Here is a 125,793-nt window from a genome sequence, read left to right as displayed (position 1 = left end):
TTATATAAAACACGTAGGCTACTTTGTATGATTTGTTTAAGTTATTATGATTTGTTAAAATCAAATTAATAAATGACATGTTCTGTAATAATTTTACATTTAAAACAAAATATCAAACATTAGGTTACAAACACGCATATTCAGAGCACATGATCTTCTGCAACGCCAAAACGCATGAAACAGACACTCCTATCTCAGGAATAGCATGAGAATTTTAATCCAGTCCGAATCGGCCAAAATCACAGACGTCTTTTTTGCGGTCCAAGTTGCAGGAAGGTAGTTGAAAACGCTTCACTGGTACGCAGGCCGCGTCTCACTCAGATCCTCAAGAATGCGCATTTGCACAGGATCATGACATTAGACATTGTAGAGATGAGAGATAGAGATGTAAGAATGGTGCACACGTCGAGAAAACTTAATAGAAATCTAGAAACAAATTATTAAAGTATATAGCCATGTCACTCATCTCATTACAATAGCCTATATGTTAAATAGATAACACTGAACTTGTATAGTTTAATAAAATAATGTATTTTGATTATACAAATCAATTACAACCTAACTATATAGTGATTGTTTTACTAACTGCTGACCAGTTTAGGGAATCTCTATATGGCTATTGGTAATTAATAAGACATATTGATGCTGATTCAGTATGTCGTTTTTCTTGTTAATTGAATCTTTTGGGGTATCTTATGCTTAGATTTAGTAAAGGAGGTTGAGTCTTATAACTTCCTTCAAAGTTTGATCAATTGTGCATAATGACATGTGCAACAAATGCATGCCTATAGGGTGTCAGACTCATAGATTTGCATAATTTGGCGGCGGTTTCCCGGACAGGGATTAGACTAGTCCTAGACTAAAATAAATGTAAGAGCTGTCCAAACTCAAAACAACTTATCTGACATATCTTACAATACATCAGCGTGCCTAAAGATGCACCCAAGTAATGTTTTTAGTAAGGCATGTTTGTTAAAACTAGTTTTATTTCCTAATTACATTAAGCCCAACCACCCCTTAAAAGTTCAGGTTTTAAAGTTTGGGTCAACCTCTGGCACAGCTTTAAAGCAAACTTGTAAGTGAATTGTAAAGTATTTATCTTTGTTTGAATAACTACTCAACCTTACCTTACACATTAATGTATTTTACACCAAAGGGGCTCTTTTTCCAGTATTACGTAATTTTACGGCACGATTTTGAATGATGACCATTTACGGTAAATAAGGGCTCCCCCTCCCTACAAAAGCCAATTTAACCACTGAATAAGAGCTGTTTTCTTGTACACAATTAAATATTTTAAGTTAAATGTACAGTGTTAAAACATGTAATAAAAGACAAGATTTTAACAATGTCAAGATCAAATGCCTGAGTAACAGGGTATTGTGTGTATGTGTTCGTGTGCGTTTTCCAAAATATTTTCAAAATAAAGAAAACAAGACCAAGCTGTGCAGTTTGTTTCTGTGTAAGTTTATGAACAAAATGATTGGAACACAATTGTGATTCTGTGATTCTAGAGGGCACCAGGTGAAATCTTGCCTAGGGCAGCAAATTGGCCAGGGCCGGCCCTGTATAAAGACCTTTCATAATGACCAGTTATGTTTTATTACCTTAGAATGAGACGTTTTTATCTACATACATGAGGGTCCCCTTCAGGGCCGCCTTAACCTAATGTGAGGCCCTGGGGCTGAGAGGTTTTGTAGGCCCCCCATACCCTCGATTTATAGGCTCTTTTTTAAAGGTGCAGTGTGTAAATTTTAGTGCCATCTAGTGGTGAGGTTGCAAATTACAACCAACGGCTCAGTCCACTGCTCACCTCTCGTTTTTGAAACATATAGAGAAGCTACGGTAGCCGCCACCGGACAACCATGTGTCATCATCGGAGACAACTTAGTAAAAAAGTTTGGGCTTCTGTAGAAAAATGGCGGCACAAAATGGTGACTTCCATGTAAGGGGACCCTCATGTATGTATTAGTGATGGGTCGTTCGCGAACGTTGGCTCTCAGAGCTGATTCTTTGTAGCGAACGAGCAGAGCCGAATCTTCAGACGCAGGCAGGGGAGCCGGCTCTTCTAAGGGAGCCGAGCCAGAAGAGCCGAATCTATTAAAAGAGCCGGACTGCCATCACTAAAATGTAGAGCCGGAACTTGAGCCGAAAGAACCGAATCAATGGAAAGAGCCGGACTGCCCATCACTACTTAATAACATATTTATTTAAATAACTAACTGTTTGGTACGGTTTAATCAGCTCGTCTGTTTCTCCGCCTCAAGTCAGCATACGTTTTTCTAGGCTCGCGTGCACGGGCGCGCTCAAGATAATGTGCACGTGTTGAATTAGCCGACATGTTTGACTATACGCTGTTTGCGTACCGAACTCGCCTGTGTGGGCGGGTTTAAACTGCACGGCGACAACAGCGCCTCCTAGGGTCACAGAATACGATGGTCACAGTTTTTGGTGTAATCGCCCTAGACCGGTCATCATCCAGTTCGCGCTCCGGACCTACAGAGAGAAAGTCTGGAAAGCTGCGCGGGATCATCATGCACTTAAGGAAAGAGGTATTCGCCTGGCAGAGGACCTGACATTTGCAGAAAGACAACAGAGGAAGTTGCTATGGCCAAAGGTAAAGGCGGCGAGAGAAGAGGGGAAGAGAGCTTACTTTCGTGGAGCAGATGCTTTTATTGACGGTGAAAAACTGTCTGTTGACGAATATCAAGATGAATATTGACTGTAGTTATTAATGGCTGGGCTGGCAGTCGAATTTGAAATATTGTGCTCAGTCTTTGAGTCACAAACGTTCGTCCAGGTGATGTCACTCTTCGAAGTTTGGAGTGGATCACTACCGACTGGTTGTTATTTCATTGTTTCAGGGTTCTTATATATCATTGTTCTGACATCTGTGGGATTTTAATGTCATATGTTTTATTAATATTGTATTTAGAAGTGTTTTCAATAATCATTATAGTATGCTGAAGTAAAAGATTGTTTGTGTTTGTCTGAGAGAGTGGAAAGTTACTGAGAGGAAGCAGCCTCTGTGTTTGCAAAAGTTACAAGGTCGTGGTTGGATTAGTGAGGAATTTGCAGGTGGCAACGGTTGAGATAAAGAGAGAGGCTTAAAAAGGAAAAGCAAACAGATAACTATGTATTAACTAATGCTTTAATATTCACAGGATAAAATATGCAATATATTTCCTACTTAATCAGTATTAATCATTGAATAATTGATGTAATAAAGATATGATGTTGTCTTTGATAAATGTGTATTAACCAATGAAATGAAGGTTGCATACAGAATAATCTAATGGGGGGATGGCAGCTCAACCTTGAAGAACAGAATCTCCTGCGCTTGTTCTTTGTGTGTGTGTGTGTGTTTTCTTCCCTGACAGATGTTTTTTAATAATGATTAAAGTGTTTTGCTTAGAAGTAGTATTGCAGTAAAAGATGTAATATGTGTTTATCTATCTAAAGAAGTTAATGTGTGCCTTATTCATATAACCAATTTTACGAATAATGAAATGATGTCATGATATTGAAATGTGTTTTACATAATAATCACTTTCATCTTACAGCTTTTGTTTTCTGATGAATAAATGAATGTTTTATTAATGATTTGTTTTTAAGAAAGCATTATTATATTCTATGTGAAGTCAATCATATGTGAAGTGGAGGAGTACTGGGGAGAAGGTGACGGGCTGCATGGCTCTCAGGGATGAGCTGAGAACAGACTTTGTTTTTTCTTTGTATGTGTGTGTCTATGTGTGTGGTGATGGAGTCAGATGTACGAGGGGAACGGCCTTTGTGGGTCGAGATTCTAAGAAGAAGATCGACGTCACATATTTTATAAATATGCATGTTACTTTTTGAGCTGGTCGTCGTTCATTGATTGAGATGACCCAGCGCTGTAAAACTTTTTCATATCTGATCAATAAATAACTTAATTTTAATACCGTGTCTTTCCTCTAATTATGAACATGCAATGGACCCTTAAAGTCCAACACATCCAATTAAGATTTTTTATGTCTGATTTTGTTTTTAGTTGTTTTAAGATTATTTCTATTAATGTTAGGGGTTTACGAGACAGCACTAAAAGGAAGTCCATGTTTATTTTTGTTAGGCGTACAAATGCAAATATAATTTTTCTTCAAGAGACTCATTCATGTGAAACTGATGTTAAATGGTGGCATTCCCAGTGGGGAGACAAACTCTTCTGTTGTCATGCTTCTCATCATTCAGCAGGTGTCGCTATTCTTCTGAATAAGTTCAAAGGTGACGTATTGGAATCTGTTACCTCCAAAGAAGGTAGATGGTTACTTTTGGTTGTTAAACTGGATAACTCTGTATTCGTTTTGGGTAATGTTTATGGTCATAATTCTTCAGGTCAAGCTAAAATTATGTCTAAAGAGATCACACAATCTTTATCAGTATTAATGGGGAAATATCAAAATGCTTTTTTGATAATGGGCGGTGATTTTAATGATGCCCCTGATGATTTCTTAGATCGTTTCCCTCCACATACGACACCTTCTTCAAAGTTTAAATTTACTACCTTTCTATGTACCCATTTTTCTATAGTGGATATTTGGAGATTCTTGAACTTTAACGAAAGGGATTACTCATGGAGTAACTCCTCTAGGTCCTTACAGTCAAGGATTGATTTATGGTTAATTGACCCAGGATGTGTATGTTGCTGAGGTTACTTATTCTCATGCACCTCTTTCGGATCATAAAATGATTATTTTGGTACTCTCTGGTTGTGATATTAAAAATAATAGTATGCGAGGCTACTGGAAATTAAATAACAAATTGCTTAATAATGAGGGCTTTATTACACAAGTTCGAGAAGACGCTCAACAGATTTTTGGGAGTAAGCAAATGTCACATGTGAAGAAATGGGAGTTATTTAAATTTAAAGTTAGGCAGTCTGCCGTAAAATTTAGTAAATTAGTTAAAAATGATCAACTAAGTAAGGAAAAGGCACTTATGATAGAATTAAACTTACTTTTGAAAAAAGATAACCTTACAGAAGATGAAAAAGTAAGATTGGAGACATTAAAAACTCAAATTGATCAGATTTATATCAATACAGCAAAAGGAGCATTTATTCGTTCCAGAGCAAAGTGGTTAGAAAAGGGGGAAAAGAACACAAGCTACTTTTTTTCATTAGAAAAACGAAATTATAAAAGACAAATGATTTCCTCTCTTAAAATTGATGATGTACCCACTTCAAATCCAAAATTGATTGCAAATTATGTTGAATCCTTTTACTCCCATTTATATGAATCTGAATTTGATAAATGTTCTGGCTTCTTTGAATCAGTTAAGCAATCGGTCCCATCTATTTCTACTCAATTTCGAGACCTTTGTGATGAAAAACTAGGGAAGCAAGAGTTGGTTACAGCTATTCGTTCAATGAAAAAAAATAAATCGCCAGGCACAGATGGTCTCTCGGTTGAATTTTATCTCTGTTTTTGGGATATTATTGAAAATCCATTATTTGAAATGTATAAGGAATGTATTGAATCAAATGAATTATCAACTACTATGAAACAGGGACTAATAACCTTACTCCCAAAACCAGATAAAGATCATTTGATTTTGGATAGCTGGCGACCTATAACTTTATTAAATGTAGATTATAAATTGTTATCTCGTGTTTATGCGGTTAGTTTAAAAAAAGGTCTAAACGTAATTATAAATGAGTGTCAAACCGGGTTTATGGCTGGTCGGCATATAAGCTGGAACATTAGACTGATTTTGGATTTATTAGACTATTCAAATTTGGTGGAATCAGAGGCTTTAATTGTTTTTCTTGATTTCCATAAAGCTTTTGACACTATTGAGCATCAATTTATGTATAGGGCACTTAAATTGTTTGGTTTTGGGGAAAGATTTGTTTCTATAATTGAAATGTTTCACAGAGGTATTAATAGTTCTATTAATTTATATCCAAACACTTCTAAAAGATTTCCCATTTGTAGAGGTGTGCGTCAAGGATGTCCTATATCCCCCTTTTTATTTCTTATTGTAGTAGAGTTTCTGTCCATTAAAGTTTTGAATTCTCCAATTGTTCAAGGAATTACCATCTTCAACAAACAGATTAGATTGACTCAGCTGGCAGATGATACTGTTCTTTTCTTGAAAGATAAAGAACAGTTGCCTGCAGCTTTACAGTTAGTAAACACCTTTTCTGTTGCTTCTGGTTTAAGGTTAAATGTAACAAAAAGTGAAACAATGTGCCTTTATGAATCAAATGAAATAATGATATGTAACATCCCAGTAAAAAATAAGATTAAGTATTTAGGAATAAATGTTACAAAAGATAAAGTGGAGAGACAAGAACTAAATTTTTCACCTAAACTTGCAAAAGCCCAAAAAATATTTAATAACTGGCTTCAAAGAGACTTGACTATTATAGACCCCTTCACCGTTCACGACACAGGCGGTTCCCACTGCGCATGTCAGGGTCAGAAAAGTCATTACAGCAGATTGAGTTGCGTGTTATTCGGTATCGTAAAAAATGCCTACTTACGTCGTGGGCTCTGAAAATCGCACCAGGTCTGCCGTTAAGTTTTCGCGATTCATGCAGAATCTCAAAAACAAAAAAAATACAACATCTGCAGCTGCAAGCAATTAGCGTGTAGACTGGAACAATACAAATATCAAAGAGGCTTGTGTTTGTAGTGCTCACTTCATTTGAGGTAAGTCATCATTTTTCAGCCCTGTTAGATTAAATTTTAAAGCCTCGATTGTATGAACAGTTTGACCCCATGCTGCGCGCGCACCTGATAGTCATTCAATGTTTACAAACCTTGAAGGGGTCTATAGGTAGAGTCCTTCTAACCAAGGTAGAAGGGGTATCTAGGTTTGTTTATCTGGCATTATCCCTCTTTGTTCAAGATTCAATTTGTAAGAAAATTAATGATTTATTTACTAAATTTGTTTGGAGAAATAGACATCATCATTTAAGAAAGGAAGTTCTTCAGGCTCCAAGGAATGAAGGGGGTTTCGAGCTTTTGGATTTTTTTGATTTAAACTATACTTTTAAAGTCAAATGGCTCAGAAACTGTCTCCTTAAATCAGACTCAATATGGTTTTTTATACCATACACTAGCTGCGTTTACATGGACATTTGTAATCCGTTTAAATGATCAATCTGAATAAAAATGCTCCATGTAAACACCTCAATCGGACTAAAAAGTGCCAATCTGATTAAAAATCTAATCCGCTTGTTAGGGGTGGTTTATACCTTTTGTAATCCGCTCAAAAAAACATGTATACACTTGATCGGATGGATAACTGAAACTGGGACGCTCTGCGCATGTGCCATCTTCTTTTCTTTTAATGGCGGTTGGTAAACCCACTGAAAGGCGCATTTTCCGCCACCTGCAGGACGGGAGTGTTGAGCATATTCACACGTGCAATGACGTAGATTGCCGTAATGACATGTGACGCAAATATTTGAGTTTGTTTTGTTGAAGGAAATCACAAGAAGTGATTGTCTTGTTAATCTTGTTCCTATTATCCTTCCAATTCCCCATAAAGTGATACAAGACAGCGTTGTCCGGTCAGTACATGATTTATACTCTGATCCACAAACGCGTGTGTTTGGACTCGCTCTCGCGAACGGTCTGCGTGAAGTAAAATACGCTTTTTGGGCACACGTGAATAGGTGTTTTTGCTGCTGCTTTATAATCAGCTGAGGCACAACGCAAATCTTGAAACAGCGTGAAACTATATTTGTGCAATATGCGCATGTCAAATGATCAAATCTGATGTAAATCTTGTGTCATATAAACACGCACATCAATCCGATCACATTATTAAGTGTTCATGTAAACGCTATGATAGGATTTATTAATCGGAAGGATTTTAATCCGATGGAGGTAAAATGTGTCCATGTAAACGTAGCTAATGTTTTCAAGAAGGTTGGAGGTTTACGTTTTTTGTTAATGTGTGATTATTCTACTAACAAATTGCCTGTGGCGTTATCCAATTTCTATCAACAAGCTCTCAAGGCCTGGAAGTTATGTTACGTACATAACTTCTCTCCACATAAAGCAATCTTGTGGAATAATGCCTATATTACTGTTAACCGGAAATCTATTTATTTACAGAGTTGGATGGATAAAGGAATTTATTTTGTGTCTGACCTTTTTGATCAGTCAGTTCAATTACTTTCTTATGAAAATTTTATGACTAAATGGGCATTTCCTATTAAATACAGAGAACATTATTTTGTAATTAAAGCCATTCCCACAGGATTATTGATGTTAATGAGAAGCCATATGTCATCCCTTAACATTTGTAGAATAGATCCTGTTCTTTATTTAAATGGGGTGGATATTAATAGTAAAAAATGCACAATAAGTTTATTAGAAATCTATTTTATGAAAAGAGATGTATTAAGCCTAGAGGGAAATTTTTTTGGGACAGTTGTTTTCCAGAGACTATTTGGAAAAAAGCTTGGTTACTTCCCTTTCGGTTTTGCATATCTAACAAACTTCGAGAAGTGCATCTGAAAATACTTCATAATATCTATGTTAGTAATTATACTTTATCAAAATTTATGGATATTGATGAAAAATGTTCATTTTGTTCAGATGAGCCAGAAAGAACTTTACATCTTTTTTTTGAATGTTGTCACTCCAAAAAATTCTGGGAAGATTTATCTATACACTTTCAAAAGAAGTCTGGTTATAATTGTGAATTAACATCCAAAGATGTTATCTTGTATTTTGAATCAAATAATCCATCTGTTAAATTTATGATGAATATTATGATTTTATTTGGAAAATGTCATATTCACAAAAGTAAAAGAAATAATTTAAAACCTTGTTTGAAAGTTTTCATGATTGACTTTGATGTATATATTGAGTCTATCCAATGTATTGATAACAAAAAATGTAGAGATACATTGTTATACGCCAAAGAATTGAAGTTAATTGAAAATTGAATTATGCTGTCTCATTTTTACTTTTGTAATATTATTATTTACTTATTTTTATTTATTTATTTTTATTTTTTCTTTGTGTATTGTAAACCCAAATTCCATAACATTTTATCTCTTTGGATGTCTTGTCATGTTGTATGTTTGTTCAATATATAATAAAAAAAAAATATATAAAAAAATATATATAAAAAAAAAGTTATTGGGAAATAAGCCCCGACAGTGTGATCAGCACCCCACGCGAAGCGGAGGGTCTTGTATCACACTGAAGGGGCTTATTTCCCAATAACTACCGTCTGCCTCTACATTATCCCGCGTATTACACAGCTACTTGCCACATAAGAAAAAAACTGGACATGAATATGAATTTTAAACATTTTATTGGCATATTTGTTTTAAATTAAAAATTTTATCCTTCCGCGAAACTTTGCACAGATGCATAAAATGATCGTAATACCTTATTAAGATCCGCTGCTTCATACTTGTCTGTCTCCATTTTTTCTCTTTTAGCCAGTCTTTGAGAAGTTTTAATCCCCATTCTGTATTTTTGTGTGTGTTGGCTTCGTAGCTGTCATGCTCTATTTTGTCAAGTTCAGTCTCAGTAAGCTGCCTGTCTCTTGTGGTGGTTGTCCAGTGTTTGTCACAAGATGGCGCCAAACAGACAGTAATCTTTATTGATCTTTATTGGCACGGAGCGATTTTACTCGTGCAAGTAGTCCGGCTATGCGTTATTAATTTGGAGCGGTTATTATTTGAAAAGAACGAACCTGCAAATGTCTCAACTGACCAATCAGAATCAAGCATTCCAGAGAGCCGTGTAATAAAGAAAAATAATCAAGACCTGTGGAACATTTCTCAACCAATCACAATAAAGCATTTAACAGCATTTAAAGTGGGTTATGTTGAAACCTCAGAAATAGTTCAGTCAACAGAACCCGATCTAATTTACCATGGTTATTATTAGTAGCCTACAATAACTATCTGACTTAGTATTAGACATTACCATTATCTAAAATATATGCATAAATTAATATTCTGATTAAGTAATTTCTATAAAATATATAGAGTTATGTTAGGTCATCTCTGTTTTCCTTGATATTTTTAAACTTCTTGAAAAAATATATTCTTAAAAAACATGTTTCTGAAAAAAATTTAAGTAATATTTTATACTCCGTGATTAAAAAAATGTTGCCGCTAACTTAAACAACTGCTTAAGTCGCCTTTTTCATAACATTTGCTATGATGAAAAACATTTTAAGTCATGAAGAGACATCATTTGTATGCATCTTTATTAAGTCTTTTCATCTTACGCACTTTTCATTTACTTGCTACCGTCTGATAATTCACAGTTAAAGCAAAAAAGCAAAAGAGAAACAGTTGATCAAGCTGTCTTATCTGCTTTGTGGTTTGCCTGTTTAGTTTCAATAACAACTACATCCAGGAAGTCACTGCATGCTATCATTTAAAAAGCATTTTAGTCATCTGAGCTCCTTCCACAGCAAACTGTCCGTATGCTGTCAAAAACAGCCATGTACAAATATGCACATGTTTAAGGTGGTCAACACTTTTGACACTTGATATGAATTATGCACCTGACAGTTTTGAATGCCCTTCGTTCTTAAGTACACTTGATACGTCTGCAAAACATGATGCATTATGCATGGCCTAATTATCCTTAGGAAAATAGTATTTTGGGACAAAATATTACTACAAAAGTACGATAAGACTACTGTAGAAATACTATAGCGGCTCTGGGATATTATGGAGGTATTACGGAGCATAACATACTTCTGTGATGTTCTGATACCTCTATATTTTGGAGCTGCTGTGGTATTTCTATAGTACACTCTAAAGAGACAAGCGGTGCTATATAGAACCGGGACTGTTGCTTTGGATCGTGGTCGTGGAGGAGCCGTTTTTGGTGCCATAGCACCGGTGAAGCACCAGTGAAGCACCCGTGCAGAACCACACAGGGGCCATACAGAACCACTATAGCACCAAATATGGTTCTACATAGCACCATATGGTTCCACACAGGTGCCTCACCGGTGCTATATGGCACTAAAAACGGTTCTTCTATGATTACGAGCAAAGAACCACTTTTGGTGCTATATAGCACCGTTTGTTTTTAGAGTGTAGTCTTATCGTACTTCTATAGTATGTCCCAAATTACTATAGTATTCCTTTAAGATTACTATACTATTTTGTCCAAAAATACTATAAGATTCTTTTTCATAAGGGTATGTCCCCCACCGAATCGGCTTCATTAGCTTAATTTGGCTTAAATCTTTTACGGTTTGCAAAGATACAATTATAAAATTACTGCAAACCTTTAATCTATCAATATTTATGTTATATTATGCATTTTCCTTGTTATATGAATAACAGAAATTCATGAAATAATATATAGACAGACACACAGTAATAAGATATTTATTCAAATGTTGATTTTGAAATGAGTGAACATCACCATATATATGATTTGGAAAAATAAATAAATAAAATTATAAATGAACATTTCTTAAGAGTTAATCTTTTACATAGAATATCATAGAATATCACAAAAAGTTTCTGGTGGACTGATCATTTTTGCAATTTATTGCAGAAAACTGCTTGCGTTTTAGCCACTTGCTCATCTTCACAGTTGTGAGGCGCGCTAACGATTTCAGCAGCTTACAGTCCATAATGGCGGCCGTGGCTCCGCAGCGCCATCTACAGACTGTTACCCATAACACAACAGAGTTCTGCCTCTTCGGCTTCTATACGTAAGCAATAAGGTACGAGAGGCTGTGCTGTATCGTGAATAAGTAACGGCTGAAGGGCGTTGTTAGGCAAGACGCAAAGCGGAGTGCCTGCAACCCCTTCAGCCATTACTTATTCATGATACAGCACTTGCCTCGAGTACCTTATTGCTTTTATAAAACGGTTACCACACAATATTAAAGTAAAAAAAATATTAGTGCAACTTTCATGAAGTTAAATTAATAAAAGCATTCCTTCCGCTAGAAAAAATAGTCCCTGACTGCGAAAAACAACATGAAAGTTCAAATAAAAACAACAAACTGTTCTCAGACTTTGTCTCATTATATGTTTATGTGTTGCTAAGGGTGTTGCTAAGGGCGCAGTGATATTAAATAGAACCGTTGGGTGAAGCGGTCATAGCAGTGTTTTATTGCGAATAAAGCACACCTATTGACCAATCAGAATCAAGGAAACTAACCGTTTTATAATCTTTGATAGGGATGAGGAGCATTTTTGATACATGTAATTCAAATGCGTATTTCAAATACAAAATAGTATTTTGTAATATTTATTTGATAGGGATGATTAAAATGCCTTACTATTTGCATCAAAATACTTTAGTGTTTCTTTATTTTAAAACTTTGTAAGAGAAGTCTACATGATGACATCATAGAAATGCGGCCTCTGATTGGTGCCTGCTGAGAAGTTTGCCCAGACCAAATAATTGAAAGGTGGTGGTCAAGGTAAGAAACGCATTCATCATTTTTTTTTTTTTTTTTTGCATAATTTGCTATAATTTTAAACAGTTCATGTTAAGTTTTGGTTTTTATGAAAACAATCAAATGATTAATTAGTTACAAACTAGCTGCTACGAATACAGGTGCCATTGGTTGTCTTCTTATGAATTGTTTGTCAGTTTTGCTAATGCAAAGTATGCCCTTTATTACCGGTTGCATATGTCAGAGTTTTGCATGACTCAATCAGAGTCAATGTAATTGTGAAGCAATTGATCAAATAGCCAACTGATGAAAAGTTTGTGAAGAAATTTTCATGCTCCCTTGTACAAGTACTTTTTAGTATTTTCAAAATACATTCGTTTATTTTGATACATGTTGTGGCAGCTGTATTTTGTAGTTTAATTTTGATACACTTAAAACTAAGGTATTTGGTATTTTAATTTAAAATACATTTTGATGTATCTTTGCCCAACCCTGGCCGCATGAAGTTAAGAGCAAGAGGGGCCCCATAGCAGTTCGGGGCCCTACGTAGCTTGCATACTTTGCGTATATGGAGGATCGGCTCTGAGAACATGCTAATTCTCTGCAGTATATAAATATGGATGCTTTGTACAGTATGCATACAATGCCTGTATTGACTATTACAGTTGGGAAATCCAACAGTACCATATTCAAAACATCTGATATTAGCATGCATTTTATTGTCTTTCACTTGAATCTTGTTTAAAATAAAAAGCAAAGTAATTTATCAGTTATAAAGTTATAAATCAAAGTAAAAATATATACAGCTCTTACAACATGGACCGTCCATATAGATGACAGTCTATATGACCTCAAATGTTTATGGACTTGGCATATAACTGGCTAAATAACCACAATTTACCTCATTAGCAAGGTAAGGAAGAGTGAATGTTGATTTAAAATATTTTATTAGCTCATATCTTGCACAAGGAAAACCCATTTACTTTAGGTTTTAGGCTAAGAAGTCACAAACACATTTGGTTTAATCATTTGTAAATATAATGTAATTTATTAAAAGATATAATTTTTGTGTAATATTAAACAATAGCGTCAAATTGATTTGCAGCATCCAGGTTACCGTGTGTTATTCATTTTTAGAGCAACTGATATCTAGTATTATTACACGGCGCTCTGGAATGCTTGATTCTGATTGGTCAGTTGAGACATTTGCAGGTTCGTTCTTTTCAAATAATAACCGCTCCAAAATAATAACGCATAGCCGGTACTACTTGCACAAGTAAAATCGCTCCGCGCCAATAAAGATCAATAAAGATTACTGTCTGTTTGGCGCCATCTTGTGACAAACACTCGACAACCACGACAAGACACAGACAGCTTACTGAGACTGAACTTGACAAAATAGAGCATGACAGCTACGAAGCCAACACACAAAAAAATACAGAATGGGGATTAAAACTTCTCAAAGACTGGCTAAAAGAGAAAAAATGGAGACAGACAAGTATGAAGCAGCGGATCTTAATAAGGTATTACGATCATTTTATGCATCTGTGCAAAGTTTCGCGGAAGGATAAAAATGTTAATTTAAAACAAATATGCCAATAAAACGTTTCAAATTCATATTCATGTCCAGTTTTTTTTCTTATGTGGCAAGTAGCCGTGTAATAAGCGGGATAATGTAGAGGCAGCCGGTAGTTATTGGGAAATAAGCCCCTTCAGTGTGATACAAGACCCTCCGCTTCGCGTCGGGTCCTGATCACACTGTCGGGGCTTATTTCCCAATAACTACCGGCTGCCTCTACATTATCCCTTACATAACATACCTGCAAATGTTATGACTGTCCAATCAGAAACAAGCAATCCAACGAGCCGTGTAATAAATCTAAATATTACAAAATGTGCATGCATGACATCTTTATTACAATATAATTTGGTGAATATGACGTAATTGCACTGTACCACTTATCGGAGCTTTCAGCAAAATCATACTATTAAAGGCAAAAAATGCCCCAAAAATAACTTTGTCATAAGGGCATTTAAATTTTCAGATTTCATAAAAGATGATTATTAGTTCCCCGTTATTTGCAATTGCAACATTATGTTTATTAGTTCTTAAGACAGCTTGAGTACAAGTAGAGAAAATAAACTAAATATAGACCCAGTGTAAATATTAAGATGAGGCAAATACATTTTTTATAATTTGCATTTATTTGCATCACTTTCTTATACAATTAGGAGAACACTTGAAGACCTCCTGGAATATTTATTGAACTCTTCAGTTGTTGGAGGGTCTAAAAAAAGAAGAGAAAAACGTGATTAGATCAAAGAAAATAACCACATTTATACATCATTTACACTTTCCAGAAGACTCACTTGGCCCATTCAACGTTGAGAATAAGATGATCGTATCCGAAGCCGGACACACCGGCGATGGCTCTTGCAGCGTCCTCACGTCGGTGGAAGCTGATGAAAGCAAAGCCCTGAAGTGGGGAACAAAAAACTTAGATATGAAAGATCCACATTCATACCCAGAGTAACATACATAACTTCAGGTAAGATACGCTTCCTTTTCCATTCTCAAATTGACTGTTTAAGGGTCAACATGCATCCTTCACTTCTCCATGTATCATGTGCTCACAAAACCCTAAAGGTCACATTTGATCTCTCACCTTAGACTGGCCTGTGTTCTTATCCTTAGCCAGATAGATCCTAGAGATGGAACCAAAAGGCCTGAAAAGCTCCTGCAGATCTGTTTCCCTGGTGTCCTCGGACAGGTTGGTCACACGGATTGTAGCATTATCATCAGCTGCAAAGAAATCATTAACACGTATTACCATCTGTTCAGAACCAAGAACAGCATAGTTTGCCATCTTCATGCATCTGCCCAAATCCAAATCACAAACCTCTGCGGTTAGGTTGCATGGACTCTCCTCTCCGCGTGCCTCCGTCCCGCAGGCTGGGGGGAACGTACTTCCCGGTCTTGCTCTGGACGGGCTGAGCGGGCTCAGGCTCTGGATGATTAAAGATGATTACTCTCACATTACTGCTGGATTAAATGTGAATAATACACCTGTCGGTTGTAGGTCTCCGTCATCATACCTGCTGTTTTGTCTTTCTCTCCTGTGGACAAGCCCAACTGCTCTGCCAGTTCCTTCTGCATAGGACCAAGCGTGTCCTTGTACGGACAGCGGGTGGTCCAGTGATCCCCTTTACAGATACGACAGGACACGATCTTCTGTCCTTTCAGCTTGTTCATGGGATCCTCATCCTGGTCTTGAGCATTCAAGTCCTGTAAAATAGTCGGATGGGTCACTTTTTGCTTTTGGTACAACAGGGAAGTGAAACACTTGAAATATCTTTTAACCAGACAGAACTAAACAGTTGAAGGCAAACTTGTGCCTACATAATCATGAACAACTGCAGGACAGATGCATGTATCGGCAATGCAAATTTAATTGTTAATATAAGAAAGGATTCTAATGTATTTTATTCTGTGGTCCCGTCTGTAAAGAAATCACATTTTTCCAATCTATTTATTTTGTAATGTACTTAAAAAAAAAATCTTACATTTTATAATTACACTTCTAGTGAAATGCTCTTCACATCATCATACCTCTTTGTTAGAGATGAAGGTCATGAAGACATCATCACTCACTGTAGTCGTGGCAACATTAGGACCTGGTTGGTCTAATTCGGAGTTGCCAAATTTTTTCCAGTTCTTTGGGGAAATTACACAACATGTTTACCGCCGAAAGAAAATAGAAAAAGGATATTAAGAGATTTTATCAAAGCCATACCTTTCTCCTGGCAACAGCTTTGGAGGCCTTGCGTGTCTCAATCTTGAAAGTTCTGATAATCTGATCATACAAGGATAAATGGTTAATAAACACATTCTCCCAAAACAATTTCACAAAAGAAACCCATACGACAAAAAATATATTTTAAAAAATGGCCAAAAAATATATGTACTGAAATATATTTTAAAACATGTTTACAAAAATCTATTTTTTCACCAATATGTTTTTTTTTTATATTTTATAATATATTTTTAAAATACATATTTTAAAGCATTTATACTCATTGCACATTGGAAGAAAAAAATTATATGTTACAAATCTGTAAACATAATAAAGATTAAAATTAAATATATTTTTAAAAGCAAAAATAATCTTATAATATAATAATAAAATATAATAAGAATAATAATAGTAATATAATTTTATCTTTTATATATATACTAATATTATACTTTATACATTTTATACAAATATTTTGGCCAGGAAAATTCTACAAAATGTACTTATATATATATATATATATATATATATATATATATATATATATATATTTTTTTTTTTTTTGATTTGGCCAATAAAAAAAATAAATTTTTTGCCGTATGGGAATAGAAAACACTGCTCACTTTGTACTTCTTGCCATCTTCATCAATCTTGTATTCAGTGACGGTCTTAATGTTGCCTTTGACAGTCTCTTTAGGTGAAGGGAGTGATCCTATAGACAAAAAAAGACAGAGATACTGTAGTTTACATTGGCATTTACTATAGTAAACTGTAGTTCTCCTGTGTTAGCAGCCCAAAAAGTCAAGGGCTCAAACACAGGGAACTGGATCCCTTGCAAGTCACTTTGGATAAAAGTGTCTGCCAAATGCATAAATGTAAAGTTTCTGAAAACTATAGTGTTTCTGAACTTTACCATAGTAACGTTACATTGTATTTATTGCAGTCTTTCAAATCACGTTAGAAAACACTACAGTATACATTAACAAAATGTACTATAGTAAGTTACACTATAGTTTACTACTGTAGATAATAAAGAATACTACAGTATGTTTTATGTGGTATGCTAATAAAAATATGAAAACGTGCCCAATCGCGGAATGTACAGTTACACACTTATAGTATAGTATAGTGTCAACACGACGCAAAAACTGTATTTTAAGTCAAATATTATACAAACTATCCGCACTTTATATTTAGTGTAAATGAGACAGGGGTGCAAACTCATCAGGGGTGAAAAAGGTGACGAAGACACAAGCGTTCATATATATATATATCTATATATATCTATATATATCTATATCTATATCTATATCTATATCTATATCTATATCTATATCTATATCTATATATATATATATATATATATATATATATATATATGAAGAGTTTGGTTCCAAAACGCAATAAACGCCATTTTTGAAAAAAATGAGTTACTGCCAAAATCAGTATTATATCAGGTCAGTAGTTAAAAGTAAATTCTTAATTTTACGCAAAATCCAATATCCGCTGTGTTATTCTGTCATCTTTTCTCCCTTTTTTCCCAAAATGCGACAAACGCCACTCCCACTTTTTTACAGAACGCAATAGACAAGTTTTTGAGCCGTTTCCGCTCTACGTCTTAAACTCCTCCCATCGATGCAACCCACTTCCGTTCTGGCGGGCTGGGTTTGTTTTGCTAGCTAGCTGTGTTGTGTTGTGCTGACAAAGCTCTGATATAACAAGAATATAACAACATTGCAACATGAACAAAAGTGGGTCGGGAACGACGTGTGCGGTAGTTGGTTGCAAACATTCGAGAAAGCACCTGAACGAGTGGTTAGATAGAGAGTGCTACGACCACAAACCAGCTAAGAAGAGGCAATGTCCATGCGCTCCATTGTTTTCATTTTTTCGCAAGCCTGATACCGACTCGGAATCAAGGGCCTGGCTGAAGGCATTGAATCTAAAGAAACCACCTCGCAACGTTTTTGTTTGTTCGTATCACTTTGTTGACCGAAAACCTACCAAGGAAAATCCTTTCCCTGAGTTGTGGTTGGGATACAATCGCCCTCCCCAGCCAAAGAGGCGTCAACTCACCCAGCGGACCACTGCCTCCCCCCAGATAAAGAAATGCAGACTTGAATCTGAGGGTAAGTTTAGCAACTTTAGCTATGAAGCGGACAATACAGTTAATTATGCTTGTTGTCATATGCTAATTGTGCTACCGGTATTTTGCTAAGGCAAGAATTGATTTCTTTTTGAGATGGGACAAACAATGCCCACGATAGCTACATCATTAATAGGCTTTATGCCCAGCTGCACTACTTCCTGAACTTCAGCCAGGTCTTTGTTTCCTGTCTGCCATTATTGGACAAACTGATAAATCCAGGTGTGTCTGATTTCTGATATTACAGCCCACCGTTCACGCAATGTAAACAAACAATGGCGGACGCGCGTAGTACACGGAGTCCTGGTTTTCCTCATCTACTTTGTACTACGTGATCAACAAACAAAACAAAATAATACTTTAATTGCATTGCTAAACCTGTGATGGTTTTCTGTTATGGGAAAGAAACGTAAGCCATCAACATCTAACAATTTCCCTGAGAGGCACTCGGGAGACGGGTGCTTGTTCTCACGACAGCATCAAGCTTCTCATGCTAACACATTGACCCCAGAGGATCTTATGAAAAACTTTCCATAATTTTACTCAAAGTCAACGAAAATCGAGCAGGACCAAAAACATTTTACAGTCGATCGCTGTGAAAGACGTTAAGCGAAGACGTCAAGTAACCGCAATGACAGTGTTCTTAATATGACAAAGTAAGTGTTTTGATTAATAACATTAATGTTTATATTTTTAATTAGTGTGTACAACTAGTCAACTAAATGAATATAACATGGCAAAGATGCACATTTATATAGGCTATTGATTCAATAGATTTATAGCATTTTGAATAAAAACTTGTCATGGATTTATTGCATTTTGTGTAAAAAATAATCCGTTTTTATAATAAATCTTTGAAAATCAACTTATGGATTTGAATTTTTTATGTTTTTATAACCTAAAGATGCTGTGTGAAAGTTTGTAACAGAAAATAGTTGTTTTCATCTTGTCACTTTCTTGGTATAGAAAACACGTTTTTACCAAAATTTGTCAAAATGGATTTATTGCGTTTTGGAACCAAACTCTTCATATATATATATATATATATGAACATACATGTATGTATGACATACATACATACATATTATAATTTGTAATTTATTTATTGTAAATATTTTTCATTTTAGCATTTTAATTTGATTTTAGCATTTTAATTTAAATCAAATTTGAAACATTAGTTAATGCAACATCAATTACTAACACCAACTACTGTAATGACATAAACAAGAATTAATAAATGCTTATATTCAAAATGATGTTCATTCTTCGTTCATAATGCATTTACTAATGTGAACAAATACAACCTTTTTGTAAAGTGTTATAGAAATTTGTATTTTTATTATTATTTAGTAGTACATAAACAAATAATTTAGTTTTTTTTCTGTTTCACAGTCATAGATCTAATAGAATATGAACCCTGAACGAGCAACTCGAATCAAACTCGTGTAAAATTCGACGTACAAATGTTATTAAAGGTAGAAAAGTGATTTAGTTAAGAGCAGTTAGAGATTTTCTCTCAATACTGTTTGATTAACACGAGTGACAGACAGGAGCAAAATTAGGTAACTTCCCCTTTAAGACCGAAGTCCGAGATCTAATATACTGTTTCAGATGTGTTTTCTCTTTTAGTTTTTTACTTTCTCTTAAGCCCTGAATTGTCGTGTTTATGAGGACACTTGCAAAAACCGGGAATTTTGACGCATGTGTGTATTAGGTTAATAAAGCGGCAAAAATACTCACAAGCTTAATGAAAAGCGGATACGCGGCTTCAACGCTCCTCTCAAACAGAAACAGGTATATAGCGCATATAGCACTGTTGTTTGTGTTTCAACGGCTTAAAATCACTTAATTTTAAACTGCGGTGTACAAATGTTAAGCTTTTATGACCACGCGCACAGCAACGTGACGTGGGCGCGTAACCTTGAATGAGAAAATACTACGAGTTAAGTTTGTGCGCTCAATCTGCAGACTGCTTAAACTTCGGCAGCAAATGAGATGACTATAAATTGTAAAACATAAACCCCCAAACTGACATCATTACCACAATAGCTGGACATTATTTTCATAATTTCATTTACTGCTACACTGTCGCAGACCCCCCTCACCCCTCATTTTCAAAAACTCATCGGATCTAGACGAATCACAAGAATGACCTATTTTGGATCAAAAACGGCGAATTTCGCCGAAAGGTGACAAGTTTGCACCCCTGTGAGATAGCGCAACTGAGAGATATTGAGTGTAACGTTAAGCCCAGCACAAAGCCAGCTGTCTGCAAACAACTGAGGCCCTGTCACTGACTGTTATCATTACCAGCAACAGTTTTTTTATACTCGATATAAATAAATAAATAGATTGACATATATCGCTTTCTGTAATCTGTGGACATTATTAAATGTTGTAAACACGTGGATGTGATATAACAGGCCTCGTACCTTCATCTCCTTCCTCCTCCACCTGATCGGCCCAGCTGGGCTTTGAGCTGTAAAATACACACGATTAACATAACCGCTAATATTAAATATACGACAAAAGAAAAACTAAGAAATAAAAAAAACTTACTCGTCGTATTCGATGGATGGCATTTTTACCGGTTATGGCGCCTCGTGAATAATCGTTTCCCGGACTAGAGTGAGAGCTCCAGCAGCCGCGTTACAGCGCCACCTGTGCGTCCGGCGGACTAAAGACAACTAATGTCGCTTTAAAGTCCTCATGAAATTGAAGTTTTTTGCTTTTAGTATAAATATATTAGCTTCAAATCTATATAACTATTGCTCCAAAACATTCTTCTTTCTTAAATTCTTATTAAGAAGTTATAAGCATTCAAAACGGACAGTCTCTCTGTCCCAGTAGGCTTTATGTCCAGCTGCACTACTTCCTGAACTTCAGCCAGCTCCTTGTTTCCTGACAAACTGATTAATCCAGGTGTGCCTGATTATTGTTGTTGTTGTGACTACTGAGGTCAGGCACATCTGGATTAATCAGTTTGTCCAATAATGGAAGACAGGAAACAAGGAGCTGGCTGAAGTTCAGGAAGTAGTGCAGCTGGGCATAAAGCCTGTTGTGGCTTGAAGCTACACTGTAAAAAATGTGCAGCATTTTGGTAAAATCAACATATATTTTTATTTTACTTTAACTTAAAAAATTAAGTTAAACTATTTCAACATAAATTTATAAGTTATGTCAACATTTTTAAGCCAAAAAATAGGCTAGTAGGTTGAATTGACTTCATGCTGCATTTTTTTTACAGTGATACGGCCAAAATCTTGTGAAATTTCGTTGCAGGATGAGCATTGTTTTCAGTAGCACCCCACCTCACTGCAGAGCATGACATCCAATGGGGCGGGGCTGGGTCGAGATGCAGGGGTAGAGCTGGATCTCTTACCACTGCATTTTAATTAGTCGGCAGACTCTGAGGTTTTACCGTGTTGTTGTGTTGCCATTTCCACATTGAGTCATAACTAAATTTGGTTTTCTTTTGACTGAAAAACAAAGTTAACTTCAATATGACTTTAATAAAAGTAGTGCCTTCAAGGTGAAATGTAAGCTTTTTTTTATAATGTTTTGGAGTGAAAACAAAAAATAGCACTCATCCAGGTACTAGTCATCTTACCTGGCATAGTTTAATACCTGAATGTTTCTGAAAAAATTGTAAGTAATATTTTATACCCCGCGATTAAAAAAATGTTGCCGCTAACTTAAACAACTGCTTAAGTCGCCTTTTTCATAACATTTGCTATGATGAAAAACATATTAAGTCATGAAGAGACTGAGACCATCATTTGTATGCATCTTTATTAAGTCTTTTCATATTTAGCACTTTACATTTACTTGCTACTATCTGATAATTCACAGTTAAAGCAAAAAAGCAAAAGAGAAACAGTTGATCTAGCTGTCTTATCTGCTTTGTGGTTTGCCTGTTTAGTTTCAATAACAACTACATCCAGGAAGTCACTGCATGCTATCATTTAAAAAGCATTTTAGTCATCTGAGCTCCTTCCACAGCAAACTGTCCGTATGCTGTCAAAAACAGCCATGTACAAAAGCGGATGTATGCACATGTTTAAGGTGGCCAACACTTTTGACACTTGATATGAATTATGCACCCAACATTCTTGAATGCCCATCGTTCTTAAGTACACTTGCTTTGTCTGCAAAACATGATAAGGCACGAATGATATGGCGTATAGGACACAGACTAAACCTACCAGTAGAGCCACTTTCCTTTTCTCCAACGTGTTGATATTTTTATTTTGGAGAACAGTCCAAATCACACCTAGATAAGATGCAAAGGTAACTACAAAAGGAATCATGCACCCCACAACCATGAGAAATACTATGTAGTGGAAATGGGAGGTTTTCATACTTTTGTCATGACATGACACACAAAATGTTTTATTTATATTATTGTCGTTTTCTGACTCTGTTCCAGCATATTTGAGGACTGGTGACACAATTATTATCACTATGAGCCATGTCAGCACACTTGTGATCTTTGCATGTTTAGGCCGAACGTAGCTGCGGGTAAAAAATGGGTAGACGATTGCCAGATATCTGTTGACGCTGATGCACATGATAAAGAAAATGCTGACGTAGAGGTTGCAGTTGAAGAGGAAGCGTTCGATTTTGCAAATAGCGACTCCAAATATCCACTCCTTCTTTTTGGCATAGTAAATGATGAGCAAAGGCAAGGTCAGGACATAAAGCACATCACTGATGACCAGGTTACAGGAGAACACAACTCCAGGGTGCCAGTTTTTTCTCTCTTTCATAATCAGGAGCCACAAGGCAAATAAATTCCCTGCTAAAGCCACACACATTTCAATGCCGTACAAGGGTGGTAGGAAATTGATTTGAAATGCATATTTGCTGCATGAATCGTTGCTCATTTTCACTCTTCTCTGTTCCCTACAAAAAAAAAGTTTTTGCAATGTTACAACCATAAATTTGATTTACTCATCCAGTTAATATTCCAATTTCAAACAATGCTGGTCAAAGGCTTGACTTTTACATTTTAATTCTTATTTAAATTAGTAAATTGTCTACAATTTTGAACAGCTGGTTTTGTTGTCAGGAGTTTCATGAAAATAAATGATGCAATTTGTGGTAATCAGGACCGGGCAAAGATACATCAAATGTATTTTAAAATAAAATACCAAAAACTTTGAATTTACAAAAAAAATACAAAATACTACGGAGCCCCTAAGGGGACATGCACTGTAAAAAATTACAAATGTTATTGCAGCTGGCTTGCCGGTAATTTACCGTAGATTTAAATTTATGTTATTTACTGGCAAGAGTTTGTTCAAAGTTAAATACATTTTAAATATTAACAAGTGTTTATCTTTACAGAATAAAACTATACAATAACAGCCTCATGCAAAGCATTCTGGGAACCAGAAATCATCATCAACCTTTTTCTGCTTCAGATATTGTTTCCCAGAATGTTTTGCTTGATGCTGTTTTTTAGTTTTTTCTCTGTAAAGACAAAGACCTGCAAATGTTTAATGTTCATTTAACTTTGAACAAAATGTCGCCAGCAAATAACATACATCCAAATCTACGGCAACCCGGCTGCAATAACACTGTAATTTCAACGGATTTTTTTTACAGTGTGGAGAAAATATTAAATAAACTTAACTAAACTTAAAAAAAATTCTGCACATGAAAGTTTCGCGTGAGCACATGAAACTAAACTAGATTTTTTTACTCCAATATCACCTTAGGGGCTCAGTAATATACAGCAGCAACAAAATTTGTAAAAAAATTGTATTTTAAAAATACTTTTACAAGGAAGCATGAAATTAATTTGCCTATTTGATCTACCCCTTTACCATTACACTTACTCAGTTTATTAACTAAACAATGTTTGATAGCAACAGCTTTTCTCTACCCAAGTCACGCATTAAATGGGACATATGCAAACAGATAACAGATCAAATATTCACACGTCCCTGTGGTTTACCAGATGAAGGTTAGTTTTTATGTCAGGTGTTGCACAGGCAGAGGCAGACACTACTTAAATATTTTTACTTAAAAGTAAATTTTATCCCAAGACAAACACTCATGCACAGATGCTTGGAAAATGTACTTAAAATACTTAAGTAGCATCTGGCTCTGTGCATAGGTATGAGCGTGCATTCAGTGTTCTCATGCCCGGATCACACTGCAAGCTGCAAAGGAGCAGAGCAGAAAGCAATCTTTATATGAAAATAAGGCGTGTGACTTCACAATACCAGTGTTCACATGCAGAAAATGCAGCGCCATTTACAGAAAGGTTTTTGTGTCCACCAGGGCCGTAACCACAATAGTCTATGAGTGGGGCATGCCCCCCCCAATATTCAGAAACAGCCAAATTGTCACTTCTAACATTTAATATTTTTAAAATATATATTATATATATATATATATATATAAAATCCTGAATGTTTGCCCCCCAGTGTTCAAGCTGTGGTTACAGGTTCCATACCTTAAAAAAAAAAAACCAAAATACTTATACACAATTGTAAACGAAGTGAGCTGTTAAGGAGTTTTGCTTTCTGATGTTGTTCATTGTGTTGATTTTTCAAATCCGACAAATCGCCTCTTACAGACCTAGGTTAGGTTGTGACATGTTTCTGTTTTATCTCCGAAAACAGTTCTGACAGATGTACATTTCTGTTTTAGCAACTTTATGAATTGTATTGCTGTACCTTCAAGCCAAAAATAAAGACAAAAGTAGACTTGTGCCAAAAGCAAACAACAAAACTTAACAAAATGTTAAAATGATGGCAATTTATGCAAAAAATTGCTAAAATTGATGGAAAGCTGGCAGCCTGCACGTTGCTTACCTTGATCACCTTCTTCCGTATATGATCAAATTTCTGTTCTCATCTCAACAAGTCTGGGCAAACTATAGCGTAGGCACCAATCAGAGGCCACATTTTTTTATGTCATAATTGATAGGGTGCGTCTGGAAACTAAGAAAATTAAGGCAGCTGACTTGTTTCCTTGCTGTCTCATGAGGCATTGACTTCAGCGGCATAAAGGCAGCTCTGTGAGACGCATTTGGACAGCCTTCGTAGGCAGGATAACGGAATTCTGTTTGAAATATAAACAGGGAGCGCCTGTGTGATAACTAATCTCATATTTATAAAACTAAAATACGAATTTCTCGCTAGAAATGCAATCAAAATGTGTAAAAAGTGAAAACATAACTATTTATAGTAAATTTGTGCTCTAGCTGCTTTCTTGGTCACCTTTTATTTTTTTCAAACTTTTTTTCGACCAATCACATTCCCCACACGCGCGCACACTCATAGAATTGAGGGACAAGACAATGAAGGTATCTCAGGAGTCAAGCAGTAAACCAAACATTGGATTCGGACGGGCCTTTATGCATCCGAAGGCAGCGTTTTAAAGATTTCGGACACAGCCAAAGTCTTTCAAAGTATTTTAAAACTACAATAAACTAAATTATTTTGATTCAAAACAAAGCAATTTTCATTAACCCTTTCAAATACAAATGAGAAAATACTATTTTATATTTTAAATCTGTGTTTACATGCCTATCAGTGGTAATCTGCCTTTTGTGCAATGATGAAATCTTGAAGGCATTGAGGTAAGCAATACTAGGGAAATTGTTTAGAAAAAAGCCCACGAAACCGCAAACTAACAAAGAAAGTTTTATAACTCCTACGACCCGAGCTTTGGTTTGTATTTTGGGTTAGGAAGAACCGATAAACATAACCAAATATTTTTCTTTGACCATGAAGCAGTGTAATTGTCCACGTTTGTGTACAACAGGTTCCATTTACACAGAATTAAGTATTATGGTGGAAACAACAAAAAAATGTGATGTCCACATAGGAGGTTAAATCATAAAATAATTTAACAAAAGTTATTTAATAGCGTAAAAAAGCTGATAGATGAAAGGTGTTAAATTGTACTATTTCTTCGTACAAACAGGTCACATGTACACCATGGTTTGACTAAAATGTATAAAGCTCAACTACAGTCCTATTAAAAATTTATTTAAATTTATTTGAATATTGGTAATTGTTAAAGTCCAATGCTTTGTCTGCAATTTTAGTATTAATAAAAATTAAAAGATTTTATACAATCAAAAAAACATTATAAAATGGGTGATCTATTGAAAGAAATAAACCTTAATAGTAGAAAGCACTAATTTGACATTTTTATTAATTCGATCAAGACACAAGATAACAAAAAGACTTTGGAAAAAAGCTATAATAAAAAGTTTGTTTTAATAAAAACATTTTTATGTTTTAACTTACCCTGAATACTTCTGCTTCACTTCATGCTCACACCCTTGAATCTGCAGAGCAACGTGTGAAATCACACAACTAAGCATGCGTGACACGTCATCTGACCTTTTGCAACAGTGAAAAGACGCTTCACTGACTGAAAAATATTTATTGGTGTTAACTATAAACATTTATACAGGGCACAAGTATGACATGAGGCAGTATTACTCATCTGATGTTTGCATGAAGATAATACATCAGTAATGTATCATAAATATAAATCAACAGTTTCACGTGGGTGTCAATCGTCATTTTCAGTTACTTCAGCTCTTTCCTTTCTTGTGTTTGAAGTCCTTTTTTCCTCCAGGGCCTTTCTGGCGTTTCACAACAGCACGTCCTTTAAACGTTTTCTGCGAACCGAATTTCTTGCCTCCTTCTCCTGATTTCCTCCCTGCAAACTTACTTCCCCTTTCTCCTTTTCTGCCAAACTTCTTACCGCCTTCGTCTTTTCTAAACTTGTTTTTTCCCTCTGGTGCTTTTTTAACCCCAAAACGTTTTCCTCCAGCGTTCGGACTTCTGCCAGAAGACTTAAAATTCGGTTTGTCTTGGGGAGGAGCCTTTCTTGGTGAAAGTTTCCTCTTTTTGAAAGGTGCGTGTGATGTGCCAGGGCCCCGTTTCCTCTTTGCAGCAGGAAACATGTCTAAAAATATGAAAAAAAATTCACGTTTCTGCAACACCTTGCAAACATTGAAATAACAACATTAAAAACAAACAATACCTTCATCTGGCTCCTCCCCAACAGCCTGTCTGTAATAATCTGCTTCATCCTCAGAGTCCTCGGCTGGCACGTGGTCCTCCTGTTTGCCAGGATCCTCAACTTCCTCGTCGTCTGACACATGCCCTTCCTGCTGGCGCTTTCTCTTGATGCCCTCCAAGCTCCTTTTCCTTAAGAAATTAAACATACAGGGATTGTCAGGCTGTCAGTGAGCAAGGAAGGTCTATTGGACAATTCGGATTTGTTTGCAATCACACTGAAGAGATCAACACTCTGTATGAAAGAAGTTTAAAAGATACATGGGGTCCAAAGTCTGTTTAAAATCTACGCAAGGTGGCATGCAGCTGGGTATATGCAGGAATCATCATGAATTTACTACTTAACAACCTTTTTTTATCACTGTTACACGTGCGTTTTCTCTTTTAGCTGTTTGAGAATGAGAAGTGATGCGCGGCTTGCACGCTCCTCTCAAACAGAAACAGCGAGCGCATATAGCACTGTTCTTTGTGTTTCAACGGCTTAAAATCACTTAATTTAAAACGGCGATGCTCAAATACGTGCACAAATGTTAAACTTTTGTGACCAGCAACGTGACTTGGGCGCATAACTTCCTCAAATGAGAGAATTTCACGAGTTAAAGCAACACTGAAGAGTTTTGCTCTTTGCTCCCCCTAAAGGTTAGAAGCTGAATTGTCCATTACCACTGTCATAAATAATTTAGCCTACTGCAGCAAAGCTGGCTCTGATTGGATTGTAGGTCTGCCGTAAAGCAAGTTTTTGTAGTTTTCACTCGAACTACAGAACCGCGACCCGACGGTTGGAAACTTCTTTAGTGCGGTTTTGGCCGATAGAGGGCTGCAAAGCGAATGTGAAATTGCCGTTCACCCTGTTTCGAGTGGATGAACGACTGAAACTTTTTGGGAAATGTTATTTTAAGGTAAAAAAGGTGTTGCTTTAAGTGTGTGTGTGCTCAATCTGCACAGACTAGGGATGCACCGAAATTTCGGTCGCCGAAAATTTCGGCCGAAAATGGCATTATCGGTTTCGGGCCGAAATAAAAAATCCAGCCGAAAATGTAAACCGAAAATGAATGTCAACCGCGCCCCTCTCATCTGTGAGCTAGCGCTTGGGTTTCACTCACGGTGATCAGTCGTCTCCCAGCCCTCCCCTTCGTGCTCAATAGTGCTGCAACGACGCGTCGACGTCATCGATTACGTCGACTACGCAATGCGTCACGCTGTTTACATTAATCTCGCGTAATGGCTGCTTCTGCTCCTGGCAGTGTTGTCCATACATTTATTTGTTTGTGTGCGCCACAAAATCAACAATGGTCGCAACATTTACATTTTTATTTTCATTTAAAACGGCTTCATTTATTGTTGTGAGCGCTCGTTGGTGCCTCTCTTGTGCACGCGCGTGCGTGAAGCCCCTAGACAGCGTCTCTCATACATGACACTGAGTGAAAGAATTAAAAGTTGGCTGTGTTTTCCATGCGGATTCCTCTGTGTACTTGCATTTTCACAAAAACGTCAGATGTTACTGGGAGAGAAGACGACTGATTCGAGTTTATCATGAAAGGTTAGCAGTGTTTTCCCACACACACTGCCTGGTTCTCTATGTGCTTGTGCGCGAGCTCTCTCTCTCCTATGCCCGCGCATGTCTTCTGTAGTAACTCTGTGTAATGGCAATTTTGTAATTTGCGCCGAATTGTCTGCGATATCTCGTTTATAAATCAAGATTTTAGTAACTTAGTAGTTAAAGTAACAGCTGGTTGGATTAAACACAAGGTTATTGGGTCATGTTTAGTCACTATTTTAATAGTATTTAGGGTGGTTTCCTGGACAGAGATTAGCTTAAGCCAGAACTAGACCTTAGTTTAATTAGGAAATATAATTAGTTTAAACAAACATGCCTTACTAAAAACATTACTTGTGTGCATTTTGAGGACAAACTAAAGGCACTGATGTATTTAAAGATATGTCAGTGCAAGATGTTTTCAGTTTGGACAGCTCTTATATTTATTTTAGTCTAGGACTAGTCTAATCCCTGTCTGGGAAAACGCCACTTATAAGTCTGACAAAAGAACAGATAATATGTGAAAATAGCATTCAGTTGTGTTAAAATGCTAATTTCAGACCTTATTAATGTACAACTTTGTTCTTTTTATAAATGTTTGCAATTTCTTTATTATTTATTAGATTTTTCCCACCTTTTTGCTGATCCGAAAAATAATCTGATCTGTGCCTCAAAAACTGTAATGTAATCCGAACTGTGAGTTTTTTTTATTCGTCACACACCCCTAGTAAAGTTAGTACACAGTGATAGCCATAAATGCAATTGTACTAATAACTGGCATAATAATTTATTTCGGTGTTTCGGTTTTTCGGCCTTGGTTTCCTTTTTTCGGTTTCGGCCAAGAATTTTTATTTCGGTGCATCCCTAGCACAGACTGTTTAAACTTCAACTCCACCTCACTCAGGTCCTGTTTATATTTTTAAACTATGCTAGATGAAGTGAAAACATGGAGACACAAATATTACGCAAAAAAATTTACTACCAAGTGAAATTGCGTTTGTTACCTTTTACTACCTTTTAATGGCCTTCAAGGTAGATTCTTTTTGCTACTGCACGGACACCCTGCATGCAATGTCTACAAAAGCAAGTAGTGCGTTGTGTTGAAAAGTAGCAACAAAATACACACATTAAAAAGCCGCTTCTCGTTGCTATGTGTGTACAAGTTCAAGTTTTCTAAACCTTCTCGTTGCTATACGTGTACAAGTTCAACTTTTTCTTCTCTTTTTTTCTATTTATGCCGTGTTAAGCAGAAGAAAAACTGTGACATTACATACGAGTCTAACACAGTCTCCAACCTATTTTGAGCAAGGTCTACCACATTAGATAAAACTATCTGGAGGGCTACTTTTTGATACATTATTCAAACTTGATTTTATCTTATTTTACGTGTTGATATGTCTTATCTTTGTTTTAAATGTTAACATGCATAAAAAGCCAAGCTAATATAAAATATGTAATAAATAAATAAATATTACAATTGAGACTATGCCTGTTAATACAACCCCAAAACAGAAAAAGTTGGGACACTGTAGTAATTGTGAGTAAAAAAAGTAATGGAATCATTTACAAATCTCATAAACTTATATTTTATTCACAGTAGAATACAGATAACATATCAAATGTTGAAAGTAAGATATTTTGAAATGTCATGCCAAATATTGGCTCATTTTGCATTTCATGAGAGCTACACATTCCAAAAAAAGTTGGGACAGGTAGCAATAAGATATTCTTTATCCTACTATGGAACTCAATGGGGCTTCTGATCGGTTTGGTTTCAAACATTTCTCAAAATATCTTTCTTTGGGATCACCAGCACAGTTGGTGCAGGGCTCAACAAAGGACTGCCCGGGTCAAGTGTGAGAGATGTTCGGCCAGTAAAAAGTAATGTCACTTGCCCGATCGACCCAGTGCTTCACCCTCAGTCACTAAAATATATTTTCATCAATCTATATTATTTAACATCTTGAAAACAGACATTTACTTGGGTAATACACGATGAATTAAACCATGCAATATTTTGCACAGTTTGCTGTCAGTTTACAGGTAAAGCAGAAAAGTTGGAAATTTTTTTCATTGGAACATGTCTGTTGTATATGCATACAATTATATTTGACTTTTGAATAATAATTTTGAAATATGTGACACTGACATTTTTATTGGGGCCAGTGAAAATAGTATAAAAAATTCTTTGCGTTGAGCCCTGTGGTGTGTCATTTATGGCGCTCTTCCGTTGCATAGTACCCTACAGTTTGGTTTGGGTCAGGTCGAGTCAGCTCACCTCACTTTGGCGTGGTTAGCTTCTCCATCGAGTTTATCACTTCGGAGTGGGAGGGATTATAGGCGTGTTGTAATATTTGCGCTGCCTACTGCTGTGACATCATACAAGTGAGAGCGTCGTTGTACATTCCCATTCATTTATTTATTTCTCAGTCAGCAACAAAATAAATATTGACCACCTATTTACTCGAGACAGCGCAAGCAGGAATAAAGATAAAGCTAATCTTTACATTATAGCGATGACGCTGCTAGTGACGATTCTGTCAGACCAATCAGTGATCTACAGTGTTTTTGCATCACGTTTTGGTATCAGCTCAGGACGCTTGGAACCCCGACCGAGGTGGTACTAAAAAAAAAGTAACGGGTACTACGTACTACATCCAGTGGAAAAGCTCCCAAAAGTTAGCTGACCCGACCCAAACCAAACCGTGGTGTACTATGCAATGGAAAAGCAGCATTAGTTTATATTCTGGCACCTAAATATAAAGTCTATAAGTTTCTGTTTTTGTAACTTAATTACCTAACGAAAACCCTTATAGCACACTTAAAAGTAAAAGTACATCTCTCCATAAGAACTGCATGAGGTATCATTAAAAAAATGAAATAAAACTACTTAAACAATACTAAACCTGTAAGCCTAGTCCCACCAGACCTTTCTGAGGTTTAGCACTGTAAAGTAGGAGAGATGCCGCACTATGCATAAATACTTTATTTGGTTTAGTGCTGTACCAAGGATGACAGCTCAAGATTAACCACAATATTCATGTATTACTGTTGATTTATCCTTTTGCATGGACCTACACTGAAGCCTCTATGCCATAAACCACGTGCCTGTTTTCATTTATACTTCTGCGCTGCTGTTTACATCAAGGTGTAATTACACATGTGGATCACTAGTAGGCACTGTAACAGTATCAAGGCGAAAGCTGACTTCCATAGTATTCTTTATCCTACTATGGAACTCAATGGGGCTTCTGATCGGTTTGGTTTCAAACATTTCTCAAAAGATCTTTCTTTGTGTTCACCAGAACAAAGATATTTAAAATGATAGTGAGAAAATGATGACAATTTTAAATTTTGCGTGAACTATTGCTTTAAGCCTTGTCCAGGAAACTGCCCCTTTGTAAAATACTTTTACTCTTTAGTTAAGACAGACACGGCCATTAGGTTTAGAAGTTTCTCCTAAATCAGCAAGATAGGAGCTACATAGCCACAGAAATGCCCTTCTACTCACTTGTTCTCATCCCATTTCTCTTTCTTTAGGGCGACGTTCTGTTCTTGTTTTCTCCTCCGCTCTGCCTTCTCTTTTAGACGCGCCTCCTTCCTCAACAGCATCTCCTGCAGATCTTCCTCTGTTTTTGTAACTGTGAAGATAACGTACAGTTAGCTTCAGACTCTGAAGTTACATCTAATACACATTGTGACCGATCAAACCAAGCCCTGAAAAGTGAAGCCAAAACGTATCGATCGACCCCCAGTGACTGGTCCTAGTATAGGTCATAAACCCCGCCTCCACCATGTTATTCAATGAGACTTGAGACCAACTACACAATTTAATTACACTTCAAATATCTTTTATCCAAAGCTGGTTCCGTCATTTACTGTAGTTTTTATCACGCTGATGTAAATTCAAGTGTTTGTTTTTAAAATAAGTTTGTTTTTAGTTAGTTATTTAATGCTAAAGAAACGATGGTGTCACATCATGATTGGGGCGGGGCCTTGATTTCGCTGCTTTATTTCCTGCTTACTACTGTGCAGGACTAGTTCCGAAATCGCTACTGCGCAGACTCAGTGTCATGTCTATGTCAGCGCCATATTGGGACACTGGTGGCTTCACTTTTCACCAATTGAAAAGAGCAAACGGGCGTCGTCCATCTTTTTTTACAGTCAATAGATCAAACTTACCGATGGAATGGTAAAGCACGTTCCCATCTCCCATGCCTTCTAAAATCTTGACCAGCTGCAGAGTCATCCTGGGGCCGATCTATGATGAAGCAAACATTTATCATTTTCTTTGGTTCCTTTAGTACCTACTTTTGTAGAAAAACCTCACGGTCTTCAGTGTTACGACGTTACCTCGGTTAGCCGAACGGCACTCTGCTGTGAGGCCATGTTTCCGCGACCGGAGTACACCTGAGGCAGCTCTGTGATATTGTGATCACCATCCTGCTCCGCCTCGCTTTCTGAAAGATTTGCCCCTCTGAAATAAAAACAAGCATGTTTTGTGAAAACACTAGCGATGCGTTACTATTTAAAAGCGACTAAAGCAGGTGCATCAGTGCGTTTACTTTGAAACATCACCGTTCAATCAATTTTAACACTTTTCATCATATGCACTGCACAATATTAACACACATCCATCTGATGGGACAACTAACTTCATAAGGAGCTCACTGATGTCCTCCAGCTTGCTCATGTTGGGAAACTTCTCCTGCATGAGCTTCTTCACCCCTCGACTCATGCCCACAGGCACCACCTTCAAACTACTGCATGAAGAAATCAAGCGTCAGTAGATGTTTAAAGTCAAATCTCATAAAAGCGCTCGTTTAGGGGGTGCATCAGTGCGTTTACTTTGAGAAACAATCACAGAACAGTCAAGTTCACGATTTTCATCACGTGCACTTTTTACAAAGCGGAAAAATAAGGGCTGGCACTTACTAATGACGAAACTCCACCTCCTGAGACACAGGGTCAAAATTTAACAGCACGCATCTCTTTATGCTGTTGAGCTGGATCTATAAGAGAGACAAGACTAGATTAGAAACTAAAACATCCAAGAATCTGAATATATGTCTGATATTCATTTAATATCAGCTTGTGTAACACATCATGGTGTATTTCTGAAGACTATACCATCATCATATGTAACATTTTATTTTAGTTGTGGTACTAAAATGATGCAGTTACCTGGTGTACATTGATCGAAGGGAACATGTTTTGGAACATAGTGGCCATTAGTTTGATATGCATGCCCTCTGTGCCAAAATTATTCAGCACGAGCAAAGGATGATTGGTAAACTGCTGTTCGTGCATTCTGTGCCTCTTTAAAGACGATACCACATCTTTGACAAGTGTGTACTGGAAAAAAGACACCACAGTTTAGACCAGATCAGACATTATTGCCTTGTACAGTCAGAAACCACACAAACACATCAGTGCGTTTACTTTGAAAAATCACTCAACAGTCAAAATACTAAAATCTCATCATTTGTGTCTGCATGGATTCCGATATATGAAATTCATAGACAAAAAATAATATAGTGATTACCTTAGCAACACGGAAGTACAGCGTCGGGCCTTTGGGAAGTCGTGCAAGCCTCTATGAAGAGAGTTATTTCAATAAATACAGTTCATGTGCTTGATCATTATTGTATTATGTACACAACTTCAAAAGTTTTATAGTGCTGCAGGGATGACGTATTTTTGAAGGCCAACCCTGAAGTTAGTGGGACGCTGGTTCCCTGGCATAAAAGCCCATTCATTTTTCCCATATACTTTTGGATTATTCTTTGTTCATCTTTGAAGACTAACTGGTTTCTGCAGGTTTCACCAAATCTAACTTAAGACTTTTAAAGACCATAATGAATAAAATTTAAGACCTATATCGCGACAATGAAGTCCAATTTTATAGTCCAGTGTGCATGCGTCCATGTGTTTTTTTTTTAGAACCTTTTATCTTTCATGACAAAAACAAGATGTATTTTCTAGGGGTGTGACAAGACACTTGTTATGCAAGATGAAACCAGATTGGGTTCACTAAAATAAGATCAGTGTAAAGATTTTTTGCACTTTGCTGATATTACAAGTTTTTCACCAACGTCATACGAAGTTTTAAGAAATCCCCAATGATAAAATTTATGAAAAAATATCACTTTAATTAACTAAAATCACATTATTTTAAAATGTTTTAACCAATTTAGGGGTTTCACTAAGAGCTATTTTGGTATATGATGATGATCAAGTTATCTGATTTTTTTGGTAATAAAAATAGAGCTAAATGGGCAAAAGCATTTACGATGATAATAATGAGACAATAATAACTGGTTCAAATAATAAATCAAAAATAAACATGGTTTAATGTAACAACAATGTTAAAATATGGTGTGGTTACCCCTGATTAATCCAGGACTAGGTCTTATTTATATTAGGACGTTTAAGGAGTTTTTTAAAAAATACATAACTTATGAAATACATTACTGGTGTGCATCTTGAGACAAAACAATGGCAGTGAAATATTTTATGGCAAAAATGGAAATAAATAAATTGATGAGACATTTGCGTGTCTAATGCACAGGATACGCGAGCAGTGGGCTTTCATGCATGACAGAGTGAGAGACCACACCATTAAATTTTTATATATCATATAATTAGGGCTGCAACTAACGATTATTTTAATAATCGATTAATCTGTCGATTATTTTTTCGATTAATCGATGAATCGGATAAAAAAACAAAAAACAAGAAAAGCATTCATTTCCAACCCCTTATTCAAAACAGAACAAAAATCTTTAGAAATTACACAAACATGTTGCTCCTTGAACATACCTGAGCTGTTACAATAATAATAAAATAAAATAAAAATGGACTAACACAAAAATACACATGTATGCTTTACATCTGCCAAATATATAGACTTTTTATGATGCATTTCCCATCAAGAAGCCTCTCTTGATGGGATCAAAAAGATAGTAAATGAGTACACTCTTAGAAATAAAGGTACAAAAGTTGTCACTGGACAGTACTCTTTCAAAAAGGTACACCTTTGTACCCAAAAAGTGCATATTAGTACTTCAAAAGTACATATTGGCAGTTCAAAGATACATATTTGTACCTAAATGGTACATATTAGGACTTTTTATAAAGGGTACTGCCCCAGTGACAGCTTTGTAGCTTTATATTTGACTTCATGTGTTTTCTCTGATCAGATAGCTAACTCATTTGTTAAAACTGTTCTATTTACATTTGGCCACATACATGCGTCTTGTCAAAACGGAAAATGCTTCTTCTACTCCCGCGCAAAATTCAAATACACCATTTATTACTTCGCTTTAAAAAATGTAAGACGATGTTTATGCAACAAAAGGCGGCACTTACTGAATGTTGGGCCGGGCACGCGCGTCTACTTGGCAGTCGGCATGAGCTGGAGCGCGCAGGAAAGAGCAGCAGGAGAGTGATGGCACGATGATTTTACGTACAGGTCCATGACGGGGAAAAGCGTTCATACAACTCCCTCTCAAAGTTTTATTTCATTGTTTAATATCAGTGGAGTTTGTCATTGGAGTTTTTTATTCGTTCTAGAAACTTTTTTACCCGCTGTCGTCGCTCCATAAAGCATAAGCGTGTCGTCTTTGTTTGTTTACCTCTTTGCCGGCTAACTTCCAGGTGACGCGCTTACGTTTGGGATGAGTAAAACACTGACATGTGGTTTTCCTCTACCTTTGCTGTTTTTTTTCCATCTTTTTCCCGCCGCCCTGTCTTTTCTCCGCCCTGTCTATGAGCCGCCGAACTCTGCAAGCAACAGTGCGCGAGAGAGACCGACGCTGCGTCCCAAACCGCATACCTCCATACTATATAGTAGGCGAAAAGCACCACTTCTCCTACTCTTTGCCTACTATACAGTATAGAAATAGGCTGTTTGGGACGCAGCACGAGTGTGTTCACTCTGCTCCGCGCTTAACTGAAGTGTTTTTTTTTCTTTTTTTAAATTAAACGTCTCTGCGTCACGCGACACGACGAATCGATAATGAAATTCGTTGCCAACACTTTTAGTAATCGATTTTTATCGATTTAATCGATTCGTTGTTGCAGCCCTACATATAATACTTAGATATTTACATAGACCGAGTAAACAACTTAAACAACTTGATTATTATGCCAGTTTGAGAGTATAGTCCCTAACCATATCTGCATATTAAATCGCAGCTTTTAATTTTCTGTCGGTCTTAGTACACGATGTAAATACAGAAGAGTCAAGTTTTAAATAGGAAAAATATCCAAAATCTTTGGTTATTTTTTAGCACGATGCTAATGGTCTAATCAGATTCAATGAATTATGCTAAGCTATGCCTAAAGTGCTAACACCAGACCTGGAGATCAGCTGAATGGATTTCAAAGCTTTAAAGGGCAAGTTCGGTATTCCACACCTAAAGCCCTGTTTTCAGATTGTTTATGATGAAATAGAACGGTTTTGACTGAAATTTGGACATATGATGCTGGCCGGAGAATTTTCGGGTGTTTCTTGTATCACCTCCCACCGCTACAATGGGTTTATAGGTGCACTAGAACAATCCTTCCTAAAATGCATAAAAATTTCGTTTACAAAGACGTGAAACTCACCGAGTGGTCAGGGGTGTTCACTGATATGTTCACACAAAAATCGCTCCAAAAGATGCTTTCCAACAGGTTTAATTGTAGTTTTTGCCAACTCCATTGACTTGTATTAGATGTGCTGTGAGGTACGGTATTACTCCGCGCCGGGAACCTTGTTTGTATTCTTGCAATTGGCAAAGGTGGATTATCGCCACCACCTGGGCTGGAGTGTTTATTATTGAAGCTCTCGGCGGAAGAATATACGGGTGTGAGGCATTTGGGAAAATAGTTCCACAAGTTCACAAAAAATGGTAAAACACCTGTTGGAAAGCATCCTTTGCAGCGACTTCTGTGCGAGCACACCAGTGAACACCCCCGACCACTCGGTGAGTTTCACATCTTTGTAAATGAAAGTTTAATGCATTTTAGGAAGGATTGTTCCAGTGCACCTATACAGCCATTATAGAGGTGGGAGGTGAAACAACAAACACCCCCAAATTCTCGGGCCAGCATCATATGTCCAAATTTCTGTCAAAACCGTTCTATTTCATCACAAACAAACTGAAAACAGGGCTCCAAGTGCAAACCACCGAACTTGTCCCTCAAGAATCAAATGTTCAACTCTAGGGGAGCTGGAAAATTAGCATATTATCAAAAAAAGTGGAATGTCCCTTTAAACACAGATCTTATTTTTTTTCGTTAATCCAAAAGTCTATTTGAAAAATAAATTGACTTTTTACAGAGGGAACCAATGTTCCACTAACTTCTGGGTTAGCCTACAAAAATACGTCACCCCTGCGACACTTCCTGTACTCACCATGTTTACAGAGTTTTCCGTCTTGGTGAATATTGAGAAGTGTGTGATTCCCAATGGTCCTGCAACCGTAACAAAATCTTTCAAGACGTTTTTCTTCCGCACCTAAAATAAACTGAGCGTTGTTAGATGATCAAATACATTAAAGCGATCAGCTGTGAGTTAAAGCAGTATATTTGAGTTATACCTTTAAAGATTTAGCTGTGAAAGGCTCCATGACTCTCCTCATGTCCATCACCAGCTGACCGACATTTTTCCCGATCTGTCCGCGGTGAAACACGAATGTGTGCGGCACACTGCCATACGTCTCCTCTGCCACATGAACGGCAGTTTCACGCGATTTCTTCTGGTTCTTGGTCTTAAAAACGTAAATAGAAAATCAATAAAAAATACATAGTAATGAAAAACTGAAAATATCCCTTTTGAATAACATTATTAATACCAATCATGTCCGTAAAGCAGAAATATTATTCTGAACATCTAATGTAAATGTCATCGCACATTTAACGACGTTTATAAAGTTAAATGCTTAAGATGGACGAACTATCTGTGCCTCGCGGTCTCAAAAGAAAAGTCTCAAAAACATACCTTTGACTTCCCCATTTTTTGAAGATCAACTCTTCACTCACAAATGACAAAGGGGTTTCTTTCAAACGATCGTGGTGATATTCAACTCGCCACGAGAAGTTTAGTTAACGTTACAGTAAAATATCTCACTCGTGCTGTTAACCAGCGTCCATCTTTCCTCACAACCATGTGGCGTGGTTGCGCATGCGCACGACTCACCCGGGCAGCCTGAGCCTACAGCACACTGCGTCCACTCGCGCCTCTTTGTGGATAGGATGTATTACTGCACTTAATGCTTTGTAACTATCCATGTCACTTTGTTTTGAATGCTACATTTGGCTTTACATCAACGGTTTTAGGTAAATATTTACTCCGTAGGAAAATTTAGTTTCATGCCAATATTAAATATTATTGATTTATTGCCACTTGTTATCAGTCAATTACAGTGGGTTTGCATTGAGTTCCCCTCTAATAGATTTTAAGCCACTCTATTATCTTCTGTGGAGTATGTGGCCACAGAGAACATAAAACAATGTCTTAAAATCAATAAAATATAAAACAGAAGGTTCACATTTAGGTTTGCAAAAGCGTAACAAATAAAAAACTACATTTTGACCGACACAGTATCTTGCAATCTCTGCACACTGCAAAAATTACTTTCTTTTTTACTATTTTTTGTCTTTTTTTCAGTAGAAAGATCTAAAATTCTTAAATAAAGATATATTTTCTTGGTGAGCAAATTACCTAAGAAAAAAAATCTGATTTTTAGACCAAATGGGGTGTGAGAAAAAAATCTTGTTTACTTAAATTTACTTTTATCTTAAATATTTTTCTCATTCCGTTGGCAGATCGTTTTGCTTGTTTTAAGCACAAATATACTTAAATTGTATATTTTTGCTCTAAAAAGTAAATTTTATTTCTTAGGTCATTTTGCTCATAAAGAAAATACATCTTGATCTAAGATTTTTTTTTCTACTGAAAACTAGACAAAAATACTAAGTAAAAAGTCAATTTTTGCAGTGCACAGGCTTTTAGTGAATCTGCACCCATGGATAGGAGTAAAGACAGAGCGTGATGGTGCGAGGGGTGTCAGATCAGTTCAGAGAGGAGGGGAGCTGCTCTCATTTATCTGCTTTGTAATTACACTCTTCTTTGTTTACAGATCCCCTGACAGGAGCTGATGTTCCTGCTTTAAAAGTTTACTGTCACGTCTGGGGGTCTCCCATTCCTTCACTGCTCGCTTCCTTTGAACATCTCAACTAAAAAAGATCCAGAGAACGGAGCAGACCTCTACTCCTAATGATGTCCTTTGGTTACTAACTACTCCTTTACTGATGGCAAAGGCCGTTTAAAAATATTTGATAATTTTTTTGTAAATAGTGTTGTGTAGATATTAAATCAGTTGGTTTTAAACTAGAAAAATAAGAAGCTCTGAGCTGAACATCTTTTGAGGACACCAAACATATTAAGGGAAGATCATCTGTTGATATTTCTTAAGGAGGTAAGAAACTTATTTGAAGATAATTTGATTTGTTCTCTCAGAGTCATGATTTAGGTTTTTTCCCCCTATTATGTTTAAAACAAAGTACTGATTGGAAAAACTAAACAAATGTTTGAACCATTGTCATATTTGATACTGCAAAATGTGCTTCTGTATAGCTCTGGTAGACCAGTGCAAGAGGTCATGGGTATGAACCCAAAGAGCACAAATTCTTATTTGAATAAAATGTGCATTGGATCACAGGATCATTGGATGGATTAATGCATTATGGCAAATGCATAAATATGAATGTCCAATATTTGGTGAGATCTCAAGATATTTAAGGAAGCTATAATGAATTACAGTTACAACAAACTACTATTTTTATGACTGAATATTTTCTTAAATTTAAAATTGTTTAGATATAGATATATGGACGTATAAGAGTTATTTGAATTATTTTATTTTAATAATTGTCCTTTAATTCCACAGATTTATTGCCATTGGTTAGGAGTTAGAATGCCGGTTGCTTACTAAGTTTATGATGTATACCAAAGATGTTGTTTTTCATCCATGTTGGCTTTTAGAATTGATTTTGACAATTGAACGAAACGTTGACGCTCTTTTGGTCATGTTGACATGCTAATTAGCCCAAGAAAAGACAAAACTGTGTTTTACCCTGCGGAGTTAACACTAACTTAACACTAACATCTGGCATACATCAAAAACTGCAGGCCTTTTAGTTTTTGGTGACTGTAGACCGAGTGTAAAAGTTGGGGGTGGCTGAGTTGAGAGTGTTAAGAAAATGTTAAGAAAGTTACATTATAACTCATTTGAAGATAAAGCAAGTAACACCCAATCTGTACACTAAAATCAAATTTACATTTACATTACATTTATACATTTAGTATACGCTTTTATTCAAAGTGCATTCAATCTGTACATTTGATCAATATATGTGTCCATGGGGATCAAACCTTGTAGTGCTTAATCAATGCTCTACTAACTGAGCCATACAGGATTACATTGTTATATCAAATATCTAATTTTGCTTTTGTTAAAGGTGCATATCTCTTCACAGAAATGCAATATAAATACATAACTATATTTTCAGTGGTGTATAAATAACTTACATAATGAACTGTGTTGTTTTATTACCTTAGAATGAGGCTTTTTTATCTATATACACTGCGGGTCCCCTTACATGGAAGTCGGTGTCATGTTTCTACAGTAGCCCTAAATGGATAAACTGCTCTACAGAGTGCGTTTTGTCACTATGCTGTCTCAGATGATGACATGTTTGTCCTGCGGTGGCTACTGTAGCTTCTCTATGCATTTTGAAAGGGAGGGGTGTGCTATGGGCTGCATCCGAAAACTCAAGGCGGTGACTCGTTGCCTCGCTGCCTCATGAGGAAATGACTTCGGAGGCATGAAGGCAGCTCAGAGACTGACTTTCGGACACACTTCAAAGGCAGCGTGTTTGAAATATAAACAGAGTGCGCCTTTGTGATAACTAATCACATATTTAAAAACTACAATACTAATTTATTGCTAGAAATGCAATTAAAAGGTGTAAAAAGTGAAAAAATTATTTATACTAAATTTGTGCTCCAGTCGCTTTCTTGGCTGGCATTTTATTTTTTCGAACTCGACCAGGCTCGACCAATCACATTCTTATTGTACGCCCACGCATAGGTATCTCAGGAGACAGGAAGTAAACCTTACACTGAATTCGGACATTCCTTGATGCCTTCCTGCCTTGGAAAGCTGCCTCAGAAGGCAGCAATTTAGAGTTTTCGGACGCAGCCATGGAGTGAGCCATTGGTTGCAATTTACAATCTCACCACTAGATGCTGCTTAAATCTACACATAGCAAAGATTATCAAAATGTTAAAGAGCACCTATTTCATTGCTAAAAAACAACGTTATTTTGTGTATTTGGTATAATACAATGTATTCACGTGGTTAAAAACACATTTTGTAGCTCCAGATTTCACTCTCTTCCTGAAACGCACGGATCTTAAAAGTGCTGTGTCCCTGATTGGCCAGCTAATCTGTACGTTGTGATTGGCCTGAATACCTCTGACGTCAGCAGGAAATGTGACGCTCCTTACCATGTTTAAAAGATTCGGTCACAATGCAATGCTTACAGGCTGTAAGTCGAAGTGGGAGGATCACCAATCCCAGGAAGTAAACTGTTGCCTACAATCCGTGTGTTTGTTGTAGTCCAAGAAAATAAATTTACATTGGAGACGTAAATCATTGTTTAAAAAGATCATCGTTTACTTTGGGGTTTGTACCTTTTGCATATCGTTAACATATACTAATACACACTTACACGCCAAAAGGAAATGTAAAAACGTGAATCGAACAATAGGTCCTCTTTAAATAAAAAGTTTAAATATAATTAACATGCAATGCAAAACCCTTTAAGTGCGTCTTACGTGTTTTCTTGTATGAGCGTTTTTATCAGACTCTTAATGGATTCTGCCAGCAAACTACTATGTCTGAAAGGCGTTAGGCCAGGATTAAGGGGCTTTGAAGCGAAAGTATTTAATGAATGTCCTGTATAATACAGCATGTTTATTATATTATCTCATGGTGCCGTTTGGAGCTCCTCAAATCTTCAAATGAAATGAAAACTATAGTGCATAGAGTCAGAGACCAGAGGCACACTTTCATAAGACTTTATCCCACATATGCAAAATAAGATTGTGTATAATTTTCTTTGTGTGTCTGTTGTGTTTGTGCTTGGTTAGACCGTTTATTGGACCATAAGAAACACTAATGAAGATTCCATGGCCTTGTTTCCTGGTTCTCCTGCTGTGTTTCGGGGGGATGCATGGCGCGGAGAGCCCCAAGCAGACTTTTAATGCAGACACCTCCAAGGGTGATGTCAGTCAGAAGAGACCATCTCGGGCATCAGAGCAAAAGCCAAACCGCTGTTCTTACACCTTCATCGTGCCCCAGCAGAAGCTGACAGGTGCGCTTTGCGTGAGCACAGAGTCTGCTCGGGGCAACCACTCGGAGACGGCGGCCCTGCGAGCGCAGCTGGACCGACAGCAAGAACAGCTGGACAGAATGCGTGGGGAACTGGAGCACGAAGGGACGCTGGCCAATGAGATGAGAGTTCTGCGCAGAGAAAGTGTCAACATGAACGCCCGCATCACCCAACTCTATGCCCAACTGCTGAATGAGATCATACAGAAAAAGGATCAGGGTTTGGAGCAAAGGCGACTCGAGGGTTTGGTGATAAATGCAACAACCCAGGTAGCTCAAAGCTTTATGTATAGATAAGAAATAGCGCAGTAATATCTCATCTATTTTAAAATGTGATCCAGTCTGTGAAATCCCATCCATTTTTTCTAATTCATAATCAACTTTCTGCATATCTGTGAAACTGCAAACCCCATCAGGTTCTGCAGTTGTCGAGCAGTTACAGAGACCTGGAGAAGAAATATGACATGATCACTTCACTCGTGAGCAACCAGAGCCAGATAATCACACAACTGGAGAAACAGTGCCAACTTAAAGACTCCACCAAAGCACATCAGGTATTAGCTTCACCCTCCTGACGTCCAACAGACCCACAGGGGAATTCCCTCAAACACTAACAGAAGTTTCTCGTGATCTTTACAGGAAGCTACACGACTTGCGGTTCAACAGTCAAGTAAACTGGTAAATGCAAACTCAGAGCCTACATACGTTGCCAGCAATGTCCAAAGAGACCAAAGTGACCCTTTGCACCACGAACACAGACAGCAGGAAGCGCAGGAGACCTTTGATGATTCTTCCACCCTCCCCACAGATGCACCTTTCATCAGTTACCCTGTCACAAAATCTCCAGGTAGAATATAAGTCTAAATAAAAATTGGCGTGAGGTTGCTAGGCTGTTCTGAAGGGTGTTTAGTATGTTGCAATACACAGTTAACTGGGTATTCAGGGTGGTTACCAAATTAAAAGAGTTGACCTCTAAGTATCTTTAATATAAGATTTTTTTGCCTGTTTTATCATTTTCTAGGTCTAGTCGCTACTCAATACACTATCAGAAATAAAGGTACATGAAGGTACAAAAGTTGCCATTGGGTTGTACATCGTAAGGGTTCATTATAGTTATGCATACGTCCTATGGCATAGCCTTGCCGATGACGAAGAAGCTGCTTGTTGTGTACGTTTTGACAAGACCAGCAGTCATGGAGGTAATAGCCAGCGACTTTTGTTGCAATTTCAGTTAAATCACTCCTCAACTTGGCCCATCTTTGTTCTCACCGTCACAAACAAGCAGTTTTTATACCTGATGGGAGGGGTTCTAGCGGACCAATAGAACGGACATACTGTTAAACATTTGGCGAGATGAGCTATGCACAGCCCACGGATAACCTATGGCGTAGACCTTACACACGGCTAAACCTTGCATATAACATGCTGGTACCTAAAAGGTACATATTGGCGCTTTTCCATTGCATAGTACCCCACAGTTTGGTATGGGTTAGGTCGGGTCAGCTCACCTCACTTGGCTTGGTTGGCTTTACCATCGAGTTTAGTAAAACGTCGGAGTGGGAGGGATTATAGGCGGTTCTATTTCATCATAAACAATCTGAAAACAGGGCTTTAAGTGTAAAATACCGAACTTGTCCTTTAAAGTTTCTCATTGATTTCATTCTTTGACATGATCTTAATAAGTTAATATTAAATATATCAAGGTTATATTTTCAAACAATGTTCTTTACATTACGTAGTATGTATTTTAGTAAACAATTCACACAAAAAATGACTTTAGCTGGTTTTCACGTATTATTCTTGTCTGTAGCACAAACAGTTTATTGCTTGAGTGGTTTAATAGAGAAACAAATCCTCAGTCCAATAGTAAATTAGCAAAAAACCCAGATATGGGTCATGTTTCATGTTGTTTCTCATGTGATATTTAGGAATTGAGAAGCCCCAAGTGTCAGTGACCCATAGTGAGGGAACTTTATCTAAAAAATTCCAAACAATGTCTTATCGGAAGATGGTGACCCCCATTACACTTCACAAAATGGAAAGACTCTGAGAGCTCACACAGTGTTCATCACACAGACCATTATAGAGCTCAAATTACAATGCAATGCTTTTTACCTCCTCAACTCAAGGGTGTGAGATTACAGGACACACGTTTGGCTCCATTCAACGATCCTGGCGGTCCCAAATTACAGGCACAAATTTTCACAGGAGATCATTGAGTGTTTACTGTGTCATAATCCAAGCAGGGATCTTTAACAGAGGAGGACACTGAGGAGGCTTGAAAATTCCTGCTTTGGGAAGTTAATATATCACCAGATGTTATCTAAATCAAACTATATATATACTCTTTAGGATGTCCTTAAAGGGACAGTTCAACCAAAAATTAAAAAATTCTGTCATTATTTGCTCACCCTCATGTTGTTCTTAACCTGTAGGAGTTTCTTTATTCTGATGAACACCAAAAGAAGATATTTTGATAAATGATGATAAGCACACAGCTGGTGGAAACCATTGACTTCATAGGAAAACAAATATCATGGAAGTGTTGTGATAAATAATGAAGGAGATATTTAAATAAATGGTGGTAAGCACACGGTTAATAGTACCAAATCATATTTGTTTTTCAACATATACGTTTTTTCAACATAAGGATGAGAAAATAATTTATTTTTGGGTGAACTATTCCTTTAAGACACAAAAAATGATTTAAACTTTCAGCTTTTTTGGAGGGTGTTTGAGATGTGCAGTAGGTGAAATTTTTTTTTTTTTGGTGGGAGTGAGAATTCCTGCATGGTGAGGTGATAAAGAGGCTGAGATATGAGTTGAATGTGTAAAGCTCATGACCTTGCGGTCCTCTGAACACACACAGCTGCAACTTCTTCTACAGACCCTTCACACTTCTGTTCATTATAGATATCTCACACCTCTCCCTTCAGCAGTAAGATACAGTGAGCCTGGTTTCTGTATTTACCAAGCCACACCTAAAATGTGGTACATGATGTAATATCATAAAGTGTGGGAATTATTTGAAGAGTTTCGTTGCAAAACGAGATAACCACCGTTTTTTTAATTGTTCAGAAATCTCGTTTTTTGGTTGTGCATTCCAATTAATTTCAATGCAACTGCAGTTGGTTTGTTTTGGTTTAAACCTTCATAACTTAAAACATAAAACAAAATAATAACATGATAACATATTAATAAACATGTTTTGTCAAAAATGTAAAAAAATGGATTTATCTCGTTTTGCAACGAAACTCTTCATTTAAGAAAAGCACATTTGTTTAAATTTTATAAAGGCAACAAATTTACATTTATTTGGCTGTGAAACCCAGCTGAAATATTTTCTGGTGAAATACATAAAATCATTCTACATAATGTAAAGAACATTCATTCTGTGAAAATATAATCTTGATATCTTTAATATTGACTGAGTAAGATCATGTCAAAGATTAATATCAGTGTGAAACAAATTAGAGAAGAGAAAGAGAGTTTAGCCTGGATTTCACAATCAGGTTCACAGATGCATTTTTTTTTACATTTTATGCATTTGTCAAATGCTATCCAACCAACTTAAGGTATAGATCAGTATGTGTGTTAACTGGGTTCAAGCCCTTTTGTGCTGCTAATGCAATGCATGAGCACAAATGCAAGATATATTTCAAAGAATTTAAGTTGGTTTTACGTTATAAAACTAGATCAAAAAGTCAAAATATATTCAGTCACATTAAGATACGCAAACACTATGCCCATGAATAGCCTACATGTGGTTATTCTTTCAGTACATCTGTGTGAACTTAAAGGGCACCAATTATGCAAAATCCACTTACAAGGTGTTTGGACATAAATGTGAGATGGCAGTGTGTGAACCCTACATTGAAAAAAATCCACCCGCTCCTCCTTTTTATTCCTCATTAAACCAACGCAGTCTCGTTAGACATGCCGTTTTGATTCTCTTGTTAATGTGAAGTCACACAAACAAGGCACCGCCTACAGCCACTGACTGACTGCTTAATTTTACCCAAAAGCTTTTCTAAATGTGTTTATTAGCACGTTGTAGCACTAATGCAGCTAAATATACTATTTGTATTCACAGAAATCAGATCTATTTTTAACTAAAGGCATTCGCTGTCTGTTGGTAAGCGAGTGAGGAGCAGCACTTTATTTCAGACAAGCTTTATCAAATAATCTGTGGGGTATTTTGAGCTAAAACTGAGACTTATATTACATCTTGTAAAAAATGACATAAAAGTTATCTCTAACAGGAACTGATTAATACATCCTGTGTAATCTTGCCGCAAGTTTAAGAAATAGTTAGATTAGAAGAGACGTCTAGTATAAATTATTTGCAATTTCCATTAGGTTTAATGCAATGACGTTCAATAAAGCGTGATTTAGGAGCCTCAAAGTGTCCAAATACTTTTCTGGGACCACTGAATTGTCAGAAAGAGTACTCTGTCTCCTGTTATAGGACCGTGGTGGGACTGTCAGCATGTTCTGGAGTCAGGAGAGAAGACCAGTGGCATCTACCTGTTGCGTCCACGCAACACCAACCACTTGTTGCAGGCCTGGTGCGACCACAGCAGAGCTGAGGGTGGCTGGACCGTTATCCAGAGGAGACAGGACGGCTCTGTCAACTTCTTCAGGGCTTGGGATCAATACAAGGTGCATGCAACAAAATCTTATTTGCATGGTAAAATATCACTTCCTGTGGATTTATGCAATAGTCTGTCCAGTCTTAGTCAATGCATGCATGCCGTGGTAAAGTAGACTGTTTTGATCTGGCTTGAAGTTTGCAAAAGGACACAAGCATCCTTTTAAATGATCGGTCCAGTTCCAAATAGCACACTAGTTGTGTACTCGCATTCTTATGGTCTTGGAAAGACCGGGTCCAGGAAGGTGCACATGAACACCCTTTGCAAAAGTGCTAAGGGCGGGGCGGCATTTGAAACAGGGTCATAAATCAGAAATGGGAAACTCAGTGGTCCTGTAGACTTTATAGACAGCTTCAGCAGTAACAACATAGACAGGTGGTTTTTGTGGAAATCACGTAACTTCCGGTAAACTCCGCTAAGGATAAATAACAACAAAGTATTTTAAACGTAGTTTATTTATATAACAAGCAAAATAAACAACACGTAGAATACCTAGGAAACCAAAACATGTTATTTTTGACGAGGTATTTGTTCAAGAGTTCAGTTTAGCAACTAGTCAAACCATTAAAAAAACTGAAACCAGAAGTAAAGTTCGGACCAGACGAACCGCACGCGTGTCTGATGAAACCATCTATGGCCCTGTCCCAAATTACATACTCCGGACTTGTGGTCCTCCTCATAGTCCACACTTTGATGACATCATGTAATGCAGACTTTAGAGACCCTTGATGCGAGTCCACATGGGTGCACCGGAGTCGTATCTTGGGACAGACTCGAGTGTCATGTCGGAAATAGGAAGAGAAGTGGAGTGTGAACTACTCCCATCCATCATCTGTTTGCTCTTTCGCAATGACTTCTGGGTTGGTAAAGTGCGCGAAGCCTGCTGCAGTGCGGGCTACGCCGAAGACCGCAGCAAGGGGGCAAAGGGGGCGCTGATGAGCACACTTCAAAGCGTAAAAATGAGAGCTGGGACACCCTACTGACTCGTAGACTAAGTGAGCACGCGCAATTTAAGGCCACAAGACCGAAAGTCCACATGAAGTGCACCATTTGGGACAGGGCCTATAGATGCCTGCTAGAACAACCTGATTTTACGTGGGATAGTCACAGAATTTTTTGCTAATTTTTCCGTGGCCCTACCACGGACTTTCTTTTCTGTGGAATTCTCATGGATTGGTTACTCAACTGTTTTGTCCTATTTTCTTACCATTGTCGCTTCGGTTTAGGGTTAGATTTACATAAAATGACATTCTTACCCAAACCCAACTCTAACCCCAAAGCCAGGCAACAATTGTTTAAAGTTTGGCAAATATAAAAGAATAAATCAGAAAGAATAGTATAAACCAATACTTAAAGTGACATACTAACGCAAACACCAAATCTAACCATAAACCGAAGTGACAATGGTTTGAAAATAGGAAAAAGCAGTTGAGTAACCAATCCGTGAGAATACCACAGAAAAGAAAGTATGTGTTAGGGCCACGGAAGAATGCAGAGATCTGTGAGAATGCCACGGAAAAATGAGCAAAAAATTCTGTGACTATCCAACGGAACTTTGTGAGATCATGTTGGCTAGAAAATGCAGCTAGACAGCAAATCCAAATAATTTGAGCCATGTCTTTGAAATGACTGCTCTTGACAATCTAAAGCTAATTTAGTTTCTCACAAGTTGTAATGACCATACAATATCTTGTAGATAAGTAGAAATATGTATATTATTTATTTTATAATATTTAAACAATTATTTTCCATCCACAGCAAGGCTTTGGCAATCTGGATGGAGAATACTGGCTGGGTTTGGAGCATCTGTACTGGCTCACCTCTCAGGTCACCTACAAGCTGCGAGTAATCATGGAGGACTGGCAGGGGCGACAGATGTACGCCGAATACGACAGTTTTCGAGTGGAACCTGAGAGCGACTGGTTTCGTCTACGGTTAGGCGGTTATCAAGGCAATGCAGGAGACTCTCTCTCGTGGCACAACAACAAAGCTTTCACAACTCTGGATCGCGATAAAGACGCATACTCAGGTAATTTATCCTTTATTTAAGTCTCTTTTGCACCTCTGTTTAAAATATCTCTCTATGAAAATTCTCTTTCATCCATAGGTAACTGTGCTCATTACCAAAAGGGAGGTTGGTGGTACCACATGTGCGCCCATTCTAACTTAAACGGGGTGTGGTATAGAGGCGGGCATTATAGAAGCCGATACCAGGATGGCATTTACTGGGCGGAGTTTCACGGAGGCTCGTACTCTCTGAAGAAAGCGGCCATGATGATTAAACCTGTATAAGATGGACAGAATTGAACAGATTGAACTGAACATCTGTGCTTAAATGTCTGCTATATTCAACTGAGGATTTTTCTATATAAAGATTGTATAAAGACTGGTATCTGAATACTTTAAATCAGATCTTGTATTTTGTATTTGCATTATTGTGCTTTATTTTTCACTGTCTGTATTTGTGTATTATTGCATTGCATTGTAAAATGAATACTTTTTTACTCTGAAGTATCTGTCATTCAGTATGTTGTATTACTCATGTAGAAATGTTTTTTTTTTTATTTTAAAACTTGTTGCGTCATAACTTTAGTGGTTTCCCTCTTGAAAGTGAGCAGGATATCCTGTTCATAGCATCTTAGGCATTTTACAGCACACGTTTTGAATAGGTACAAATAAATCCTGCTCACACTTAACTCTCGAACTTTAAAGGAGACGCTGCATCCATCTTCCAGTCATTCCTGGCATCATTTTTTATGGGTTTGGTGCCCATGATGCTTTTGTCTCAACAGTTGTTGGGTGTGTTGCTGATCACCCTTGCACATGGCGGTAAGTTCTCAGTATCTTTATTTGGCTTCTGTGTCATTTCAAAGCATCTTTCTGTGGAGCCGGTAATGTCTTACACTTTTGCATTTCTTTTGAAAATGTATAAGAATAAAGTATACTTGAATGTACTAAAATTATACTTAAATACCAGCAAGTACAATTGTAGTACATTTTTATTTAGCACAAAATTAACAGTGTAAATGTTTTACGCTACAAATATACTAATTAAAAGTATAGTTCTACTACTTACAGTAGTACTTCGAAAAAAGTATACCAGTAATACTTAAATTGATTTTACTTAATCAACTTAAATTGATTTTTTATCTTAAGAAGTACTAAAGACTAATCTTTAATGAAAATGGAAATTTATTAAATTTAAGTGTATTTTAGTGCTTATCACCTGGTGCTTTTTTGCTTTAGATGCTCAGCTCTTTGGGGATGTGGTCACACGTTCAAGCACATTTCCAATAAAAAAGCTTGTTTTGTAAGTTGCAAGGCTTTGTAGACACGTGACTCCGTTTAATTTAGCTTGTATATGTCATCTTTCACTTTCATTTATGTGATGCTGGAGACAAGAAACCTTACTGATAACACTCCCTGTTATAATCATGCTGTTCATGTTTCTAAATTCATACATTAACATACTAATGCATACTCGGTGTTCATTTCTCCAAAATGTGTCTTGTTCCACTTTTGGAAAGTGTTTAAGAGGGTGTGGCTGGTGCTAGTTTCCGAAATGAACGCTTTGTTTGTTAGGTCACCAAATAGATTTCACACCTCTACCACTCCAATTCACAGTTTTCAAAAACATACAAGCAGTCCCACGATAAATACAAGACCCACAATTCAAAGTATACAAAGAGTGTAGATAATGGACTGTATACTATAAATGTAAAATGGATAATCTTAAAAAAAGAGAAATTTCAGTTTACCTAATGCATGCTTTTTTTTCTGAATAAAAGACCTAATTTATTTACTTCATTTATTGATTTAATTTACATTTTAGCAGATGCTTTAATCTAAAATGACTAAAGATTAGGAAGAATAAAGCGATTTTTCATATGGAGGGAATAATACAGTTAAGTGCTTACCAATTCTGAAAGTTATATATAGGTACCCTTTTATAAAGGTATCACAAGGCGCCGTTCATTTGTTGAATGTAAGGATCTGGATGGGGTGTAGGAATGTAGGAAGGTGTGAAAGTATTCTTGTGCAGTGCCGGTAAAAGTTCAGTAGGTAAGCAGTGGTGACTAATACCTCATACGAGCATCAATCATGTTGTGTAGATGGAATAAAAGGAGAGGTCCAAGCACTGGTCCCTGAGGGACTCCAATCGGCATCCGGTCAGCTGAGAGGAGTACCTGTGATCCCTGTGTCAGTCAGTAGAGGAAAAAAAGGAGAAATGGATGACAGATGTGTGTTCTGAAGTTTGTGGTGCTGAAAATAGGTTGCTGCTGGATGATGTTTCATTAGTGTAAAAAGTTGTCAGCTGACATTTATTTTTCATTTGTTTTAAAAGTTTTTTCCAATAGTATTTTACATTGCTATTGTTATTATTACATGTTATTGGAGCTTCATCTGGTGATTTTCTTTTGTTGGTACATTAAACGTATCTATTCAATTCAATTTTCTTTATATAGCGCTTTTCACAATTGGAGGCAGCCGGTGGACGTTGGTCAGACTTCGGCTGGGCATCATATTGAAGGAAGGCCAGTAGATCAGTGGTGTGATGACCTTCACAGCAGCCGGAACTGGAACTGTTAGTCTCATTGTCCTCGGGATCGAGGAAAAGAACAAAATCTCTCATTAGCGTTCGCATTTAATGCAAGTAATATACAGTAGTAGTTTAATATTTTGGGTTAGAGTTAAATTGATCGACTGTGTCTGATTTTCGGACATCAGATGGTAAATCATTCCAGAGCTTAGGGGCTAAGTAGAAAAGGATCGACCACCTTTAGACACTTTTGATATTCTAGGGATAATTAAGGGACCTGAACTTTGCGACGGCAGTGTACGTGATGGATTGTAATTCTTTAAGATATGAGGGTGCCCGGCCATTTAAGGTTTTATAGGTGATTAGCAATATTTTAAAATGTATGTGATATTTAACTGGTAACCAGTGTAAAGATGACAAAATTGGGCTTATGTGGTCATACTTCTTAGATCGGGTAAGCACTCTAGCAGCGTCGTTTTGAACCAGCAGAAGCTTGTTTATCTGATTTGCGTGACATCCCAGAGTAACGAGTTACCATAGTCTACGCTTGAGGTCATAAAAGCATGGGTAAGCTTATCTGCATCTGATGTAGACAGCATATGGCGTATTTTTGAGATATTTCTAAGATGGAAGAATGCTGTGCGGCAGACGTTGGAGATATGACTATCGAAAGAGAGATTTCTGTCAAACATCACACTTAGGTTCTTGACTGTGGAAGATGGCACTACGGTGCAGCCATCTATGGGCAACTTGTAATCTGACATATTTAGTTTGGAGCGATTTGGTTCAACAATAAGTATCTTGAACCAAATTGGAGTTTAGCATAAGGAAGTTATTTGCCATTTTGCATGCACTGTAAACCCAAACAGTATAACTAACTTATAATGGAAAGTACCTGGTACTCAAAATGTGCCAAAAAGTTTACCTTACTATTATTTTTGACAGGGCCGGCCCTGGGCATAGGCGGAATAGGCAAATGTAGTTTTTACAACTACACTAAAGCTAAAGAGTTTAGGAAACTTGTAAAATAGATTCAACCATAATTAAATATTTTAATTTCAACGCCCTCTAGTGGCGGATTCTACAAAAAGTGACTTCATTGTTGAACGGGCACTCAGACGTGTTTCAAATGGATTAATTTGCTCTTGGATGCAAATAATTACAAACTTTTGGTGGTTGTGATGAGTTCGATTTTCCAGGTAAGCTAGGAAAGAGTCTGGCACTGCGAATTTACTTCAGTTTAAGGCTAAATTAAAGGCGGAGTCCACGATGTTTGAAAAACGCGTTGGAAAAGGAGACGGGCCGACTACCAAAACACCCTTATAGCCAATAAAATCAAATCAAATGCCGGTTTGCGTATGTGTGGGGCGGGTCTATCAACAGAAGGTCCAGATTCTATTGGGGTAGGGGCGTGTTTGTTTAGGTGATTTCAAATATCAACATTGGCTTTCAAACATCATGGACTCCGCCTTTAACACGATTGTTTGAGGAAGTTCCAGTTCCCAGCATGCTTTGCGTGAGCTCGCAATACGACAGCATTTTTTGAAATTACGCAATATTTTATGTGGTTTTTAGTAAAGAGAAAGACTCAGTAGTGTTAAACATTTATTTATGTTGGAGATTTAGAAGAGTTTGCTATTTTTTATTTTAGTGCTTACCATTGTTTAGAAGTGAAGTGCCTGTGCTTGGCTATAAGTCAATAATGTATTATTTTATCACATAAACATTAACTATGTGAAAGTCAGCACTGAGATCAGTCTCAACACACTTTCATTGGTATTACATTTTCATGAGTCACATGATTTGTTTCTGTGATTTGTGAACATAAATTAAATTGTAGGTGGTGTACTTAAATATTTTGAGTACTCTGAACTTATCGGGTTTTACAGTGCACTGTAAACCCGGATAAGTTCTACTAACTCAAAAAAATTGAGGCAACTGATTGCCGATATTTTCTTAAGTTTGCAAACTTAAAAGTTTTAAGTACAACTTCAATTAAAATCAAAAATTTTAATTTATCTAAACTTAGTTTAAGTCTGATATAAGTTAAATTATATACTTTATGTAACTTAAATTGTAGTAGTAATGTTACTTAAATATTTTGTGGCAACTGATTGCCTTGTTTTTCATAAGTTTCCCGTACTCAAATACTTACATTTTACAACTTAACGGTTGGCATTTTTCTATAGTTTAGTGTTGTGGAATGGTTACATCATTCAGATTAAACAAATAAAATATATATTTAAGTATTTAGATTAGTTTTTTGTAATTTTAACATTATTTATTTACATTTGATGATTTAATTGCAATTGATTGTTTTTCAACTCTGCAATTCCCTCGCAAACCACCAGGGGCCCACAAACCCTAGTTTGGGACACCCTGACATGATGTTTATTTTTTCAGCTACTAAAAACATTAGTAAACATACTAAAACATTTTCACATGGATTATTCACATAATTTCATCATAATTTCAGGGCTGGAAGTGGGAGCAGATGGATCTCACACTACTCCGGATGTGACATCAGAAACCCTCACTGTATTTAGTAAGTTTACGGATTGTCTCAGTAAGGTGCCTGAACCGAAGTGAACTTTCGGTCTGTACTTATTTATTGATCTGGCTAGTGACTAAACTGTTCTCTGAAACAAATACCTTGCCGAAAATAATTTTTTGGTTTGCTGAAGACGAAGAGAGATAACGAGCATGGATTACAACTGTGTGGAGAGCTTTGGCAGCCAGGCAAGAATTCAATGAACCAGAGCTAACATTGTATACATTCATTTTACCCAGTAACGTTAGCACAGTGAAATCGGAGCTGTGTTACAGGAGGTTTTTGGGCTCCTAAAAGATAAGCCGAGCTGCTGTGTTCTGAACCAATTGGAGTGGTTTGGGTGCCCCTGTAGGAAGACCAGCAAGGAGAGCATTTCAGTAGTCTAGCCTAGAGATTATAAGGGTCTAGATCAGCAGTTGTACATCATGTTCAGTAAGGTATGGCCGTATCATCATGATATAGTGCAAATCGTGATCAGTGAAGGACAGCTTGTCAACAAAGATTACGCAGAGGTTTCTGGTAGTTTTGGATGGTGTAATGGTTGTGTTGCCAAGTTGAATAGAGAGGTCGTGCTGTTTCTTGGGTTATGCCAGAAATACAAGCAGCTCTTTCTAAAGTAGGTTCAGCTGGAGGTGGTGTTTCTTCATCCAAACTGAGATGTCTTCTAAACAGGCTTTAATGCGTGCTGATGGTGGGATCATCTGGGTGAAATAAGAAGTAGATATGGGTGTCAACAGCATAACAGTGATAGGAATAGCCATAGATCCTAAAGATGTCGTGTAGATGAAGAAAAGGAGAGGTCCAAGCACTGGTCCTTGAGGGACCCCAGTGGGCTTCTGGTCAGCTGAGAGGAGTACCTGTGATCCCTAGTGATGATAGGGTGGCTATCTAAAGGTTGACTGTGTCAAAGGCTGCTGACAAGTCTAGCAGAATCAGGACAGAAAAGAAGTTTGTAACTTCAGTGTCAGTTAGTGGGTAAAAAAGAAGAAATAGATGACAGATGTGTGTTCTGAAGTTTGTGGTGCTGAGAATAGGTGGCTGCTGGATGATGTTTCATAAGTGAAAATGTTTGCAAAGTTGTCAGCTGATCATTTGAAAGTGGGTGGAGGGGGACAGAGGAGAGAGTTGAAAGTTTTGATCAGGGATATAAATAATTTAATAGTACATTAGCATGTTTAATTTTAAAAAACATTTATTTTTCATTTTTAAAAGTTTTCAGTAGTATTTTACATTGCTATAGTTAGTATTAGCTGCTATTGAAGCTTCATCTGGTGATTTTCTTTTGGTACATTAAATGTATCTGTCCATTTTGCATGAGATTGGATTCTGATGTAGTGTTGTCATTCAGATTAAACAAGTAAAATATTTATTTTGTTGTAGTATTTAGATGAGTTTTTTTAATAGATATTTATTGACCCTTTATGATTTAATTGCGATTAATTGTTTTAACTCTGAATTTCCCTATCAAACCACCTAGTTTGGTGTGTTCCATGAACCCTAGCTTGGGACATCCTGACATGATGTTTATCTTTTTTGCTACTACTTAAACATTTTTACATGGATTATTTACATAATTTCATCATAATTTCAGAGCTGGAAACAGATGGACCTACTCCTGAAGTAACATCAGAACCTGTCAACATCACTGTATCTAGTAAGTTTATGGATTGTTTACCAGATTACTACAATAATGCAATCATCACAGGTATTATTGATAATACTTTGTTCTGAACTCTGAAGCCTAAATATTAAACTTTGGTGTGCTGTACTGTAACTCATCCTGGACCATATTGTGATCATCAATGACTTTAAAATTGGTAGGAATACCCTGGCAATCACCGAGAACATTTTCAATGTGCAACCAAATTGCAATACCCTGGCAATCACCTAGAACATCCTTTTTCTAACATCAATCGAAAGGAGATCTTTAACCTTCAAAAAACGCTGATCATCAGCTTTAGCAGGTCAAACTAAATTTAATATGAACTGTTTTATTTATGTGATGCTTGCCATAGGAATGAACATTGTGTAAACATAAAAATAGACACATTTTTTGTTTAAAAAGATATCTACTATATGGTTTCATCGGACGCAATACTTCCAGTCTGTATTTATTTATTGGTCTGGCTAGTGGCTAAACTGATCTCTGAAACAAATACATTGCAGAAAATAAAATGTTTTGGTTTGATAAAGACGAGGGAAGATGATGATTAGTTTTTTGTAATTTTAAAATTATTTATTTACATTTGATGATTTAATTGCAATTGATTGTTTTTCAACTCTGCAATTCCCTCGCAAAATTCCCTCGTTTTGGAACATTCACATAATTTCATCATAATTTCAGAGCAGGAACTGGTAACAAATGGATCTCAACCTACTCCTGAAGTAACATCAGAACCTCTCAACATCACTGTATCTAGTAAGTTTATTGATTGTTTATCAGATTTATTACAATAATACAATCATCACAGTTATTATTGATAATACTTTGTTCTGAACTCTGAAGCCTAAATATTAAACTTTAGCATAATTTCATCATATTTATGTGATACTTGATAACGGAATGAACATTGTGTAAACATAAAAATGTTTTTAAAAAGAAAACGTTATCACAGTGTAATTGGTAGCCAGTGGAGAGTCCTAGTCCATGTAAGTCCTTATCGATCTGAAATCGCTGTTAGTTTGAATCGATTTTAACATGCATTTTAAAAAGCAACACTCGTCAAACATAATTATTATATATATTCTTTATTATCATGGAAATACCTAAAAAAGGTTTGAAGAACAGCAATATAAAAATATCTTTAAGCCATTTCCTGGAGCTGCGTGTCATTATAGCTGCGTGTGTATTGTTATTTGTCTACAGTGTATTTTGAGTTTCTGCACGAGAGCGCAGATGTAGCGGCATTTCACCGTAATTCATTGCGAAGCATAGCAAGCATTATCAGCCGATCGATTGGAGCATCCCTAACAAATTGTGATCAGTGAAGGACAGCTGGTCAACAAAGATTTCTCAGAGGTTTCTGGTTGTTTTGCATGGTGTAATGGTTGTGTTGCCAAGTTTAACAGAGAGGTCGTGCTGTTCCTTGGGTTATTCCAGAAATACAAGCAGCTCAGTCTAAGATAGGTTCAGCTGGAGGTGATGTTTCTTCATCCAAGCTGAGATGTCTTCTAAACAGGCTTTAATGCGTGCTGATGGATCATTTTGGTGAAATAAGAAGTAGATCTGGGTGTCATCCACACAACAGTGGTAGAAAAAGCCATACGCCTTTATGATAGATCTTAAAAATGTTGTGTAGATGCAGAAAAGAAAAGGTCCACGTACTGGTCCCTGAGGGACCCCAGTGGGCATCTAGTGAGCTGTGGACAATGCACCCCTCCATGACACCCTAAAGGATCTATCGGGGAGGATTTTAACCATAGGAGAGGAGTACCTGTGATCCCTAGCGATGATAGGGTGGCTATCGCATGGTTGACTGTGTCAAAGGGTGCGACAAGTCTAGCAGAATCAGGACAGAAGAGAAGTTGTAACATTGCTGATGGATGATGTTTTGTTAGTAAAAAAATTTGCAAAGTTGTCAGCTGACAAATTAGAAAGTGGGTGGCGGGGGAAAGCGGAGAGAGTTGAAAGTTTTGATCAGGGATTTCAATAATTTAATAGTACATTAGCATGTTTAACTTTAAAAACATTTAGTTTTCATTTGTTTAAAAAATAATTCAGTAGTATTTTACGTTGCTATTGTTATTATTACCTGTTATTGAAGCTATATCTATATATTCTTTTGTTGGTACATAAAACCTATCTGTCCATTTTGCATTAGTTCTCAGGATTCTGATATACTGTAGTGTTGTGTAATGGTCACATCATTCAGATTAAACAAATAAAATATATATTTTGTGTTTAAATTAGTTTACATTTAATTTTCATTTGATGATTTAATTGCAATTGATGGTTTTTAACTCTGTAATTCTATCGCAAACCACCAGGGGTCCACGGACCTTAGTTTGGGACACCCTGACATAATGTTTATGTTTTTATGCTACTGCTAAAACATTTTCACAAGAAATATTTACATAATTTCATCAGCATTCGTTCTCTTTGGCAGACTGCCCTATTTTCTTCAGCCCACCTGCGGTGGTGGTTGAATATGGAGAACCAGTCTCAGTGAACTGTCTCACCAACATCACACACGAGAGTTTAAGTTGGGAAAGGTTCGAAACAGAAGAGGAGACGACTGAGAACGGGTGGAGCTCCTTGACTCTAAATGAAACAGCAGACTGGTATACACAACCGTCTTGTGCCATCGTCTATGATGAAACACAATGTTCGAAGAATCTCTCACTTACTGTTTACAGTGAGTTTTCTTTGAAAGTCTCAAAATAATGCAGATGTTATTTATAGGAATGCAGCCATGACTGTAGATATCAAAATCTTTAAAATCTTCTTTCACAGAGACTCCAGACAGTGTGTCTATTAGTACAGTGGATAACAAAATCATAGAGGGCATCAAGTATGAGCTCCAGTGTGATATTGTGAATGTGGCTCCTGTTGAGAGTCTCATTGTGAAATGGTTTAAAGAAGAAACAGAGTTGCATAATGAGACCTTCACTGACACCATTAAGACTCCAGTGAATGTCACATCTAAACTTCAGATCACTGCAAACAGATCTGATGATGGAGCTCAGTACAGATGTGAAGCAGAGCTGGAACTGGGAGCAGATGGACCTCAACCTCCTCCTATTGTGACATCAGAACCTCTCAACATCCCCATATCTAGTAAGTTTATGAATTGTTTACCAGGTTTATTACAATCATTACAGTTAAACTTTGGCATGCTGTACTGTAACTCATCCTGCACCTTAAAGTGATCACAAATGACTTCAAAAATGCGCATTGAAAGTTATTCAGCTATTCTGCATCCTTTTCTATCATCATCTGAAGCAAGATCTTTAACCTTCAAAAACGCTGATTATTATTCCGGAGGTCAAACAGAATTTAATATGACCTTTTTTATTTCTGTGATACTGCCATAGGAATATACATTGTGTAAACATAAAAATGAAATAGACAGAAAATATGTTTTAAAAGAAAATATATCTACTATGGATGGTCTCAATTAGGTGTCTGAACTGAACTTCCGGTTTGTATTTATTTATCGGTCTGGGTTCTTGGTATCAAAAATAAACTACTGTAAAAAGACTCTTCTGCATTTATTCCAAAAATACTGGGTTACTTTATATTAAAATGTTTATGTTTGACCCAACATTGGATACAAACAACCCAGCACAGGTTAAATGAAATAACAACCCAGTGGGTTGAGTCTGTTCTTTTTTGACCCAATGCTAGGTTGAAAATAAGCCAGCATTTTTATGTATTTGATTGATTAAAGAATATTTTTGATGAATATGGTCTACAAGACTATTGACCCTTCGCTACACTCTTAGAACAAATATGTTAAAAACAACACATTAGTGTTGATTCTGGGACAACACGCTAAATGCGTTGTCCCAGAATCCACTGTGTTGTTATTGAAACAACACGTTTTGTGTTACTTTTAACACAACTTGTGTTATATATTAGCACAAAATCAACACAAAATGACACATAATCTGTTAAAATTACACATAATATGTTAAAAGCTTAACGCACAAAGATTTGTACTGTAGCTAGGCGCCGGAGGTCTGTCAAGCTTTCAAGCAAGGTATACATGCCGAAGCATGCGTATGTATTGTGTAAATCTGATACCCAGGTATCCTAAAAGTTTGGACCAAAACCTAAAACCCAAGGGGATCAAGCAATGTTGAAGGCCTCATTCAATGTAGACAGGATTAATGAATGCAAATATGTTTGCTCCAATGTAAGAGCATCCTAATGTTAACTAGCTAGCTAACTCAGCAAATCATTGCTTGGAAATAATGACGTTTTTTGTTCATAATGCATACATTTGAATGTAAAATAAGATAATTAAAGGCAAGACAGAGGGTGACTGACATATTTTCAAAAATATTTTAGCATTTTGTTAATAGACGGCCTACCCCTGAGTACCCCAATCTGATCGCGGCTCTACCGGGGTTAAGTTAGTTCTATAAGCGTGAGAATGTAATTATTGCGAAGTGGTCAGGCTAATGTCTTGTGAGTATTCCACTGTTTGATTTATAATCATTAGATTTTTTTTTTTTTACAAATTTCACTTACCCTGCTGTGCATGAACAAAGCTGTTCCTCAATTTGTGTGTTTTCCATTCGAATGGTCAGCATATGAGGCGGCTGCTGCTTGCGCTGCTTTAGTTTCAATTTTGATTAAATTATTTTCTAATCGGTTGCATTTTATGTTGTGGATATATCCCTTGAATGCTTTTGGTTATTTTTTAGTAATTTAATTAAACACAAAACAAATAATTAAAAAAAGAATACAAATTTTGATTAGACAAAATTATGATTTGCAACAATTTTTTATTGTTAAACATGCTGAAAAAGATTCAAAAACTTTCTATTTTTATGCTACATTTATTTTTTGTTAAAAGCATAAAATTTGGATTTTTCTAACATAATCGCTTATGCAAACATTATTGTAAGTTTGTAAATGTTATTTGAATTTTATGCTTTTATTCTTTGCTGTAAACTTACTGATTTAAATCACATCCTGCTCTTATACCTCAACAGGTTTATCCAGTTTGCTTCAGCTCATCCCACCGAGAGTTGTTGTGGAGTACAGCAGATCTGTTTCAGTGAATTGTAGCACTGATGTCACCCACGATGGGATTGGCTGGAATGCCAGTGATGGATCAGTACCTGAGACCAGAGACAAACTGATCACTTGGGAAGTGTCCAACCTGAGACGATGGGACATACGGCCAAAGTGCTATATAAACTATAAAACTAAAACACATGAAACTGAACTACCAGTCACGGTTTACAGTGAGTTTCCATGTTATTGGCATTAACTTTTGATTCTCTGAAATACAGAATATAATATCTACAGTACATTCATTGATGTAATATCATTTTTTTTATCTTCTTTCACAGAGACTCCAGATAGTGTGTCTATTAGTACAGTGGATAACAAAATGATAGAGGGCTTCCAGTATGAGCTCCAGTGTGACATTGTGAATGTGGCTCCTGTTAAGAGTCTCATTGTGAAATGGTTTAAAGAAGAGACAGAGTTGCATAATGAGACCTTCTATGACACCATCAAGACTCCAGTGAATAAAACATCTAAACTTCAGATCACTGCAAACAGATCTGATGATGGAGTTCAGTACAGATGTGAAGCAGAACTGGAACTTGGAGCAGATGGACCTCAACCTCCTCCTATTGTGACATCAGAACCTCTCAACATCACTGTATCTAGTAAGTTTATGAATTGTTTACTAGATTTATTACAATCCTTACGGTTAAACTTTGGCATGCTTTACAGTAACTCATCCGGCACCTTAAAGTGATCATGAATGACTTCAAAATTTGTAGGGGTGCTGTTGAGGAAAGGTTACTAGTGCCCTATAACAACAACACAGAATATATGTGCAGTACCCTGGCAATCCCCCAAAACATTTTCAATGCGCATTGAAAGTTATTCAGCTATTCTGCATCCTTTTCTAACATCAACTGAAGCAAGATCTTTAACCTTCAAAAACGCTGATTATTATTCCGGAGGTCAAACAGAATTTAATTTGACCTGTTTTATTTCTGTGATACTGCCAAAGAAATGAACACTGTTTAAACATAAAAATAAAATAGACAGAAAATATGTTTTAAAAAAAATATCTACTATAGATGTTATACTATAGATGATTTAATAAAAAATCTACTATAGATGGTTTCATTGTGTGTAGATGTAACATTCATTAAAGTCTACTGGAAGTTGCATTTAGCCCACAAGCCGTTTGTTTATGTTGTTGCTGTTGAAACCGTCTGTAGGTTTAAAAAATATGATCATTCTAAAAAATACTGGGTTATTTTCAATCCAGCGTTGGGTTAAATTAAAATGTTTATGTTTGACCCAACAATGAATTAAAACAACCCAGCACAGGTTAAATGAAATAACAACCCAGTCAGTGGGTTGAGTTTTTTTTTTTTTTGACCCAACGCTAGGTTGAAATAAGCCAGCATTTTTATGTATTTGATTGATTAAAGAATAGGTTTGATATGGTCTACAAGACTATTGATCCTTCGCTAAGCCACACCTGAAAACCGTCAAAGGTCAAGTGTGGTTTAGCGACCATAACTAGGCACGGGAGGTCTGTCAAGCTTTCGAGCAAGGGATACATGCCGAAGTGTGCGTATGTATTGTGTAAATCTGATACCTGGTATCCGAAAAGTTTGTACGGATGGTGGAATTTTCCCCTTCCCAACACCTAAAACTCAAACAATGTGAAAGGCCTCATTCACTACTAACTAAATGTCGACAGGATTAACAAAAACACATACGTTGGCTTCAATGTAAGAGCACCCTAATGTTAACTACGTAGCTAACGCAGCACATCATTGCTTGGAAATAAGGATGTTTTTTTGTTCGTAATGCCTACATTTGAACGTAAAATAAGATGATTAAAGACAAGATGGAGGCTTACTGACTTTCAAAAATGTTTTAGCATTTCGTTAAAGGAATAGTCTACTCATTTTCAATATTAAAATATGTTATTACCTTAACTAAGAATTGTTGATACATCCCTCTATCTTCTGTGTGCGTGCACGTAAGCGCTGGAGCGCGCTGCGACGCTTCGATAGCATTTAGCTTAGCCCCATTCATTCAATTGTACCATTTAGAGATAAAGTTAGAAGTGACCAATCACATCAACGTTTTTCCTATTTAAGACGAGTAGTTATACGAGCAAGTTTGGTGGTACAAAATAAAACGTAGCGCTTTTCTAAGCGGATTTAAAAGAGGAACTATATTTTATGGCGTAATAGCACTTTTGGGAGTACTTTGACTCGCCTGAAAAGTCCGCTCACCTTCTCCCTCTCATAATGGGAGAGGGAGGGTGTTACTGCGCCGAGTCGAAGTACTCCCAAAAGTGCTATTACGCCATAAAATATAGTTACTCTTTTAAATCCGTTTAGAAAAGTGCTTCGTTTTATTTTGTACCACCAAACTTGCTCGTATAACTACTCGTCTTAAATAGGAAAAACGTTGATGTGTTTTGTCACTTCTAACTTTATCTCTGATTGGTACCATTGAATGAATGGGGCTAAGCTAAATGCTATCGAAGCGTCACAGCGCGCTCCAGCGCTTACGTGCACGCACACAGATGATAGAGGGATGTATCAACAATTCTTAGTTAAGGTAATAACATATTTTAATATTGAAAATGAGTAGACTATTCCTGGGGCTTAGCAAAGAGTCAGTTGTCACAATTAAATAAACAAATATTTTGGTTATTTTTTAGTAATTTAATTAAGCACAATACAACTAATAAAAAAAAATACTCATTTTGATTTGACAAAATTATGATTTGCAAGAACTGAATTGTTAAACATGGCGAAAAAGGTTTAAAATCGTCCTACTTTTCATTCTAGATTTATTTTTTGTTAAAAGCGTAAAATTAGTATAATATTTTTCCTAACATAATCGCTACTGCAAACATTATTGTAAGTTTGAAAATGTTATTTGAATTTTATGCTTTTATTAGTTGCTGTAAACTTACTGATTTAAATCACATCCTGCTCTTATACGTCAACAGGTTTATCCAATTTGCTTCAGCTCATCCCACCGAGAGTTGTTGTGGAGTACGGCAGCTCTGTTTCAGTAAATTGTAGCACTGATGTCACCCATGATGGGATTGGCTGGAATGCCAGTGATGGATCAGTACCTGAGACCAGAGACAAACTGATCACTTGGAAAGTGTCCAACCTGAGACGATGGGACATACGGCCAAAGTGCTATATAAACTATAAAACTACAAAAAATGAAACTGAACTACCAGTCACGGTTTACAGTTAGTTTCCATGTTATTTGCATTAACTTTTGATTCTCTGAAATACAGAATATAATATCTACAGTACATTCATTGATGTAATATCAAATTTTTTAAATCTTCTTTCACAAGACTCCAGATAGTGTCTCCATCAACACAGTGAATCACAGAGGACCAATGATAGAGGGATCATGGTATGAGCTCCAGTGTGATATTGTGAATGTGGCTCCTGTTAAGAGTCTCATTGTGAAATGGTTTAAAAGAGAGACAAAGGTGAAAACTGAGACTTTCAATGACACCACCAAGACTCCAGTGAATGTAAGATCTACACTTCAGTTCACGTCTGACAAAGATAATGATGGAGCTCAGTACAGATGTGAAGCAGAGCTGAATCTGGGAATAGATGGACAACCTCCTCCTAATGTGACATCAGAACCTCTTAGCATCTCCGTATATAGTAAGTTAATGGTTTACATGCAATAGATGAACTACATTATTGTGAATAATTTATAGCAATGGCCATCAAAATTAAGATGCATTTTTTTAAAATATATTTACAATAATGTACCATATAAATGAGTTTGATAAATTATTTCTTATAAAACATTTGGTATTAGAGTAAAAGGGTGAGCTTGACAAATACAGTCACACTGGACTTGGGCGGTCCTTATGGTCTGATTCACAATTATACATTTCCTTTGGTGTGTAAGTGTGTATAAGTTATTGGCGAGTTATTGTCTCCAACGTAAATCTATTTTCTTGAATTACAAAATACACACGGAGTGTAGGCAAACAGTTTACTTCCTGGGCCTGTTGACGTGGACAAGACCGACATTATCATAATTCCTCCCACTTTTAAACCTGTAAGTTAACTCCTGTTAGCATTGCATTGTGAGCGAATCTTTCAAACATGGTAAGAAGCGTCACATTTCCAGCTGACGTCAGAGGTATTCAGGCCAATCACAACGTACAGATTAGCTGGCCAATCAGGGACACAGCACTTTTTAGATCGTTGAGTTTTGTACAAAATTCATGCGTTTCAGGAAGACAGGGTAATCTGGAGCTACAAAAATGTATGGTATATAGAAAATAATGTGTTTTTAACCATAAACCACACAAACAGATTCTATCATCCCAAATACACAAAATAACATTGTTTTTAGCAATGAAATAAAGATGCAATTTGTAGAACCCACTGCTAGAGGGCGCACAATCAAAACAATAACAATGACGTAGATTAATGATGCTCTGAAGCAGCGTGGAATGTTGGGATTTGTTGACTTTAACTTTTGAAATCATGTTAACAGACGAGGTAATCAAGTTTTATAAATGTTGTGTTTGTTGACATAGTTTAATTTAATTTATTTCATGTTTCATGTAATGTTAGTCATAGATGTTACAGTATCAGTCCAATACGATGGTGTGTTAACACAGCACAGAATTAAGTATTCAGATTAACAAATTTACCATAAACAAGCGACAGACTTTATTACTTCAGCATTTGTCCACGATTGTTGTCGTGTACACAGTTTCTACATCAGTAAAGGCGGTATCAAAGGGTCAGGTGGATATTAACATCATTGACAGGCGACTGCACTGCCCCATGTTACTGTTTAGGGCAGCAATTTTCTCATAATTTACAAGTAGTTGAAAACATTAGAGATATTGTTAGTAATCAGCTGGAAAAAATATATAACACAGGACTAGTGCTTTCTGGATATTTTACTGCAAATATCTTACAAATTGTCCCTTTAAGGTACAGATATGTAGCTTTGAGTTACTAATTTGCACGCTTTTGGTACAAATGTGTACTTTTTGAAATTGACAACTTTTGTACCTTGGGTTAGGGTTAGTTCTGAAAGTGCAGACCCCTGCAGCAAATCGAAAAATATAACATGCTTTAAAGTTTTTTATTCACACATCATGGATTCTGACATGCTGCTATCTTTTATTGTTATTGTACAAAATTGGATTGTGCAAAACTGTTTTCGTTTTTCATCCACCTAAGACACGGAGTTAAAGGTCCCGTTCTTTCTTTGTTTTTGAAGCTTTGATTGTGTTTACAGTGCGCAATATAACATGTGTTCAGGTTTCATGTGTAAAAAAAAGTGGTATTTTTGACACAATTTACTTATCTGTATAACGCTGCTTTCATTGTCCTAAAAACGGGCTGATGTCTTCCTTGTTCTATGAAGTCCATCTTTCAGAAATACTTAATGAGTTCTGATTGTGTAGTTTGTTTAGTGTGTTGTGATTCGATAAGCTTGCTGTTAGCTTCACTGGCAACTGACGTATTCCTGTGGGTGGAGTTTAGTCAAAAAACTGTTCTAGTGACATCATCAAAGCAGGAACTAAAGGGCTGTAGTCCAAACCGGCCGTTCGCTGTAGGCTTTGAAAGAGGAATTCTGTTAAAGAAAATATATTGCCTGGCAGTGAACTTTGATCTTTATCATTTTACAGCTATTATTTATGCTATTATAGCAACATTACACGATAATTAGGGTTTAAAAAATGGGATCACATTCAGGATGTGTTCATTTTAACTCATTGTTTTGTGTTAAACTATTTAACAAATTATATGTTGTTTTTAACACATTATGTGTCATTTGAGTTCATATAAATAAAAGGGACAACACAAAGTTGTTCAAAAAATAACACAGAGATGTGTTAAGTTAGGGACAACACACTAGATGTATTATTTAACACATTCGTTTTAAGAGTAAATGTGACAGAATGCACATTTGTTATTTCTTGTGGATGTCTTGCTTTTACTTTGTGCTATAACTTCATTGTAAATCACACTCTACTCTTCATTATATTAAACAGGTTTTTGCGATTTTCTTCAGTTCAGCCCACCGAGTGTTGTTGTGGAGTACGGCAGCTCTGTTTCAGTGAATTGTAGCACTGATGTCACCCATAATGGGATTGGCTGGAAAGCCCCTGAAGGATCAGTACCCATGACCACAGACAAACTGATCACCTGGAAAGTGTCTAACCTGAGACGATGGAACGTACAACCGATCTGCTATATAAGTACTAATTGGACCAAGTGTGTATCACTTCTTCCAGTGCTTATTTACAGTGAGTTTTCTTGCTAGTGATATTTTGCCATTCAATTTTATAAGGTATGTAATTGATCATCTCTCATCTCTGTAGCTACAGTATCAGACTCTTTAACTCTTCCCCTACAAGACTCCAGACAGTGTGTCTATAAATAAAGTGGATTACAAAATCATAGAGGGCTTACAGTATGAGCTCCAGTGTGATATTGTGAATGTGGCTCCTGTTAAGAATCTCATTGTGAAATGGTTTAAAGGAGAGATAGAGGTGAAAGTTGAGACATTCACTGACAACATCAAGACTCCAGTGAATAAAACATCTAAACTTCAGATCACTGCAAACAGATCTGATGATGGAGTTCAGTACAAATGTGAAGCAGAGCTGAAACTGGGAGAAGAGGGACCTCAACCTCCTCCTAAAGTGACATCAGAGCCTCTCAGGATCACGGTACATGGTAAGTTCATGTATTGTTACGTTTAAAAGATAAACTAAATGTCTAATTTGTATTTACCTTTGGCATAACATCTATCCATTGGAAGTTATTTTTAAACCCATTAGGCACCTGTCCTGAACACCATTAGTGTGATAATACTATAAGAACCACTCAGAAAACATTTGCAATACCTTGCCAACTGCTTCAAACAGTTTTATAAAAAAATCTTTGAGTGATTGTGCTAATTTATAGCAATGATCATGAAAATTAAGATATATTAAATATATATATATTTTTTTTTTTTTTTTACAATAAATGTACCATACTACATTAGTTTGATAAATTATTTCTCCTTTAAAAAAGACTGAGCATGACAAATACAATCAGAGCTTAATGCTGTGGTCAAGCAGGACTTGGGCTGCCACTGAGACGGTAGTTTAGAAAGTCCCTAAAATGTACTATTTAGGTAAAGATTTGTAGCTTTGAGATACCAATATGTACATTTGAGGTACTAGTTTGCACCTTTAAGGTACAAAGGTGTACTTTTTAAAAAGGCACAAATGACAACATTTGTAACTTTAATTCTGAGAGTACAGAGCCCGATATATGGGCAGCAAATGAATATGATATCACATGCTAAAGTGTTTTTTATTCACACATCATGGATTCTGACATGCTTCCATCACTATAGTTGCTTGCTTTTATTATTATTGTACAGAATTGATTGTGCCAGACTGTTATTATCAGTTTTCCATCCACCTAAGAAGGACACACAGTGACATATCAGTCATTTTTTGGTAAAACGTCCTTATGTGAAACAACTTTGAGGGCAAAATTCACCAAACTTGGACTATGGAATGTGACAGAATGCACATTTGTTATTTCTTGTGGATGTCTTGCTTTTATTTTGTGCTATAATGCCATTGTAAATCACACTCTACTCATCTCTGTATTCAACAGATATTTGCGCTCTTCTTGAGTTCAAGCCACCGAGTGTTGTTGTGAGGTGCGGCAGCTCTGTTTCAGTGGATTGTAGCACTGATGTCACACATGATGGGATTGGTTGGGAAGCCCCTGTAGGATCAGTACCATTGACCGCAGACAAACGGGTCACCTGGAGAGTGTCTAACCTGAGACGATGGGACATACGGCCACAGTGCTACATAAACTACAATAGACAACAATGTTCAATTTTACTCCCAGTCACAGTTTACAGTGAGTTCCTATGTTATTGTCATTGATTATTATCTGAAATACAGAATATAATATCTACATTCATTGATGTAATATAATAATAATAATCTTCTTTCGTAGAGACTCCAGATAGTGTCATCATCAACACAGTGAATCACACAGGACCAATGACTGAGGGATCAAAGTATGAGCTCCAGTGTGACATTGTGAATGTGGCTCCTGTTAAGAGTCTCATTGTGAAATGGTTTAAAGCAAAGACAGAGGTGCACAGTGAGACCTTCAATGACACCATCAAGACTCCAGTGAATAGAACATCTAAACTTCAGATCACTGTAGACAGAGATGATGATGGAGCTCAGTACAGATGTGAAGCAGAACTCGAACTGGGAGCAGATGGACCTCAACCTCCTCCTAAAGTGACATCAGAACCTCTCAACATCACCGTACACTGTATGTTATCAAAAATGTCCTGACAGCCAAAATAAGCACGGTATTGTTTTAATAATCTCAATGTTCTTCTTTAAGATAAACCACAAATAAGATCTTGCAAAGACTGGGCACCAAAGACTGGGAGCTTTTTGAGTTCCTATCCATCAAGGCTTTATTCAGTTGTGGGTAACCCTCAACCAAACATCAGTTGGAGGCTTAGATCATCATCTATCAATAACCATACAATTCTTAACAAAAATTATTCTGGCCGGTATACAATGATTGCCAGCAATACATATGGTGCATCCAGCTGTGAAATAAACATCACAGTAGAGTGTGAGTGTTCTCCAGGAAAACTGCTATATAAAACTTGATTGCTTTGTCTAATCTGATATTGAAGATTGTTTTTCACTCTACACAGATCCTCCAACGCTGAACTGCAGTAAACAATTTTACCAAATTAAAGAGAATGAACCCTTTCCTTGTTTAGCTGACGGACTTCCAAAATCTGTTATCTCCGTCTACAAAGCTGATGGAAAAGTTATCCAGTTTCCATTTACTCCCCGCTGGAATGACAGTGGTTTATATAATGTAACTGCAAGTAACAAACATGGACATGCATATCATCAATTTAATCTCAGCATCCTGTGTATGTTTTAATTATTTTATTCCACCGAGAAACTGTTAAAATTTTAATCACGTGCACGTCACAATGTTGTTATTTGTTATGTTTGTACTAAATTATTCACACTTATTTTAATCTTTTAACACAGACGCCCCAGTATTTGACACGAGTGAAGACAAATTTGATGTGGAGGAAGGTAGCAGTATAACTCTAAAGTGCATTTTCTTTGGTAACCCAGAACCTAATATGTGGTGGACCTTTAAAAATCAGAACATCACCACTGGGGGGCGCAACAACGCCATAAACATTACGAAAGCCACATCTGTCGACGCTGGCGTTTACACGTGCAGTGCCACGAATCAATTGGGACGCAAAGATAAAATCTTTACTGTGGAGATAAAAGGTTAGATCTACTGTAAAAAAAATATAAGATCATATGATAAAAACATATTTGTCGATTTAAATGAGATATTGTATGACAGTTATCTAAACAAGTTTGAATTAAGTGCTAATGTCTTAAATCTATTCACACAAAATGATTACGTCATGTCAATGCAGCTCTTCATTAATCTACCTTTTATTTTGCTGTTTTTTTTACAGAAAAGTCTCTCATCTACATCTACGTACTCGTCATTGTATTTGTACTACTTTTGATGATTTTACTCATCTGGTTGTGGAAAAAGAGAAAAGCACAGGGATCTTACCAAGTACAGACAGAGCAAGAAATGATGCCCTTAACCAATGGGAAATCTAAATGACTCCATTGCATTGGACAAGATTATTTACCACAAAGCTTAACACTTGTATAACCCAGCTAAAGTCATTTTTTTGTGATTTACTGTTTTGTACATAAAATCAAACTACATAATGTAAAGGAAAGTGTATAAATATAACATTGACATCTTCATTGCATGAGTAAGGCCAAGACAAAGATTAAAGGGATAGGTACCCTAAAAATAAAATTCTGTCATCATTTTTATCATGTTGTTACAAACCTGTATACTTTGTTTTGATGAACACGAAGGAAGATATTTTGAGGAATGTCTGAAAAAATAATACTGTGGAAGTGAATGGGCTCCTCAGGGTATATTTCTTTGTGTTCATCAGAACAAGAAAAGTATACAGGTTGCGAACGAGAAAATGATGACAGAATTTTTTTTATTTTTGGGTGAACTATTCCTTTAATAGTTGAATTTAAACTTGAACATTATATTTTTATATGCAAGCAAACTTTGTTCTTGTTATAGCCTATATATTTCATAATGTATAACTCGTATCAGTTAAAAAAATGACAACTCACATATTTCTGTGACGTCAGTTCATCAGTTTAAGTAACATTGTTTTCTTCTGAATAATAAGTTAATATGATGTAAAAATGTAACTTTTTTTATTGATAATAATTTGGTGTTGATATTTTAATAAACGCCTTCCCCTTTGTTTTTGAGCAAGTTGTCTCACTCTCTTCTGTAGATGCAAGTGTGTTAAGAGCTGGACACTCGATCCGGCGGCTCCTTTAAGAATTAGAGATCTGGGAGTGACGCGGCAGCGCGATCCAGTTGATCCCGCTCGCTCTGCGACAAAAATTATCCGTGCCAGCCAAATAAAGTTGCTCATACCAGATGACTGTTGTATAACGTTACTCATCCCGGAATGTGAACAAAGGAAATGTGAACTCGCTATAGTTGATGCTTTAAACATCTGTTACTCTTGTGATTTGGGATAACTTCAGTGTTAGCGATAAGAGAAGCCGAACATGGATTGGGGCACTGAGCTTTGGGTAAGTTCTAGCCTAAGTAAATTACCTCACTGTTTTATGTTATATCTCACTTTGCGACTTTATTAAACGAGGTTGATGAACTTTTCAGCTGAGTAGACGCGCGCGAAAATGTTACTTTATGGCAAATAACGCACAACATGATAAAACCCACACAAAAGCTTTTCGCGGTTTATTAAACGGCATTTATTCTGTTAAAGTTGTCAGTATAACGCGATTAATTGTCTCAAATAAACGCAAACATGCGCGTTACCGTGATGTTAAAGTCATTGCAACCACAACAAACAACAACAGTGCTGTTAATTTATCCATGGCTGCCCCAATTTTCATCTAACTTACAGTCGTTTTCTTGTTATCGCGAGATGTTATAAATAAACATTATTATTTGATTTACAGCACTATTTTACTCTTCTGTAGACGAATACGTGACTTTATAATGTTTACACTAAACTTTTCACGACTTAGTCAGTGTCACAGGCATTTTAATAATTCCCTTGTTTACCTGGACAGCTTCTGCCAGGACAATCTACTGGTTTGCTATTAATAAATAGTTTTTGTAAAAATACGTGATGAAATCGAGTTGTTGACCAACACTTATTGATTGGCATGTTTTATTTGGTGAAAGCATTTATTTGGTGTTTATAGTGTGTTTGAACCTGTAAACTTTTGTGCTGCTAACGCAATGCTATACAGTAGCGTTAGATTGAAACATCATCTTCATCAGTTTTAGGATCTCGTCCACTTTAACTGAATGGTGCAGCATCATCACTGGCATGCATTAGAGCTCCATTTCCCGTTTCCTCATCTCTGTTATGTCCCCTGTACAAAAGTTCCCATATTTTTTCCCAGCCAGATTTTACTGACATCTCCGCATGCATGTAGCCTTACGCAGAAGTGAGTGTGGATTTTTCTGACCTCATTGCTGTTACTCCCCTTAGGCCTCCGTGCCCTGTCCCCTTTACATCATCTCGGCCATTGCACCAGCCTCATTAGTTTTGGCCTAATTTATTAAATGCACACCATCCAGTCCACTTCTCTGTGTTTATTTTGGAGTTTTCATTTCGTAAAAACTTTGTGCCATCTTATTATTATGTTCTTGTCTTATTTTGGCGAGCGGGGGAAATGCCATCAGATGGGTTTCAGCTCTATACTAGAGAGAGAAGTGAAAGCTAAAGTGGATTCTTGTGAGCTTCTGTTTTTCAGTTAGCGGGTGCACATGTCAGTGGTTAAAAAGTTTTGAATGATTTGGACGACGTGGAAATGAGCAAAGGGAAAGGGCGAGGATGATCTGATAGGATTACCGTCACTCTAAGCGACGTCTAACCTGATTGGTCTAGGTTGGGTTAGTCTCTAAATGACATTTCCGTGGCTTGACTAAGACATCTGTCCACTCCCTTGCTGTTAATTCATAAGCTATTTTTGGCAGCTCTTTGCTAAGTTTCTTTCTGCCTCAGTTGTTCAGTAAGAAAAAGGGTGGCTGATTTGTGTGTTTATTGCTATAAATTCTTTCTCGATGTTTCAAGAAACGGCACAGCGGGCTCCTTATTAAGTTTTATTGCATGATGAATGACAGTGGTATGTTACTGTGGACTGTCGCTCTGTGATTATAGGTTTGCAGTTCACTATGTGAAGGAAGAGTCAATGTGAGTCTTGAAGTACAAGGAAAGGTCAAGACTTGACCGAATACAATGCTACAGATAAGAGTGACCCTGCTGTAAATTTAGCCTAGGCTTGTTTTAATAGCTTGAATGGTTGTTTTCAAAGGGGATCTCTGCTAGTTTTAAGATAGTAAAGATAGCAGCTGATGTGTGAATCCGTGCTAAAGTCTCTGCTGCTGATGTTGTTTCAGAACTACATTCAGGATGACTCACAGAAACATTTGCATTACATTTCCATTCACGCATTTTATCCAAAGGGACTTGCAGTGCATTACAAGGTATATCATGTGTGTTCCCTGGTGCAAAGGCAATGCTATACCTCTGGGGTATACAGGAGTGATCAGTAAACGGTAAAGAAATGTGTGTTATATTCAATGATGGAAATTGCAGGTAATCATTATGTACACTTTAGCTGGGGACAAATGTTATAAACCTTAAATGTTCTGGGACCAAAGTGCTGTGTGAATGGGGTTAAATGGACTTTAATGGACCCCAACACTTAAAAGTTTTATTGCAGGTTAAAATTGCAGTTTTAAAGGACTTTAAACTTTTTAAAAGAGGCATAAGGGTCTTATCTAGCGAAACGATTGCCATTTTTGGCAAGAAAAATAAAAAAATGCACTTTTAAACCACAACTTCTCATGTTCCTCTGGTCCTGTGACACACCAGCCCGACCTCACGTAATTGCGTAATGCCGTGGAAAGGTCACGTGTTACATATATGAAACGCACATTTGTGGACCATTTTAAAGAATAAACTGACACAAAGACATTAATTAGTATCATTCCACATACAATAGCATCAGAACGGTCCTCTTTCTCCACACTTGTAAACACTGGGGCGTAGTTTCGCATACGTCATCCGTGACCTTTCGACGTGATGAAGTATGACGTCAATTGCAATTTTAAACTGCATTAAAAGTGTTAAGTGTTGGGGTCCATTAAAATGAAAAAAAAAAAATCCTGGAATGTTTTCCTCAAAAACATAATTTCTTCTTGATTGAACAAAGAAAGACATCAACATTTTAGATGACATGGTGGTGAGTAAATTATCACCTTTAAGTGAAACGGCTTCTGAAGTAAGAAAAAAGGAAGGACGGGAATTCGTTCATCAAGAACTGATTGGATTGTTGGAAGTTGGTTCATGTTGATAATTGCTAATCATTGCAGTCTTTTTCTGAGTTCCCCCTTTTGCCATTCCTCTTGACTGAAAGTGAAGGGAGAGTTTCGAGGGGGGTGGAGATTAGCATTTTTGATTAAAGGTTATGGTCTGTATGGACCGATATGTTTTAAAATAAAATAAAATTACCAGTTAAAGGTCCAATAATCGGTAATAATAACAATAACTATGTAAAATACTACTGACAAAAAACTTAAAAGCGGATGAAAAATAAGTTAAAAATGCAAATGTGCTATTAAACTACTTCAAGTAAATAATAAAGGTCATGGGGTTTTGGCTGACAAAATAGTTTGAAAACCCCTGACTTACAGTAATGCCAATTTGGGGGAGGGGTGAAGAACTTTACGAAAACAATGTCACAATGCCCAACTACAACAGCATTCTTTGTTTTACGATCTGTAAATTTCTTTTATTTACTGTGTTGACATTCCTGTCAGTACAGATATACACAACTGATATGTTATGCGACACAAATAATTGCTCTCATCACAAGAAGATGCACACAAACAGTCGTGTCAAGTTTGTAATTATCATCGACCTCACGAGACAGTTGTTTTGTTTAAAGTTGTAAAGTGCTTTATTTTTGTAAGTAAGTAGGTTGTGAGGGGGTAGGGAATGCTTTTCTTGTCCTATATTAATGGACTCCATTTTGAGGAGAGAGGAGGAGGAGGTGGAGTCCGGGACATGGCCCGTCTTGTTAGGAATGTCATCCCAAAAGCACCTCCCACTTTACCACTTCAAAACACGTGTATGTCCAGGCCGACAGAGGTAGTGTTGGGGGGCTGGGAGACATTTCCAGATATCATCACTCTCAAACGCTCAGGCCTGTACTTGAAATTGCTCCACCAAATAAGGAACTGGGAAAAGGCACCCGAACCAGACTTCTCATCTTCTCTTTCATTTCAGTACTGTTTCACATTTGGAGTAAATGCTGACAAATGTTTGACAAATTAGCTCCTAAGTCAGTGTTTTTTTTCCCTGGGTGTGCTAGGAAATGACATGATATTCATATTTTTGTTGAGTATTGTTGAAGTACAGCAGGAAGTAGAGAAGACTTACACTTCCTGTGTCCTGTCTGCTCAAACGCTCATGACAGGATGAGTTTATAGCCGTGAGGAACCCCCTGCCTCCCACAGATAACATTACTGAGGGTCAAGGGTTGTGGGCAGGCAGGGAATCTCTGGGTTGTAATGTGTAGGCAGATGTGAAACAACACATCATCTGCCCTAAATGTATTATTAACCTAAGCTGGACCATTCACAGATGAGATGTTACACTAGCTGTAAGCGAGGTCTAGTGGGGTGTTAAAGTGGATACATTTAGAAGCGCAACTTCTTCGTTTTAGCTTACTGCACAATATTTAATAAAAATATTTTTTGCGAAACAAAAGCATTAAGTCTATCTGTCTTGCCTGTCTTTCTGTTATCTGCATTGGCTTAAAACTTTGACTATACTTAATTTTTTGAAGAATTAAAACTTTTCATTTTGTTCCAAACCATTGTGGTATGCACATTTGGATGTTTCTATATTTTTGATATCTTGCAACTCTTTTGCTTATCCTTACAGTTATAGTAGCATGCTAAAATCTTTGCAAATAAGTTGTCAAGTAGCTCAGTATGCTTCTGTAGCTCAATTGATGATGCATTGTGTTAGCAACACAAAGGTCGATCAGTTCGAACCCAGGGGCCTGATACAAAAATGAATGCACTTGAATTAGGGATGCATAACGATTTATCGCAATTAATCGTTAGCAGAATATTTTTTTTACATCATATTAAACTGAGTATAATATATATATTGTTAGTTAAGGTGGTAGGGGTGGGTGGGTGTGTGGGGGCCGGGGGTGTGGTAATCAAAGGGGGCGGGGCGTACGCCTCATGATGAAAATTAAAATATTTTTAAAACACTCAAATAAAACTTAATTTTAAGAAACTATGACAGAACATGAACACATACTAGATTATTAATGAATTAAATGTTTATTACCCTTTAATAAACCCAAACTGCAGCAGATGATTGATAGCGCAAAAATTGTAAAAACGGATTATTTCCCACTATTAATTACATGTAACTACTGTAGCATGTAAATAATGCACATATCGTAAATAACGTGAGCGCTCAACAATTATATAGAATCAACAGGCATGTAACAAAATCACCAGCTAACTTACTTTAAATTTGCAAGAACTATAGACTAATACAATAACAGGCTTAAATAAACCCAAAACATAAGTCCACTTACAGTTCTCACGGACACGTGTTTTATCAACTGGCTATACTCCAGACATGACGGACCACGTCTTTATCTCATTTCGGCCATGTGGTGCGCGTGCATGCTCGAGGTGTGAGGCGCGTCCTTGCTATTCTCCAAGATGTTTTATCAACTGGCTTGTTATCCTCCAAACAATGACGGTCCGGACCACGTCTTTCTCATTTCGGCCGTGTGGCGTGCGCACCGCTCATGTTGTGAAGCGTGTCCGCACTATTCTCCGAGATGCACTTGACAGCCTTTTGTGCAGTGAAATAATTATTATTTTTTTGGACGACCTAGTTAAGGCGGTAGGGTTTCCCAGCTTAGGCGGGCCGCCCGAACTGCAAAGTGCTGCAGGAAACCCTGTATATAAATATGCACACATGCATGTATAATTTTAGGGTAATTTAATGTATATATAATAGAAATTATACATAAATATACAAATGTATATACACATGTAAACATTTCTTATACATGCATGTGTGTGCATTTATCTATACAAAGTTATTATAAACAGTTGACACACATATATGATGTAAACAAAAACTTGAATTCTGCTATAGATTAATCACAATTAATCATTATGCATCCCTAACTTGAATGCACGGTCACTTTGGAAAAGTGCATCATGCCAAATGCATAAATGAAAACGTAAAAATATGCTAAAGACTATGATCATCTGATTTCTTTCTGATGGACCATGACCATAAACCCGCCTCAATATGACTAGTCAATGAGTCAACCTACTGACTAGTTGATTTGGATTAATTTCTAGTTTTGCACGTCCCTAACAGCAGCTGTTTAAGGACAGTGTTGACTTGTTTCTTGTTTTTTTGTTAATCCGATTCTTTGTTACAGGACCAGTACGACATAATTGATAAACACACACAATCTGGCCTGGACTTGGTGGAGAAATATGTGAAGTTTGTGAAGGAACGAACAGAGATTGAACAAAACTATGCAAAGCAACTTCGGTAAGTAATTTTAACAAGGTCTCTCCAGTTTGTGCAGCTGTAGGTGAATGTGTATACAGTGTGTAAGTGCTCACATGTGCGGACCTGCAGCGTGTGTTCGTGCAGAGCTGTTTCTCATTGTGAAATAAATGGGTCATGTGACTTTTTTGGGACAGAACAGATCTTGCCGGCACCTCAGAGAGTTACCATTGGCTTTGGACCAGGGGATAAGCATATACTCGCATGATAGTTGGCTCGCTCACCACTAGGCCTTGACACTCACTCGATTCTCACGCTTGTCTGTGTGTATTTTGCAACTCTGAGAGAGAGAGAGAGAGAGAGAGAGAGAGAGAGAGAGAGAGAGAGAGAGAGAGAGAGAGAGAGAGAGAGAGAGAGAGAAAGAGAGAGAGAGAGAGAGGAAGTGGGAGCAGACAAACATATGACTAAGCGGATGTGGATACATATAGTGAAAGATCTGGCATCTAATTATATTTACATTTTACATTCATCCAATTTGTTTTTAATCAACTAGTTAGCTAGGTCAGTTAAGTATTTAATAGTTTTTCTGCATGAGGAGAGGTCAAGAATTTTATTAGCAACACCAGGGTCATGGGTTTGAATCTTATGTTTCAATAAAATGTATAGTGAATAAGGGTGTGCGATAATATCTTAATTGTTGTTTTAACTATATGCAAATCATATTATTGAGTATGTCACTCGCATTTCAAAAAACAGCATTCAGTGGCCACTGTTCACTGTTGGCTAAATTAAAGGAAAGCCCTCGTGTGAAGTCGTGCAGATGTTTAACATTTGGTCACTTATGTTACAATGTAATATTTTTGCTTTTTGCATGTATGGCACATGGTGCACCGAACAGTAGAACAGTGTTTTGTAATGGTATTAATTGAATGCTTTAGTTTTAAACAATATCTTTTCATTCAATATATTTTTTGTCATTAATATCAAGCTATAAGAATATAAGACTTTTACAAATGTTTTTGAAGAATGCAAAATGTCATCCATTTATAGTTCTCAACATAATCACAGAAATGATCATGAATGTTCTGTACTAATTAGGGCTGAGCGATTTGACCTAAAATCAAAACCTCGGTTAATCTAACATTTGACATTGGTTACGATTAATAAACGATTATTTTTTGCCTCAGAGTTCACTGACAAGGTTGGAAAGTTTAGGGCACACCTTAAATCAGCCTGCAATGCAATTATTCACATTTTTCCCAAAATAACTGCATTACTGAAAAATATTAAATAGACTTAACTCTATGCAGATGATGTCATTATGTACAATTGATGAAACTTTCAGAATGGGAAGTTATGAACCAAAGAATCATACAACCCCCATGACTAATTATAGACATAAGATACATACATAATAAGTTGTATCCAGATAGCATATTGTAATGAGATGAGTAGGGCAAAATACATACTTGGACTGTATCCTTTACACGTTTCTTGTATTTAATCCATTTTTTCTTAACTGGGCACTGATGTCTAAGCAATTTATTCTCATCTGTAATGCTTTTGGTGTTAATGTAGACTAGAAGTTCTCCCGTTCTCTCTCTCCGTCATCTCTGAAGTGTCTAATTAAACTCACGCAGGCGCGTCTTTTCGCGGTTTTGAGTGAGTGAGATGTGATGACATTACCCGGGCTGCTTAGAGACCCATCGGTAGATTAAACTGAGCGCGTGTGCGGTAAAAACCCGATCGCGCATTCCGTATTTTTGTCACAGGTGCCTGCACATTCGCGAATACTTCTTAAAAAAAAGTACTGTGCTTCTTTTGGGCACTAGATGATCCTGCTGCTCAGTTAAACAGTGTTTGAGTTCTCCTCCATGTTTCGCTGTGCCACTGACAGGACGGGGCGGAATTACGCAACATCACACGCAGCAGTTTGTTTTTAAAGGGAAAGTATTAACAGGATTAAAAACCGAAATAACCGACATGATAAAATAATGTCGGTTAGAGGTTCTGAATTTCGGTTTCGGTTATTTTTCGATTAATCGCCCAGCCCTAGTACTAATGCTGCGTTCCAGGCAGGTTTTTGAGCCCGTAAAATTACGACTTCAAACCACGACTTTGTAGCATTCCAGGCAAGTCACGCCAAACTACCTGAGCAGAAGGAATTTACTTCACCTTAACATGTCCATGCGGCAATATACTTTCACGACATACTTATTGTTTTAGACACATAACATTGTAATATATAATCGTGTGTATTATTTACTATTATTAGGGGTGTGACGAGATTTCGTGCGACGAGATTAAATGTGTCTCGCGAGATTAATTTTGTCACGAGATTTCTCGTGGAGGTGAAATGCTGGCCGTTTCTCAAATAAAAGACTGCATCCTTCGGAGGTCGTATTTGTAGACTAGCTAGTGAATTATTTAGTGAATATTAACAATTATAAAGTTTACTAATTATTTTTTTACTAAGATTCAGCTTTCTGTTTGAACCTTTTACAGTGCATTTTATTCTGTCTTACTGCGTGTGCTTTTTTGTTTCAGTTTCCAATGTTGTTCGTTTGGGAACTCGTATGAAGTTTGAGATGTTTGTCTGTCAATCAGTGTCAGATGTGAAGTCTCAGCAGATTAAACCCTCACTCAAGAGTTTACATGATTTAATGTCGGCATGTTCTTGCTCAAAAATGACAGTGACTGTATCTGTGACTGTGACTGTATGGACATATATTAAATATTTAAATCGATTTAAACATTTTTTGGCTAAAAATAAGCATTTCTCCGTGTAAAGTGAAAGTGAAGATAGCATCCGCGAAACGAGTCCACCATTGCCCCCTGTAGGCATTTGTTATAATACATAAAGCTTTTTATTTATAGACCACAAATATAATGTGTTTGTTAATGTAATGTTGTTTAATGTAACTTGGTTTTGATACTTTATTTGAACCAATTACTATTGCATCCTTCGTTATGTAATTTTAAAGCTATTGCTCCCTTGGGTCTATTTTTATTACCCAAAAATAACAAATAACTTCATTATCAGTTAGCAAAGTAATTGTTAGGGCCAGTCCTTGATTAGTTAAAACATTTAAAAAACGATGTGATTTCAATTTCTTAGTCATTTATTTTATCATTGAGGATTTCTTTAAAAGTGTAAAAATATTGTCTTGTCTCGTTCTCGTGCACCCAATTTCGTGTCTCGTCTCGTCTCGTCTCGTGGATTGAGTGTCTCGTCACACCCCTAACTATTATTATTAATTTGACTGCAACGTTATATTGTGTTAAAGTGTATTCCCACCGTGTACCACTTGCAGAAACACTGCATCTGTGGGGGCCGCCATTGTTGTTTTGTATGGTTTCGCGGGCTATGTGACGTCAGAGCTCGGAACTGGGAGTACATTGATCTAGTATGAGTTCACAGGTGGGAAGTCACGGGTTTGACTGCAGTTCCAGGGCACTTTCACGGGTAGAAGGTTGGAAAAACACAGGTTACAGGTTGCCTGGAACGCGGCATAATTTGCATTTTGACTATACATTTCATTTGTCATGCGTGATTCAAACCCATGACCTTGGTGTTGCTAGCTGCAGTTTACTATTTTGTAGTTCATTAAAAAGTAGCTCTGTCATAGTTTTCTAACTTTCTATTTGTACTAAAGCTATGACTATTGTGAAACATGTGGTTCGGTCAATAAAACACTTCCGCATAGTATGAACTTGTATATCTTCGCTCATCATGACTCCTTGTTCCTTACCTCCTTTTGGTGCAATTAAAGAATTGAGATGTGCTAAAAGATTGCAAAGCTTGGTTGGTTTCCGGTTCATAGGAAGTAGGAGCAAGGAAACGAGGAAGCATATTGAGCAGCACACCTACTCTTTGCTAACAGTGGTAAAGTCATCAAAGATTTAAAATAACACAAATTAAAATAGGAATTATGAAGTAAACAGAAATGTTAATGACCGACACTTCAATGTTATCTAATGTGATTGAGGTCTCTGAAGGTGCAGGTCAAAGTGATATGGAGCCTTGAAATACATTCAGTCACGTCAATCCGGATTATTTTTGTTTCCGGGGTTAATTATTGCTTAAAAAGGGCCTGTTTGGCTGATGCAGGCTGGTTTTAAGAAACTTTATCCTGAGCAAACCATGCATGTTGAGGTTTGTAACAGTTTGTGCCAAGACGATTTTGTAATTGTAGATTAAGTCAGTGGTTCCCAAACTGGGGGCCGCAAGATGGTGCCAGGGCCCCCAGTTTTATGACATTTTATAAAATACATTAATTTATCATGAATTCTGTGTAATTAAACCTAAAAAATAAGGCTACTAACCAACAGCACTACTTTGTATAATTTAATATGTTTTGTTTAATTAAAATATTACATTTTAGAACTGTTTTTTGTCATAAATTTTCTTTGGGGGTGCCGTGAAGGAATTTGCCGTACACAAGGGGGGCCGCACGCTGAAAAAGTTTGAGAACCACTGGGTTAAGTGGCTATACATCTATAAATCAGTGAAATATACTGTATATACACCAATGAGCCATTACATTATGACCACACCAATCTAGAGCAATGAGCCCACATGGCAACCAAAAAATGGCCCAGGTGCAGTTCACAGAGCAGTATATATACCAGCTATCGGTGAATAGAGTGTTTGGTGTCAGAATGGGAAAAGTGGGTTTTTCACGTGCATATCAAAATTGGTGCGTGGATGGCCGAATGACCAGCAGCATCCAGTTGCGTGTTATATGAAGCTCAATGATGCCAGAGGGGAGGGGGGATGCACGCATTATTTACAGCGACCGCAGGTCCACAGTGTGACAAATCACAAGCAGCTACAACAGTGGTGACCGGGGCAATGTGTCAAAACACACAGTTTACAGGCCTGCATAGCCAATGACTCACCTGGGGTCTAATAATCAACAATGCATGAAATGGGCCCACAATCATAGTGTTTGGGTCATGGATGGTTGGCAGACAGTGGCCTGGTCTGATGAATCAAGATTCCTGGTGCATCAGGTTGACGGACGAGCATGCATATGCAGATTACCATCAGAGGCTATGGCCCCTGGATGAACTGTTGGGTGGTCACAGGTGATGTTTGGGCAATGTTGTCCCAGCTGTCAGGTATCTGAACATCACTGCGGACCAAGTACACCCATTCATGCCAATTGTGTTCCCTGCTGGGGCTGGCCATTACCCCAGGATAATGCGCCATGCGACACTTCCAGAATCGTCAAGGGGTGGTTCGAGGAACCTGATAGTGAATTTCTGTTAATGCCTTGGCCTGTAAATTCACCTGACATAAACCAAATTGAGCATTAGTGGTTCGACTTGGAAAAGTGGGTTTGCGGAATATCACCACCACCCCGCAATATACGAGATTCTGGATACCCGAGGAAACCTATTGCCACCTTGTCAAATCAATGCCTCGCCTCGTGGCTGCTGTTTTGTAGGCTAAAGGAGGCCCTGAAGGATATTAGGCAGGTATTCATAATATAATGGCTCATTGGTATATAAAGCACATTTCCCTTTGACATGCTTAAAATACACTGATATCTTTGATTTATCAAATGTTTTAGAAGCAAATTTTCATGCATTATCCCATGTAAATGCTTCCTGGTCGGCTGCTGGTTTTCTGACTCCTGCTGAGCATGTTCTACAACTTTTTACCATTTGTAACTTGACCACTTGCAAATAATTTTTTGTGATGTGAAGTTGATCCACAAAACAATGATTTTTAAAATCCAAATTTTTTATCTGGTTTCTAGAAATTTAACCAAGAAATACAGCCCTAAGCGAGGCAGCAAAGAAGAGCAGGAGTGCAGGTAATTTCATTTCATAAAATGCTTTCTGCGGGACAGTTGAACTATCCAGCCTGAACAATGTGATATTAGAAAAGAAAGCTGACAAATCCCCAGTCACTTGAATCAGATCACACTGGTCTGGTGAGCTGTGTCTGATGTTGCTACAGCGACTGAGCAGTGATACCTGTGGGATTGTTTCTGACTCCAAACAAAAGCACATTAGCTTAGCAAACAAATGCACAGACCTGCAAATGACTTTATGTATTCTCCCTCTGGAAAACGAAACTAATGAAGTCAGTCATGAATATCAGACAGCAGCCAGAGAAATACAGACAACATTAAATGAGATTTGGAATACGTATAATTTATGTAATCTGACTAATGAAAACCAAGTTAATATATTATTGATTACCTACTTACATTACATAAAAATAATGTCAGAGGGGTTATTCAGATTTTGCTTATCAACTTATTGACTCCAGTGTGTTAGAGTCGATATTTGCATCCATACCAAACCATATGGTAATTTAGCCTTATTACTGCCAACGGTTATGCAAAATATATTTAAGAAAATAACAGGTAAATACTATCATTTTACTATGGTAAAAAGAGCATTGCTTACCACTGTATTACTATAGTTTATTACAAATTTAATAGTTAAACGATGGTTATTAAACCGAGACAATTGAGTGATTCCTGTGGTTTTGCACGCAGAGACGCATTCACTTGATTCAGGCTATGTGATGTAAAAAAAAATGTGAATACAATGATCTTATCTTCACAGATAAACTAAATAGAAGAACCTGAGCTATCCTAAAATCAGTGGCGGCTTGTGACTGCTCATCCGAGGATGCACTAATTCAAAATAAGTGTTCGGATTGTCACGTGTGTGGTTCCCTTTTCCAAAATATGTGTTCTGCGCTTTCAGAGATCGTGTGTGCATCACATGTCATGCCAAAATAAGTGCCTTCTGCAGATGCGTCAAAATCGTTTATGATAAAAGAGATGCTCACGTTCTCAAAATACAAGCTAGACACTCCCTTAACAGTAAACTCTGATTACACATGAGATTATGCAAGTATCTGTCAAATGCGAGCGTCTCTTTATCATAAACCCTTTAGACGCGTCTGCAGCAGGCACTTTTTTTGGCATGACACGTGATGCACACACGATCTCTCAAAGCGCAGAACACATATTTTGAAATTACGAACCACACACAAGACAAGCTACATACATGTTGTGACGAACTTCGCATTGTGCGCTTCAAAAAAAAAAGAAGTCACCAGCCGCCACTCACTTAAATGCACAGGAATTGATATTAAAGGAACAGTATGTAGGATTGTGGCAAAAACTGGAAACTGGATTACTGCAATCACACAACTGGTTGCCAATACACAAAATGACAACATAAACATCAGTTGAGGGCTGCAACTCCACTTTTTAAATGAAAATATCCTGGCCGAACCACTGTTGTGAGTGATATAAGTATTTGAAATGAAAATGATTTCTTAATGTCTAGTGACATATCAGGGCCATTTTATGATTAATTGATGTAAATTTCTTACATACTGTTCCTTTAAGGATCCATAAGAATCTGATGCAGTGTACATTTTTAGATGCTGTGGCTGGTCACAGGTTTTGAAAAGATGAAGTTTGTAATAAAATCTGTAAGATCTCATTCATATAACATGTTTGCAGGTTTTCTAATCACCAGGCCTTTCTGGACATCATGAATGAGCTGAATGACTATGCAGGTCAGAGGGAGCTGATCGCTGAGAACATGATGATGAACATTTGCATCGAGCTCACCAAGTACCTGCAGGAACTCAAACAGGAACGTAAAATGGTAAGAGAGTCAAACAGCAGAACTGGGCCAAGCTTTAAATAAAGTATGCTATGGGACAGATGACTGGGGAGAGAAGAACGCTGAGAGGTGGATTATGGGTGTATAACAGCAGCATAGCCAGAAACTTTTGGGTAGATAGGCCTAAATAAATTATTGATTACATCGGGTCAGTAAAGTCATGAAGATTTATAAAATGAACATTTAAAGCTTTCTAGGGATGTATCTTCATCCTTTGAAGTTTATCCATTACACTAAAAATGTTAACAGATCAACAGTTTTCCTGTTTTAAGTTCATTTAAAGACAGATGTAAAATACAGCATTACAAGTCCACTCGCGATTGAGATTAGATATTAATATTGAGATATACAAGGCTGCTGGAAACTTTGTTAACCTTCTTGACTTCAGCACAACGTTGGAATCAAAGATGATGATGGGACTATAGTGCGGTAAAAAATAAATAGCATAAAGATTTTTGTCTGGGGCTAGAAAAAATATCTACGCCACTGACTGTTTTCTTAAGACAATGATGGGGTGAGCCTGAATGCACAACGGGTTGCCCCGGACCGCCCATGGCTACACCAGAGGTTTAAAGGAGAGACAGTGTGCATGATTATAAAGTAACATCAGTCTATTTTGGAGGAAGTGTTTTAGTTTATGGCACACTGTGGAATGTTTTGGTTTGAGCTCACTGGTGTTTATCTTCATAAAAAACATGCTCCCCAAATAACCATAACCTTACATTGTCTTATCTTGTTTGTCTTTGTGAATCGGCTGTAGTGCTTGCAAAGGCAAACATCTAACATTGGTTCACATTTGTAGGATCAAAAATTTAAATTCATGAACAGGCAGGTGTAATTTCATTTTGAATTTGGGGGGACATCTGACTGTTTCCATAAAGTATACCGTTGCTCAGTTTCCTTTACCTTTTTCCACCCAAGAACAAAGAACCATTTAGGGATTTTCAACAAAATCCTAACCCTAATATTATGTTTTGGCCAAGGGGCAACCTTCCGGTCTCTCTTGAACATGGAAGTGACTTAGAGCAGAATTGAACCCTAGACATTCTAGCCTGTTATCAAGGTTAATTTATTTCTATTTTAATTTTTACTTGAGAAAAAAGAGAAATATGCACTATTTTGATAAATTAGATTGACAGGGTGTTAAAGCGGAATTGTCGTAATAGTCTTTGATGGACTCAATTAAAGGAATAGTCTACTCATTTTCAATATTATAATATGTTATTACCTTAACTAAGAATTGTTGATACATCCCTCTATCATCTGTGTGCGTGCACGTAAGCGCTGGAGCGCGCTGCGACGCTTCGATAGCATTTAGCTTAGCCCTATTTATTCAATGGTACCATTTAGAGATAAAGTTAGAAGTGACCAAACACATCAACGTTTTTCCTATTTAAGACGAGTAGTTATACGAGCAAGTTTGGTGGTACAAAATAAAACGTAGCGCTTTTCTAAGTGGATTTAAAAGAGGAACTATATTTTATGGCGTAATAGCACTTTTGGAGTACTTCGACTCGCCTGAAAAGTCCGCTCCCCTTCTCACTCTCATAATGGGAGAGGGAGGGTGTTACTGCGCCGAGTCGAAGTACTCCCAAAAGTGCTATTACGCCATAAAATATAGTTCCTCTTTTAAATACGCTTAGAAAAGCGCTGTTTTATTTTGTACCACCAAACTTGCTTGTATAACTACTCGTCTTAAATAGGAAAAACGTTGATGTGTTTGGTCACTTCTAACTTTATCTCTAAATGGTACCATTGAATGAATGGGGCTAAGCTAAATGCTATCAAAGCGTCGCAGCGCGCTCCAGCGCTTACGTGCACGCACACAGATGATAGAGGGATGTATCAACAATTCTTAGTTAAGGTATTTTAATATTGAAAATGAGTAGACTATTCCTTTAAGGGCGTGGCCACTTAAGTGACAGGTGGATTGCTGCTGCTGTCACTTCCGTCGAGCAAGGTGGGTGTGGTTTCAGCAACCAGGCACCTCAGCTCTACCCATGTTCCGCCTCTTATGCTGCGTTCAGACCAGCTGCAGTAAAGGCGTCAAGTGCGAGTGATTTCAATGTTAAGTCAAAGTGAAGACGCATTGACGCGTGTCTGGAGGTCTCCCGGCGTGAATGAGGCGTTTAGTGTGGCGGGGTAGACGTGATTCCGCCTCATTCGCACAAATGCCGTGAATTGAGCGTTGCTAAAAATTATGAAGTACACAGAAGAATAATTTATATAAAAAAAAGAATTGCCTTTTTTATTTATGGTGACTTTTTGATCAAGCTTTTATAAACACTCGACGTGTTTCCAGGCTGACCTCAGGTGATCTCAAAAAGGCTAACCTGCATATCTAGGGATCAAAATGTAGTTGGCTTGGGAGGAGACTTTTTGACTACCCATCCACAAAGTACACCCTAGCAACCACCTAGCAAATGACCATAACACATTAGCAATTACATAGCAACCACCCACAGTGTCTTGGCATTATAGGTAGGGGTATAGGCTTTACATTGCAAAACAAGTACAGTAACTCACACTCTCTCTCTCTCTCTCTCTCTCTCTGTCTCTCTTTCTCTCTCTCTCTCTCTCTGGAATGTGCAGCATCTGACAGAAGCCAAGAAAGCACAGCAGTCTCTGGAGAGCACCTACAAGCAGCTGGACAATGTAAGTCTTTCTGTGAATGGTAGAGGGCATGTTGTGTCCCACCATGTCTTTGATCGTCTCATTGAGCAGACACAGTCCACGATTGAGTTTCCGTCGCTGTCAGACACTTGCATTAGTGCTTTTTGTTGTGTAATTGCTGACTGCCGAGGCTCTTTTGTCCCCATTGTTTTTGCTCAGAACAGGTTTGTGTGTGCTCGTGTTTGGGGGATTGAAAGTGATTGTTTGCACGCCGTTTCTGTGGCTGTTGTGTTTGGTTAGGTGAGGGGAAGGAGCGTAAACATGCATTCAGATGCTCTCTTAAAGGTATAACAGCACAAATATATTTTAGCTGTTTACAGTGAGGAAATAAATTATCCTGTTTGGTTGTAAAAAGTCATTTGATTAGAAATTAGGATTTCTTTTCATTAGGTTTACAGGGTTTCCCGCAGAAAATTTGTTACTTATGGTGGTAGGGTTGGGTTGGGCAGGGCACATAAATAATGGACATAAATAACGTGAGCAAGAGCGCTCAACAATTATATCGAATAAACAGGCACGTGCAACCTAGCTAGCAGGTTACTCAAACAACAAAATCACCTGCTCACTTACTTTAAATTTGCAAGAACTAGACTAATACAATAACAGGCTAAAATAAACCCAAAACATAAGTCCACTTACAGTTCTCACGGACACGCGTTTTATTAACTGGCTATCCTCCAGACAACGTCTTTCTCTCATTTCCGCCATGTGGCGCACGTGCTCGCTCGCTGTGTTAAGGGCATCCACTCTATTCTCCGAGATGCACTTGATGGCCTTTTGTGCAGCAATTTTTTTTTTGGACGACCTAGTTAAGGCGGTAGGGTTTCCCAGCTTAGGTGGGCCGCCCAAACTGCAGAGTGCCTGGGTTTAAGAGATCTTGCAGGTTCCTGCTTTTGCAGTCTGACTAGAGCTCGTATTAAATACTGGTCACATTAGATTATAATTTTAGTCTGTTTTTTTAATACTGCATACACTACATTTCCTGTATTTTCTGCTTGTATTCTAATAAAGGGACTGAGAAATATTTACAATATATACGCTTACAAGACTTTTGCACAGTACCGCATGTTACGTTGCAGAGTTTAAATGCTGTTTGTTCTTTGAATACAATAGCAGCAAATAGGGGCAGATGCTGTCAAACCACAAAAATGATAAAATCAAGAGATTATGCTTTACATTAAATGCTGTATACAAGTTATCTGACATGGGCAGACTGACAGAAAGCATTAAGGTAAAGGTGAACAAGGCCGAGCACAGAGGCAGAATAAGGTGGGGATTTTGGGAAAGTAGTAAAAATTTAGGAAAAAAAAAAGAGTTAGGAACTATATTTAGATGTTGTCTATACAATGAAATAAAAGATTATAACACTACATTTTAAATTATTTAAATCCATGAAGTCTCATCTGCGTTTACTTTTATATTCAGATTTGCCACATAAAGACACCAGGTTTGAAGTCAGCGATGTGAAATGCTATTTTTTATTGATCTGTTACTTCAACTAAGATACAGATGACCAAAAAATATAGTTTTGTATTCACATGATGTGTTTTTTTTGTGTAGAGTAAAAAGCGTTTTGAAAGGGAATGGAGAGAAGCAGAAAAAGCTGCACAATATGCGGAGAAAACCGATCAAGATCTCAACGCCACCAAAGCCGATGTGGAGAAGGTACATTTAAGCATTTATCACTTCCCCAAATGCCACACCTGTGCATGCTGAACATCCTCAAAAACATGCCATCTAATTTTCATCATATCCAAATGCATTGCTGTCATTTCCTTGTTCCACTTCATATAACAGTGCCTGATTTCATTAACTTGGACAGTCTTTATCTGTGTATGCTATGTACCTGCAGGCTAAACAGCAGGCGCACATGCGCACGCATATAGCCGAGGAGTGCAAGAACGACTACGCTGCACAGCTGCAGAAGTACAACAAGGAACAGAACAACTTTTACTTCACCGACATTCCCGTTATTTTCAATGTAAGCAGTGCCCCAGGTCCCAACGTGTTTCGACACATCTGTTCCTCTCTGCTTATTTTCTAAAGTATCCCACACGTTCTTGAATGAATGCAAGTGATACTGTGTATATGTTGCTGCAGAGGCTGCAGGACATGGATGAGCGGCGTATTAAAAAGCTGTCGCAAGGCTACATCCTGTTTGCAGACACTGAGCGGCATGTAATGCCCATCATCGGGAAGTGTCTGGAGGGAATGACCAGAGCCGGAACAAACGTCAACGAGAGGAACGTGAGTGTGCGGCCCTATTCCCTTAAAAGTAAATACTTGGAGAGTACTAATGGCCCTCCGCAAGCCCATGCATGGAGTAAATCATCTGTGTTTTTCAGGACTCAGTGGTTCTCATAGAGCAACATAAGTCGGGCTTTGAGAGACCAGGAGATCTGGACTTTGAGGACTATAGTCAGGGCATCAACCGAGCCTCCTCTGATAGCAGTCTTGGCACCCCTAAAGGTCCTCTGGAGCTTCTAGGCAAGAACAGGAACAAAACCTTCAGATTGTTCAATAAGAAGAGCAAGGTAGGCTTCATAATAGGCTTCAGTGTTTGGTGGAGATGAAATATACCCTGCTGGATAAACTAGGTCATGCCAGTCTAAACTCACACCTTGTGGCTCTTGGTCTACCTGACCAATCACCAAAAGCAGCAGTTAGAAGCCGTGTAACACTTACAGTCTTACTGTAATACGTACTGTAATACCAGCAACTATTCAATACTGGTTTGGCTGGATTTTCCAGCAGGGTGAAGATTTTTCAGAGGGGTGAATCATAGCAGAGGTTTGGTTTAAGATGTTTTAAGTTTTCGAGAGATGTGAATAGATCTAAGACTATGGTCACTGGCACCCTTCGTCGTCTTTATAGACAAATGCATGATGGTTAAATCCACCCTTGTTTTTCTTGAGCCTTTCTCGATCTCTCACATACCCCATACAGATCAACACACTTTCCCAGTATGCATCTTTTGCATGGCTATTTGGCTGTAAACAGGGATGGAAAAGCCCCCAGCTCTGTTGTTTTGCTCAGCGTGTGACCACTTCTCTTATTGGTAGCATTCTATCACATTTGTGTTTCTCTTAGGGCATGGCATAGATCCTGCTCTATCTCTTGTGGGCTTTATAACATAAACACACTAGTGCTATTATGTATCGTATAATATATCCTTCAGTCCCATCACAATGACACCCTTGTGCACTGTCTTCCACAAGAAAAGATGCTTGGTTGCATCTGGTTAGCTTGTTAAGGAGACAAATCCTCTTAAAATGAGGTTTGGGGCGAAGCATAGCGAGGAACATTCTCCTCTCGCTAGTCATGTGATGATTCAGAGCTCAATGTCGGATTCAGTCGGATTGTCTCTGCTTATGTATAAATGAAGAGTGAGTTTTTTTGGGATTACTTCACCTTCAGATTAATAACATCTCTTCCTGCCGCCACCATTGACCTCACTTCCTACCGCTTCATTGCTTGGCCTTCATCTATTCTTTCAGGACTTTCCCTGCCAGCCTGTCTAAACTTGTTTAGTTTTCTTCTGTTTCATTGTCATGTCCTGATTGCTGTGTGGATTCATTCTTTTCTTTGTGCGTTGGCAAATACAGTGTCATGTTTTAGAAAACTTGAACCACAAATCAGATTTGCTCCTCCTCTACCTTAAGAAGTTCAACTTACTGCATTCTCAAAAGTTTTGCTTACTCTGCATGTCCCTTTTCCGGCTGAGACAGTCACAAAGCTAAAACCATTTTGGGGGAAATGCTTATTTTTAGCGCGCAGTCAGTCAAACGCAGAATTTGCTGATGATAATTTATATTTAGATCTTTAAGTTTGTATCTCGCATAACAATATTATTCATAGATATGGCAATCCCACAATTCATTGAATATTTATTACAAATAAAAATTGGCTAGTTTCATCTAATACTTAATACCTTTTTAGTGTAGGGTTGCAAATGGGCAGAGATTTTCTGGAAATTGTAAAAAAAAAACTTTTAGAAAATATCCATTAATAGCTGGCAATTATTTAAATATTCCAAAATATCAAAATGTGGCATAAATAAAACATTTTGTTTGGTCATAAGTGGACATACATGAAAAATAAAGTATATGTGACCCTGGACCACAAAACCAGAGATTTATATATCATCTGAAAGCTAAACAATTAAACTTTCCATTGATAAATGTTAGGATAGGACAATATTTGAAGAGTTTGGTTCCAAAACGCGATAAACGCCATTTCTGAAAAAAATTAGTTACTGCCAAAATCAGTATTATATCAGGTCAGTATTTAAAGGAACAGTATGTAAGAAATTTATATCAATTAATCATAAAATGGCCCTGATATGTCACTAGACATTAAGAAATCATTTTCATTTCAAATACTTATAACACTTACAACAGTGGTCTGGCCAGGAAATTGCCATTTGAAAAGGGGAGTTGCAGCCCTCAACTGATGTTTATGTTGTCATTTTGTGTATTGGCCACCAGTTGTGTGATTGCAGTACCAGTTTTAGCCACAATCCTACATACTGTTCCTTTAAAAGTAAATAATTAATTTTACGCAAAGATGGATTTGAATTTTTTTATGTTTTTATAACCTAAAGATGCTATGAGAAAGTTTGTAACAGAAAATAGTGGTTTTCATCTTGTCACTTTCTTGGTATGAAAAACACGTTTTTACCGAAATTTGTCAAAATGGATTTATTGCGTTTTGGAACCAAACTTTTCATTTAGTGATTTAAAATCTAATCTGAGAGTGCAAAAAATCTAAATATTGAGGAAATCGACTTTAAGTCCAAATTTAGACACAGATTACTAATGAAAAGGTTCGTTTTAGCACTCTCTAATGGCTTATGCTGTAAAGATGTTGTTGACTGAATAGGGGAAGTTGTAAGCTTTTACATAAAAAACAAACTTAAATGGGAAATCCCTAAGGAACGGGTTGCAACGCGGAGTTTGTAGGTAGGAATTTTTCAAAATATCTTCATGAAATGTGATCTTTACATTAATATACTGATGATGTTTGCATTTAAGAAAAATTTATATTTTTGACCCATGAAATGTATTTTTTTTTACAAATATACCCGTGTGACTTATGACTTATGATGGTTTTGTGGTCCAGCGTCACAAATTGTTTTAACCAAGCTCATGCTTCAAGGTGTTTTCCCAACTGCATTTAAGTTCCCTGTTATAAGCTAAACGGCGATTTACAGTTTATTCCCATTAATTCCCCTATATTCCCGTTAATTCCATTGGAATGTTTCCAACTTTTAAAATATCCAGAATTGTGCAACCCTATTCTAGCATAGCAAGTAATTAGCCTAGCAAGTTGCTAGCAGGCGATTGTGACGTTCCTTTTTTAGTTAAGATGACTTAATAGATCTGTTACAAAAAACACAGGCAACCAACTTTAAGTCACAGAATCCGCTTGCTTATTTACAATTTTATCCCATGTAGTATAATTCCTATATAGTTCCATCTTGTAATATGTGCTCTGTTTTAAAGCCTTTTCGTGTCGTCCATGTTTAAACAGCCTTCAAGTCAGCACACAAACAGCACACTTCATGCATACAGACTAAACTGTATAGTCAATATTGACATTGAAAACATGGTAAGTTAGGGGAATGTCCTAATGTTGTTTGTGGTGATGTACATGTCATAAAGATAGCTATGACCTGAAGGCAACATTATCTGTTGTAAAAACCCATGACCCAAAAGAGTGCTTACTTATCCCTTATGAAAATTTAAAAAAAAATTATTACAGCAAATTAATAAAACAAACATGATTACTCTAGTTAAACCATGGTTACACCATCATTTTGCTAAAGTAACCTTAGTATATGTTTAATGCACTTTCACAAGAATAAAAGTAAAGTTTAGTAAGGGATGGAGCCACTGTTTGCCTCTTCATCTCTGGCTGATTCCATTGCTGTTATTTTGGGTGGTTTGGGGTTCTTTTTCTCGCTTCTGTTGCTCTTGCAGAGTTTGGTCCATGGTTGTCCTCGTTGCTGTTTTGATGTTGCTTTAAGGTGTTTGATGGTGTCTCTTTCCTTTGTGATATGTTTTTTGTTTTGTTTTTCCCCTCCACCCTTCTCCCATTCTGTCCTTATGTTCTTTTGGGTTTGTGTCTGGTGTCTATCCCAGCTTCCCTCATCTGCGCTCAGTCCCTTCTCCACACCCCCCACACCCTCGCCCGCTAACGGACCCCCCTCCCCCAAGTTTGGCCGGGATCCCCTGTCGTACTGTTTGAAGGAAATCAATAAGACAGTCAAACCTCGAATCTCTTCCTTCCGGACCCTCAAGAAAACGGTGAGTGTGATGGGTCAGGGGATAGGCAACCTGATGAAACCATGTGCTTCTGCTGCTGCATGGCTTTTTGAGGCATTCAGCGGCCAATGAAAGCATAGACTGATCTGGGTCATCCATAATGTGTAATGGCATGTGCATGGGTGGTCACAATAAAGTAAAAATCACACCTCTTTCACATACAATGATCTTCAATCACAAAAACTTTTCACCTTATTTCTGCTAAGGCTGGCGTCACGACAAACCAGGTCCAAACAACTGTGTAATGGTAGGGGGTCACTGACTCCCTACTGACTGCTCTTGCCGAAATCATGCCACTCTCAGCCCTGCGGTCCGTCACGCTAGACGACTAAGAATGTAAGAGGGGTGAAAGATTGAACAACTGCCTGTGACATGTCTCTCAGATTCCCCGTCACGTATCGCGGTGTCCCAGATTGGCAACAAATCAACACGGCAGTCATCGAAATGAGAACAGGAGCACAGTGCGACGTAAATAACTGCTGTCAACTGATAGGGTGCAGTTCACAGAATAAATTGTGAAGGTGCATGATACGTGCAGTAAGTTAAAAATGTATAGCGTGTGCCCAGGGCACCTGCCTGCTTTAGTAAAAACAAGACATACTTTTAATAAAAGTAGACTTTTACCTCTGCTTTCTTATGTTATTAGTTAATGTGTAGAAAAAACAACAGAAATAAGCTTAGTTACACCATTATAATGTAACTAGTCCTTGTTAGGTATTCAAGCATAAAATTGGGGATGAGAATAACTCATTGGTCACTGCAAGGGAAGGACAGCCTGTCTTTTTAAAGGCTAAATATAAAATATGTTCAGATTTGGCATCAACTTCAAGTCCATGGGGTTGTTAATTCTGTCTTACTTGCACATTGTGCACCAACTCTCTCTATGACTTTTCAGTCGTTCTTTAAAATAAGGGTGAAAATTGGCTAGTGACGCCAGCTTAAAACACTTTTTTTTACTTTGTTTCACAGGTTAATCCATAGTTGCTTTCTGAAATCAAATATTAATTGGGGTTGGCTGTTTTGTACCATATATATGGATGCTTCATTCCCTCTTTCCTTAAAGGGATAGTTCACTCAAAAAAAAAAAAAAAAAAAATTAGTCCATTAATTACAGACCTTAATGCCATCCTAGATTTATGTGACTTTTTTTCTTTAGCCGAACACATCAGAGTTATATTAAATAATATCCTGGCTCTTTCTAGCTTTGTAATATGTGACCCTGAAATCCAGGCTAAATATTAGTGTTGACAAAACATGCAGTCATGAAACATGCAAGAATCAATGATCATCTTACTGTACTTACTGGCATAAAGTGGGCATGCCTCCATTTCGCGTGTATTCAATCTCTTTACGTGTTTACATTCAAATGTGATGTATCAATCGCTAAATGTGCTCAAAATACAAATAATTTTTCCTGACAAATGTACACTCACCTAAAGGATTATTAGGAACACCATACTAATACTGTGTTTAACCCCCTTTCGCCTTCAGAACTGCCTTAATTCTACGTGGCATTGATTCAACAAGGTGCTGAAAGCATTCTTTAGAAATGTTGGCCCATATTGATAGGATAGCATCTTGCAGATGATGGAGATTTGTGGGATGCACATCCAGGGCACAAAGCTCCTGTTCCACCACATCTCAAAGATGCTCTATTGGGTTGAGATCTGGTGACTGTGGGGGCCATTTTAGTAAAGTGAACTCATTGTCATGTTCAAGAAACCAATTTGAAATGATTTGAGCTTTGTGACATGGTGCATTGTCCTGCTGGAAGTAGCCATCAGAGGATGGATGGGTACATGGTGGTCATAAAGGGATGGACATGATCAGGTAGGCTGTGGCATTTAAACGATGCCCAATTGGCACTTAGGGGCTAAAGTGTGCCAAGAAAACATTCCCCACACCATTACACCATTGCATTAATGAGAAATTGAACAGGTGTTCCTAATAATCCTTTAGGTGAGTGTATAATTTCACTTCAACATATATTAAAAATATAGATTAAAAATATGGAGTAAAATAAAGTGTTTTCGGGTAAAGAAAGGCAGTAATACACCTAGAATGGCATTAAAGTGGAAATTTTGGGTGAACTATTTCTTTAACAAATCTGTGTCTGGTGATAACATCACCAATGACCACTATCAGTATTTCAACTGTAACGCTGCTGTGATTTATTTTTTCTTCTTCAAATTATCACCCAACTGCGATGTAACCTTGAATATAACTTTTGTAGAAGCGGCTATTTTAAATGAAACCCACAGCCAAATCATATATTTACAGTACACCATCTGACCTAATTGTTATAAACAAAACTCATTTATGTTTATGTATGTCTTTACCTGGCTTGTGGTGTTGAAGGCGTGGCTATATGTTTGCATGTGTGAAGCTCTATGATTGACAGTGCCTCTCCTTCCCTCTCCTCAGTCCGTTGACAGCGAGAGCTTTACCCATCTCCCTCCAGAGCAACGCAGGAAACGCTTGCAGCAGAAGATCGACGACATTAGCAAAGAGCTGCAGAAGGAAATAGATCAGAGGTGAGATGACCGCCATGCTGTCTCCCCGACGACCATTGCTATGGCAACCGGCCGCAGCTGATTTCTCAGGGTTACCGGGGTCTGGGATTTGTTTACAAAACTCCTCTGATCTCTGAGGAGCAAACCATGTTGAGTGGCACAAGAAATTCTTTGTGTCTTTTGTCAGTAGCTGCGTTTCCATTAAAGATTTGCGCAAAACTTCAGTGTTATTTTCTCAATGACCGTAATTTTGTTGTCTTGCAATCAGTCTTTTCAAAAACCATGGTGACTGGTGTGTTCTACTTCATACGGTGCCGCGCAGACCGATGGCCGGATGACATCAAAATACCACGAGAGCAGTTGACTGCCGAATCACTCTTGTGGTATTTTTGTGTTATGCGTTTGTGAAGTGGAACACACCTCTTTTGTCTTGTCCTCCAACCAAACATACCGTGCCATAGTTAAAGAATGATCACAAAAAGTTTCCATTGCAGTTTTTCGACATTCCTTTGTCAAATTGCCTGAAAAATCACCCTTGAGCGTTATTTTCAATGTCGATAAAAAACTTGCGAAATGACAGCGTTTCCAGTAACCAATGTTATGCGACTAAAACATCATTTTCTTTAGTGATAAGTCATTCCAGAGAGCATGGCGATAAGTGTGTTTGGCTACATACAGAGCCGTGCAGACCGACATGCGCAAAACATCAAAATCCCCTGAGAGCGACTCGAAAGCATACAGAGCAGTCGACTATCGAATCGCTCTTGCGATATTTTGATGTCATGTGCTTGCCGGTTCTTGCCTCGCTGCATGAAGCCAAAAACACCTCTTCTGTCTTGTTCTTCATCCAAACATCTTGCACCGCACCATATTTAAAGAATGATGTGACCTAACCTGAGTGTAAAAACGTTTTTGTTATATGGAAGTTTTTGCGAAATTGCGTTTCTATTGGGCATTGTTTCAATTTCCGCCATTTAAAGGGTGATGGAAACATGTCTGGTAGGGATGCTCTGATTGATCGGCCGTCGATCGGTATTGGCCGATAACGGCATTTAATGACTCGATCGGTACTTTCTAAATTTGCCATTCTTGTGAACCGATCTTTCTGTTTACTTTTGTCATCATAGGGATCCTGAATGCGGCTGCAATTAGAGACAATTTTTTACGTAGCACAAGCATTTTTATAACCCGTTGCTCATGTGCGACGTGCAGATTTGGATTTCTCTCTCTGCATTTACAGAGATATGTGTATTTTCTATGAGGACGCGCTCCAGTCAACAGCGTGACGCGTCTTCACATCCTCATCAAACAGCGTTTACAACACACCTATTGCGGACAATTGCATCCTCATGCCAAACGTTTATTATTTGCATGCATTTTAAAGATTTGACCGTTTAAACTTTCTTTTTCATCAGCTGCTCTTGTCCGCGTACACACGACGCCCACACAGCAGCCTGTCGTCAGTGCACGTGAACAGAGCGATCTCTCTCAAAAGCTACAGTATCCTAATTCATCTCTGAATAAAATCACTCTATGCTCTTGACTGAAGAACTGTTGTACTTAATACGAATCCATGTATATTTAATTCATACAGTAAAGACTGTTTCATTTTCATTACTTTTAAAGACATAAGCCTTTATTATAATTTCTATTTGCAGAAGAAATATTTGTTGTGCCTACTTATTTGAGTCTCTATTAAAACAGTGATATACCTTATTATTACTGCAAGTAATAAAACAAAGGCAACATCTGTGGTATTACTTCATCAAGATAAAATGTTAACAGTTACAGTCATCAAAGAGCTCGCATATCAGCTTTAAAAAATGGTATCGGAATTGGACGATCACGAAGATAACAAATCGGTAATCAGTATTGGCTGCAAATAAAACCCTGATCGGAGCATCCCTAATGTCTATTGTCTTTACATAAATATATAATGTATATCTGTGTGCAGTGAGGCTCTGGGCAAGATGAAAGACGTGTATGAAAAGAACCCTCAGATGGGAGACCCTGCCAGTTTGGCTCCTCAGATCACTCAGACGGCACAAAACATGGACAGACTGAGAGGAGAACTCAACAAATATGAGGTTTCAATTGGACACCCCCTATGTTAAATCCTTACGTGCTTTATAAACATCATCTCAACCCTTTTATTTCTGTGTTTGTTGTAGGGCTGGCTCACAGAAGCAGGAGGCCGTGGAGACACGATACGATACTCGACTCATTCTCTAAATAACAACGGCGCTCACAACCCCAACAGGTCAGTTTTATATTAAACATAAAGTAAATCATCTTCTCATTACGGTCTATATTCTTGCTAATTCTTTATTTTGATAGACATTTACGTGCCTGGCTACTGTATAGACAACATTAATGCAATTTATTTATTTCAGTCCTGGAGCTCTCTTAGATGAGACTGACAACTCCCAAGCCATCTATACTGAATTTGACGACGAATTTGAGGAAGAGGATCTGGCCGCACCTATTGGTCAATGCACAGCTCTCTACAATTTCCCAGGTATAATTATACGCCTCTCACACCTACTTTGGGAATATCATACGGATCCCGTTGCTTCGACTCTCACCTCCCTCTGTCTACAGGCTCCAGTGAGGGAACCATATCGATGCAGGAAGGGGAGGTGCTGTCTGTGGTGGAGGAAGATAAAGGCGACGGATGGACACGGGTGCGCCGGAACAACGGGGACGAGGGCTACATCCCGACGTCTTACGCTACCATCAAACTTAATAAATGACCTCATCTTTCAATCTTTATTGCAGCAGAGGAGCACTATACCAAACACTTAGCTTTAGATTATACATCCCTGTGTGGCTTGCCGGCGCTCCTCTTGGAAAGAGAGTTTGGGGAAATATTGCGCTAATAGACTCCTACCCTAAAAATAAGTGTATTTCTCAGGGTGTGTATTGTGTCAGTACATGAGCTAGAGAAGGTTGGAATCATTTTTTTCCTCATTATTTGACCTACATGGAAAACAATGCAGCAGAGTGCCAAATACATAAGCAACTGTTGCTCAACAGAGACGTCAGATCTTCTGGTCTCTGATGCGGACTTTGATAGCAGCCTATCAGAAGAGCCAAGATGTTTTTCCTTCACAAAGATCCTTCGTCTGGAGCTGTGGGTATGATGAGGGAATGATGTAATTTGAACATATAATTCCAGCTCCATACTTGAGCAAAAAGTCCTGTGCCATCTCTGCTGGCAGACATTCAGAAAACCCTTCGCCTCCCCCACGTGAAGCAACATTTTAACTTGAAGTATTTGCTCTGATGATCCGAGTGGCCAAACTTTGTTTCACAGTCTTACATATGCTTTCCTATGTGTGCGTAACAATGGTCTATATGCCACATCTGTGAGATGATAGGATGTTTATGTGTATAGACAATAGTGAGCAATGGCATTTAAGTAATAGTAAGTTGACATTTTTTTCCTTATAAGACTGTTACGCAAATACACAAGATAAACTTTGCAATATAAAATTAAGACAATCAAAGCCTTTCTACATGGATAAAGTCACAGTTCTCAACTCTAAAACTATATATAGATTTTTTTGAATATAATTTATTGAGTATATAAATAAGTTTGTATATTAAACGTCACATTTTAAGAGATAACTGCACACATTTGCTATTTCAGATAGATCAGCAAAATATTACTCGAAATTGAAAACAAAAACAAAACATTCAGGCTACAAAAAGCTAGGATTTTCGTATATACGGTATAAATAATATATTTTTAGTCGTCACAACGCCACTATTGTCTTATTATCATTTTATTCTTGATGAATAAAGATTTGTATAGTAATAACAGAACTATTGAGAAGTCTCTGTGTTCTGCATTTGTTTTGTTTGTTTTTAAGGCAAAATTTGTTAATGTTTGGCTAAGTCAATGTGCCTTCAACGTTGTGTATATACCATATTAAGAATACACCATTTTAATGTCTTTATAAATCTCAAGCACATTTCCACTTGATACAGTACAATATGTCTCGACCGTTTCTTTGTTTTTGGTAACATTTTTTACGAAAAGATGTTTATGACTTATTTGTCATAAGTGAATCTCTGTTTTAATAAATATTAGACTTACAACTTACCGTTCATGCTATTTCATTTTATTTTTTTGTCAGGTTTTCTAAAATGAAGTTTAACTGCAAGTTACCTCACTGTTTACCTAACTGTTTTTTTTTACCTCACAAGTGCCGCCTAAACGTAAATACAGACATCTGTAACGTACACAACCAATGAACGCTCGCTCTCGTCTGTGGTCGCTTGGCAACAGTCCACAGGCTAATTAACTTCACATTTCTTTAAAAAGATTATTACGTTTATTATGAATAATAAATGATACTATTTATTGAACAATTATGTCTTTAATCATATTGTTTGTAAAAACCTGTAGACATTGTGCTCGAGAACATACGGCACCTCGTGGCCAACTATAATAAGACAGGAAATGATTATACCTCCGACAGGTGGCGGTGTTGTACAACAAATCAAACACGGGACAAATTGCTCATCATTCTTTGCTTATTTTCGTGAACGATTTGAAAAAAAAAGAATGCTGCTGTATGTAAAACAGATCCGTGCCTTTCTGGAAGCAAACTAAAATGAGCTACTTTGGAAATGACTGGCAAACATCCACATATCAAGATCATTCTGTAGTGCATACAGCTGCCAAAAAAGCAAAAGCCACCGATTAAGATGTACACATAAAAAATCACTAGTTGGCATTAAACACTGACTACATTGAGGCCACTGAACCCTATAGTGATTACAAGCTATTAGTATTCACAAGGGCTTTACTGCGATTTTACAACCTGTGACTCCATCATCTTCACCAGCTGTTTTTTTATCCAGCAGTTTCCTCCATTACGCAAACTGGAAAGCGAGTCATCGCTAATTAATAACATTTAAATATTACAATTTGATTTCTTTATGAATGTGTAAATATACCTGCATACATAACGGATCTGGATTACACGTCTATACAGGCCTATGCATTACACATTTACTCTAACATGCATTAGTCAGCATATCAGCTTTTGCTCTTAATACATTTAGATATAAGACAGAATTACGCGTAATAGAAATGCGTATTTAATTTTGCTTGCTAACATCTGTGCAGCAATAGGCTGCATGTGCAATAGGCTACTGCATGTCTAGAGGGCGCCAGATCTACACACAGCAGCAAATGTGCAGCAAACTACTGCTTAAAGTATTGTCACAAGCGATAATGCCTGGCTCACACTACAGGATTTTTAAAATCCTGGTAGATGATGAAATCTGATTGCAGCGCACACATAAGGAGAATCTTGTCCGATATTCTCTGAAATCGTAAACATCTCCACACTACAGGATTTGAAAATCGTAGTGCATCATACACTACAGGATATTATTAAGATTATCTTGCCAGAGCGAGCGCTTAACGTCACCTCAGGGGAAGAGGATCTAAAGGAATGGAGATGTGACATTTATTGTGATTTAATATTCATTTAATAGCCTATTTACATTTGCTAGCAGATTTCTGCACTTACCCGGTCTATTTGAAAGCTAGGTGATTTCTCCCCCTCCGCTCTTGTTTATGACGCAACAAGAAACTAAGGCTGGGTACACACCAAAAGATAATCTGGCTTATTTTGGGCCGATTTTCCCCCTTCCGACAATCCTAGATATGTCCCGAGTATCGCTATGGTTCTACAGATTATTTTATCAGATTGTCCCTTCGTGTGAGGTGTGTTAAGAGTGTCCGAACCTGCTCGGAAGCAGGTCGGAGCCGCGCCGATCGCGAATCGTAAATATTCAACATGTTGAATATTTACGATCAGAAATCCTGATGTGTGTGAGGAATCCCGAGGACAAACGCGAGCACGCTATTGAGATTATCACGTGAAACGAAACCATATCCAATCAGAAAGCGAGATGAGGGAAGACGGAAGCAGTCATGGTGCAGCATAAAGTCCGCTTCTCAATAGGTCGCATTTCCAGGCTGCATATACGTCATCAAGACTGTCTTATTTCAGAATATATAAAATTGGCTATTATTCCTTGTTCATTGTATATTGTTTTAATAAACTTATGACTTGTGAATCTAATGCTCAGTTAACTTGATTAAACCAGGTTTTGTGACGTATGCAGCCTGCATATGCGACCTCCGCAGGCTACAGCCTTCGGATTGAGAAACGGCCAAAGTGAAGTTGATGTGGACCGCAGAGATGGAGGATCAGCTTGTTGATTTGTGGCAACAGCATGAATGTTTATACAACGTGTCTTGTAAAAATTATTCCAAGCACTATCATTTAAATGTCTTCCTGCATATCATCCGCCATGCTTGTTTTGAAGTCTTGCGAGATTTTGTGGGATTTCCTGTGTTCACAGTCGAGACTCTGATTAAAAATCTGTTTGTGTGTGGTGTGCTGTCTTTAACACATAATGGCACACCACACACTATAGGAGCAAAACGGATAAATCTAGGATTTTTTATCCTCAAGTTTGTGGTCCATCACATTTTTAAAATCTTATAAGATGTAAAAAATCTTTTGGTGTGTACCCAGCCTTAGGATGCATTATGCAGGCAGTGGTGTTGTTTGCACGCGTACTGTAGATGCGTGCATATTCTAGCACCAACTCAAGTCTTGTTCTCATGCAAGATGGGCCAAATTGAATAGGGTAGCCCAATATGTTAGTGTTTATTTAAAAACATATTTTATATATAATTGGCTAGCCTATATATCATATAAAATTGAGTAATCCTTCCGAACATGATTATTATTGTAGGCTATCTTACAGTGTAGTGTCTAGTGTTAAATTCAGTACATTTACATTACATTTAGTCATTTAGCAGACACTTTTGTCCAAAGCAACTTACAAATGAGGTAAACAATAGAAGCAATTATAGCAACACAAGAACAGCAATACATAAGTGCACTGGAAATAGTCTCATCAAGTCCAACACAGTACAGGGGTTGGTTAATTTAATTTCTTTCAAGAATGTACAGAAAAAGGATAAAATAGAGAAAGATAGTAAGTCCTATATTAGGAAGTGAGGTAATGGCAGAAGAGATAGATTTTTAGCTGATTCTTAAAGACAGCTAAAGACTCAGCAGATCGTGTCGCGACCGGCAGATCAGTCAACAGATGAGGAACAGCTCCTGAGAAGGTACGCGCTAGTGTTTTTGAGATGGCACCACAAGCCGTCGCTCGATGACAGAGTACAGGGATCAAGAGGGTACATAAGGCTGAATAAGCAAGGAAAGGGGGTGCTGACCCAGTGGTGGTTGTAAAGGCCAGGAGCAGAGCTTTAAATTTGATGCGAGCTGCTATAGGAAGCCAGTGTAACTTGACAAAGAGATGAGTGACGTGCTTCCTGTTTGGCTCATTGAAGACCACTCTTGCCGCTGCGTACTGAATCATCTGTAGGGGTTGTGCAGACTGGAAGTCCAGCCAGTAGCACATTGCAGTTGTCCAGCCTGGACAGGACAAGAGCTTGGACTAGGACCTGCATAGCATTCTCATTTAGGAAAGGTCTAATTTTCCTAATATTGTAGAGGATGAATCTACAAAAGCGAGCCGTGCTTGCAACATGCTCCGTGAATCTAAGCTGATCATCAATGACCACTCCCAGGTTTTTGGCTGTCCTGGAAGGCGTGATGGTCGAGGAACCTAGCTGAATGGAATTTACATTCCAGTATTTACATTCCTAATGTCTTTGTCAATGTCAATCTAAGGCGCAGCCGAATCTCAGGTGAGCTGTATTTCAGCAATCAGTGCTGCACTTGAGTGAGGTTTCAGTGGATGATTTATATTTCAAATAACTAATGGCGTTATAATGTGATAATATCAGTGCAGTGATTCCAGACGTCTAAAAATTCAAGTATGTTATATAAAAAGTTCAATCTCTCTTTTCACCACCCTAATTGTGCTGCGCCTATTCAACTACATGCCGGTGTACAGCAGTGCACCCATAATGACCTTACATTACTTTTATGGTTATTTATGATCATACAGTACAGATAAAAGTAAAACATCATACAAAACTTTACATAGTGTGTATACTCACAATAAGAACAGAACATTGTGCTTCTGTAAAATTATTTTTAAAAACATGGACACACGGCAAAAAACACGTCTCTATTGGAGACAGGTCAGGACTGCAGGCAGGCCAGTCAAGTACTTGTATCCTCTTTCTCCACAGCCAGGACTTTGTAATGTGTGCAGAATGTGGTTTTGCATTATCTTGTTGAAATATGCATGGATGTCCCTGGAAAAAGAGATTCTCTTGAAGGCAGCATATTGTGCTCCAAAATCTCTATGTACTTTTTAGCATTAATGGTGCCATCACAGAAGTGCAAGGGCACGGACACAACCCCATACCATGACAGACCTTGGCTTTTGGACTTGTTGCTGTTAACACTCTGGATGATCCTTTTCTTCTTTGGTCCGTAACACGCGGCGTCCATTTCTCCCCAAAAATACCTGAAATACTGATTCATCTGACTACAGTACACGTTTCCACTGTGTGATGGTCTATCCCAGATGTCTCAGAGCCCATATAAGTCACTGTTAACATAGGGCTTCCTGTGGCACAGTACAGTTTTAACTGGCATTTGTGGATGTAACTACGTATTGTGGTACTTTGACAAAAGTTAGCCCATGTGGTGATTTCGCTTATAGATGAATGACAATTCTTGATGCAGTGCCGACTGAGGGATCTGAGATCACGGTTGTTCAGCTTAGGCTTGCGCCCTTGTCCTTTACGCACTGAAATTTCTCCACATTCCTTGAATCTTTTAATTATGTTATGCACCGTTGAAGGTGAAATAAGCAAATGTCTTTCTATCGTTCTTTGAGGAACATTGTTTTTAAACATTTCAATAATTTTCTAACATATTTGTTGGCAAACTGGCAATCCTCTGCCCATCTTTGCTCCTAATGGACTAGACTTTTTTTGGACGCTGCTTTTGTACCAAATCATAATTTGACATCACCTGTTTCAAATCACATCATTATTTAACCAATTTACCTGATTACTACCCCCTAAATTGCTCCTGTCCCAACCTTTCTTGGATTTGTTGCAGGTCTCAATGACAGGAAAGGATGTATATTTACAAATGAAATTAAGTTGATCAGACAAAACATGAAATATTTTGTTATGCAATGAAATACAAGTTCTTTTTTACTTGTTTTCCATACTGTCCCAACATTTTCTGATTTGGGGTTGTATTTGCCTATTTATTCAACCCAGTTTTACGGTAAGTCGTGTTATAGTAACGAATATTTTGATTAATTTATTCGTGTTTGATGACACGAATTTCCACTGTTTTTCGTGTCTCTGAGACGAATGTCTTTTTCGTCCTTCCCAGCACGAATTTCAATCAATGGCTGTTTGTGGTACGACTTTCTTTATAGTACCATTTTATATTTTGTTTTCTCCTCGTTGTTTTCTATTTTTTGACCATTGTCGCTTGGGGTTTGGGTTAGAATCACTTTCTGCGACTTCCTTACCCAAACCCCAACTCTACCCCCAACTCCAGGCGAGAATAGTTTTAAAAGCGGACGAAAAACATGTAGAAACCAATGCATAAAATTACATCGTAACGCAAACCCCGAATCTACCCTAACCCCAAGTGACAATGATTTAAAAATACGAAAGGACGATGAGGAAACAAAATATAAAATGACACAATAAAGAAAGTCGTGCCACAGACATGAACAGCCATTGATAGAAATTTGTGATGGGAAGGACGAAAAAGACATTTGTCTCCAGAGACACGAAAAACAGTGGAAATTCGTTTAATCAAACACAAATAAATTAATCAAAACTTTCGTTACTATAACAAGACTTACCGTGAGACTGTGTTGATTTATTTTATTATTTTTCTCCATACACAAAAGAGCTGTAGGTGGGTCATTCTTTATTTGTGGTGGCAAGTGGTGTCCCTCTACTTTACACTCCGGGATCTTGCCGGAAGTAGTAGGTCATTCGGGTACTTTTCGTGTACTGTTTTTAGAATATGAATTCTGACATACTACCTCGCCTGCTGCTTTTTGCCTACTATATAGTATGGAAGATTGCGGTTTCAGACACAGCCCTGGTGTCAAAATATTTAAAGTGTACTAACTAAACCATTCACTTGAGAAAATCCTACAACATACCAAACATTGTAAAAATGAGTGTGCATTGGTTGCTTACTGTGTTACTTTGCTTGAGATAACGTCATGCCTTCCTAAGCCTTGTGTGTTGGCAGAAATGGAGGAGGAGTGGATAATTTATGATGTCACTGCATCCTTTTTAAATGATAGATGCATGATAAACAAAACAAATTATATCTGAAGGACACAATGATACTATGCGTTGCAGGAAATTGAGAACTTTTAAAACTGTTGACGAGATGTTTTGTCATCTAAACCTTTGAGATCAGTTTCAGCAACAGTTCAATTTATTGAACACTCTGTGTCCTTCACAGCCTTTCATTCTCATCAAAAATTAATTATGTTGCTATCTGACTAAGGTCTGTTGGGGCATACTGTCATGCATTGTCAAATAATTTCATCTTGAAACTACATATTTCCTTCTGATGTTTAAGTTTCAAACATTAGGAATCTGTTGAAGATTGAATATTGCTTTGCAGCAGCTCTTCCTGTTTTCGTTGTGGGTATATTACTTAAAAGTATACACACTTTAATAATCCAGTAGAAATAGTACACTAGTAATTGTGGTACTTTTTTCAATGTATGACAATGCAGGCCGTTTGATATACATATAAATCCTGATTTCATGAAGGCGTTCAATTTTTACTGCTATGGTAGCATTGCGCCCACAGCTATGTAGCTGAATAAAAGCATTGTTAATGATATGCACCATTACTACTCTCAACCCTGAATCAGTGAGTCTGAATACTTACAATGGTAACTTCAATTAGAGTTAATCGTTTGTTCTTTGCAATTAACCCAATTACCTGGGCTATTCCTCTTTTTGTCTCTTACGTTGTGGCAGAACAGATAGTTAATTGGAATTCGTCTTGACTTTGTAGTCTTAAAAGGCCAAATAATGTCTGACTCTATTGAATAAAGCAGCTGTTGTTACCGTGCTGACATTAAACACCCATGTTAAGTAAGACTAAATAGACTGTTGGGCTACCACAGTAATTGCACATTCATCTGCTTTTGTACACAGAGACAATCCTGTTGTAATATACACTTTCATTTAAATATTATTAAGAACATTTTTCTTTTTATTATTAAGAATATTTGTCCCACATTTTAGAATGATAGTAAACTCTGGAATGCAGACACACATTGCAACACAATTGTACATTTATTGGGAATTATGTTGTGATGCAAAGCATTACAATTATTAAAAAATGTTACATTGTAGCATTTACATTGTAGTTACCCTTTGCCTAGAATTCATAAAACTGTTTCCTTGGTATTACATCAAGCAGATTCTTGGGGTGAGACATATCATTGACTACTTTTTCTTCATTATTCAGTCATTCATTTCAAATCAATTTGTATTTAAAATAATATTAGTTTTCTAATGAAGGAAATTATATTTTTTGTCTACAATAGCATTAAAGGTGCAATTTGTAAGATATTTGCAGTAAAATGTCCAAAAACCACTAGGCCAGTGTTATATATTTTGTCCAGCTGATTACTATCAATATCTGTAATGTTTTCAACTACTTGTAAATCGTGAGAAAATTTCCATTCAAAACATTGTTACGGGACAGTGCAGTCTCCTGTCAATGACGTTAATATCCATGTGACCCTTTTTCACCGCCTTTACTGACGTAAATAAACGTTACATGACAACAGTGGTCGAGTTCGAAAAAATAAAATGGCGGCCAAGGAAGCGACTGGAGCACAAATTTAGTGTAAATAAAGGTATATTTTCACTTTTTACACATTTTAATTGCATTTATAGCAAGAAATTAGTATTGTAGTTTTCAAATATGTGATTAGTTATCACAAAGGCGCTCTCTGTTTATATTTCAAACACGCTGCCTTTGAAGATGTGTTCGAAAGCCTTTCTCTGAACTGCCTTCATGCCTCCGAAGTCATTTCCTCATGAGGCAGCGAGGTAACAAGTCACTGCCTTGAGTTTTCGGACGCAGCCAGTGTCGTGGACAAATGCGGAACTATGCGTCAGCGCCTGTCGGGCTACGTGCTTGCCATATGGACTATGGATTACTCTTTACCGTCTGCCGCTGGTTGTGTCAGCAAAGACAGCTCCCGTAAGCGTACGGGCCAACCAAACGACCCAAGAAGAGTTTGGAACAAAACGAGAGAAAGAATGAGGATCAATTTGTTGTTGCATTATCTGGATGGAGAGAGCTTTGTGACAACATTTAACTAGACAGAGATTTTGATCCTGCCTGTGTTTTACGCGATGGGTGAGTTGTTTTGATTCGTAACCCTTAAAAAAAACGTATGCTATTATATTGATCACAACATTAGTGTGTAGATTGTAATCAGCGCATCTTCCCGCGGACGATATGCACATCAAGAGGTATTGTACAGCAATATAAATGGTCATTTTAAGACACTTCACCATAAGATTTGTACTTTCAATACATTATGTGAAAAATCATTGTAGATTGTAAGTTGAAAACTTAATTCTGTGCTGTGTTAACCATCGAATTTGGACTAATACTGTAACATGACTAAACATTTCGTTTTGAACATCACACATATAAACTTACATAATGAAATAAACAATGTCATCAAACGTAATATTTATAAGATTTGATTACCTTATCCGTCAACGTGATTTCTCGTTCGCGCCTGACTGATGGCCATCAGCGATTGAGTTAAAGACTACAAATCCCATAATTCCATGCTGCTTCAGAGCGTCATTAAACAACGTCATTGTTATTGATTTGATCTGGCGCCATCTAGCGGCGCAGATAATACAAATTGCATCTTTAAACATACACCCACAGATTATTATTTTTTAAGATAATTTAGAGACATTTCATTTGAACAAAACAATATGAAGAAGGATACAGTATACACTCCCTGACAAAAGTCTTGTCGCTTGTGTACAAATTGACATGAAGTGCCGCTAAAATATATTTCTAATCAAAATTTGTTTTCAAGAAATGGCTCATTTTAATCCCAACAGCTTTTGTAATGTTTCAGTGCAAAACGAAACTGTCAAAAAGTATTCTGTTATTCACGACTTGGCAAAGCCCATTGAGTCAATTTTTGCAAAGACATAAGTGTTGTCGCCGTGTCATATGAGCTTCATCTGTGACTAATAATGGATCAATTAGGTCTCAGGTGTGTATAAAAAGAACCCCAGTACACATCAACTGCAACTAGACTTCTTCAAACATGCCTAAGATTCACCCGGAGACTAAAGTTTTTAAAGGCTGAAGACCAGATGCACTGCTGATGTGGCAGACACCTTCAATGTGTCTCAGCATCAAGTACAGAGCATAAAAAAAGATTTGAAGAGACCGGAGACGTTTTTGACAAGTCCAGGTCAGGCAGACCCCGCAAGACAACTGCTCGAGGGGACCGTTTGTCAGCTCGAAAATCCAAGGTCAGCCCATTTTCCACTGCAGCAGAGCTTCACGAGACCTGGTCACCTGAAATCCCTGTGTCAACCAAAACAGTTTGTCAGATTTTGTCTCTAAATGGCCTCCATGGGCGAATCAGTGCCCAGAATCCAGCACTAAACAAAAGGCCCACAGCCTGCTAAAAGGATGGACGCTGGAAAAGCAGAAGGTTGATATTTCAGATGAATCTTCTGTTTAATTACACCACAGTCACCGCAAATATTGCAGGAGACCTACTGGAACCCGCATGGATCCGAGATTCACCCAGAAAACAGTGAAGTTTAGTGACGGATAAATCATGGTCTGGTTACATTCAGTGTGCAAGAGATCTGCAGGGTGGAAGGCAACATCAATAGTCTAAAATACCAAGATCTCTTAGCTACCTCTTATATTCCCAACCATAAAAGAGGCCAAATTCTGCAGCAGGATGATGCTCCATCACATACTTCCATCTTCACATCAAAGTTCCTCAAGGCGAAGAAGATTAAGATGCTCCAGGATTGGCCAGTCCAGTCACCAGACATAAACATCATTGAGCATATGTGGGGTAGGATGAAAGAGGAAGCATGGAAGATGAAACCAAAGAATATTGATGAACTCTGGGAGGCATGCAAGACTGCTTTCTTTGCTATTCCTGATGACTTCATCAATACTAGCCAAACCGCACAGATGCAGTCCTTCAAGCTCATGGAAGTCATACAAGATATTACATTTGGATCTCACAGCACCACTACTTAATTTGCTGAATTTTTTTGTATTTGCAGTAAATTTGTTCAATTTATGTATAGGCGACAAAACTTTTGTCTTGCCAAAATTTGACCTCTCTGTCTTGATTAAATGATAAAAAAACATTTTAGTGAAACTAATTTATTTCAGTGCCTTAAACATAATTTGGGAGGGTTTTAGCTGTTCATATGAGCTATTTCTAACACCAATTGATTAAATAAAAGTCAGGTTAATAGCAGGTGTTTCTACAAAATAGATTTTTGTCAGGGAGTGTATACTGTGTTACTTTTACTCATAAATAACTAATTTGTAAACTTGTTGTCATGTTTTTATTTAATACTTTTTAATTTACAATACTTTTTTCCCATTTATTATTTAGATATAATCAATATAATGGAGCTATAACAATTTGGAAATATTGATTGCTCATCCTACAGTGTTTTCTAGAATAACAATGGTCCTCTTCTAAATACCATGTGCCTATTAGATATAGCAAACCATTGACAACTGTGAATGTCTGCAAACCTGAAACCATTGCTATTCTTTAAAAAACTGAGCTTTTTCTTTTTTTTTAAATAGTTTGCATTCTGCAAGTTAGTGGCTGTGTCCGAAACGGCATACTTTCATTACTATATAGTAGGTGAGAAACAGTATGTGACAAAAGAAGTATGTCTGAATTCACTGAATTTTATTCATAAAGAGAAAAGTACCTGGATATGGCCTACTACTTCTGGCTGGATTCTGAAGTGTGTATTTGATGGATGCTTTATGCCCCGTTCGCATTACAGCCGACGGGCAGTGACAAAGCGACACAATCACATTCATTTTAATGAGGAGCTGGCGATTTCCAGTGGCACGAGCGATGGCAACCATTGGTGACCGGATGGGGCTTGTCCAGCGACACGACAAGGTTGAAAAAGCTTCAACTTTATGCAAATTTTGAGTGACTTTAAATAGTGACTACTAATGGGAGTGAAGCATGGAGTTTGCGTCATTCATCTTCTGTTAGTGCAATGGATGGTTTCTCATTTGTTTAAGAGTGTTACTAGGACAGCAAGAATTAGCAACGCGTCCTAATAACTTCATTTAAAGAGACAGGTGAAAAAGATAGTGTGCAAGCAGTATTACTATCCCGTGAGGCCAGTGGTGGCTCGTGACTGCTCATCCGAGGGGTGCTAATTCAAAATAAGTGTTCGGGGTGTCATGTGTGTGGTTCCTTTTTCAAAATATGTGTCTTGTGTGCATCATGTGTTTTGTCAAAATAAGTGCCTGCTGCACATGCGTCAAAGTGTTTAAGGTAAAAGAGATGCTCACGTTCACAAAATACACGCAAGACACTCACTTAACAGTAAACTCTGATTAAGCATGAGATTATGCGAGTATCTGGCAAACGTGAGTGTCTCTTTTATCATAAACTCTTTAGACGCGCATACATGTTGTCATGAACTTCCCACTTAAATTTTATATTTTTTGTCTAAAGACTTATTTTCTTAGGTCATTTTGCTCATCAAGAAAATACATCTCAATTTAAGAATTTGTAGATATTGAAAATACTAATGTGAAATACCCATCATTCCCTTGCGTAGTAGTGAAAACAGGTTTGGGAAATTTCGGGTATGTACTTCGCATGGACATAGGTTGGCAATTACCTTACGCGACTCTGTGATCCCTTTCCCTAGAGAATCGTCAGTCTTTTATCCATTGATGATTGGTTCTTTTAACTGTCACCAGAGCGGCCATATTAAGCATCCAGACATTCAGTACTGTTCCCCACCCTACTGAAAAATCCAGCCAAAACCAGCATAAGCTGGTAGCTGGTTCCAGCTGGTTTAAGGTGGTTTACGCTGGTCCTACCAGCCTGACAAAGCTGGTCATGCTGGTGGGCCAGCTGGTATTCCAGCATGACCAGCTAAGTACAGCTAGACCAGCTTAAAATGTGTCCAAAACACAGCTAGATCAGCTTGCTACACCAGCAAAACCAGCTTCTTACACCAGCAAAACCAGCTAAAACCAAGCTGGGGACCAGCTAAAACCAGCTCACCAGCTTATGCTGGTCTTAGCTGGATTTTTCAGTAGGGCAGTTACTGACATTCATAGTCATCAGCTTTCATAGAATTGATGCATTTACATTTAGACATTTATGTAAGATGCTTTAATCCGAAGCAACTTAGAACATTGAGGAGAACAGATTGATCCTATTAGGTAATAATAAGAGAAGTGCAAAGATACAATGTAATGGACACACCTGTGAGAGTGAAGAAAGCGAAAAAGTAGAAAAGTATAAATACAAAGTATCATGTTCCCGTCAAGTATACACGAAGAAAAAGAGGATTTTAATAATTTGTAGATCCTAAACATGCATACCTATATGTGTACGCAAATCTCAAATCAACCATTACAGTATTTATTATTTATTATTTCTTATCGATGATGCTACGTGATTCATCAGGTATTACAGCATGCCATTTATCATATTTACAAACACTACAGTATGTTGTTGTGCTGTGCTACAGTTATGTCTTTTAGTTTTCTTCTCTGGCGGCGCACTGCCTCATTTGTATGCTTTGACACTGGCCTCTTATACACATTAAAGGTCAGTTTCACCATAACACTGCACAAACCTGCCTGAAACTGATACTGTAGGTCTGTGGTAAAGAAGAGGTTTCTGGGAACTGGACTCTTCACAAAGATAAGCTGCTCCAGCACTGGAACTATCACTCTTCCAGCGCTAAGCCGAACCAGCGCTTTCCCACAGAAAATACATAAAACATCAGCCTCACCGTTATGAATTATACTGTACTCCGCAAACAATACATTCAAAAACTCATTTGATTTTCTTATTTTTCAAGACTCCATGCTTTACAGTGCATATTAGGATGAAAAAGATGCTACAGTGTGACACTATCTGTATATTAAGAAGGAACAGTGTAATAAATAGGGCCCTAAGGTTTGTGTTTATTGTCTTACGGCGGAGTCTCTAACGTCATCACCGGCGGCCATCTTGTCACAGGCAAGCTTTCTGGCGGGCTCTGTGGTACCTGATGTAAGGTGAGTCATCTTCACGAACACAAATGCTATAATCTTGCAGAAATCTTGCCAGATTTACAAATGGTTTGGTTTCTAACAAACGTTATTAATGTGGCTATAATTCTGGATGTTTCATGAACATTATTCATAAGTATGCAGTGTTATAAGTACATCTTTGATGTTTATAACAAATACAATTTTTTGAAAATTGGTAAAAAACCTCTCCCGTCAGGTAAAAAAAACTGCGTCATAGGTATTTCCGTTTGTGACGGTGAAAACAAAAATGAGCCAAGTTGAGGAGTGATTTAACTCAAACTGCATCAAAAGTCGCTGTTTATTTACTTTCATCATTGCTGGTCTTCTCAAATTATACACAACAAGTTGCTGTTTCTTCTTTGTTTGTGGCTTAACTTGCTTAGCTTCTTCTGTGACTTCTTCTGCTGCTACTGTGGTTACACGCGTGGTTACTGCCTACCAGCGGTCTGCGGGGGTGTTTGCACGTCGACGCGGACGACAACGCAAAAGTATAAATGAAAACCGACGCGGAACCTACGCCGTTGCGGCTACGCCGTAGGACCTACGCACGACTATAAATAGCCCTTTACACTTATGTTATTTACTGGCAACAGTTTGTACAAAATTTAATGAACATGAAACATTTTCTACAGTAAGTTATTGGCCAACTTTATTGGCCAGCAGCGCGACATCCAGCCTTTATTATGTATATCTATGCTTGCAAACCTGTGCACATGTGCAGTAACTGAAACAACTTTGAAAAAAGCTTTTTTTTGTGCAATTAAAATGTAAAGTTTAAGAAATATGTTGTTAAATTGTGATTTTAGCCTGCGATTTTTCAACCTGATCTCACAAATTTCCGTCGTATTGTCACAGAATATTTTGCTCATTTATCCGTGTCATTGTCACGGATCTCCGCATTTTTAAATATTTTACAAAATGTAAAACTTACGAGACCATGTATTGGATGGATGCATCAACAGAAAAAGTCAAAGCGGGTCCTCAGGTTTAAAGCTGACCAAAATATGCCTGATTTATTTCAAATTTGAAAACATGAATTGACATGAATTGATGACAGATTTTGAAAGGCTGTTGTTAATGTATAGAATAATGCAATGTTCACTTTAAGTATATTGTGATATTTTATAAAGCCATCCAATTAACTTCAAATTCATATTTGGGCATTTTAAAACACTTTTTTGTAGTTTGATACTGTGATCTATACAAAGGACAAGTTCATTTGCATGGGCTTTCATGGTACAGTGCCGGTATTTTATAAATTACTATGAAATTATATAAATAAATACAAAACTAAGGGTCAAAACAGATGTCACAAGGTGACGATCTTTTGGGCGGAACCGAAAGTCGGGAAACTTTGGTTCCGCCCGGATGTTTCCGCCCAGACCGGGAAGAGGAAACACCGGACATCCGGTAGCATCGCGAGGGCTGTAATCAGCGAAATAGAGCGCAGCTGTGGGCGTTTAAGAGAAACGCCGGTTGATTGGAGGATTACAGCACACAGAGGAGTATTTTAGAGCAGTGTAAATCACAGTTGGTGCGTTAGTTGTGAGTTGAAGTACGGAGCTGTGCTCGTCCGTTACATGTCGGCAGTTGGTTGCACTTTCTCTCTTTCCCTCTGATAGTTCTCAGCGGATGTTACCGTGAGCAGAAACCCTGTGGGTAGAAGAAAACAACGGTAAATGTGACACGCTTGGAGTAACCAAGGAGTAAGGAAACGAAGCCGTTTGTACACTGTTTACCAAGAAGATCACCGTGAGTATTGGCTCTGGATTTGATCCGAAAACGTACTACTAACCTGTGTACTATTGAACGCCTCTAGGAAGAGGAAAGCGGCCCTACCCCCGATTGAGCGTGGTAGGTGAGCCGCAGGAGTAAGTGGATTATATCGCCATAGCAGCAGACCTAAAAGCCCCCGGCCGTAGTGTCATCGCCCCCATCTGCCCTTAGCGAAGTGGAGGACGCTGGGCGTCTCGTGTGTGCACCTGTAGTGTGGTGGGTGAGTCCATGTCATTTGAAAACTTTTTCACGTTGAAGTGGTGCTGTGTATTTGCTGTGGGTTGCTGTGCAAGTGCTGTGTGTCTTGTCAGACGTACCCCGCATCATCCCCTCCACTGAGGAAGAGACGGAGAGGCTGACGGTTGTGTGTAACATTAACTATTGTATGCTGTGTGCGATTTAAGTGAACAGTGACGGTGTGGGCCTTGGAAGTTGCCCCGTCTGTGTGTTGACAGCTTCAGAGTGCGGCGGTGAAGACCTGGAAGCTGGCAGTGTGTGTGTGTGAGTACAAACACGAACCTGTATATTGCTACTTTACCTGTGTGTTCTATCTGTGGCAGAGTGAGGGGCGAAGGAGTTCCGCCGCCCCGTGGTCTCTACAAAGGGGCGCCCCTGTCTGGTATTCGATTGGCCTACGGGCATTGAGGACAGGGCAGCGCTCGGCCCGGTGAGACGGTGTGACGGTTCGCCCCCCTGCTGACCAGCGAATTCGCCGAGAGGGTTTTGGCCCCCGGCGCCCCCTGGGGAAATCGTCGCCGTTGCCCTTCTGTGCAGGCCCGCTGTCGTAAGCCCGCCCCCGTGCATTGTCGACCAAAACACCGTATAGCGAGCTGAGGAAAAGCTGCACTTACCCAGAGTTGCGAACGGCAGAGAGGTGAGAAGTATCCAAGTTGCACTAACTGTGTTATTGTGCCCGAGCTGCCTGTAAAGGAAGAGAGAACGAGAGTGAACGTCAGTAGAACGAACTGTGGACAGTCACACACGCCCGAGCTGTAAACAGCAGAGAGGTGAGAAGTATCCAAGTTGCACTAACTGTGTTATTGTGTCCAAGCTGCCTGTAAAGGAAGAGAGAACGAGAGTGAACGTCAGTAGAACGAACTGTGGACAGTCACACACGCCCGAGCTGTAAACAGCAGAGAGGTGAGAAGTATCCAAGTTGCCCTAACTGTGTTATTGTGTCCGAGCTGCCTGTAAAGGAAGAGAGAACGAGAGTGAACGTCAGTAGAACGAACTGTGGACAGTCACACACGCCCGAGCTGTAAACAGCAGAGAGGTGAGAAGTATCCAAGTTGCACTAACTGTGTTATTGTGTCCAAGCTGCCTGTAAAGGAAGAGAGAACGAGAGTGAACGTCAGTAGAGCGAACCGTGGACAGTCATACACGCCCGAGCTGTAAACAGCAGAGAGGTGAGAAGTATCCAAGTTGCACTAACTGTGTTGTTGTGCCCAAGCTGCCTGGGAAGGAAGAGAGAACGAGAGTGAACGTCAGTAGAGCGAACCGTGGACAGTCACACACGCCCGAGCTGTAAACAGCAGAGAGGTGAGAAGTATCCAAGTTGCACTAACTGTGTTATTGTGTCCGAGCTGCCTGTAAAGGAAGAGAGAACGAGAGTGAACGTCAGTAGAACGAACTGTGGACAGTCACACACGCCCGAGCTGTAAACAGCAGAGAGGTGAGAAGTATCCAAGTTGCACTAACTGTGTTGTTGTGCCCAAGCTGCCTGGGAAGGAAGAAAGAACGAGAGTGAACGTCAGTAGAACGAACTGTGGACAGTCACATATGCCCGAGCTGTAAACAGCAGAGAGGTGAGAAGTATCCAAGTTGCACTAACTGTGTCATTGTGTCCAAGCTGCCTGTAAAGGAAGAGAGGACGAGAGTGAACGCCAGTAGAACGAACTGTGGACAGTCACACATGCCCGAGCTGTAAACAGCAGAGAGGTGAGAAGTATTTAAGCTGCACTAACTGTGTCGTTGTGTCCAAGTGGCATGCAAAGAGAGAGAGATAAGACGGGAGTGAATGTCAGGAGAGTGACCTGTGGAAGAAAGACCATACTTACCACGAGTTATCAGCAAGCCGACAGGCGAAGGTGATTCCAGTCCAGGCTAAACGAGTCCTCGAGTCCCAGTCGAACCCTGTAGAGAGAAACACACAGTGGAGTGAGCAGTGAAGTATCGGCCTGACGTGACACAGGTACCACAGTAGAGAGAGAGAGATAAATCCCAAATTCACACTATTTTGTCTTTTGCCTCCAGGAGAGAAGAGGAGGGCGCCACGGATAGCGGGATTGGCAGGAGCCTGTGTTCCCCGTCCCCTCCCCCTTACACTTGGGTCACCAGCCCCTGGAACCCCCGCCGCCCTTTTCCCCTTTCTGTCACTGTCCCGTGCTGTGGTCTGTCTGGAAGGCAGAGAGGAAGCTAGTTTTAATTGCCCCTTTCCCCATTTCCCCAGTTATTTTAATTATTTAAATAAAGTTTGTTTTAATACTTACCTGTTCTCGTGTTGTTTGGTCATTTGGGTTGGCTTTGGGGACCTCCTCGAGGTGGAAGTTGAGAAGGGGCGTGGCTTTAGGTTTAGCAGCCAGCCCCTAGCCGTGACACACAAGTCTTTCATATCCAACTTTCGAAGCCTTTTTAAATGAAAAATGTATTGTTTTTAAAGGCAAATTGTAACATTTTGATGGGGGACATGTTTTGTCCCTTATCACAAGAACCAGTGTTATACTTTTTTCCTGGATTTTTAAGCAATTGTTGCCTGATGTTAGGGTTAGAGTTGGGTTTGGGTTAGGATGTCATTTTATGTAACAGAAAGTCGTTCTAACCCCAAACCAAAGCGACAATGGTAAGAAAATAAGAAAAACAACTGAGTAACCAATATGTGAAACTAACATGGAAAAGAAAGTCCGTGGGTATGGGCACGGAAAAATGCGGAGATCCGTGACAATGACACAGATAATTTAGCAAAATATTCCGTGAGATCAGGCTGGATTTTTACAATATCAAGTCTTTCAAGTAGATAGGCCTGTAGCCTTGCATGAATAAAATAACTTGCGAATTTGGCCACCCAGTGGCGCAACTTCCCTAAACAGACTCATAACATGCATAGTCAGGTCTGTTATTTAGGGAATAGTTGCATTGTGTTATCGGATTGATTAATGATGTGTTTGGTTTCTAATGTTGGTATGTGTATAGTCTGGGGGTTTCCTGTATAATTCAGCTGTGCTAGTGAGTATAATCTGTACACAACTGATGATTTTAACTTCAATAAAACATGGCACATAAGCAGTCAAACTATTGATTCAACATGACAAATACTAAAGAGCGAACATGGAGATGATGTAAGCACTTCTCATAGGAGAAAATGATGAATTGTTTTGGCATTTGCAATATTTTCTTTCATTCCCCTGCCATAATGTATGACTCACTGGCTAACCACAGTGTGCGTGTGTGCCATGCACAGGTATGTTTATTTTTATGTGAAAATGCCACACTGTGTCTGCATATTTTATTCCTTTTCTGTCTGTTTTGTCACACGGCATCTGTATTATATATATATATAAATGCACAAGTGGCTTGTTTGCAGCATATCAAAGGACCAATTTCCGCTTTGTGTTCATATCACAGCATCTGAATATTTGCAGCGACGAAATTGCTCATCTGAACATCTGAGAGAGCTCTTGAATGTTCTTTCACAGAACATTAGTCTCCTACCCACCGTACTTCACAAACATTATCTTTCAGTTACTGCTGTTCAACCAGAACATCTATTGCAGATATCTTTTATAGGACGTGGGACACTTGGGATTTGCATGTCATATAATCTGTGGGGTGGGGGCCATTTAAATAAATTAATCATGTTTTTCTATAGTGCCGTAAAACATTATTGCAATGTCCTACATATTTCTTTCATATCAAATAAAATGTTTCCTGGGATGATGTTTAGATACAGTAACATAATATAGTTTTCAGTAAGGAAAAAAAATAACCAATTACCAAATATTATCCATGTGAAAAGTAATTGCCTACGAGTAATTGTCTATCCATCCACCCATTATATATCAATTAGTGTAATGAACTATACTGAATATTCCCATTAGGGAAAGCAGACCCTTCTTTTTTTCTTGCATTTTACTTGGTTCAGTAGTTCACATAGCCTTTATATAAAACATAAACTCATATAAGATGATTTATTTATTAAATCTAATTAGATTTTGTGTAAAGATTAAATCGAGCTTTGAGTACATCTGCCTCACTGCCATTTGTTTGACATACAACCCTTCTTTTTTTACAGAGTATTACAATGAAACAAGCTGTTAGTTCACTGCCGAGCAATGCTGCAACTACTGTAGTTTCATCATGCACTCTTGGTTTATAGAGAATAGAGATGAAAGATGAAAGATGGTCTTTGAGTCGAACCCGACTCAGGACAATGCATATCGGCTTTTAAGCATATCAGTTACTGTACATCCTATGACTATATCTTTTTTGTCATATTTAAAATATAAATCTATTCTAATCCTGTTCTGAATTTATTCTTTTTAATTATTTAAATAATAATTATGTTGATAAAATCATTATGAGCCTGTTTACCAGTGATGTGAAAACTATTATTATGGCACTCTACGTTTTTTTATTAAAACTGCTATAATAGTCATTCAAAGTATGCATAGTTTTTAATCAAATACCAGACCCCCTCGAAGCCTGTGATCTTTTCTCTTCCAAACAACAAGAAGTAAGTGATCATGTATGTGTCATTGTTTTTTTATTGTATGCTGTGTGTTTAGCTGCGATGCTAACGCTACGTGCACGTTCAAGAGAGGTTAATACTCACAGCTACAGTACATAAACAAAAGCTTTGCATGCTCTCTTCACGTTGTTCTTGTAAAATATAATAGGTAACAAGCATACTGCTTTGGTCAATGCCGACTCAAAGGTATCATACCTGTATGTCAGGTCAAAGGTCAATAGGTGGGTGATTCTCACGAAACCATTGAAACACCACGGCACTAATGATTTTAGCCTTAAAATGTGTAATATAGTAACATTAAAAAGCATCAGAATTAACACAATACTGTGTTCTACCTTGCACAATGTGTGATTTCAACATAAGAATTTATAATTGGAAATTTTATCTCATTTTCTGCTGAAATTCTCATTACCGCAATGTGTCCGGCTGTGTTTGAACATGCGTTATGTTGTAATTTAATCAAATTAACACAAAAATATTAAGAAAATAAATAAATGGATGTTTTGCTAGACTACTTTAGATGACAGAAAAAATATTTACTGAATATTCATGTATAATAATAATGAAGAACAATTAGGAAAATGATGTGTCCATGCCTGATGTTCTCATCCTCCGCAACACTTTTTGAGAACAGTTTAAGCACACATACAGAATTTTAATAAAGTTTGATTTTGAGTGACCAAGCACATGGACCAGTTACTTCAAGATGGCTACCAGGTAAGATCATTTTTTTTTACAGTTAATTAGAAATAGTGTCTTGTCAGAATGCTTACACGACATTTTGATGATCATTACTGCAACAGATGCTTATTAAATGTTAATTTAATTAATAGAAGCATAATACTTTGATTTTAAATGCATGTGCAGAATCTCCAAATTATGTTCTTTCAGGTTTGTCATGTCATTTTGAAAATATGTCAGTGTTGATGTTTTCTGACTGTTGCGGTAATGAGATTTTTTAGGACTAATTTTTTAAATTATGTTACAAAAAGTGTTAAATGATAAGTAAAAGTTTTTACATTAATTTCCCATTTACTCCAGACTTTGTTTTTCAATGTCTGGTGGGAAAAAAAGTAAATTTAAGCAATTTTTAAATTTTCATGCTTGACATTTTTAAAACCAAGTTTTCGTGAGAATCGCCCAGGTCATCATGTGACTCATTTTATTTACGGCTAAATTATTATTCATTCATTTTACTAATAATTAGATTGGGCAGGCCTTCACAAAATGGCATCTAATTACAAAAACAAAAAATGCTTTGACAAAAAGGGCACCTTGGCCACCCAGGTTCAAAAACCTGCAGCAATCGGACAAGCAAAAGTGCACGTCTGCTCAGACCCTGACGTGGTGCTAATCTGGTGCTAATCCCTTTTCCACATCAAGGACAGTTTTTATATATGAACTTTGAAATATGAATATGTAGATTTTTGTGTACGCACACTTTACGATCAAATCTGTGCGTACGCGCGCTTTATAAATGAGGCCCCTGATGTGCCGCATCACACTGATCTCTGCGATGCTGAGTGTTGCTTTCTTTCACAAACTTTGGTGAACTATGTTTATGCCACCCATGAGACTCCTTTGCTGTGGGCTGTTTGCTTTTGTTTTGTTGTCATTTTCTGGGTGGTTTGTAGGGCACTTCTAGGTGGTTGCTTGCTTGTAAGTCAAAACAGGCAACCCAAGTCTCTTTTATATTCTGGTACGTCTGTTCCTTGTGTCCCTCTTATCTAAGTCAAATTTCCAAGATAAGCATTGTGCTGCACATTTGAGGGATCATTAATATGTGTTGCAATGTGGGGCAAGTTTAGTTGAACTCAAACCCAAGTATGATACTAAGCAACCTCAGCAAGCATGTTGATGGCATAATATTTGATGGTTAATTTACAAAGCCACTGGATATTGTGCATTCGCTCACACTGCTGTTGTGTTATTGTGTCATTTATGCCATGCATATCTGCTCTCTAAACAAGCCAGAGGCAGAGAGATGAAGGGACGGAAAATCAGAACAAGAGGGAGGAACAGTTTGCAGTTTATCTTTCGTTTTTCGTCTGTGAGCCTGCCGAGGGAAATGAATGGGCATCTTTAAATAGCTCTGATTAATTAAAGTTTTTAATTGCTTGCGTCGCCGGCCTCTTGCTGTCAGTCAACAGGGTGTGTAGGGTCCTGGGGGGTGTGAATACAGGCTTATTTGACAGAGACAACTGTATGCTTTCTCTTTCGTTGTTGACACTGTCGTGTCGCCAGTATTAATACGCACACACATGCACTCAAAGGACTTTGTCTCCATGGCAGCCCAGAGCAGCTCGGTGATAATAGCTTTGCTTCATCATTAACCTTGTGATATCACTTCTGCACCAAGCTATGTGTTGGGTTTGCGTTAAAGCCATGTGCATACTCTGCCGTCTGCTTCCTCGTCGTCCTCTTTCAGTCGGATTGCATCAGAGGTGCTGCTGGTATTTTCCTGGAGCTTTGGGAACTCCAGGATGCATTTCTTTGCTTTGTCTTGCAACACTATAGTAACATTTGAGAGCAGGGTTTTTATGACAGTGAAAAATAGTGGCAATCAGATTTTCTGAATTGGAGTCAGGAGAGGTTAGGATCGGTAAGCAGGCGCGTTTGACATGAGGGATGCTCTATTTTAAAATGATGAAATAATCAAATATGGAAAATTTGTATTTTTAAAACATACAAATTAAGTATGAAAGCTGTTACTGGGGTGGTACCCTTTCAAAAAATACAGCTTTGGACCTAAATAGTTCATATTGGCGAAGACAGTACCAAATCAGTACCAAATGTATTCATATCTGTACCTTATTACATAATAGGCAGTGGCGGCTCGTGACTGCTCATCCGAGGGGCGCAAATTCAAAATATTTGTCATGTGTGTTGCTTGCGTTTTCAAAATATGTGTTTGTCGCGTCATGTGAACCATGTGCATCACGTGTTTTGTCAAAATAAGTGCCTGCTGCACACACGTCAAAACCGTTTACACGCAAGACACTCCCTTAGCAGTAAACTCTGATTAAGCATGAGATTATGCGAGTATCTGGCAAACGCGAGCGTCTCTTTTATCATAAACCCTTTAGACGCGTATGCAGCAGGCACTTATTTTGACAAGACACGCGATGGACGCACTGGACACGCAGAACACATATTTTGAAATAAGGAACCACACACATGACGAGCTACATACATGTTGTGACGTACTTCGCATCGATCTCCCACGGAAAAAGAAGTCACCGTCCGCCACTAATATTAGGTCCTTTTTAAAGGGTACTGCCCTAGTGACAGCTGGGGTGCATATTTTGACCACTTTTTCTGACATTGTGGGGACTGTGACTGTACATTGCCTCACCCATAAAACTATAAACATTGTATTTCAAACTATCAATCCTGTAATTCACAACAAATTAGTTTTTAATACGACAGTAAATGAGACACTCTAAATGCTGAAACAGAGCATTCATAGGCAACCCAAAACAATAAAGATGCACCCCAACCCTTAATTAAACATCACATAAACTGTTAGGACAACTTTGCTTCAATAAGATTACAAATTAATTAATTATGCAGAACCTTAAGGCATAATATTATTTAAACAGATGAGTTAAAAAATGCATCCCCCTCACAGTTGTCATGAAGGATATAGACCAAAAACAGTTTTTGTGCCAGGCTGTAAACATATTTATTTCTACTTTCTCTGAAAGGCATTTTGTAAAAACTTTTGTGAAAATCAGAATTCAATAATACTCTGTCAATTCAGGCGGATATTGTTTGTACATACATCTATAATAGATCCACACATCCATCCATCTATTATCCTTCATCTAACCAACCATGCATTATGCTTCAATACATATTGATATCAGATATTTCTAAAAGGGCCGCAAAATTAGGAGAAAATATAAATGTCAATAATTTCCCTACAATAAACCCTATTTTCTAAAACCATTTTCAATCCTAGTTACTAGGAGTTATGTGTTAGGTAACAATTCAGTGATTAAGATAAAATAAGGTTGGATTTGGTCACTCTGGTAACACCCCAGGTGAAAAAGTAGTAAACTTTCATAGTGTACTTAAAGTACTTAATTTTTGCACACTAATTTTGTACTTAAAGGACAAGTTCGATATTTTACACTTAAAGCCCTGT

At 37.7% G+C, this 125,793-nt stretch overlaps 6 protein-coding genes and 1 long non-coding RNA gene across 11 annotated transcripts; 3 read left to right on the top strand and 4 right to left on the bottom strand.

The window, feature by feature from the left end:
* Positions 1 to 14,586: 14,586 nt before the first annotated feature.
* Positions 14,587 to 21,043, bottom strand: LOC129431028 (eukaryotic translation initiation factor 3 subunit G). Its single transcript, XM_073856984.1, has 10 exons — positions 20,902 to 21,043; positions 20,775 to 20,821; positions 16,820 to 16,908; positions 16,197 to 16,256; positions 16,013 to 16,117; positions 15,499 to 15,688; positions 15,303 to 15,410; positions 15,069 to 15,205; positions 14,773 to 14,879; positions 14,587 to 14,690 (listed from the first exon to the last, which is right to left on the bottom strand). Exons 1-10 carry the CDS (start codon positions 20,922 to 20,924, stop codon positions 14,675 to 14,677), a joined length of 882 nt encoding a protein of 293 aa, XP_073713085.1. The 5' UTR covers positions 20,925 to 21,043; the 3' UTR covers positions 14,587 to 14,674.
* Positions 21,044 to 21,442: 399 nt separating this feature from the next.
* On the bottom strand, positions 21,443 to 26,776 carry p2ry11 (purinergic receptor P2Y11). 2 transcript variants are annotated; one of them, XM_055188696.2, is made up of 2 exons: positions 26,616 to 26,776; positions 21,443 to 23,247 (listed from the first exon to the last, which is right to left on the bottom strand). In XM_055188696.2, exons 1-2 carry the CDS (start codon positions 26,774 to 26,776, stop codon positions 22,320 to 22,322), a joined length of 1,089 nt encoding a protein of 362 aa, XP_055044671.2. In that variant the 3' UTR covers positions 21,443 to 22,319. The 2 variants fall into 2 exon arrangements, with proteins under 2 accessions (XP_055044671.2, XP_055044679.2); XM_055188704.2 differs by lacking the exon at positions 26,616 to 26,776 and adding an exon at positions 25,170 to 26,584.
* Positions 26,740 to 97,723, bottom strand: ppan (peter pan homolog). 2 transcript variants are annotated; one of them, XM_055188666.2, is made up of 12 exons: positions 97,584 to 97,723; positions 38,523 to 38,693; positions 38,339 to 38,440; positions 34,481 to 34,531; positions 34,120 to 34,290; positions 33,871 to 33,947; positions 33,591 to 33,698; positions 33,289 to 33,412; positions 33,118 to 33,196; positions 32,447 to 32,576; positions 27,364 to 27,530; positions 26,740 to 27,285 (listed from the first exon to the last, which is right to left on the bottom strand). In XM_055188666.2, the coding sequence occupies exons 1-12, from the start codon at positions 97,620 to 97,622 to the stop codon at positions 26,909 to 26,911; spliced, it is 1,596 nt and encodes a 531-aa protein (XP_055044641.1). In that variant the 5' UTR covers positions 97,623 to 97,723; the 3' UTR covers positions 26,740 to 26,908. The 2 variants fall into 2 exon arrangements, with proteins under 2 accessions (XP_055044641.1, XP_055044651.1); XM_055188676.2 differs by lacking the exon at positions 97,584 to 97,723 and adding an exon at positions 38,924 to 39,127.
* angptl6 (angiopoietin-like 6) lies at positions 40,071 to 50,730 on the top strand. The gene is made up of 7 exons (XM_055188687.2): positions 40,071 to 40,403; positions 43,142 to 43,652; positions 43,799 to 43,936; positions 44,022 to 44,229; positions 47,851 to 48,044; positions 49,793 to 50,063; positions 50,142 to 50,730. The coding sequence occupies exons 2-7, from the start codon at positions 43,170 to 43,172 to the stop codon at positions 50,324 to 50,326; spliced, it is 1,479 nt and encodes a 492-aa protein (XP_055044662.2). The 5' UTR covers positions 40,071 to 40,403; positions 43,142 to 43,169; the 3' UTR covers positions 50,327 to 50,730.
* On the top strand, positions 50,731 to 72,215 carry LOC129430967 (hemicentin-1). Its single transcript, XM_073857897.1, has 18 exons — positions 50,731 to 50,863; positions 55,051 to 55,119; positions 56,717 to 56,779; positions 57,470 to 57,544; positions 59,232 to 59,480; positions 59,579 to 59,902; positions 61,789 to 62,043; positions 62,152 to 62,475; positions 64,806 to 65,060; positions 65,158 to 65,496; positions 67,866 to 68,120; positions 68,230 to 68,553; positions 69,493 to 69,747; positions 69,847 to 70,176; positions 70,252 to 70,491; positions 70,577 to 70,804; positions 70,929 to 71,183; positions 71,381 to 72,215. Exons 1-18 carry the CDS (start codon positions 50,791 to 50,793, stop codon positions 71,536 to 71,538), a joined length of 4,071 nt encoding a protein of 1,356 aa, XP_073713998.1. The 5' UTR covers positions 50,731 to 50,790; the 3' UTR covers positions 71,539 to 72,215.
* On the top strand, positions 72,273 to 101,865 carry trip10a (thyroid hormone receptor interactor 10a). Of its 3 annotated transcripts, XM_055188640.2 has the most exons (15): positions 72,274 to 72,557; positions 78,504 to 78,619; positions 84,346 to 84,402; positions 86,080 to 86,227; positions 88,838 to 88,900; positions 90,479 to 90,583; positions 90,771 to 90,899; positions 91,019 to 91,165; positions 91,264 to 91,452; positions 95,062 to 95,226; positions 97,669 to 97,778; positions 99,712 to 99,844; positions 99,929 to 100,017; positions 100,151 to 100,275; positions 100,359 to 101,865. In XM_055188640.2, exons 1-15 carry the CDS (start codon positions 72,534 to 72,536, stop codon positions 100,508 to 100,510), a joined length of 1,752 nt encoding a protein of 583 aa, XP_055044615.2. In that variant the 5' UTR covers positions 72,274 to 72,533; the 3' UTR covers positions 100,511 to 101,865. The 3 variants fall into 3 exon arrangements, with proteins under 3 accessions (XP_055044621.2, XP_055044615.2, XP_055044630.2); XM_055188646.2 differs by lacking the exon at positions 84,346 to 84,402 and having other exon boundaries at positions 72,273 to 72,557; XM_055188655.2 differs by lacking the exon at positions 95,062 to 95,226 and having other exon boundaries at positions 72,277 to 72,557.
* A 3,950-nt stretch (positions 101,866 to 105,815) lies between these two features.
* On the bottom strand, positions 105,816 to 106,683 carry LOC141350817 (uncharacterized). The gene is made up of 2 exons (XR_012358964.1): positions 106,143 to 106,683; positions 105,816 to 106,029 (listed from the first exon to the last, which is right to left on the bottom strand). It is a non-coding gene; the product is annotated as an uncharacterized lncRNA (long non-coding RNA).
* Positions 106,684 to 125,793: the final 19,110 nt, after the last annotated feature.

The sequence above is a fragment of the Misgurnus anguillicaudatus genome, chromosome 19, assembly GCF_027580225.2.
Source record: "Misgurnus anguillicaudatus chromosome 19, ASM2758022v2, whole genome shotgun sequence".
NCBI lineage: Eukaryota > Metazoa > Chordata > Actinopteri > Cypriniformes > Cobitidae > Misgurnus > Misgurnus anguillicaudatus.
Note: the sequence above shows the minus strand (reverse complement) of the source record. Positions and strands in the feature narration are given on the sequence as shown.

What these genes read in the sequence shown, in the direction of transcription:
- LOC129431028 (XM_073856984.1), bottom strand. Translation starts at nt 20,924, where the DNA reads ATGCCATCCATCGAATACGACGA. An exon ending in CCATCCATCGAATACGACGA is followed by an intron (nt 20,822 to 20,901) that starts GTAAGTTTTTTT and finishes TGTATTTTACAG; the next exon opens with CTCAAAGCCCAGCTGGGCCG. An exon ending in AAGATGGCAAGAAGTACAAA is followed by an intron (nt 16,257 to 16,819) that starts GTGAGCAGTGTT and finishes TTGTATGATCAG; the next exon opens with ATTATCAGAACTTTCAAGAT.
- p2ry11 (XM_055188696.2), bottom strand. Translation starts at nt 26,776, where the DNA reads ATGTTTATAGTTAACACCAATAAATATTTTTCAGTCAGTGAAGCGTCT. An exon ending in GTGAAGCAGAAGTATTCAGG is followed by an intron (nt 23,248 to 26,615) that starts GTAAGTTAAAAC and finishes TTTTTTTTGTAG; the next exon opens with GGAACAGAGAAGAGTGAAAA.
- angptl6 (XM_055188687.2), top strand. Translation starts at nt 43,170, where the DNA reads ATGAAGATTCCATGGCCTTGTTTCCTGGTTCTCCTGCTGTGTTTCGGG. An exon ending in TGATAAATGCAACAACCCAG is followed by an intron (nt 43,653 to 43,798) that starts GTAGCTCAAAGC and finishes AAACCCCATCAG; the next exon opens with GTTCTGCAGTTGTCGAGCAG. An exon ending in CCCTGTCACAAAATCTCCAG is followed by an intron (nt 44,230 to 47,850) that starts GTAGAATATAAG and finishes CTCCTGTTATAG; the next exon opens with GACCGTGGTGGGACTGTCAG.
- LOC129430967 (XM_073857897.1), top strand. Translation starts at nt 50,791, where the DNA reads ATGGGTTTGGTGCCCATGATGCTTTTGTCTCAACAGTTGTTGGGTGTG. An exon ending in TCTCAACATCACTGTATCTA is followed by an intron (nt 62,476 to 64,805) that starts GTAAGTTTATGA and finishes ATACGTCAACAG; the next exon opens with GTTTATCCAATTTGCTTCAG. An exon ending in TCTCAACATCACCGTACACT is followed by an intron (nt 70,177 to 70,251) that starts GTATGTTATCAA and finishes TTCTTCTTTAAG; the next exon opens with ATAAACCACAAATAAGATCT.
- trip10a (XM_055188640.2), top strand. Translation starts at nt 72,534, where the DNA reads ATGGATTGGGGCACTGAGCTTTGG. An exon ending in TCAAACAGGAACGTAAAATG is followed by an intron (nt 86,228 to 88,837) that starts GTAAGAGAGTCA and finishes TGGAATGTGCAG; the next exon opens with CATCTGACAGAAGCCAAGAA. An exon ending in GAGAACTCAACAAATATGAG is followed by an intron (nt 99,845 to 99,928) that starts GTTTCAATTGGA and finishes TGTTTGTTGTAG; the next exon opens with GGCTGGCTCACAGAAGCAGG.
- ppan (XM_055188666.2), bottom strand. Translation starts at nt 97,622, where the DNA reads ATGCAAACATATAGCCACGCCTTCAACACCACAAGCCAG. An exon ending in CCTTCAACACCACAAGCCAG is followed by an intron (nt 38,694 to 97,583) that starts GTAAAGACATAC and finishes TACGTTTTTAAG; the next exon opens with ACCAAGAACCAGAAGAAATC. An exon ending in TGTACTTCCGTGTTGCTAAG is followed by an intron (nt 34,291 to 34,480) that starts GTAATCACTATA and finishes TCTTTTTTCCAG; the next exon opens with TACACACTTGTCAAAGATGT.